General features: G+C 48.8%; 10 protein-coding genes and 1 non-coding gene across 11 annotated transcripts; 1 reads left to right on the plus strand and 10 right to left on the minus strand.

Moving 5' to 3' along the window:
• Window positions 1–7595: 7595 nt before the first annotated feature.
• On the minus strand, window positions 7596–12817 carry LOC117013481 (keratin, type I cuticular Ha3-I). The gene is made up of 7 exons (XM_033090669.1): window positions 11960–12817; window positions 10861–10943; window positions 10210–10366; window positions 8840–9001; window positions 8613–8738; window positions 8221–8441; window positions 7596–8020 (listed from the first exon to the last, which is right to left on the minus strand). Exons 1-7 carry the CDS (start codon window positions 12305–12307, stop codon window positions 7903–7905), a joined length of 1215 nt encoding a protein of 404 aa, XP_032946560.1. The 5' UTR covers window positions 12308–12817; the 3' UTR covers window positions 7596–7902.
• Window positions 12818–18121: 5304 nt separating this feature from the next.
• Window positions 18122–24138, minus strand: LOC117013491 (keratin, type I cuticular Ha3-I-like). Its single transcript, XM_033090697.1, has 7 exons — window positions 23738–24138; window positions 22154–22236; window positions 21043–21199; window positions 19983–20144; window positions 19764–19889; window positions 19372–19592; window positions 18122–18547 (listed from the first exon to the last, which is right to left on the minus strand). The coding sequence occupies exons 1-7, from the start codon at window positions 24083–24085 to the stop codon at window positions 18421–18423; spliced, it is 1224 nt and encodes a 407-aa protein (XP_032946588.1). The 5' UTR covers window positions 24086–24138; the 3' UTR covers window positions 18122–18420.
• A 12357-nt stretch (window positions 24139–36495) lies between these two features.
• Window positions 36496–40060, minus strand: LOC117013492 (keratin, type I cuticular Ha4-like). The gene is given in 8 exon segments (XM_033090698.1): window positions 36496–36603; window positions 37076–37296; window positions 37468–37593; window positions 37687–37848; window positions 38728–38884; window positions 39399–39481; window positions 39585–39983; window positions 39986–40060. Coding segments are annotated over 8 exon segments (1293 nt in total). The 3' UTR covers window positions 36496–36533.
• A 3605-nt stretch (window positions 40061–43665) lies between these two features.
• Window positions 43666–43739, plus strand: TRNAK-CUU (transfer RNA lysine (anticodon CUU)). Its single transcript has one exon. It is a non-coding gene; the product is annotated as a tRNA-Lys (tRNA).
• Window positions 43740–46474: 2735 nt separating this feature from the next.
• Window positions 46475–49999, minus strand: LOC117013490 (keratin, type I cuticular Ha1-like). The gene is made up of 7 exons (XM_033090696.1): window positions 49649–49999; window positions 49364–49446; window positions 48861–49017; window positions 47911–48072; window positions 47692–47817; window positions 47298–47518; window positions 46475–46634 (listed from the first exon to the last, which is right to left on the minus strand). The coding sequence occupies exons 1-7, from the start codon at window positions 49994–49996 to the stop codon at window positions 46475–46477; spliced, it is 1257 nt and encodes a 418-aa protein (XP_032946587.1). The 5' UTR covers window positions 49997–49999.
• Window positions 50000–65260: 15261 nt separating this feature from the next.
• On the minus strand, window positions 65261–71595 carry LOC117013463 (keratin, type I cuticular Ha2-like). The gene is made up of 7 exons (XM_033090644.1): window positions 71128–71595; window positions 70373–70455; window positions 70053–70209; window positions 68610–68771; window positions 68405–68530; window positions 67438–67658; window positions 65261–65538 (listed from the first exon to the last, which is right to left on the minus strand). Exons 1-7 carry the CDS (start codon window positions 71593–71595, stop codon window positions 65409–65411), a joined length of 1347 nt encoding a protein of 448 aa, XP_032946535.1. The 3' UTR covers window positions 65261–65408.
• Window positions 71596–77196: 5601 nt separating this feature from the next.
• Window positions 77197–80876, minus strand: KRT35 (keratin 35). Its single transcript, XM_033090654.1, has 7 exons — window positions 80415–80876; window positions 79513–79595; window positions 79158–79314; window positions 78766–78927; window positions 78351–78476; window positions 77632–77852; window positions 77197–77344 (listed from the first exon to the last, which is right to left on the minus strand). The coding sequence occupies exons 1-7, from the start codon at window positions 80874–80876 to the stop codon at window positions 77197–77199; spliced, it is 1359 nt and encodes a 452-aa protein (XP_032946545.1).
• Window positions 80877–86275: 5399 nt separating this feature from the next.
• KRT36 (keratin 36) lies at window positions 86276–89840 on the minus strand. The gene is made up of 7 exons (XM_033090597.1): window positions 89382–89840; window positions 88572–88654; window positions 88154–88310; window positions 87434–87595; window positions 87203–87328; window positions 86838–87058; window positions 86276–86453 (listed from the first exon to the last, which is right to left on the minus strand). Exons 1-7 carry the CDS (start codon window positions 89838–89840, stop codon window positions 86276–86278), a joined length of 1386 nt encoding a protein of 461 aa, XP_032946488.1.
• An 8326-nt stretch (window positions 89841–98166) lies between these two features.
• Window positions 98167–102346, minus strand: LOC117013473 (keratin, type I cytoskeletal 13-like). Its single transcript, XM_033090655.1, has 8 exons — window positions 101822–102346; window positions 100704–100786; window positions 100351–100507; window positions 100002–100163; window positions 99788–99913; window positions 99475–99695; window positions 98800–98825; window positions 98167–98478 (listed from the first exon to the last, which is right to left on the minus strand). The coding sequence occupies exons 1-8, from the start codon at window positions 102287–102289 to the stop codon at window positions 98402–98404; spliced, it is 1320 nt and encodes a 439-aa protein (XP_032946546.1). The 5' UTR covers window positions 102290–102346; the 3' UTR covers window positions 98167–98401.
• A 7078-nt stretch (window positions 102347–109424) lies between these two features.
• Window positions 109425–113818, minus strand: LOC117014108 (keratin, type I cytoskeletal 15). The gene is made up of 8 exons (XM_033091909.1): window positions 113276–113818; window positions 112319–112401; window positions 112039–112195; window positions 111406–111567; window positions 111197–111322; window positions 110783–111003; window positions 110325–110350; window positions 109425–109809 (listed from the first exon to the last, which is right to left on the minus strand). The coding sequence occupies exons 1-8, from the start codon at window positions 113753–113755 to the stop codon at window positions 109715–109717; spliced, it is 1350 nt and encodes a 449-aa protein (XP_032947800.1). The 5' UTR covers window positions 113756–113818; the 3' UTR covers window positions 109425–109714.
• Window positions 113819–118841: 5023 nt separating this feature from the next.
• KRT19 (keratin 19) lies at window positions 118842–122362 on the minus strand. The gene is made up of 6 exons (XM_033089970.1): window positions 121862–122362; window positions 120380–120462; window positions 120001–120157; window positions 119556–119717; window positions 119345–119470; window positions 118842–119222 (listed from the first exon to the last, which is right to left on the minus strand). The coding sequence occupies exons 1-6, from the start codon at window positions 122279–122281 to the stop codon at window positions 118968–118970; spliced, it is 1203 nt and encodes a 400-aa protein (XP_032945861.1). The 5' UTR covers window positions 122282–122362; the 3' UTR covers window positions 118842–118967.
• Window positions 122363–138349: the final 15987 nt, after the last annotated feature.

Below are 138349 nucleotides of genomic sequence, written 5' to 3' on the forward strand. Positions count from 1 at the left end.
AAGGTGAGTGGACACTGGTTCATGGTAGTCATCCAATGAAATGTACATGGTCCTCTCTTATTCCTGACCACGATTCTCTCCCTTATGGCTCCAGCTGAGATATCTGAGTTCTCTTTACTCTCCACAATTTCTGCATCCTTCCATCACCCCATCTAGGAGGCCCAAGGTCTTCTCTGCCACTTTCCTCCACCACAGAAGTCTATTTTGAATTGCATAAGCTAAGCATTGACTTGAGTCATTCTCTCTGCATTTCTACAGTAATAACCATACCCTAGGGGAAGTGAATATAGAAAGACCCCACTGATGTCTGATTCATGAGGAAAGAGCTGTGGTAAAAAAAAAAAAAAAAAAAAAAAAATTGCAGAAGTAAGAAAAGACCAGTGAATATTTCAAGGTTTCATCCTGACACATAGTTTGACAAAATCAAAATCATACTTTGTAGGGGGTAGCTGGTTAGCTCAGTTGGTTAGAGTGGGGCTGGTTCAATTCTCCACATGGGCCACTGTGAGCTGCACCCTCCACAACTAGATTGAAAGAACTACTTGACTTGGAGCAGATGGGTCCGGGAAAAACACACTTAAAATAAAATAAAAGTTTTTTAAAAATCATACTTGTAAATTGGTTTATACACTGAATATTGTGCTTAACCTGAGAATATGCTCGTGAATATGTTGACTATTAAATATGAAAATTTGAGAATTTGTGTTTTCAAATTGATGTAAACCTGCCGTTATTGGTATGAACTTCCTTAAATGTGAATCTTTATGCATCTTTCTTATTGCCCTAAAATAAATTCCTAGAAGTGTAATTACTGACTCTTCAGCATGTTAATAATTTTAAGGTTGTGAATAAATGTTGAAAAAAATCATCCTCCAGAAAAATTGTTCCCATTTGCACCCATTTCACAGTGCCTTCACCAATACCAGTTTTTTAAAATCTCTTTGTCAAGAGATTTGTCATAATTGATAGTCCAATAATGAAATCTCATTGTAGTATTTATTTGTATTTATTTCATTAGTAGTGCATTTTTTAATAGGTCACTTTATTCCTTCTTTGGGAATTATCTGCTTGTGCCAATTTTTTGGTTAAGCTACTCATCTTTCCTAATTTATTTATAAGAGCTTATTTTATGCTAAGTATATTAACTTTCCTTTCTGTCACTCACACATGTTGCAAAATGTGTCCAGTGTATCATTCCCTTTTAATTTGTCTATGGTAGTTTTAGGCATATAATTTTCTTTTTATATAGGAAAGCCTACCTATATTTTTCTTGCTGCTGCTTTTATGCTTTGAAACTTATTCACCATCCCCAAAAAGACAACTATTAACTTTAATTTAGTTTATATAGTTGCATTTTTTACACTTACTGCTACTGTCCATCAGGAATGTATTTTGAGGTATGGCAGATACTGCTTTACAAAAAGGTCCTGGTTTTCCTAACTGGGGGACTTGAGTGCATATTAAATGTATGCTCAATGTGCAAGAAAGAACAAGATGGGGAGGTAGAGCAGGAGTCATTAAAAAAATAAAAATCAAGGCATGGCATCTGTTCTGGCGGCCTCTAGTGTTCATCAGTTGACATTACACATGCAGCTTCTGGTGTTTCTTTGAGAGACAATCGCAAAATAAGCCCTGATTCTGGCTTCACCACAAGCAACTCAACAAAAACTTGGTTTGATGTGAGAAGCTTATTATATTACATGGTACTGATTTAAATCATGTGTCCAATTAACCATCTCTTGGCAAAGGGAGTACATTATCAGCCCCTCCAATTGTGCCAGCTACTGCACTAAGCACTTTACATGTTTTCTTGGTTAGTAGCCAAGATAACTATATGCAGTATTGTTTTTTAATTTTGTACATGAGGAAACTGAGGCTCTTGGAGGTCAATTACTTTAACTAGAATATGTGGGGATTGGATTTGAACCCGTATCTGTCGGCTTCTGAAGCCCATCCTCCATCCTCTACGTCAGGTTTTCTTGAGGAAACCACAGAAAATTGCCTCTTTGTCTTAACGTAAATCTTAGAGTAAGAATATCTTTAACTAGTTGTAAGTTTCACAACTATGACCATAGCTGTTTTATTCACCAATTTACATCCAGTGGCTATTGTATGGTAGGTAGGTAGTCAACAAATACTTGTTAAATAAATGAATAAATAAAATCATAAATGAATGACATGACCCCATATAGTGCAATACAGTCAAAAGTATCAACTAGAAGAGAATGGAGTTTCTGCTGCTGTTCCTCACTCATCCTTCATTGTTATCAGTAACTGCTTTACCCAATCAGGTCTGGAAGCAGTGTTGAAATGTAGCTAATGTGATAGAGAAACTGAAATTTTAATTTTGTTTATGTTAATACATTTATATTGAATTAGCCTCATGTGGCCAGTGGCTTCTGTATAGGACAGTACAGCTGCAGAGATTCTGTGTCAGATGGTATGGCAGGCCAGGTTATTTGGATTAACCTGCATCATAAAAACAACTAAGTATGCTGTTTTTCCTTTTTTTAAATTTGAAAAACAAAGTTGCTTTTAAGATCTTAAAAAGCAAAAGCATCGAAGAACTGACAAGTCATAAAAGCATCGAAGAGCTGACAAGTCATACAAATTGCCAAGAAATTATCAAAGAACTAAGTAATTGGCAGGTATTCAGAAAGGTGAACGGAGCACTGAAACTACTTTTCCTTCAAAGGGATCTGTTGAATTTGGCAAACTTAAATTGTAGTTTTCGTGACCTCTCGGGGAGATAGAAACAGAAAATAAAGTCCAGGACCCACCACCAGGATCCAGTCCTCTAGCAGATCCACCCCACCAAGGAGCTGGGACTCCTTGGTGCGACGGTGGCCCAGACATTATCTCAGCCCACCCACGCCTACCACCAGGACACTGGTTTTGCACATACCTGGGTGATTCCAAAACCTTCAGACTATGGATTTAAAGTGGCCTCAGACTGGTAGCGCCCCAGTGCACTGGCAGGAACAAATGGCAATCCTTTCTGCAGGAACACACCAACATCCTACCTCAACAAAGTCCCACATATAATATCCAAAGGAAAATGAGGGTGGTAATCATTAGTGCTATTCACCAAATATTTCTGTCTCTCTGCCTTTCCAAAATATGTCAGGAGTGCACTTCTCTGCCTCCTTTGAAGTTGGGTATGGCCTAATGACTTGCCTTGGCTAATAAACATATGAATGGAAGTGATGTGTGTCACACATCCCTTCTAGACTGAAGCTTTATGTCTCATTGCAGAATTTTGCCACTTTTTCTTCACCCTCCCAGCAGGTCTGTGGAAGGATATCTAGAGCTGATGCGACTGCCAGCCCTGGTTTTTTAATAGGTATGATGATTGGCGCCTCCTGGTGGCTTATGCTGGACTTAGAGCATAAGCAAGAAATACGCTCTTGTGATTAGATTTGGGAAAGGTGGGAGTTGATTGTTACTACAATAACTGTAACTTAGCCTCCTCTGGCTGATACAATGAACAATGCACACAGCACACAAGGAAGCAAGGCACCATGAGAGAGCACTTGTAGAAACAGCAAAGCGTAAGCAGACCACAAAGACTCCCGATACTGGAATGATCAAACACCCAGGATCGTGAGCTGTGTTGCTATCTTTAAAGGAATAAGAGACAATCTAGAAGTATCTTCAGGTGTGGTCTTTGGAAATATAGTTGACAAAAGAAAGTCAGCCCTCTTTAGACCCCCCTTAGAATTTTATGGGTGCTGGGAAGTCAAGATGTAATTGTCTGATACTTTCATTTGGTTCCCAAGGTAAAGACAAACCAGAGGCCCCAGAGAAAATCCTTGTTCTGGTCCCTACTGCTGCATAACAAATACCCCAAATGTGGTGCTGTAAATCAACAAACACTTTCTTATGCACATGGATTCTGTGTCAGGAATTCAGAAAAGGCACAGCAAGATAGCTGATTTCTGTGATGCCTGGAACATCATCGGGAAAGACTTGTAGGCTGGGGGCTACTTGAAGGCTACTGGGGCTTCCTCATAGCCCAGGGCCTGGGTTCCAAGCAGCCCGGGGAACCTAGGTGGAAGCTGCTATTCCTTTTGTGAACTATCTTCAGAAATCCCATAACGTCACTTCCACTGCAGTCACAAATTGAGGGGAGGGTCTATGTCAACGAGAGGGCTAGCTTTTGTAAGAAGAACATTGGGATAAGAGACGTTGTTGCACAGTCCTCTTTTCATACAGTCTCTCTCTTCTCCCAGGTAATCCTTTCCCTAACCTGTGGGATGCTGGTGGCCTATAGTCACTGTTCTCTGCCTCTTCCCTTTCCTTTCCCCCAACAACAAAAAGTGTCTGGTATCAACCATTTCCCGAGGTTTGCTAATAACCCTTTAACTGAACCATACATTACATTCTCACTCTATGTTTTGCTTTCTCTCTCTCTCTCCCTCTCTCTCTCTCTCTCTCTCTCTCTCTCTCAAACTCCCCCCCCCCGCCGCCCATAAACAAGAAACTAGGGGGATTAGTTGAAGGAAGCTGAATGAAGGAAAGAAGCCCTCTCACTTGACCCTGAAGGCAAATTTAATTTAATACCTCCAAGTTCATTGAAGTCAGGGAAGTGTGAGAACCAGAAAAGATGGTCCATATTGAATGCACACTCACCTCCATTCCCCAGTCTCCTATACGCATAGAAATCTTCCCAGGCCTGTATTTTATGTTCAGGACATAAATGCCACCACAAACTCCATTGCCTGCCATCTTGGCACTCTCTTTCCTTGTATTAGTCAGGGTTCTCCAGAGAAACAGAACTAATAGGACATATGTAGATATATACATTCATTATGGGAATTGGCTCGTGATTATGGAGGCTGAGAAGTTCCACGATCTGCCACCTACAAGCCAGACAACTGGACTCATTCTGAATCTAAAGACCAGAGAACCAGGAGCCTCGGTGTCCAAGGGCAGGAGAGGATGAATGTCCCGGCTCCAACAAAGGGAGCAAATTCACTGCTTTTTTTGTTCTATCCAGGCCCTCAGTGATTGGATGATGCCCCCCACCCACTGGTACAGGCTATTGATCTTCTTAGTCTACTGACTCAAATGCTAATCTCTTCCAGAAACATCCCCACAGATAAACCCAGAAATAATGTCTACCAGCTATCTGGACATCCCTTAGCTGGGTCGACAGAAAATTAATCACCTCCACAACCCCCGTTTTTCTGTCTACTTCTATTGTAAAATTTCTGACCAAGAAGGATGCCACAGAAAGATATTCTTAATAAAAGTCAAGGATTTGTATTTGAAAAAGGAAACTCCATCCGTGAGCAGGAAAGTTTCCTAAGACCATGAATCTACTAAACAGATGTCTTACAGAAACTTGCATACCCACAGGTAGTCACCCGTGATAACCATACACTTATTTTGTTGATTCTTCTCTGGTTGAGAGCATTTTCATATTTGTCTTTGGACCTGGTGCTTCCCAACCCGTCACAAAGAGGGAAATACTTATTTTGTGTAAATCTTACATGGTGCTTCCAAGAGAATCCCAGACTGCTTGTAATAAAGCAGTTAGATTTTTTTAGAAAGTGCCCTTTGATTCACTTGTCTTCCTTTCTCCTTATCATAATAAGTATGAAAATCACAAATCCCTTTTCATGACTACCTTATTGCAAGGATCTGGACAGATGTCATTTGCCGTCACTTTGTGGCTGTGGCTGTGGCTGTCCTGGTTGTCTGTCCTTCTGGTTACTCAGCCTATTCTAAGCACCATATTTCTGTCAGGTAAACAGTTATGCTGTTAAGATTCCAACATCTAATACCCAGGATTACCACAGCCATCGATGGCTGAAATAACCAGATTAGCTTGCTTTCCCACCCAATCCTTTTGTTTTGTTTTGATAGCGATGAACTACTTACTTGAAACAAAAAACAGCTAGGCATTAAAACAAAGCAACCAAAGAACAGAAAAAAAATATATTTTAAAACCTGTGCTACCATACTCAGGATTAGTGGCTGTCAATATTTTTTCATCTTTGCTCTAAGTGTGTTAAAAATCAAGTAAATGTTTTTTTTGTTTGTTTTTTTGTTTTTTAAAAAAAGCATTAAAGGTAACAGAGAGAACTTCTTTGACTTTCATACACGTTTACATTCCCATCCCTTCTTCCCAGGGACAAACACAATCATGAATTTAGTATGTATATCTTCCTAGCATTTTATGTATTTTTAAATGTATATACAAATCCACGATTTTTTCAAATGTAGGCATACACATTAACACATTTTTCAATCAACTTATTTCATTGGGTATGCAATTTGTGAGTTTGAAAGAACTCCTTTTTCACCAGGTCTTTATTATCAGTCACAGCTTAATGAGAGAGGAAAAAAAGAGATTTTTCAGACACACTCCGACTCTCAGTTAAAACCCCAAACTTTCTGGAGTATATACCTTACTTTGTCGCCTTTGATCAGCTTTATGTCTAGCGACAACGGCTGGGCCCCTGGGCAGCACTGGGACATGGCTATGATAGGCACCTTTCTATGCTTAAGAAAAACTGAAAAACTCTTGGCATCAATTCAATCTTTGTGTACTCAAGCCACGTTAGTTCTTCACTTACTTTCTGTTTTAAATTGGGCTTCATTCAAAAGTGGCACTTCAAATCCCGTGCTTGTCCCAAAATTCTTTCACAGTGAAGTGTTGTGTCCTCCTGTGAGTCTCACTGTTGATGTCCGAATTACTTATTGCCTTCAAAGAACACAATGCCAAGGTTAAGAGAAGGGGAATTACTCAGTTCTCATTAGAAAAAGGCAATCGTGTGCCCACATGTTTCCTGTTCTCAAAGTCACCCGAGTGCATCTCCTCTATTTAGCAAAAGTGTATTTGCTGTGTGGCATTATTCCAGCAACCTCTCTATGATTCATGTCTTCATCTGCGCTGCATAGGTTATTAATTTTAGGCAGGTAGCTTCAACAAATAGTTTATTAACTATTTGTTGACCACCTAATGGTCAACAAATGGCTGTGAAAAAGAAAATCCAATATGCAGAGATCAGGTTGGAGGAAGATAATTGTTGGCTAAGGATGTTTTTCCCAGTTCTTCCTAGGTTATAACATTTTCACATTGGCAAGAGGCACAGCCTTTCTCTCAAGAGTCACTTCCTCCTGATGTTGTCCTCCTTCTGTGATTCTCTCTCGTATTCCCTCTGAAGAGCGTGACAGAAAATGCTTGCAGATACCCTCATGTGAATTTGCCATTCCTTTCCCACCACCTTCTTCCCAAACACGACGTCCACATCCGTAGGTGGGTGCTGTGCAGTGGAGACTTTCCTTTCAGAGAACTCGCAGACCATAGATGGGGGCAAATGACGCTTCATCTGATGGAAGAACACTGGTCACTTTCTATTTATACAAGACACCCAATTTTGAAACTAATGAATGAAAAGGACAATTATCACTTTTGTGCCAGAATAAGAGTTTATTAGGAGGGATCTTTTATTGCATCTCCAAAGACCAAAGGGAGTGACAAGGAAGATTTCTTCCAATGACGTTCACTTCCATAGCGTGCACATCAGTCATATCACATTTAATGTAATTGTTTTTAAATCACATCTAGATAGGTACCTGTTAAAGCATAATACGTTATGCAAATGTGGCATTGTTTTTAACAGATACTGTTTGATATAGGTTGACACACGTTGTAGGTTTTCCTATATAACTCAGAAAACAGACTGAGCCAGTAAGGAGATATTGCCGTCTCTTGTGCTAAAGGATCAGTCAAGCTGGGGAATTCAGCAGAAGGCTAGAGGTGCTTTCTGGAAGCGGGTGCTGGTAGAAGTTTCTTCCTTTGTCCAGAGTGCTCACTGTTGGAGATGACTGGGTGAAGGAGAGTTGAGATGTAACTTTGGAGTCCTTCTCCCCCTCCTGGCACCAGGGCCTCTAGTGCACAAAGGTATTGCAAGGCCCACACCGAGCACGTGGAGCACAAGGATTGGAGACGCAGGGCCCGATGGGCTTGTCACATGCATTGGTTGTGGCACATGGATTGCAGGGGAGTCTGGAGACAGAAAACCATTGGCTCAAGTTAGGGTAAAATGAGCTGAAGAAATAGGAAGACACTAAACACACTTTATGTCTCTCTTCCTTTGCTGCCAACCAAATACTTGAATTATACATTTATTTTCATCAAGAAAACTTTTCATCCCCCACAGCAACCTCATGTGCCCCCAGAGAAAATACGACTAGCTTCATACTCACTTGCAGTCCTCGCTCTCCAGCAGGCCCCGGTACGTGTTGATCTCACACTCCAGCCGTGCCCGGACGTCCAGCAGCACCTGGTACTCCTGGTTCTGTCGCTCCAGGTCACCCCTGATCTCGGCCAGCTGGGACTCCACGTTGGTGATCATGCACTGCACCTGGGACAGCTGAGAGCTGTAGCGGGCCTCTGTCTCTGTCAGCGTGTTCTCCAGAGAGTCCCTCTGTGTGGGGAAGATACAGGATGTCAGAGCAGCTCCTTTACCGGGTTTCTCCATAGGGCTCCAGAGAAGTCAAAGCTTCAATAGTTAAGGAGAGCGTGGCGCAAAGAGCATCCCAGGGACTCGGATTCCCCGACCTCACATTTCTCACGTGGAGGTCTGAACCACACCCACCAGGTTGTGCTGGGCCTGCAGCTCGATCTCCAGGGCGTTGACCGTGCGTCTCAGCTCGATGATCTCTGCCTGGCAGGTCTGCAGCTGCTCTGAGCTGGACACCACCTGCTTGTTCAGCTCCTGAGTCTGAAACACCAAAGGGGAGAGACAGGATCAGACCCTGCCTTAGGGGCCCCGAGTGGCCTTGGGCCCTGAGTGACCGTGTGCTGAGGTGCTGAGGTGCCCACCTGGGTGTTGTACCATTCCTCCACGTCCCTGCGGTTGGTCTCCACCAGGGCCTCGTACTGACACCTGGTCTCATTGAGCACACGGTTTAGGTCCACTGTGGGGGCAGCGTCCACCTCCACGTTGAGGCGGTCCCCAATCTGGCAACGCAGGGTGTTGACTTCCTGATGGAAGATTTAAAATATTTCAACTGTGTTTATTAAATTTTAAAGATTTAAAAATTTAAAGTAATACAAAGGATCCTCATGCTCTCCTCTAAGAATGCAATTCAACTTGTTGTCATGCTGAAGCTTTCAACAACAGCTCCAGTCCCTCTGATCATCTCATTAACTGGGTTCTGTGTGCGTGACTAATCTGTGGATTCCACTTACAGAGCTTTCAAGTCCATGACCTCTTTCTGCCCTCGTATGCACTGTGCCACTCCTCACTTAGTGAGAGGAGATTAACTGACCACAATTTACACTGTGAGCCCCAAACACCAAGTTCAGTGTTTTTGCTGGTATATCACGTAACCTCTCATGTTTGGCTCTTAACCATGGGTCGTAAAAAAGGATGAAGTCTGGCTAAAGAGGAATTAAAGAATGCTTACTTCAAAATCCACCATCCTGGAATAGAAAAGACTTAACCATTGATTTGTTGGTTCCACCAGTGTAGATTTTGCTGAAGGAAATACTGTCTGCTCATTTCACTGCTAATTTCATAGCGCCAGCATAGTATGGTGCTCGGGCTTACGTGGACGTCAGACAGATTCGAATTGGGTCTCATCTCTACCACCTACAATATGGCTTCTAGAAGCCTCAATTTCTTCATTTATGACATCTATAACTACCTCTATTCTAAAGTATGGAGCACAACGTTTGACATACAATATGCACTTGATTAATATTAACTATTTGCATTGTTCTGGGGTTTAAGGTTTACACAAAATATCAGTCTTCTTTATTGTGTAATTGACAGTGAGCATTTTTTCAGTGTTTCCTTCAGGCAACTCTGAATAGCAAGAAGAGCTCTGGATGAGAAAAAGGAGAAAGGTTTTGTTTCCAATTCAGCCCTCATCCTGGCCTCTCCAGTTGCTGCATGGAGAATTGGGATAGAAGATCTCTGCGGCCCCCTCTGCTCTGACCAGAGCGGAGAAGAGGCTGCCTGGTTGCTGACCTTGCCTCATTACTCGGCTCGCCAACATCCTTCACTCTCATTTCTGCCTCTGGCAGAAATGTCCTAATCTCCTATCAGGGATTTTTAGATGACTCATTCTCAACAAATCCTTTTTTGTTTGGAGAACACATTCCCCAGCTAGAACACTCTCCCGCACCCTGTGGGGTTGGAAACAGGCCTTGGCAAGTTTGATCCTATTGCTCCTTGGGGACCTCACCTGTTCATGGTTCTGCTTGAGGCAGAGCAGCTCCTCCTTCAGGGACTCCACCTGGGCCTCCAGGTCGGACTTGCACAGGGTCAGCTCGTCCAGGATCCTGCGCAGGCCGTTGATGTCCGACTCCACCAGCTGCCGCAAGCCCAGCTCCGTCTCATACCTGGGATACAGACAGGAGCATCAGGGACAGGCCTGGCCCTGACTCTGGTTTGCATGTCAGACAACTGGGAGTTGGGGCTTCTGGTTTTTACAGCCATCGCCTTCATTTAGGTTTTCAACACCAAGCAGTTGCTCCTAGAGGAAAATCCACTGGTAACTATTTGTATTATAATAAATAAAGAGCCAGTGGACTTAAGGGGATAAAAGCCCATAAGCTGTGAGGTTTCCAAAATTAATACACTTCCCATATTCTCCTTATTGAATTCTGTTCATAGTAGAGCATCCGGGGACCAGACTTCGGCATTAGATTGGGGGATGTCGTTTTACCAAAAAATGAGTGGAAGAATCTGAATCTGGAAAAGGGATCTCTGGGCTCGGATGAGCAATGGCTCTGCAGATCTTGGGGAAACATCTGGAGATAAGCTCTGTTGATGTTTGTCAGGCCAAGAGGAAGGAGAGAACAGAGAGAAGGCCACACCCCACTTGCCCACTCACTTGGTCCTGAAGTCGTCCGCGGCCAGCTTGGCATTGTCGATCTGCACCACCAGCCTGGCGTTCTCAGACTTGCTGCACAGGATCTACAAGACTCAAAACATTCTAGAATGAGCTTAGTTATTTTTAGCCGACAGTAACCCCTGCTGATTCACTTATATGGAAAGAATAGAATGAAAAAAAATGCTGTGGATCTTATATAAGATTATCAAACACTGTCCATGTGCTCAAAAAATATTTGAGAAATTAAATTTGAAAAAAAAGAACACTAAAATATGGAAGCAAAATATCAGTAACTAAATAATCTTTCTTTTTCTTTCCTAATAAGCAATACTGAGAAGCTGATAGCTAACATTCATTTTTTAAAAACTGACTGTATACCTGGCATGGTTCTAAGAGCTGAGAATACAAAAAAGAGTGAGCAATGGATCCTGTCCTCAAGAAACTTCCAAACCAATGGGGAAAATCAAAACATAAACTAGTAGTTGTGAGGGGTGAGGGCTGGACCAGGGAAGTAGCCACCTCACCCCAGCCATCCAGGATGGTTTCACACTATGTCCCAGTAGGTAGTTTCCACTGTTTCTGGTTTCAACCAAACATTTTATGCCCTCGCTGGACAAGTGCACACCAGGGGAAGCCCAGAAGCATCTAGATCAGGACAATGAAGTCAGGATGATTAGGTACCCACAAGAGGACGGCAACAAGAGTTCAGAGCAGTCAAAAGTCCAGGTGAGGGAGAGAAAATGGTCCAGTCTTTACAAAAGGTTCCACTTCCTCAGCTCCCACCTGGGGCTCAGTCTTTTCTCTCACCGCAGGGTAATAATTCTGGAGCTTGGCAAATGCATGGAAACATTCGGAGGCAGATTTTAATTACAGCTTATTTGTGCAAAGTGCTGCTACCTCCACATAGACTAACGCTATGCAAATACTCACACCTAACAGTCCTGGGTCTAGAATAAGATGGTAACTCAAGAAAACGAAGAGCCAGACTTCAACCCCTGCATTTCAGTCACCCCAAGAGCTCATCTTGTTTCTAAATCGTATCTCAAGATTTCCTCCCTACAACTTCCTGCTGGATGCAGTGTGGTACCCATCCACTCACCTTCTGCTGGAGCTCCTCGATGGTCCGGAAGTAGGACTGGTAGCTGGGGCACATCAAGGGCTCCTGCTGCTGGCACCGCTCCTGGATGCGGCACTCCAGCTCCGCATTGTCCCGCTCCAGCTGGCGCACCTTCTCCAGGTAGCTGGCCAGGCGGTCGTTCAGGAACTGCATGGTCTCCTTCTCGCTGCCATTGAAGGAGCCCTCGCAGAACCAGCCACAGTTGCCCACATTGGCGGGGATGTTACAGGCCCCGGGCAGGGGGATGTTATGGCAGCTGGGAGCCACGCAGGGCCGGGAGGGGCAGCTGGAGCGGCAGCTCAGGTTGGACAGGTAGCAGTTGTAAGGCATGGTGCTGGGAGGGAACGTGGCGTCAGCTGAAGACAGAGACCCAGTTCTCCAAGGACCTTGTAGGTCTCCTTCTTCTGGGGAGCTTTTATATCCCTTCTGCAGAGGGTGTGGACATGGAAGGCAACCCTTTTGTTCTTTCTTATTTGGTGATTGTCAAAAGCCCTTCCCCTTCATTTGTTATGTTTCCTCAGAAGAGTCCCTCACCTCATAAAATACTTTACTCGGGCTTCTCCCTAACTTGGGACTCCTCTTCCAGGCTGTGTGTCAGTCAAGTAAGAGCTTCATAGTGTGGCTTCAAAGAGCTGGCCTCATGAACGCCCTGCGCTTTATTAGTGGGGTGTGGCAGGTCCAGGGATACTGTTGCTTCCTGGCTTAACAGCCTTGACTCCTTGGCAAACCTCTGGCTCTTCTCGCTGAGAAAGCAAAGCTTAGCTTTTGCCTGTGTGTCTTTCGCTAGGTCAAGTTTCCAAATTCCAAACTCATAGTTCTCAGAAAGACCAATAGATCCTTCTAGAACCATTAAAATAGCCTAGTTCCCAGTGGCCCTGTTTCCTGATATGGCAAGCACTATTGAGCTCCATGATAATGTCAATCAACCAAATAACAGATAGTCACCGGGGTTACAGTTTGTATAGGGCACTGAGGAATGGAAGGTGGACCAGGGCTTTGGTCAGATGGAGCTGGCATTTGTTGAGCACCTGCACAGGCCCAAGGTGGTGCTGTACACATTTCATGAACATGACCTCCTTCACTCCTCACCATGACCCTTCAAGGTAAATGGTGTTATTCCCATTTTACAGATTGGCAAACTGAGGCATAGAGGCTAGGAGTTGATATGTTGTGAAGCCAGGATTCCAACACAGATCTCTGTTCTTTCCATCATACCTCATTCCCTAACTTCTTCAGACCTCATTAAGTTGGGAAATTCTGTATTAGAGGAATTGGAAGAAGCTCAGTAAGGACGGTGTGAGCCAGAGAGTGACAGATAAGGGTGGAGGAGAAGCAGATTATTTCCATCATTTCATGCTACTTAGATATAAATGACCTACCTCTTTTCCTAACTTCTGACAGATCATCTCTTCCTCCTCTCTGAGCTCTCGTTTCACCTTGAACATGGCATTGTCATGACTTATGTGCCCATCTCTCTCTCATTGAGTTCCCTGAAGGCATGAAGGACCATGTACATCTCCTTGAGTTTAGGCTCTTAAGGGGAATGAGGAGCCATTGAAAGTTCTAAGAAAAGGGGTGACGTAGTTTCATTCTTGATAAGCTGTGTTTGAAGAAACAGGGACATGTTCAGCAGGTCCTTGTAGTTGACTAGAATTCATGACAGAAATAATCCCAGTGCAGAGGTGAGAGTTGGCGAGATGAGCCAAGGGAGAGTACACAAAGAGAAGAGCACTAAGGGGCCGAGGACCTAATTTTGGAAAATTCCCCAACCATAGAGCAGGAGAAAGAAAAAGGAGTCAGAGATAAATGGAGAAATGGCAAGAGAAAATGAAGAGAGCCAGTTCATGGTAGGACAGATCACGGGGGAGAGAGTTTCAAAGCGGATGTGAAGGTCAAAACTCCAGTGAGGCAAAGGGCCCCCGTAAGGTCAGAATCATGGAAAGGGTCTTGAATATATTGACCAGGAAGTTGCCAGGACCCTTCCAGGATCACAAAGGTGTGCCTGCTGTATACAGCACCTGTGCTCTTAAAGTAACACACTGAATTTTGGTCAACTGAGACTTGAAACATCCTGAGCTGAGATGTTCGTTATTTAGAGAACTCCTGCCACAATCCATTTGTATACCTGATTATAAAGCCTGGAAGCTTTGAGCTCACCAACACTTTCTTGCAGTAATTAGAGTGTGCTTTAAGCAGTTTAAAGATGTCAAGCTCGTTTCGATCTGGCAATTCATAATAGTCGATGCCTTAGGAACAGTTACCCAAGAAGCATAAGCCCTCGGCTGTCAATACATACAACTCTATTTCTGCTTTGTTGTAAGGCATAAGATGAGACTTATTTGATGTCCTAAAGAGAGGCAATGAGGAAAGAATTCAGTTGTGTGCCTGGATACATTGCCCCAGACAGGGAAGGGCTCCTTACTATCTTCCTAGCAGAGCACAGAGCAGAACTCAGAGAAGGACTCGCAGCGGACTCCAAGTCCCTCAGCGACAGCTGCAAATCAGAAACCAGGCTGCTTTGCATTGGGCTCTTCCTTTCCTCCCATCCCCCTCTTACGGTAGGTCTCAAATGCCAAAACAGTCAAAAGAGAGAGGGAAGATCTTGGAACAAGAGTGATGTAAGGAATCTTAGTGATCGTCTCATCCAGCTCTGCCATTTTACACATGGGGAAACTGAGGCTCAGAATGGAGAAATAGCTTGCTAAGGGTCTCATAGTTTGAACCCAAATCTGCTGATTCCCACTGCAGTCCCAGCCCCCATCACCATGCTGCAGAAATGTTGAATAATTTCAAAACCCATCTGATCTGCCACAAGCTAGGAGCAGAAACCAAAGGCAATGAGAAAAAAAAAAAAAAGAAACAAAATGTTATTATCTATAGATATGCTCTGTTGAAGAAGAATAAAGGGTGAATGTGGCAATAATGATAGATTTCAGCAATACAGAGGTACTTTTGACTCCCTGATTTCAATTGCTGTTTCTACATTGATGATACAGTTCTATCTTAACACTTTGAAGCAGCTTAGATGCAATTATATACTATCAAATATGGAATTATATCCCATGAGTTGGAGATCTTAGAACCACAACTGTTCAAATGATGGCACTCTACTCAAGAGCAATACACTTACCCAAAATAGAGTACACAAATACAGTCATAACAGAATTAAAAATAATATGATTTTAATAATGAGGACAATTGAGAGAGAAGAAACAACCACAGTACAACTGGATGCTTTTAAATGGTAGAATTATGAATGCTTTTTTTTTTTACTTCTGTATACTTTTTTGTCTTCTCCCAATTTTTTGAAAACATGTATATTACTTCTGCACAAGAAACAGAAATACAATTGACATTAAAAATTACAAAAGGAAATTCTTACAAGTCTTCTAAAGACTTAAAGAATTGTGCAAGGACTCAGGTTGGATTCCTATTGCAACATAATCATGACGTTGCACTTGAACTTGTTACTCTGCCTTTGTGATAATTGGCATTCACACCCTTTTGATAACTGCTGAGTTAGCCCATTCCAGAGGGGATCTATTAGTAAGTGATGAAGGAAAACCACGCTTCCTTTGGGATCAAACGACCTGTAGCTCATGAATTGACTGATGTGTGGGTCTGAGCCTCAGGTGAAGAGATTGGCAAGGAAAGCAAGCCTCAGAGAAATGTTCTGCCAGGTGATAGCCAGCCTACCATCCCAGAGACTGGCTGTTAGGGTCACCTCACTGAGCCACATCCGTAGGATGGATTCCCCACACACGTAGGCGGTGATTAAATTTCTTTCCTGGAAACAGTGTCTCAGTCAGATGAAGTCTAGATTCTTAGGATATTGGAGCGCCCAAGGACCTAGGCAGCCATCTCACCCAACTCTTTCCTTCTGCAAATGGAGAAAGGTTGACAGAGGGAAGTGACTTGCCCAAGCTCACATGGAGAGTTCGTGAAAGAGTCTAAATTGGAAAAGAGTAAATTAGACTAGAGAAATGAGGGACGTGGGGAAAGGCCTTTGCTCTGTATGAGAGAGTGGGAACTCGGACCCCTGAAAAAAAGCCACATCTCTCAAAACTCTGTATCCTTAATGAAAAGATGAACTGGAAAAAAAAAAAATGTATGCTCATTGTCACAGGAAGATTTTTTTAAAAAAGGAAAAAGAAAAAAATTGAACTGTGTTTTACTGGGCTCTAAATTTAAAACATTATACTATGTAAAAGAAGCCAGTCACAAAATACCATGTACTGTATGATTCCATTCATATGCAACGTCCAGAACAGGCAAATCTATAGAGACAACAGTGGTTGCCTAGGCCTCACAGGCGGGAGGCAGTGGGGGTGACTACAACTGGGTACAAGATTTCTTTTTGAGGATGATGAAATGTTCTAAAATTGCAGTAAAGGTTACATAACTCTATCAATAGACTTAAAATCATTGAACTATATGCTTCACATAGGTGAATTTTATGGTATATAAATTATATATTATGGTATGAATTAAATTATATATTATGGTATGAATTATACCTCGATAAAGCTATTTTTTTAAAAATCAGGAGAAAATAGGACAGAAGCAATATTCAAAAAATACAATGAGAGTTTTCTATAGGTGTTGAAAACCATGAATCAGTTCTAGAAGCACCTCAGTCCTAAACAGGAAAACGTAAACCAGACCCACCCCGTATGTATAATGCAGTGAAGCTACACAACACTAGAGACAAAGAGAGCATCTTAGAAACAAAGTGGGGGGGTGGGGGAGGATCCCCAACAGTAGAATGAACCACAGTTAGACTGGCAATAGGCTCTTTAGCATTGACAATAAAACCCAAAAGGCAGTGGTGTTTGGGAGGCACCTGTCCCTGATAAAGGCAGCCGCAGGTAACTATTAGTGGACAGGGGTCCCAACACACACGGAAAACTGCTGAGATGGATTGGATGAGGGTGTTTGTACAAGGCATGGAGGGAAGTGGTTCCTGGGGATGAACTTGCCCTCAAGGAAGGGAGGCTGGACTGCACCAACCGGGGCTAGGACATTCTGGGCACGGCGTGGAGTGTCACTTCCAGGGTCTCATGCCTGAGGTCTGGCTCAGGGAGCTCCAACAACATCAACAATAATGGAGTTAACATGCAAAGAGGACAACAATTTAAGACCAGCACTGGAGCAGGCATGGTCACAGCAGGGGTAGATAGTGTCACCTTCATCTCAAGGAAAGAAAACATAGCCAGCAGTTTGGCCAAAGACTTGGGCAATGACTCTGCCCAGACCACAGCAGGCCCAGCTGTGGGAGCCAGGAACCACGGCCGGACATCAGTTTGCACCAGTTGGAGCAGGGCATCAGCGTAGCTGTCACTCTGAGCATTGGCAAAGACTTATATTCTAGTTTGATTCTAAAGAGCTTTCTGGTGAGGGAGGGGTCCCAAAATCCAAATTTAGTCCCAGTGGTGAAAAAATTCAAATGGGGGGAGAAACGCTTTAAAAATCTGTTGGGTATTACTCAAATGCACGTGATGGTCCTTCCTACTCTTAGGAGTTCTTCAGTATTTTCCAGAGGAAAATTTCAGAGACGTTTGGGGTACTATTGGCATCATCTCTCCCCAGGTGACAATTTTGAAGGCTAGATAAGCTGTGGGTGCGTGTTCGAAGTCAGTTTTATTCTCTCAAAGTCACATCTCACATGGACTGACATTCGGGGAGTGCTGGATTCAGTCCCAGGGTTGCTACTGATGCGAGTAAGAAAAAAATTAGTCATGCAGTTCCTGGGCTTGGTTGCTGTTCAGGAAATGTTAGCTCCTGTCCCTCTTCTTGTAGGCACTTGGAAAAGAAAAAGTGGAACTTTCTAGAAGTAGTAACCATTGTATTTTACTAAGTTCCCATAATGAATGTGTTTGTCATTTTCAGAGGAGGCCTCTTGCCTTTCGTGGTCCCATCGGTTCCCTGCTGGTCTGAGTGGATGCTGGGGCTAATTGTCCTTAATGAATGTTAACTAATGGTGACAAGGACCTTTTAGAAGATTAAACTACACAGTCCACCTATGCTTTCAAGTGGCTTTTTAAGGAGCGTCTACACATAGAGCAAACACTTGGAAAAGAATGAATACAAATCATCTTTGTTTTGCAAAGGAAAGTTTATTAGGAGACGTGCAAAGGGATTTGGGGACCTGCAAGAAAAATTAAACAAAGCAACAGAGAGAAACACAAGACACCTCAGATGACACGCTCATGGCCCAAACCTGTCAGACCATCATGTCGCAGAATAAGCACAGGAGAGTGACTTTGAATGAAGAGGTTCAGGCAGGCCTGGGCTTAGAGCCCAGCCTGAGTGTTTGTTCTTCTTCCAAACCACGTTTTATGGTGATGCCTGGGGTGGGGTCCCATGGTGACGTCAGAGAAGCAGGGCTGGTCCATCAGTGGTCCTTCTGTCTTCATGCAGTCCTCTTGCTGGCCCCAGGAGGTCTAGCACGCAAAGGAGCTGCAGGGCCCACAACGGGTACGGGACCCACAAGGGGCACAGGGATTGATGACACAGGGCCCAATGGGCTTGTCACACGCGTTGGTTGTGGCACAGGGGTTGCAGGGCAGCCTAGGACACAGAATCATTAGCTTGTCAGCATGAGAGGAATAATAAAAAAATAAAGGAGGGGACTCAAACCAAGGAGATGTGGGAACAAGCAGAATCCATTCTCAGATGTGTCAGGAAGCCAAGCCTGTTCTGATTGCTCCTACAAAGTCAGACAGTGGAGGAAAAGAGCAATGACTCAAGGTGCAATCACAGCCCTCACTCTATAACCCTGGAGTCCTGGGGCAGTCACTTCATCCCTCTCAGCTTTGGCTTCGCCCCATAAGACAGGATCAGTAAGACCTACCGTACAGAACCGTGGAAAGTCCTCCAGACTGTTCATGAAAATACTGTGTTAGGTGACAAGCGCTGGACCCTATGAGTTATTGAGTCATCTTCCCTTTTGATGTTCAAATGCTCATCTATACGATGGTTATACTGACCCCCACTCTACCTGCCTCATATGGGTCCAACTAAGATCCATGAAACAGTGGATTTGAGTGTTTAGGTTAAATCCAAAAGCACTATTCAATATATATGATGGTCGTTACAGTCTTATTTTCCCTTTTGCTGTGACAGCCAACCCTGAAGGTACAAAGCTTTATTTACCCATCAGCATCCAAAGGCATACCAGCGGGGAAAATAGTCAAGTCTCTCAAGTATCTTTTGGATCAGAAAATACCTTTAGGCCAGGCAATGGTAGCAACAAATACCCTCCATTTCCCACTGCTGTAATATAAAACTTTGGTCTCTACAGACATATTGGCATCTGAAATTTGACCTGCAAGGTCCCTGTTTTATCCTTCAGTGTATGTGCTTTGCAGGAGTGCCGCCTGCTGGGTACTCACTTGCAGTCCTCGCTCTCCAGCAGGCCCCGGTACGTGTTGATCTCACACTCCAGCCGTGCCCGGACGTCCAGCAGCACCTGGTACTCCTGGTTCTGTCGCTCCAGGTCACCCCTGATCTCGGCCAGCTGGGACTCCACGTTGGTGATCATGCACTGCACCTGGGACAGCTGGGAGCTGTAGCGGGCCTCCGTCTCTGTCAGCGTGTTCTCCAGAGAGTCCCTCTGTGTGGGGAAGATACAGGATGTCAGAGCAGCTCCTTTACCGGGTTTCTCCATAGGGCTCCAGAGAAGTCAAAGCTTCAAGAGTTAAGAAGAGCATGGCGCAAAGAACATCCCAGGGACTCGGATTCCCCGACCTCACATTTCTCACCCGGAGGTCTGAACCACACCCACCAGGTTGTGCTGGGCCTGCAGCTCGATCTCCAGGGCGTTGACCGTGCGTCTCAGCTCGATGATCTCTGCCTGGCAGGTCTGCAGCTGCTCTGAGCTGGACACCACCTGCTTGTTCAGCTCCTGAGTCTGAAACACCAAAGGGGAGAGACAGGATCAGATCCTACCTTAGGGGCCCTGAGTGGCCTTGGGTCCTGAGTGGCCTCGTGCTGAGGTGCCCACCTGGGTGTTGTACCATTCCTCCACGTCCCTGCGGTTGGTCTCCACCAGGGCCTCGTACTGACACCTGGTCTCATTGAGCACACGGTTCAGGTCCACTGTGGGGGCAGCGTCCACCTCCACGTTGAGGCGGTCCCCAATCTGGCAACGCAGGGTGTTGACTTCCTGATGGAGGAAGGGGAAGAAATGAACCCACAGAAAGAGTCTATAAATAAGATCTCTTTGGATGAGTCCAGTGTGGTGAGAAGAAGATTGCACTGAAATTTAGGATTCATTAGTTGAAACCTAGTTAATGTACAACCCAGCTAAGTTAACTATTGTGATTCACACCGCCTGTCTGAGTCTCTCCTCGTCAGTATCATGAGGCTGCTTAATTAAACAATACTAATGCTTCTTTCACTCCAAGATTCTATCATTTCTTTCTCTTTGCTCAATGATAAGCCTGGCATGATAACTGATTTATAATTTTTGCTACTTAAATATAGAGAAAACAGGTTTAGCTCCTCTCATGTATTGCATGTCTTGGTCCATCATATACTATCCATTAAGGGTTGTTTCCTCTTCATCAAAATATCTAATGTTTGAGACATGCATCTAATTTCCTAGTATTACATTCGACCATGAGGTCTGAATCCACCATTATTTGAATTCCTTCATTTCTCCCATTTTCCCCATTCATTCATCCATCCATCCATCCATCCATCCAGCTGGGTGATACATAATACAAAGAAGTTTGCTGTCTCCTTCCAGTCTTAGTCATTCATTTGGCATCTATTGACAAAATAACAGATCTTATCAAATAGTAGAAAGTCCACTTTGTGTGGACTTTTAAGCCCAGGTCTGGCTCCAAATGGAAATAGGTCAGCTGACTACACTCTTATAGGTTAAAAAAAAAAAAAAATGGAGTTCTGTAACTCATGCCCCAACAATTCTCAAATGTGTTTTGAGCAACTAGCAAAATGTTGTGTTAGCTCTAGGGAGCTTAGCAAAGGCCTACCTTATCCTGATCAGGGGAGTTATGGAGCTCTCAATTTTGGGGTGTTGCGGGCTGGGACCCCCTCACCTGTTCGTGGTTCTGCTTGAGACAGAGCAGCTCCTCCTTCAGGGACTCCACCTGGGCCTCCAGGTCGGACTTGCACAGGGTCAGCTCATCCAGGATCCTGCGCAGGCTGTTGATGTCCGACTCCACCAGCTGCCGCAAGCCCAGCTCCGTCTCGTACCTGCGCACATAGCCAGAGGTCAAAGCGGAAGAATTTTTCCCAGGCTTTACTTAGCTGACCTAGTCAGATGCATTATATTTTGAATTTTTTCAAACTTTATGAAAGGGGAAAAAAAATATATCACCGGGCTAAGTGAAAAGAGCTATTTTCTTCCCTGAAGCCCTCAGAGAAGGTTTTGGTGGGGTATCTATGCCCAGTTCTAATGTAATAGTAATGCATTTGTTCTAAGAATTCCATGCACGGGTTACTATCATCTGAGTCCTGTCATCTTGCCTTCCTGAGTCAGTAAACTTCGTAAGCCTGCTGTCTGTATTATCTCACCCTTCTTTCCAGCTACCCTGAGAAGTGAGCCAGTGTGGTAAGAAAAGCATTTGAATTAGAACTCAGATTCAGCCTTGCCAATATGACCTTGGGTAAGTTCCTTAATCTCTCTGAGGCTTGATTTCCTCATTTATAAAATGCGAAGCACGCTAACGCTTCATCAGCTTGGACTGAAGATGAAATGGCATAGGTAAAACTACACTGTCAACTGTAAAGTCCCATCAAAATGCAAAGGATTCTTATGATTGTAATGGTCACACCTAGAAAAATTGATTGATTCTCTGAAATGGATTCGGCCTCCTATTTTTGAGGTTTAATAATTTTTTTCCGATGAGCTGATAGTGACTAATCTATACTAAGAAACTGGTGTGAAACTTACTTTTCAACTTGCTCCAGACGTTAAGTTGAAAAAGAGAAAGAAAGGGTGGTTTCTTGCACTCCTCCAAAATGGACACTCTTAACATTGAATGAGGAGACTTTAACTGACATGTAATTTAACTTACTCGAGCCAAGAATCCTGCCAATAACATCCAGGCAGCTTCTGCTTGCGAGCTCCCAGGACAGGGCCCATCACTTTCATATTCAGCCTGTCCCTTACTAGAGAGCTCTGATCATTAGAAAAGTCTTACTTACTTGGTTCTGAAGTCGTCCGCGGCCAGTTTGGCGTTGTCGATCCGTGCCACCAGCCTGGCGTTCTCCGCCTTGCTGCACAGGGTCTGGAGCCAGGATTAATTGTGAAATGAGATGGAGTGCCTTATGCCTTACCATGAAAAGCTATTTTCTTGCAGCCACATTTCTTCCCAATAGCTTTGAGTCTTCTCAGATTTTGGTTTGGGGATTAAAAAAAGGATTAATAGAACTAATCGTTTCAAAACTAAAACAGTCAAGGGAAATGTGCCCGCTGTCATAAATTCTTCTCTTCCTGGTCTGTCTCTGGCTTCACCCAGGAACTGTGTATACTGGGTGTCAAGCCTCAGTTAGGGGGACCAGTGCCCCACTTTGCTTGGGACTAGGGGGTTCCTAGGATACTAAACCCAGAAAAATCCCAGGCAATCCAGGCCAAGTTGGTTATCCTACACTAATACGCATTTATTCCAGCCCTGATGATCTCACTCCATTCTCCCGGCCTTTTGCCCTAGACAAGGCTTTTGCACAAAGCTTCTCCCTCTGCCTAGATTACCCTGGGATGCCCTCACCCACCTAGAAAGACCCCTTGCTTAGCCCAGCTCCTGCAGGGGGTCACTTCTTCAAAGCACTCTCATAGTACTTTGCCCTTAGACAGTTACTTCTCATCACCTTCACCGCGGTCATTCATTTCCAGATCTCTCTCCCCTATTACACTGTGACCTCCTGAAGCAAAGAGACTGTCTTATTCGGTATTTCATCCCTTGCTCCAACATTATGCCTAGTACTCACTGAGGGTGGGTAAATGAACTCATGCTCTTCAAATCACATGGCCCTTTTCGGGCATTCACTCTGCCAGAACTATGGAACAGTGAACACTCAGTTCCCTCTGGCAGTCAAGGGCTTGTGCAGTTGACATAAATTCCTGCTCATTCTTCAAATCCTGCATAGATGGTGCCTCTTCTGGGAAGCCCTCCCGGATTTATACCATGTATTAAGTCCCACCTTTATGCTGACTCTTTACTTATTCCCGCTTCTACTCCTATATTTCTGGCCCTGAATTCTAAGTTGTGTTCACGCTCTAGTGGACGGTACAGTATCTGTGCCTAAGAGTGAGGCTTCTGGAGTCAATGGTTCTTTTGCTTTTTGTTACACAGTCTCTTGCTACAACTTTGAAAGGCTTTAAATATTTGAGAATTCACTAAGGGAATTCCTTGCTCTGAGAAACAATTCAGGTGCATACATTTTTTTATTTTTTTTTTAATGCTGTAGGCTCTGAAAACAAGACCAGGATATCACAAGAGAACTAAAGAATCAGATATTCTGGTTTTAGGTAAGAAGTGATATAAGATTGCTCTGACAAATTTTGGCCTAATGGCTTGCCCTCTCACCAGTCTGTATCCTTTCCTTTTGGGGCTTCCCAAATAGATTTTCTAAGAGTACTGGATGATTTGTCCCGAAGCTGGTGAAGTCTATGTCTTTATCATTCTCAACACTGGCTTTGAACAGTCTTAGATCCATTCAGAAGTAGGTATGTTAAATTTCGGTGAATAGTTCACTAAATCGGCAGTGTGGTGCTCCCCCGCCACTCACCTTCTGCTGGAGCTCCTCAATGGTCCGGAAGTAGGACTGGTAGCTGGGGCACATCAAGGGCTCCTGCTGCTGGCACCGTTCCTGGATGAGGCACTCCAGCTCCGCGTTGTCCCGCTCCAGCTGGCGCACCTTCTCCAGGTAGCTGGCCAGGCGGTCGTTCAGGAACTGCATGGTCTCCTTCTCGCTGCCATTGAAGGAGCCCTCGCAGAACCAGCCACAGTTGCCCACATTGGCGGGGATGTTACAGGCCCCGGGCAGGGGGATGTTATGGCAGCTGGGGGCCACGCAGGGCCGGGAGGGGCAGCTGGAGCGGCAGCTCAGGTTGGACAGGCAGCAGTTGTAAGGCATGGTGCTGGGAGGGAGCGGAGCTCTGAAGGTCAGTTGCAAAGCTGATTCCTTTCCTGTGGTGTAAGCATTGGTCCTCTCCCAGGGCTTTATATTCTGTCAGCGGTGGGTGTGGCAACCACGGACTGCATTACCCCCTTTTACCCTGTTTACCAATGTTTCCATTTGTTTTGTAGCCACCTCACACAAGTTCTTTACCTCATAAATGTTTTACTCTGGCTTCTTGCTCAGTCGGGACTCCTCACCAATCATGCTGGTTGGTTAAGTAAGAGCTTCAAAGTGACCAACTCATTACCTTGCCAACAGCAGTGCTTATTCACAGGGTGTTGAGTTAGAGTGATAGCTGTACGCTGTCCTCCAAAGTTGGGGGCCCTTCTGTGCCTCTTTGTCCTAAACAAAGGTCTATACCTCATCCATCTCATACTCAGTAAGGACTCTGTGAGAAAAACCATCTAAAGTAGCCCACCTAGAAACTAAACTGTTGGGTAGGGAATCCTGGAAGCTGAGATTAAAAAGGACTAACGAGGCCATCCAGTTCAGTGTCCCTTAGCCATTCCATCCAAACCAGATTGAGGCAATTCCAGGCTCTTCCTAGTGGGGGCTTCAGGAAGTCCCTCAGGCTCCATCTCTGTTACTACTCAATGTTCACAGTAAGAAAACTAACATCTTAGGAGCACCTACTCAGCGTGAGGACTGTACCATGTGCTTACACACAGTATGACTGTTATTGGAATGGCTCCTGCTTGCTGAGCACCCACTGTGCTAAGCAGTTCACATGTGTTATCTCTTTCAGTCCTCACACAACCCTGCAGGGTTTGTAGATGAGCACACCAAGCCTCTGAGAGGTTGACCATTCTCAGAACTCCTACATGGTGGAACCAGCATCCAAACCCAGATTTCTGATGCCAACAACCATGCTTTCTCCATTACACTAACTGTCTCTCTCTTCCAATCTTCTCACTACTGAAAAGCAGTAATGCACAAATGAATTGAATTTAATGGGACTTGACCACTACTAGACAACATACCCTCCTAAATTAAAATGGGCCAAGAAGTGAAAGCTTGTTCTCTACCAAAGAAGCAAAGGTCATTTTTCATTCTAAGGAAAGGAGGTCTACTGAGTAAGAACGTGTAATAAACACTGAAAGCTAGAAAAAAAGAAACCATTGGTTGCTTTGACATAGACACCTGAGCCCAGTTCTCCAACGGATGTGACCCTGAAAAGCCACCACTTCGTTATGTGTTTAATGGCGTCTTGTGATCATCAGTACATTTTGGCCAGCAGATGTTCTTCCCTCATGCTGTTCCAGATGGAGAGATGAACTATGAAGATTTCATAGTTCATCTATCTATGCTTAAAATATGAAAGATACTTTTAAAGGAATTCCTTTTGGAAGCCCCATGCTGATTTCGCCCATATGGCCGTTTCTCAGATCAGCCCTTCTTCCAACTTGCCCTCATAGCCTGGGACATTTGTTTATCCTCACTGAAGGCAAATCTTCATCTTCTGAGGGTGTGTTTATTTTTGAAACGAGTGAGATATCATTTTAAACCAAGCCTAGTGAGGAGTTTGATAAACAACTAAACTGAGCAGTCTCTTTAATGAGTCAGAAACACATTGTGACTATAAAAACAACAATATATGTTTTCTTGGGTGATTCTAAAAGTCATTTCCAAGGTGGAGCTTTAAACACACTTTCATAAAAGACAGCAGTTTGGGAGAAAATGTGCATGATTTGAAGGTACTAACACCCTCACACATATTTACAACCTACAACTCTGTGCTCCTCTTGCCTGAATCTCTACCTTTAGAGAGAAGTGGGATGGGTGTGTGGGTTTAAAATTGGTACCAAACTCATTGAAGCTCTGTTGGATGAACTCAAATAACTTCAAATTAGCTGGATTCATAGGCTCTTCTGTCTTTCCCCTTCTTCGGTGACCCAAGCTTCAAGACAAAAATCTAGACAATGGCACTTTTTAAACAAGAGGAACTACAACTTGAGTAGAAGTAACCATGATTGTTTCATAACTATGTGGTCATTAGATAATGATGGTTGAGAAGACTTGGGTCTATTGAGAAAAGAGCCAAGTTTCAATTAGCTTTCCAGGAATTCTGGAAGGCAATTGCTTTTTATTTATTCCACTCCGTACTAGGAATTCTTGCCTTTACATAAGCAATGACATTGTCTCTCATCAGTGACCCTTCAATAAACATGATGAGCAAATCAAATCCTAACAAACAGAGAGGTTTTATACCTGCCCATGTAATTGTGGCAGACGCTGTCAAAAGGCTTCTGGTTTCCAGATGTAAGCAAATTACAGTTAAGATTTAAGAATACTATTTATTATAGAAGCCAAGACTATTTTTGTGGGAAAGATCACACATAAACTCATCAGTGGTAGTTAGCCATGAAGTGGAGTCAGGGCAGATCTTCTGCTGAGGCCATCCTCCCTCTGGCGAGACTTTAAAGGCATTAGAAGGCCACCCTTCTCCTCCCAAAACTATCTTCTCTGATGGCCAGGTACCTGGTACTTAAAATTCTCACAAGGAGAAATGTAAAATGTATTCTTTGGGAAATATAAAGTAATATGTTGGATCACTTGTCAATTACTTGTGTTTTAATGTATACACATGGCAAGGAGAGGGCCGCTGTAGAATCAATAGGCACACATAGAGCAAGAGGACTGACGTGCCAGACGGATGAAAAGTCACCCATTGGGGAATTAGAAAAGCAGAAACACTGTTCAGTACCAACACCTGCCCATTATGTTGAGCCAACCCCAGTTAGAGTTGCTTATAAGACCAGGGTATAGGGCTTCCATAGACTATTCCATAAAGGCGACTTTTGCCAATTTACCAGTTGCCCACCCTCACTACATTGAGGGGAGAGATTGTGATGGTAATCGAGGAACTAAAATATGAGATGATGCTCAAACAGGGTTTCCAATGAGGGACACGCAGGAGAGGACCTGAAGAATGAGCCAGGTCAGTAGTAAGATGGACCAAGCAAAGAGAGGAACAGACACCTCAAAATGGGAATCCAGGGGCCCATTCTACAAACCCTCTCCAGAGCCGCCATTGTTTCTTGTACACTCAGTCTTGGACTCCCAATGGGAGTGGAGTCCCAGTGGGGGTCTTATAAACCGAGTCCGAAAAATGCAAAGTTCATCAGTATGATTTTTAACTCTACCCAGTCTAGAATAAGGAAGCCAAGAACATGAAATGATCCGAAACAATGTACCTTAATTAATTGTCCTAGTCTTCCGGGAAAGCTGGATTCAGGAACCACTCAAAGAAGGAAAGAGAGCTGGTTTAGGTGACTGCTTTGCAGATCAAGGGGAACAGCAAATGCTAAAACATTTTTGTAGTACACAGAGGAAAAAATAAAGTAGGCTTCATGTTTAGTATGAATACGTTGTGTTGAACTTTTGCATTAAGTTCACTGTCAAGTTGGTGCTTTGAGACAGATTTGAAAGAGCCCCTGAAATACGGCTTCTTCCCCTAGTACCCCACAGACCCTGCTCTTTACAGTCCCCAGGGATCTCCCCATTGTTATTTCCAGTAGATTTGTCTGAATTCTCATCTTTTTGACCTGGATGCTTTTGACCATCTTCCCTTTGAAACTCTGAATTCTTTTAACTTCTGTTAAAATCACTGCAGCTATTCTCCACTTCCCTTTCCAACTGTTTTTAACCAGACGTCATCTGTATCTTCAGAGATCTGGCTAAACCATGGCAGAACTTCATGTCAGGGACTTTGGAGAGCCACAGGCCCACTCTGTCATTTTTATCAGTGGTCCCCAAGGTTCTTCCATACTCTCACATCTTCCCCTTCACAGTGTTAACAACTCCTACTGCTCTATGATCTTTTTAAAAAGATTTTTATTTAAAATATAGCTGACATACACTATTATATTAGTTTTAGGTGTAACCATAGTTATTCAATATTTATATACTTAGAGAAGTGATCACCATGGTAAGTCCAGCAGCCATCTGACACTATACCACGCTATCACAATATTATTGACTATATTCCCCATGCTGTACATCACATCCCCATGACTTATCTGTTTTATACCTGGGAATTTGAACCTCTTATTGCCCTTCCCCTTTTCCCACCACAGTGGGCAGCGTTGTGGTCACCAGGTTAATGTAGACTGTAGTTTCATGCCAGGGCTGAGCCTGGAGCTACTCAGCAAAAGTCTCAGAGCACACCAAGTCCAGTCATCACTTGCTTGGGGCCCATGGGCTCTCATAGTTTTCCAAGAAAGAGTGCAATGTGGAAGGGACTGGCTGCTGGGGAGAAAGTGCCTCCAGCTGTGCTGGCGTTGGGTGGAGCGGGGTCCCAGCTGAAGCAGCAGGCAGAGCTCAGAGCTCACCAGGCCAATCAGTTTCAGATTTGGCCTGTGGGGGCGGGCTCAACGTAGGAAAGATGGCGTCCACACGCCGGCTGCACGAAAGGAGGAACCCTCACCAGGAACATGCTGACCGTCCTCCAGTCTTCCTTCCACAGCCACACAGCTCAGTTAGCCCCCCATATGTCTCTGAGGCCCCCTGAGTCACCGTACCTCCGCTGGAGCCCAAGGTGAGTGCCTGCGAGCGAGTGAATCTATGCGCGGGCCGTTTAAGAGGATGTCTGGGTTTCCTGCAGCCTTCTGTCTCACCCAAATGGTCGGAATCTCCACTGTTGTTCACAGCCAGATGTTGTGGAGGCTCCTCTTCCCAGCATCAGTACTCCGGATGGGGGAGCCTGGTGTGGGGTGCTGGGGTTTCTCACTCTTATGGGGGAAACCACCACGGCTGAGATATTCCTTTTGAATCTCAACTGCCAAAGGGAGGTTTGGGGCCTGTTCCACATCTCTGCCCCTCCTACCAGTCTTGACATGTCTTCTTCTTTATATTTTTAGTTATAAGACTTCTGTTTAGCTAGACTTCAGATGGTTTTCCAGGTTGATTGTTCTATAATTCAGTAGTTTTAATGTGTTCATGGAAGGAACACAGGCATAGTGTTTACCTACTCAGCCATCTTGGATCTCTCCAGTTCTGTGATCTTTATTAGGTGACTCTCCAACATCTCTCCCAAATCTAGTCATTTATTTTCAACTCTTTCCATTGGAGACCCACTGTTGTTTTACTTTCTCAGGCCCAGAAACTTCACTCATGTTGACCCATAGTAGGTATTCAACCGGTACTAGTTTCCTTCCTTCTCTTTCCATTGTTCAACCTCCAATCAACTTCCATACCTCAGGCTGTTCCTCTGAAATCCACCCCACCCTTTCTCCATCCACTCCCCCACCTCCACCCATCTCAGCCCTTGTTTTCTCTGACCAGCCTCCTGATTGATCTTTCTTCTTTCCCACCCAATCCACCACTTGTGGGGCCAATTGGACCCATCTAGGACCTATCACAAACCAGCTTATACATAGCTGCCTGATATATCATATGCCATCCTTCCTTACAAGCAAATCTCACAGATAACCATTCAAAGCACTGCCAGATATGGTCCTGCCTAACTACTTGGCACTTTCATCTCCCACTACCACATTTATTCTCTGCTCCACACTAAAAACTGGTCTGTCAGGCTCTAAACATACCTCCTGCTTCCTCATCTCCTTACCAGATAAAGTTCATGCTTGCAAAATATTTCCCTCTTCTCAAATCTCACACATTCTTCTGTCTAAACATATCCCATCAAACTTTATTTCAGAATTATGCTAATATTATACATTAATAGTTGATTAAAGTTGGAGCTATGAGAAGTATATAAAGTTTCAATGTCCTTCTCACGAATCCTCATTGGTATTACTATTCCCTATTTATTCCACTTATAGTATTCTATGGTTTGCGCTAGGTTTTGATTAGGTAAAGATACTGTCTCTCTTGAAGGGCCTATAGTTAACAAGACAGGCAGACAAATTTTATATGAACAGAATATTTGGGTTTTCAAAGCCCTGATTGAGTGCTACCTCCTTCTTGGAGACTCTTTTTTTAAAGATTTTATTAAAATATAGCTAACATACAATATTAATTTCAGGTGTACACAATAGTTATTCAACATTTATAGACTTAAAGAAGCAATCACCTTAAGTCCAGCATCTGACACTGTACCATGCTATCACAATAGTATTGACTATGTTCCCTATGTTGTACATTACATTCCCATGACTTATGTGTTTTATACCTGGAAATTTGGACCTCTTATTCCCCTTCAACTCCCCCACCCCTTTTTTAATTTTTCAATTACAGTTGACATTCAGTATTATTTTATATTAATTTCGGCATACAGCATAGTGACTAGACATTTGTATAATTTAAGAAGTGATCCCCCGACTAGTCTAGTACCCACCTGGCACTCTACATAGTTACTAAGATCTTATTGACTGTATTCCCTATGCTTTACTTTACATCCCCAGGACTGTTTTGTAACTACCAATTTATACTTCTTTTTTTTTTTATTTTTTTTTTTTTATTTTTAAAAATTTATTGGGGTGACAATTGTTAGTAACATTACATAGATTTCAGGTGTACAATTCTATATTACATCATCTATGAATCCCACTGTGTGTTCACCACCCAGAGTCAGTTCTCCTTCCATCACCATATATTTGATCCCCCTTACCATCATCTCCCACCCCCCACCCCCCATACCCTCTGGTAACCAATAAACTATTGTCTCTGTCTATGAGTTCTTGTTTCTCATTTGTTTGTCTTGTTCTTTTGTTGTTTTTGGTTTATATACCACATATCAGTGAAATCATATGGTTCTCTGCTTTTTCTGTCTGACTCATTTCACTTAGTATTATTCTCTCAAGATCCATCCATGTTGTCACAAATGTTGCTATATCATCTTTTCTTACTGCCGTATATTTCATTGTGTATATGTACCACAACTTCTTTATCCATTCAATCATCGGGATAGGGATATTATTTTCTGAGCCTATGATTATCTTTGCCTTTTCTAGGACTTCTCTCCTTAGCTTATACCCTCTCTTGCCTGATAGTATTTTGCTTTCAACTAGGTTATTGACATGCTATAGTTTCTCCAACCTTAAAAGTCCTCCTTTGAGTCCTTATCCAGACACTTTTCCTCATTAAGGCATGTCCTAACCTGTCCTGTTCACAGATATGTCCCCAGAGCCTAGAACAACGCATAGCCTATATTAGTCATTCAGTAACTATTTGCAGAATGAATGAATGAATCTTTCTGTTCTCCTTCACGGACACACTTCTTAAAATGGTTGTCTATACACTTCTTTTTTTTTTTTTTTTTTTTTTTTTTTAATTTATTGGGGTGACAATTGTTAGTAGAATTACATAGATTTCAGTTGTGCAATTCTGAATCACATCATCCATAAATCACACTGTGTGTTCACCACCCAGAGCCAGCTCCCCCTCCATCACCGTACACTTGATCCCCCTCACCCTCATCCCCCACCCCCCAACCCCCTTACGCTCTGGTAACCACCAAATTACGTTCCCCAGATTAATTTTCAAACCCCGTGGCCATCCTGTGGTACCAATTTATACTTCTTAATGCCTTCACCTTTTTCACCCTGTCCCCCATCCTCCCTCCCATCTATCATCCCAATAAATTTAGTACCCGTCTGGCACCATACATAGTTATTACAATATTATTGACTATATTCCTTATGTTGTACTCTACATCCTCATGACTACTTTGTAACAACCAATTTGTACTTCTTTCTCCCTTCCTCTTTTTCACCCATTCCCAACCCTCTCCCGTCTGGCAACCATCAAAATGTTCTCTGTGTCTATGATTTTGTTTCTGTTTTGTTTGTTTGTTTGTTTTTTAGATTCCACATATAAGTGAAACCACATTGCATCTGTCTTTCTGTCTGACATACTCCACTCAGCACAATACCTTTCAGGTCCATCCATGCCACCGTAGATGGTGAGAACCCATTCCTTCCATGGTCAAGCAATATTCCATTATATATATGTACCACCTACTCTTTATCCATTCATCCATGGATGGACACCAGGCTGCCTCCACATCTTAGCCATTGTAAACAATGCTGTAATGAACATATGAATGCACATGTCCCCTCGAAGTAGCATTTTAGGTTTCTTAGCATAATTACCCAGAAGTGGGATTACTGCGTCCTTCTTTGTCACTTGCTCTAGCCTTTGTTTTAAAGTCTATTTTGTCTTGTATAAGTATTGCTACTACAGCTTTTTCATGAAATGTTTTCCCTTTCCCTTTACTTGCAGTCTGTCTGTGTCTTTTGATCTGAAGTGAGTCTCTTATAGGCAGCATATGTAAGGGTCTTGTTTTTCTATCCATTCAGCCACCCTATCTTTTGATTGGAGCAATTAATCCATTTACATTTAAAGTAATTATTGATAGATATGTAGTCATTGCCATTTTATTATTCATATTTTTTATTTTTTTTATTTTATTTTTTTTTTTGGTCATAAGGAATTTCCTCTAACATTCCTTATAATACTGGTTTAGCGGTGAGGAATTCCTTTAGCTTTTTCTTGTCTGAAAAGCTCTTTATCTGTCCTTAGATTCTAAATGATAGCTTTGCTGGGTAGAGTAATCTTGGTTGTAGGTCCTTGCTTTTCATCACTTTGAATATTTTGTGCCAATCCCTTCTGGCCTGTAAAGTTTCTGTTGAAAAATCAATTGACAGTCTTATGGGAGCTCCCTTGTAGGTAACTAACTGCTTTTCTCTTGCTGCTTTTAAGATTCTCTTTGTCTAACCTTTGGCATTTTAATTATGATGTGTCTTGGTGTGGACTTCTTTGGGTTCATCTTGTTGGGAATTCTCTGCTTCCTGGGCTTGTATATCTATTTCCTTTGCCACATTATGGAAGTTTTCAGTCATTATTTCTTCATATAGGTTTTCAATTCCTTCCCCTCTCTCTTCTCCTTCTGGTACCCCTATGACATGAATGTTGGTACACTTGATGTTGTCCCAGAAGCCCCATAAACTGTCCTCATTGGTGGGGGGGGATTCTTTTTTCTTTTTGCTATTCTGATTGGGTATTTCTGCTACCTTGTCTTCTAAATCACTGATTCAATCCTATGCTTCAGCTAATCTACTCTTGGTTTCCTCTAATATAGTCTTCATTTCAGTTATTGTAGTCTTCATTTTTGAATGGTTCTTTCTTATGTTTTCTATCATCATTTTTATGTTTCCTACTCTTTGTTGAAGTTCTCCCTGAGATTATTGAGCATCCTTATAACCAGTGTTTGGAATTCTGCATCTGGTAGATTGCTTGTCTCCGTTTTATTTAGTTATTTTTCTGGAGCTTTGTTCTGTTCTTTTATTTGGGAAATGTTTCTTTGTCTCCCCATTTTGGCTGCGTCCCTGTTTGTTTCTATGTAGGGTTGCTATGCCTCCCAGTCTTAGTAGAGTTGCCTTATGTATTAGGTGTCCCATGGGACCCAGTTGTGTAATCTACCTGGTCACCAGAGCTCAGTGCTCCAGATGTACCTTGGTGTGGGTTGTGTGTGCCTTCTTGTTATGGTTGAGACTTGGTTTGTGTTTGCACATCAATAGGAGGGATTGACCCTCAGGTTGATTGGTTGTGAGGACTGGCTGAGAATACAGTAGAGGAGCTGTTGTGCAAAGACTGACCCTACAGACTAGGGTTTGCTTTAGTGGAGCTCTGGTGCCTGCCCAGGGTGCCTTTTGGGTGTGACGTCATTGGAGGTGGCTGGTTGATGCTCCAGCCCTGTCTGAAGCTGGCCTTTGAACCTTCCAGACCAAGGGTCTCTTTAGGGGGACCCACTGCAGACCAAACTCAGTCACAGTCTGTGCCCTTCCTGGGGCCACCTGGCATGAGCCACAAAGCAATGCAGAGATGGCCACTGCCCTTGCTGTGCTTGAAGTTTCCTTGAGAGGCCAAGCCATGAACCAAGGCCAGCTATTGTTTGTGCTGGGCTTAGGGCTGCTGAGCCAAAGGTACAGGACACATCGAAGCAAGATGCTCCTTATTTAGGTTTTGTGAACCTTTGAGAGATTTTAGGAATGTCTGCAGCATGAGCCAAGGTAAGCCATTTATACAATAAAAGCTACTGGAAGCAGCTTGGGCGTATCCACAAGTTGGGTGGGGCATGGTCTCAGGGAATCGCTAGGGTGGGGCAGACAAAAGGTGACAGCCAGTTTGCCAGTCTGCCTGCATCTGCATACAGGGAGGGGGAGGGTCCAACAAAGAAACAATGGCTTCCGCCTGCTCCTCCATCCAGGAGATAGCTTCCCCTCTAGCCCTCACTTTGATGCTAGACAATTCAGTTCCTCCCCATATGTCCCTGGTGTCTTAAGAGCTGCTGTCCCAGTGCTGGAGCTCAGAGCAGGTGAGTCCATCAGCGAGTAAGTCTGTGTGGTTCCTTTAAAAGGAGCACCTGGAAGTGCAGCCACCCTCCATCTCACTCAGCCACAATCTCTGCTGGTTTTCACAGCCAGAAATTATAGGGACTTCTCTCCCCGGCACTGAAACCCTGGGCTAGGAAGGCTCTGGGAACCCTTGCTCCTCAGGGTGTACCTCCACAGCCAAGACATCCCTCCAAATTTTTAATGGTCACATGCGGGTGTGAGACAAGCTCATTTGCCCTCTGCCCCTCCTACTAGTCTCAAGGTGTCTTTTTCTTTATGTCCGTAGTTACAGGGCTTTGGTTCAGCTATACTTCAGGAGATTCTCAGTAATGGTTATTTTGTGGTTTAGTTGTGATTGATGTGGTCCTGAGAGGAGTTGAGCACAGCATTTACCTACTTCACCATCTTGTCCAGAAAATTAGAGTCTTTTCTTATCACTTTCTGACATCTTGGAAATTCACTATTGTTTACTGGTACCTTTCTTGAGCTACATTGATGTTTGTGTGTATGTGATTATTTCTTTGTATTATCCACTCTAGACTGTAAACATGCTGTGGGCCAGGACTGGGGCTGACTTATTTGTGTATTCTCAGCACTGCACACAGTACTGGCACACACAATAGATGATCGATTATGGTTGTGGCACTCAGATCACACCAAACTGAATGGAGAACTAAAGTAGTGGCTGTTGGACTTGAGAGCTTTAATAATTCAGAGATAAGACAAGTGGGAGGTAAGGTAAGATCAATGTTTATTGGATGAGATCATGAATATTGGCCTTTTTGGGAATTATAGGAAATAAAATGATAAAGAGGTTATAGAAGAACATTATAGATATGAACAAAGGCCTAGAGGAAAGAGTAAATTTGAAGAGAAGGAGGTAAAGAGATATGCTTGCCTACATTTTAAGAGTCTTTACATTACAAAGTATTGGGCATAGTAAGTGGGTACAAGATGAACCAGTTTGGCAAAGATAAGGTTTAGTCCAATTAATTGTGATGGCCTGATACCAAGTGAAACTGTCCTATGGGCAAACAAAGACCTGGAACTTGAACTGAGGTAAGAGTGAGATTTGGGTGTCATCAGCATAGAGGTGCTAGTTCTTCCTGAACAGGGATGTGGAAAGGAAAAAACAAAGAGCCAAGGACTTAGGCATTTCCTCCATTTGGGACAGAAAGGGGAAGACAGGCTAATCAGGAAACAGAGGATGGGTGGTCGGAGATAGAAAAAGAGGACCCAGAGTATGCAGGGTTATGGAAATCATTGAAGGTACATTTTGAGGGAAGGGTAGATATCTCTATTGGTGATGCAGATGCAGCCGAATTGTTGAGAGGAGAGGGTAGCTGCTCTTTGAGCGGTTTCTACAGAAGCTGGTCTGCACAGTGTAGGAGAAAAAGAAGCAAAGAATTTCACAGTGATGAGGGTGACAGTGGAAGATAGCAGTGAGGTTTGGAGAGGATTCTCAGAATTGCCAAGGACCCTGCAGCCAAGGCAAGATGGGCATGAGTGTTGAAGGCCAAGTCTTCTGCATGGTCTTCCCTTGGTGGGAGCCTCCCAGGAGGACAACCCTCCCTCACCATCAGCATTTACCAGCGGAAGAAGATGGCTGTGTTCATTCAACCCATTTCATCCTCCTAATGAAGGGGTATTTTTATGAAACAGCCATGAGAAGTACTTTACAATGCATGACTATGAATTAGAAACACATTTACAATGCCAGAGAAATAAAGTTTATTGGGAAGTAAATGAAGTAGCCTCCTTGCATTCCAGAGGATAGCAAAGAAGCCAGGAAAGCAGGAAACACAATACGTGTAGGAAACGCCCTGAATTAATACCTGGAGCTCAGACTACAAGGAGCTGGACTTCTTCAGACACAGAGAGACTTAATCTTCCATGGGAGGGAGTTTACCAGACATTGGAACTTGATGATGTGTGCCTTTGCTTGTTGGATCTGGAAAGCATTTCCATGTCTAGAAATATCATAGTTGTTATGACATGATTTCTAAAGGCAACTGAGCTCCAGCAAAGTCAGGACCTGGGGACCTTTTCTATGCTTGATCTAAATGGCTTCATTGTTGGCTTCGAAGAAGATGCGCGTATTTAAATTAACAGCTGCCACAGGGTGCGCAGGACTTCCCACAAGCATTGGTGGTGGCGCATGGGTTGCAGGGCAGCCTAGGAGAACACAGAGGTTTAGAATAGTTTGGGAAGAGTAATAGAGAAACCCCCAAGGTGCTTCATTAAGCAATTAACATTAACAATCTATGAATTCTCAGTGGGTAGAGTTAGTTGGAATCAAATGTGATTGTTACTAAATCTTTCTCCCTTCCCCAGAATGCCATGTGCAGAAGTGGAAAATTGTCCTTTTCAAAAAATTATCTCATGCTCTTGACACTCAGGAATTTAACACACTCTGCCATAGTTATTGTTGTGAGTAAAACTCTATCACCACCTCTCCATTGTTAGTTCCCTGAGGCAGGGATTGTATGACCTTCACCTTTGACCTTTCATAAACGTTTAACTATCACATAGTAGACACTTGACTAATGTGTGTTATTTGGTGAATTGAAAATATGGCCAACATGTGAATACCGTGTCATTGTCCCACCACACTCATTTTCCCAGAAATCCTTCGCCTTATACTCACTTGCAGTCCTCACTCTCCAGAAGGTTCCGGTATGTGTTGATCTCACACTCCAGCCGCGCCCGGACATCCAGCAGCACCTGGTACTCCTGGTTCTGTCGCTCCAGGTCACCCCTGATCTCGGCCAGCTGGGACTCCACGTTGGTGATCATGCACTGCACCTGGGACAGCTGGGAGCTGTAGCGGGCCTCCGTCTCTGTCAGCGTGTTCTCCAGAGAGTCCCTCTGTGTGGGGAAGATACAGGATGTCAGAGCAGCTCCTTTACCGGGTTTCTCCATAGGGCTCCAGAGAAGTCAAAGCTTCAAGAGTTAAGGAGAGCGTGGTGCAAAGAGCATCCCAGGGACTCGGATTCCCCGACCTCACATTTCTCACCCGGAGGTCTGAACCACACCCACCAGGTTGTGCTGGGCCTGCAGCTCGATCTCCAGGGCGTTGACTGTGCGTCTCAGCTCGATGATCTCTGCCTGGCAGGTCTGCAGCTGCTCTGAGCTGGACACCACCTGCTTGTTCAGCTCCTGAGTCTGAAACACCAAAAGGGAGAGACAGGATCAGACCCTGCCTTAGGGGCCCCGAGTGGCCTTGGGTCCTGAGTGGCCTTGTGCTGAGGTGCCCACCTGGTTGTTGTACCATTCCTCCACATCCCTGCGGTTGGTCTCCACCAGGGCCTCGTACTGACACCTGGTCTCATTGAGCACACGGTTCAGGTCCACTGTGGGGGCAGCATCCACCTCCACGTTGAGGCGGTCCCCAATCTGGCAACGCAGGGTGTTGACTTCCTGATGGAGGAAGGGGAAGAAATGAAGACACAGAAATAGACTTTCTATCTTCCTGCTGTAGGAAAGTGAACACAAGCCTACCTGAAAATTCACTGTAGAGAATATCCTGAATATTCCCAAAGACTGACACAGATGTTTTGTAGGAATGTACTTGATTAGGGGTCATTTTGATTCTTTTCCCAGAAAACTGAAACAAGCTCACTTTTCCTATAAGACTAAGTGCCAGCTCCATGGCATCTGCAAACCCTTCCTCATTTCCCATCACATTCCTGTAGGTACCACGTGCCCAGCCATACCCATCCATGGGCCATTGCAAATATACCTTGCTCACTCTGCCACTTCTATGTCTTTGCTCAGTCTCTTCCCACAGATGGCAGCACCCAGTATTAAAATCTTCCTCCTTCCCATGACATACCTCTTGAGAAGAGTTTCTTCCTTATCTCCTTTCAGGCAGACTGAGTTGTTTCCTGAGTGGGCTGTACATACGTCCCATATAGTACTTACTGTTTTCCTCTGCCCCTATTATGTCACCATGTTTTTACATGGCTGTCTCTCCAGACTAGAGACTAGACTGTGAGCTCTTTGAAGAAAGGGGCCATGTCTCATTTCTTTTTTTCCCTCTGTCTCTACCATTAAATTCAGGACCTAAATTCAGTGACCAGCAGAGAGAATAGATGTCCTTCCTCAGCATTTCCAGCACCTGGCCAGCCCTCCCAGCTCCCCTCACTCCATGTTATGGCTATAACATCATTATTCCCTGAGCTGACCTTGAGTTCTTCAGAGAAGGGTGCTGCCCAGAGATCCTGACGGCAACTGCCTCCTGATTCCTGATGCTAAAGGCTTAGTTCTGAAGCCTTTTTTTTTTCCTTTTCCTCTCACCTCCTCGTGGTTCTTCTTGAGGCAGAGCAGCTCCTCCCTCAGAGACTCCACCTGGGCCTCCAGGTCGGCCTTGCACAGGGTCAGCTCGTCCAGGATCCTGCGCAGACTGTTTATGTCTGACTCCACCAGCTGCCGTGAGGACCGTTCCATCTCATACCTGCACACAGATGGGAGTGGGAGGAAGAACCAGGAAGGAAGCCCATCTTCCTGCCCCGTGTCCTGTTTCGATGGGATCAGCCTATCTTTGAACTGACACAGTTTTCTGTCCCTTCTCTTTCATGTTTCCCTCAAGCTCTGCATGGATAGGCTAGAGAGGAACTGACTCATCCTAACACCAGAAGGCACCCCTGGGGACTCCTGAGATGGCGTCTCTCCTCTCAAAGTTGTTGGTTAATATACCACCAAAGCAGTCCATTCTCTGAGAATTTATTTCAATCTCTGAATGTGGGTGTTTAAGAAGGCATTCCAGAAAGTCCAATATGGACTGAAGAGCAGACAGCATAAGAGTTTTGAGTCTGGATCTCTGTTTGAAACTAATTTTAGATAATCAACCATAGAGGAGAAACAAAAAGGGAGAAATAGCTTCCTCTCCCCGGTAATGTTAGGCCCACAGGAACATGAAAGAGCCGTAAGGACCATGGAGGTCACCTGGCTGAAAATTCTCAACATACTTGGTCCTGAAGTCATCAGAGGCCAGCTTGGCATTGTCGATTTTCACCACCAGCCTGGCGTTCTCAGACTTGGCACAGAGAATCTGAAAACAAAATTCTACTATGAGGACCACTTTAACTTGAGAATGTCTTATTGTTCAGAGACAACCAGCTGCTGTTCTGCCCCCACAAGCCCCACCCGCTCACCTTCTGCTGGAGCTCCTCGATGGTCCGGAAGTAGGACTGGTAGCTGGGGCACATCAAGGGCTCCTGCTGCTGGCACCGCTCCTGGATACGGCACTCCAGCTCCGCATTGTCCCGCTCCAGCTGGCGCACCTTCTCCAGGTAGCTGGCCAGACGTTCATTCAGGAACTGCATGGTCTCCTTCTCGCTGCCATTGAAGGAGCCCTCGCAGAACCAGCCACAGTTGCCCACATTGGCAGGGATGTTGCAGGCCCCGGGCAGGGGGATGTTATGGCAGCTGGGGGCCACGCAGGGCCGGGAGGGGCAACCGGAGTGGCAGCTCAGGTTGGACAGGCAGCAGTTGTAAGGCATGGTGCTGGCAGGAGTGATGGAAGAGCAGACAAGCTGATGGTAGTGGATTTGGGTGAGGTTTGAAGTCTCTCTTTCCTCCATGACCCTTTTATACCCTTAATTGTGGGTGGGGGCTTGGCATACAACATAGTTTCCTTTCCTAATGCTTCAGGTAATTTTTTTTTCTCCAAAATATGCTAGTTAGATGCCTCCATAGAGTCTTCCCTCATCTATAAAATTATTCCATTCAGCTTGTGTCACACCAGGATCCTCCTGGGTGCTGGTGGTTGGTGAAATCAGAGTTTCATCAGATGACTTCAAAGGAGGTAGAATCATCACAGAGCCCCAAATGGCTCTCCCCATTACTCAGAAGGGAAGTCAGCCAGGGACATGGGGTGGGGTTGTTTGGGACTTCTCACCTGTGGGGTTCTGTTCCTGGACTCCCTAGAAAGAGAGTTTGCAGTGAACAGTCTTCTGGTGGACCTTTTCTCCCAAATGTACCCACATTTCAGCATTCAGTTCAATTTGTCTTTATAGCAGAAACTCATCCCGTATTCGCTGCAAGGATCCAGAGCCTTACTCAGTGAGAGTATTAGTTGGGGCTTAGGGAATTTGTCAGTAATGGAGAGATTGAAAATAACTGAGTGTTCATGGTTGGGAAATGAAACCAGCAAAATGGGCAAACTATGGCCCATAGGCCAAGATCGGCCTGCTGTTTTTTTTTAATAAATAAAGTTTTATTGGCTCACAGTCATGTTCATTCATTTAGGTATTGTCTATGGCTGCGTATGTTCTACAATGGCAGAGTTGAGTAGCTACAACAAAGACCAGATGGCCTGCAAAACCTGAAATATTTACTATCTTGCCCTTTACAAAAAAGTTTACCAACCTTCATTGAAGCAATAATCTCCTCAAAGATGAGAAAGAGAAGATATATACAGAAGGAAACTTATGCTGGAAATAGTCCACAGAGTGAGAATTCAAGTGGCAATTTTGACACATAAATGTGAAGCATAATACTTCAGACTCAACTAGAAAACAAAACCAGAATAAGGTGCTCAGACCTACCTTTGTGTCCATGGTGATCTTATCTCAAAGTCCCTAGAAATTTCTCTTGCCTTTTTCCTAGATTGATCCTTTTTCTGAGAGCACTGATCATCTCTAGAGTAAGACTCTGCAGCATGAGATGCTCCCAGAACAAGTCACAGCGCCCATGGGAATGCAGCTTGCCTCTGTCGTCCTGAGAAGTGGATGCTATCCATGATGAATATGCAGCTTTCCATCACCTCTGGCATCGGATACCCTCTGATACTTCCAAACACTTGAGAGTCTCCCTCTTGCCCAATAATGAATCTTAACAAAGTAGCCCTTCCCATCACACCTCCTATTCCCTGTCACTCTCTCTGTCCTTTGTTCTGTACAGAAACAAATCCATGGTTCAGAAGGAATTCCCAAAAGATTATTTGTAGAACACTATTAAGTCATTTGAGAAGGATGTGTCCAGATTTCAAAGGCAGTGGGGAAGGAGCAGAAAAGCACACATTTGAAGCTAAATGACCTGTGTTCACATCCTCTCTGATGATATGAGCTCAGAGAAGTGAGTTCCTTTTTTGGCTCTTGTTTTCTTCATCTCTTAAATTGAAGTAATAATAACAATGCTGACCACCTCGGAGCTTTGTTTGAAAGTAAGGTTAGGTATTGTGTGTGAGTATGGCTGGGCGTGGGGGTGGGAGGTGACGATGGTTATTTCTGTAAACTTCCCTCTTCCTATTGTTGGCCCAGATGGCGCAGATGAAGAATTTTCTGAAAATTCAATTTTGTGGAGCAGACACACTGCCCATGCCAGCTCACCCAGTGGTGAGCAAACCTCATCCATTTAACCTCACTTGCAAGCACTAGGGGCACAGAACTATATTTATGAATTAATAAACAAAATGCAAAAGTTTAACGTTAAGTTGGTAACTGGACTAGGGAGTTGGCAGATGGCCCATGGTCCCTACCTTCTCTGCTAAGTTTCTGATCTTGGGGGTTTGGTTGTCTTATTTGGGGTGGTTCTTGAGAAGGACAAATTCTCTAGATGGGGTTGTATTGCCACCAAAGCCTCCTCTCTTGTACTGGCATTGAAATGGGCTCCACTCATCCTCTGGGAATCCTCCAGCCTTACATTTATGAGCAAGCATTCACAATAATGATGGCGGTGATGATGATGATGATACCACTTCATGAATACTTATAATGTGCTAAACGAGATGCTAAGTGCTATAGCACATTTCTCAGCTGCTCTTTCTAATAACCTTGTAAGTTTGGCCTATAAAATAATTGTCATTTTATAGGTAAAGACACAGATTGAGAAAGGCTCAGCATCTTCCTAAAACACAGCCAATAAGTGGTAGACCTGGGATTTAAATAACTCAGGTGTCTAACTCCTGAGCCTGAATACCTAAACTCAGTGCAAAATACTTGGCACAGAAGCTTCTCTCATTTTGTTAGGGGAAGGATCTTAGATTAATTTCTGCCCATTGTCCCTCTTGTTATAGTTTTTCTTCTGGTTCCCACTGGGGCCCTGTTCCCCACCCCCTCCTTACCCCATCGTTCCTTCAGAGACCTCTCTGCCCAATCAGTCCTCTCACTAGCCACTCTCTCTGGTACCTTTCTAAACCAAGACCAAGTTATGCTCATTAGTTTTTCTTTACAGGGAAATAGCCATCCTTTTTCTTAATTGGTTGATATGTCCAGGTTGGAAATTAGATTGCAATTTTTTAGCATCTAAGCAAATGAAAACGCACAGTGGCATGACCTAGGGTGATTTAGAATCTGGGAGAAAGCCTACCTGCCTAGTCCTAAACTTTTAGCCCTGTAAAAGTTCACTTCAGAAGTAAGTTCTATTTCCAAGAATCAAAGAACTCTATAGTTAGAAGGACTTGAATTTATAGAAGAGAAAACTGAGGCCCAGGAAATGTAAAACAATAGATCATTTTCTAGTCAGATAGCCTACTAGGACCCTTCACGCATAGTGTTCCATTCTCATCCCAAACTGTTTGGATTCCATTATTGTCACCATATCAGAGATGAAGAATGTGAGACACTGGGAAGAAATTTAACTTGTCCAAATGACACAAGTAAGTAAACTCAAGTCTGCCAGACCCATCACACCTCATTGTGAATTGGAGAGATGAGACACCGCCTAGGTCAGGGTGTGTCGAAACACAAGAACTGGGAGAAAACACGGAAACAAGATCATGAATTTCAATGCCAGCTATAAGTACAGACAGAAAGACACCCCTAGGCTTCCTGAATATTGCTTTGCTCCTCAGTAAAATGGGGGTTACAGTGACAAATCCTATAAGCTTGTGACGAGGCGTGACTCCTGGGAATAATGAAATGGGCTTTTATAGAGGAAAATGTTGAGACTCTTGGACAGCCTTGCTCTTCCTGTAGGTGCTCATAGCAGCCTCAGGACTCAAAAAAACTTAAACAGTGCCTTTGACCCCAGATAAGGACTGAAAAAAAGTTCCTTAGCCCTATCTCACAGCAAATATAAAAAGTTCAGGAAAACAGAAACGAAAAGAAACAACAAAAATACTTAGGATGTAAGCCTGGGGGAAAAATCAAACATCTGAGAGGGATATGCCCAATGGGCTAAGAGTTCAGACCAGAACAGCCCAGGAGTCAATAAAACAGGTCACCAAAGAGCATTGGACATGCCAACTGAGAAGGGACCTGGGGCCCCATCAGAAGATGGGCTTGGGAGGGTGGCCGGTTAGCTCAGTTGGTTAGAGCATGTTGCTCTTAACAACAAGGTTGCCGGTTCGATCCCCACATGGGCCACTGTGAGCTGCGCCCTCCACAACTGTATTGAAACAACTACTTGACTTGGAGCTGATGGGTCCTGGAAAAACACACTTAAATAAATAAAAGTTTTAAAAAGAAGAAGGAGGAGGAAGAGGAGAAAGAGAAGAAGAAGGAAGAGAAGAAAAGGAAGAAGGAGAAGGAGAAGAAGATAAAGAAGAAGATGGGCCTGGGGCCAAGAGTATCAAATAATGCTGAATGGAACATATACTCCTGGTACGGAGCTGAGTTGGAGATTTAAAGAAGAGAGAAATGGTGACGTGAAAAACAGCAGGACAATATATAAATTCTACTATTGGGCATGAAACCAAAAAGAAATTTTAGAGATGACCATACTTCTTTATTCTTAAGAAGCTAGACTATGTGTGAAGTCAGCAATAATCAAAATGATTAATAATCCTGTCAGAATGGCTATCATCAATAAATCAACAAACAATAAGTGTTGGTGAGGATGTGGAGAAAAGCAAATTGGTGCAGCCACTATGAAAAACAGTATGGAGCTACCTCAAAAAATTGAAAATGGAACTACCTTATGACCCAGCAATTCCACTCCTGGGTATCTATGCAAAGAAATCCAAGAGACTAATTCAAAAAAATATATCCACTCCTATATTTATTGCAGTACTATTCACAATAGCCAAGATATGGAAACAACCAAAATGCCCATTGATAGACAACTGGATAAAGAAACTGTGGTACATTTATACAATGGAGTATTGCTCAGCCATAGAAAAGAATGAAATTATTTGCAACAACATGGATGGACCTAGAGAATATTATGTTAAGTGAAATAAGTCAGACTGAAAAAGACAAATACCATATGATCTCACTTATATGTGGAATCTAAAGAACAGAATAAACAAGCAAACAAAACAGAAGTAGACTCAGAGACACTGGGGGGAAAAAATCCTGATGGTTGCTAGATGGGAGGGAGTGGGGATGGGAGAGAAGGTGAGGGGATTAAAAAGTACAAATTCAGAGTCACAATATAGTCACGGGGATGTGAAATACAGTACGGGGAATATAATCAATAATGTTATAAAGATTATGTAGGGGGTCAAATGGGCACTGGACGTATCAGGGGATCACTTCATAGACTGTATAAATGCCTGACCACTGCTCCATACACATGAAGCTAAAGTAGAATAATACTGAATGTCACCTATGATTAAATATATATACAGAGGGTGCCCAAAAAATATATACAAGTGGACACTCTGGTCAACGTTGCTCAAGCAGTAGTTTGCCATAATCAGAAGTGTCTGGATGCTGATGGTAACCACTTTGAGCACCTCTTGTAATTGCAGAAGTCAAACGTGACTTATATCCATCTTTTGTTATCGGTATATATTGAGTATTACCATTTTTGAATGCAGTTTCCCTTTCTTAAAATGTGTATACATTTTTTGGCACCATATATATATATAACATATGTAAAAATAATTATATCCATGTATAATTTTAATTCATTTTATTATTTCAGTACACGAGCCTGTGTTTCACCAAAGTGAAATCCAACACCAGCCTCGGGAAGCCTGGTGTGATGGGTCGGTTAGTGGGGAAAAGTAGAGAACTGAGCGGCCACTGATCCCTTTCTATCAAAATGGTCCTCTGAGGTTTTAGCAAAAAAATGCTTATTACTTCCATGGCTCTTCATTACAGTTAAAGAAATATACCCATTCTGGTGAATGCTGCTGTCACTTTCAGTCCTCGGAGACTGGCTTGCCTCACCAGCCTGTTTGTAGTGCAGGGACTATGCCTTATATTAGCACGACTCGGGGACGAGTTTTATTCCTTTTAATAAATTGTAAATAACTTGCAGCCAGGACTGTGTCTGTCTTTATGTCTCTCTCGTCCCCACCATCCAGAGTCTGCACAGAGTAGGTATTCAACACGTACTTGTTGGACTGAATTGAGAAAGGCAGGAGTATCAGTGAAGAGTCAAGGGGGTCTCTAAGCCCCAGAGCTGGGAAGAAAGCAAGCCTCTGGAGCACAGGTTGGTAATGATCCACAGCAGGCAAGCCAGAGGGTCCCTTTGCTGGGTGCTCCTGAGGCTGCTGGGACCACCGGTAACCCAGATAATATACTGCTGGACCTAAAACTTCCTGCTGAGAAAAGATGAGCTTCCCAGAGCCTCTTTTCCAGACCGGAGCTCATGCCTCCTCACTGCAGATTTGGATATTATCAGCTCTAGCAGATGTCCAGGCCAAGAGGGGAGAGTGGAAAAAACCCAGGAATGGTCAAAGGGAGAGAGGGGCCACAGTCCTGCAGCTGCCCTGCTCTCCCTCCAGCCACTCTGCCTCACCCATGGGTCCAGGGTGCCAGGCCAACCCTCTGGCCACCAGGCATGCAATGGCTCCTGTATCCGAGTCAGGCATTATATGGCCTGACTTTCAAGTGGGTTTTTATAGAGTGCTCAAGTAATGGGCGTGGCAAAACAAATGAATACCAACGAGAAAGACATCTGCTTTGCCATGAAAATCAAGTTTATTAGGAGGGTTCCAAGGGAAGGTACTTGGGAGGGTTCTGTGGGTTAGCAAAGAAGGAACAGACCCCTACGAAGCAAAGGGTGGGTGCGTTTCTTGGCTGACCCACCAGGACGACTCCAGACATGCAAATTGTGTGTTCAGGCCCTTGTGTCAAATGAACCAGGGCCGGGGCAAAGCCCTAGTTCCCTGGGCCCTGCCTCCTGTTCCTCTGGCAGTCCCTGGACTCTAGCGCACGAAGGAGCAGGGCCCACAGCGGGGGCGGGGAGCACAAGGTGTGCAAGGGGCAGGGGGAGCACAGGGCGTGCAGGGGACACAGGGATTGGTGACACAGGGCCCAATGGGCTTGCCGCATGCGTTGGTGGTGGCGCAGGGGTTGCAGGGCAACCTGAAGAAAAAGAATGATGTGGAAAAGTGAATTGAGGGAGCCTTGTAATATATACCAGAGAGACCCCAAAAGTGGAACGCCTGTCGGGACTTGGCCTGACCTTTAACCCAGAAGGTCACAGGCTCACCTGCTACAAAGCTCACAGTGAAATTGCTCATGGTCTTCCTGTCATAAGGTGCCAAAAGTTCTAGACAGAAACTCTAAAACTCTGGCTTTGACTCCTAGCACTCCATTCCTAGCTGGTGACCTTGGGAAAGTCCCTTAACTTCTCTAAGCCCTAGTTACTTCACCTACAGAGTGGAGAGAATACTGATCCAGCCTGCCTGGTCTTAACTGTAAGGCCAGATGAGGTCATGTATGGAAATGCACCCTCTACAAAATACAGTATTATGAAACTTGAGAAATATCATTGATCGCATATCAATATTACCATAGTAGAAGGCAAACAATTGGCTGTACAATTTCAGTTTGTACATCAAATAATCCTTGTCATTGTATGTTTTTAATGATGGCCATGTGAGTTCTGAGTTCTGTTTGAGCATGTCTGCTGTGAAGGCATAATTTCCCTCTCCAAGGTATGCAATATATTTGCCTGGAGTCCAACTGAGAAATACACTTATGTGTGTGCATGGCTTCACCAAACCCCTCCAGCCAGACACTCACTTGCAGTCCTCGCTCTCCAGCAGGCCCCGGTACGTGTTGATCTCACACTCCAGCCGTGCCCGGACGTCCAGCAGCACCTGGTACTCCTGGTTCTGTCGCTCCAGGTCACCCCTGATCTCGGCCAGCTGGGACTCCACGTTGGTGATCATGCACTGCACCTGGGACAGCTGGGAGCTGTAGCGGGCCTCCGTCTCTGTCAGCGTGTTCTCCAGAGAGTCTCTCTGTGTGTGGAAGATGCAGGATGTCACACAACAGCTCCTTTACTGGGTTTCTCCATAGGGTTCCAGAGAAGTCAAAGCTTCAAGAGTTAAGGAGAGCATGGCCCAAAGAGCATCCCAGGGACTCGGATTCCCCGACCTCACATTTCTCACGCGGAGGTCTAAACCACACCCACCAGGTTGTGCTGGGCCTGCAGCTCGATCTCCAGGGCGTTGACTGTGCGTCTCAGCTCGATGATCTCTGCCTGGCAGGTCTGCAGCTGCTCTGAGCTGGACACCACCTGCTTGTTCAGCTCCTGAGTCTAAAACACCAAAGGGGAGAGACAGGATCAGACCCTGCTTTAGGGGCCCTGAGTGGCCTTGGGTCCTGAGTGGCCTCGTGCTGAGGTGCCCACCTGGTTGTTGTACCATTCCTCCACGTCCCTGCGGTTGGTCTCCACCAGGGCCTCGTACTGACACCTGGTCTCATTGAGCACACGGTTCAGGTCCACTGTGGGGGCAGCGTCCACCTCCACGTTGAGGCGGTCCCCAATCTGGCAACGCAGAGTGTTGACTTCCTGTGGATGCAGAAAATGCAAGAGTGACTATCCTCAATGAGGGATGGACTCTAAGAAATGACATAGCTTGTTGAAGCCCTGTTAGTCTATTTCCTTGGGAAAGAAACTACAGTGGAGCAGTCTGTGACAGTTCAAGGTAAATTGATCTGTGCTCCACATGGACCAGCTCCCTTCTCACCATGACTGTGCCACCACATTTGGGTTCAGAAAAAATTCCCAAGGATTTGCTTGGGTACCACTGCAGGATGGACTAATGCTCAACTTTCCCAGTTTGCAAACTGGCTACAGATGACTTTATAGTATAAAGAATTCGCTGTACAATTTTAGATTGTATATCAACTAATTCTTGCCATCAAGTAAGAAAATCATGCCATAGACCCTCCCAGGAGACAGAAGTCCCAAGTTATTTGTCACGAAGACTTTGAAAGAGTAGAGACACCGATTAACCAAGATTGCTTTTTTTGGCCTTTGAAGGCAAGAAATGACCTTGCACACCATGAATAGAACAATGCAGGGACTTATTCTACAAGTCAGAAATCAATCACAAGCTGATGGGTCGCTCTGGGAAACCCAAATGATGCACCAGTTTTGTTTGAAAGAGATACCTTATCTGGGAACATAAATCGGTTTCATCTCTCCATTTTTACTTTCATCATGAAGTGTTGGTGTTTTTAAAGGAAGTAGTCACCCTCAGCCTTGTAGTTCTGATTCAGCCACTCCAAATCACTCAAACCTACCCTCAGCCTGAGGCTGAATCGGGTTTCTTTAGTTCTCTTTTCCAGTCTCACCTGCTCGTGATTGCTCTTGAGGCAGAGCAGCTCCTCCTTCAGGGACTCCACCTGGGCCTCCAGGTCGGACTTGCACAGGGTCAGCTCGTCCAGGATCCTGCGCAGACCGTTCATGTCCGACTCCACCAGCTGCCGCAAGCCCAGCTCCGTCTCGTACCTGCGCAAGGATGGGGTCAAAGCTATACCTGGAGACCTTCAAGACTCACAGGGATGATCTTGAATAACCCATTCTCCTTTTCTTCCCACTTTCTGTGATGAGTAAAACCAGGAAGCAGACAGTTCTGGGGGCTCAGTCAAGACCCGTTATTGATTCCAAAGTAAACAGAGTGATTTGAGTCCTTATCTATTTTTGTGATCCCTTTGCTGAGTTCCCCTCAATCTCTGACAAGTCCTTCACGACCAGCGGATCAAACTGCTGTTCAGGAAAGCTCTGGAAATCCCTTTTCTTTAATTGGAGATTCAATAAAAGGAGTGGACATCAGTGTACATTCTGACCAACTCACTTGGTTCTGAAGTCGTCCGCGGCCAGCTTGGCGTTATCGATCTGCACCACCAGCCTGGCGTTCTCCGCCTTGGTGCACAGGGCCTGGGGATTAGAGGTTGCTTAGTGCAGATTGAAAATAAATATAAAACCATCGATTTCTTTCAAATGGTTTAAAAAGCCATTCTGAAGGTGAAAAGGGGAAGCAAGAGTCATGCTGGCATAGAAGCAAGAAATACACTTCTCTACCTCAGATTGAGAATCAGAGCAAACTCCCTTGCTTCGAGATGACATCAAGGCCTCTCACCTTCTGCTGGAGCTCCTCGATGGTCCGGAAGTAGGACTGGTAGCTGGGGCACATCAAGGGCTCCTGCTGTTGGCACCGCTCCTGGATGCGGCACTCCAATTCCGCATTTTCCCGCTCCAGCTGGCGCACCTTCTCCAGGTAGCTGGCCAGACGTTCATTCAGGAACTGCATGGTCTCCTTCTCACTGCCGTTGAAGGAGCCCTCACAGAACCAGCCACAGTTGCCCACATTGGCGGGGATGTTACAGGCCCCGGGCAGGGGGATGTTATGGCAGCTGGGGGCCACGCAGGGCCGGGAGGGGCAGCTGGAGCGGCAGCTCAGGTTGGACAGGTAGCAGTTGTAAGGCATGGTGCTGGGAGGGAACGTGGCGCCAGCTGAAGACAGAGACCCAGTTCCCTTGTAGGTCTCCTTCTTCTGGGAGCTTTTATATCCCCTCCGCAGAGGGTGTGGGCATAGTATATAATGTCTTTTTTCTTTTTACATCTTCACTGCTTTTCAAATGCCCTTCACATCAGTCTGTTATTTGCCTTCCTCAGAAGAGTCCCTTGACCCATAAAATTCTTTACTTGGGCTTCCTGCTAAGTCAGGACTCCTCTTGAGGCAATACACCCATGAAATCAGAGTTTTGTGGTAGACCTTCAAAGAGGCCACACAGTCTAGCCCGAGTAAATGCCCTTATTAATTGGGAGTTGGTCCATCCAATGACATTCTTTTATGTCACGTGATTCTGTAAACCCATAATCAGACTCGTCTCCTGGCTCACCTGGTATTTCTAGGGAGGGACTGGGATTGAGTCAAGGAAGATGTTGTATGAAATGGCAGCAGTGGACTCCCTTTCTATCTGCCTTAAGAGAAGAAACCTGCAATGCTGTAGCACCCCAAGCTTTGGGAGCCTTGAGGTGAATAAGGACTGGTTTGGGCCATGACTGGAAGGGTGGACAGCTCTTTGTGTAACACCTCCTCTGTATCACTTAAAAGAATTGTAGAGGGATTTTAAAGGTAGAGGCTTTGATAATTAGTTTGGGAACAATAAAGGTTCTGGAGGAAGAGATCACTTTAAGAGTTAAAAAAAAAAAAGGAAAGCTGAGAGATCCATATAAATGCATTTAAATTACCTAGAGAAAGTATCTGGAGGCAGGTGAGACAGAAGAAATAAGGAAGTGCTTGTGGGACTTTTCCACAAGGGTATCATAGCACTAGAATGGAGTCAGTAGGTAACTGAAAAAGTCAGAAGATAGCCCAAAGGGGCCTCCACAAGCATGAAAACCTTTGAAGGTGATCTTAAAGCTTCGTGTGAATTGACTGTATATTCCATAATATTTCATGTTGACTTTAACATAATAAAGGGTTCCAAAATTTCCGGTTGAACTGTCTAACATTTTACCCAATTCTGAAAGTGAAATTGATACACCAGAGACATGTACCAATCCTATTCTGGGCTTCCCATCCCCAACTTTACTGGGTTACACATAACCTGGTGTCAGAACCGGAAGTAAAAAGGTACAACAGGGGGGTTCTGGAGTCATGTAACTAGATCCAAGGCCCTGGGCACTGGGAAAGAAAATGCTGAGATACAGCATAAGCAGGAGACTTAGCAAAGCAAGCTTGGAGTATATGGGGTTGATCTGAGAGATGAAGGAAGGCACCGAAAGGTCTGAGGAAGCAGTGGCCACAGTTCTGAATGTTTATATAAGTTGTATAATTACAGCCATCACTGGGTACCACTTACATCTTTAGTAGCAGCACCCCAACCTCTACTGTGGCTTTGGCTGCCAGCCAGAGCAGCAGTTTCATTGACAACTTATTGGAGTCCCCATCAAGCTTTCTTAATATTCATGCGGCTCTCCCCTTGCATCAGGTAAAAGTCCTTCATCTACCCTCTCCAAGGTCATTCTCACCATTTATTACAATGCCATTAAGATGCCCCACTGCACTACAAAGAAACCCCAGAGTTATAAAATCAAAATTTCTTTGTTTCCTCCAAAGCAATTAAAAGGGGAGAAATAGGTGGGTCCTGAGGCAGGCATCACAGAGACTCTCCAGAGGAAGGATGCAAGGCTAGACGACGGCAGTCAAGAGGAAGCTTCTGTCTCACTTCATTTGGGCTTGGGACGAATGGAAAGTCCTGTGAGTCAGTTTGATGAGCGTTCGCTTTTAGGGAAGAGCAGGGGCCTCCAGCTTCCGACTTTTGTCGGCCTGCTCCAAAGCACTGGCTCTCCAGCAAGCAGCTGTTTCCTCAATCGTGCCTTCCTCGCCACTCAGGGAGGTCTTCCCCTGAACACAGACTAAATGCCAGCAGCATCCTTCAAGCTCTTTGGTCTTATCTACTGGCTGGCCAGTGTAGCCTCCTGGAGGTTTTAGTCGAAGGAGAATGTTCAGGTTCTAAGTATGAAAAGATTCAACGACTGGGTTGACCAGTAAGCCAAAATAGAAATTGTGTACAAGGCAGAGAGATCAGGGAAATGGAGAGAGGTGGAAACAGGGAAAGGTGTGTTTAGTAAGAGAGAGAAGAATGTGAAGAAGACATGAGGAGGAAACCTGGAAAGAATCCTCAGAACCACAGGGGGCCACGCGGATCAGACAAAGCTAGCTCATCTTCGCATGCGTGAACCTGGAGGATGCAAAGCTGCGAAGTAGCCAAGACAACCTAAACGGATGGATGGAAGAGTGGCCCACCCTGATGAGCGTCCTGTGAGCTGGGAGTGGAGATGACTCGGAAAACATCTATAGACGTGGGACCACAGCTTCTGAGGCCCCTGAAAGAAGTGGCATTGTTCCAAGGTGTCCAGACCGGAGTATCACCTCCATGATCCAGTCTGAGATTTGTTTGTGGTGGAAAAATACACTGTTGTCTACATCCAGGCAGCGTAAAGTCAAAAAAAGGGGGCAAGGCTGCCTGTTCCTGAACGAATAAGGAGTGAGGAGAGCACAAAGGAAGAAAGGAGCAAAGGGAGTCAGACCTGCACCCGTTTCAGGTCACGGCCAATCACAGCCACACAGAAGATGCAGGAAAAAAATCGGTTCTCTCTGTTATCTGGGGATTCCCTTGATCCCTGCAGACGGCAAAATGGCCACAAGAATTCAGGATGGAGACGGCAGATGGACAGGCTGGTGAGTAAAAATGATGCTGCCATCCCTTATAAATCTCGCCTCTTTCTTGCAGGGTTTTCAAAATATCAATAGGCTTGAGTGAATTTGTTTCTTGAATTAATAGGAAAGATGATACTTTGGCTTTATAAGGTCTCCATGACCTCTCACACGTTAGTAGAGTTCATGTACTCTCCTGCTTTCCTAATTGAAATAGCTGCAAATTTTATTCATTCAGAGAGAAATTGAGCAGGTAGTGGACTATCAAACCCACTTTCCTTTTCAGTTCAATTTTATTCAAAATCCATTTATTGAGCAGCTTCTCCACGCTGAGCACGGAACGAAAATGAAAACAGAAGAATCATAGTTCTGGTAGAGAATTACGTTTTTATGAGCAATTCAGGCTAATACGGGTCCCTAAAATATTTGAGAAATAACAAAAAGGTAAGGAGGTGAGATATTTAAAAGGCATGAGGTGGACATTGGGAAATGTTTGTGTTTAATGTAATTCGAAGACCGCATATATGACATTAAGGGCAGCCGTCATTTGTAGAACATCCATCAAAGGTGGGGACGGGGGAACGTAGGGACAGGGGACGGTGGGGAGATGCAACTCCCCTCCCTCCATGAGCTCCCAAGCCTGCTGAGCAGACAGACAGGCCCACAACTAACTCTAACATAAGGTCATATAATTGGGCCCTTCACCCCCCAAAGGTTTCTTCCCCCCCCCACCCCACTTCTTCCCATGCCTATTCCTGCCCCAAACCCCAGTTGGGGCATTTCAGCCTAGTTCTCAGCTAGGGGATGAGGGATGAGTTCGTTTCAGATGATTTACCTGTATCCTGAAGGAGATTTATTGGTGGCCCCACTTTCTCGGTGATCAGAGGTAGGATTTAAACAACCCATCTCACTAGAATCCTAGTTTTTTGAGAATCTTTGCTTCAACCAGGCCGGTAATTCGTTATTTTGATATTTGGCTCCTGTTGTTTGGGGGACCCGGTGGTGGTGGTAACCGCTCATCACCTACAGCCTGCAGATCCCCGTAGGATCCGTGAGCACGGAGAAGAGCTTCCAAGCAGGTGGAAGGGTCTCCCAGGGACATGGTGTGGGGCAGGAGAAGGAAAGAAGGCCATGCTCAGTCAAGCGAGAGAGGAAACATAAAAGGGAACGAGATCAGTAGAGGGAAATGGAGGTGACACCCGCTGGGGAACAGACACAATTCTGCCACCCTCAGGATCACCGCCCTACTGCAGGGTGGAGGGCCTGGGGAACGATGTGAATGCCTGAGGCCCGTGTAAGGATGCCTGACAACCAGGGAGGAAGAAGGCAAGAGGGAGGCAAGGGAGATTTGGGGACAAGAACCAACATAAAGGCAAAGCCTCAGCTGAGGGAGGCCAGGAGACCATCAAAGGCCAGAAGCTCAGTCGGAGTGTGGTTGGGTGGAGAGAACGTGTGGGAGAAAGCACCCGGAGCATGAGCCTTGGGGTAGGGAGCAGGACCTGTAATCCCTTTGCCGGGTAAATCCATCTCAGCCACTCTTCCCCAGTATTGAGAGTGGGTCTGAATGGGAAGTGTTATCCAGACATACCTCCAGCAAAACCCTTAGCGGTTCGGTGCAAGGAAAGCGTCGTGAACCGGGAATAAGACTAGGGCTTGAATGAGACCAGCTGTGAGACCTTGGCATGGAGGGGCGGGGTCATTCACTTCCCTAACCCTCCACCTCTCGCATTGCAAAATGGGGGTGGTGAAACTGTTCTGTATCTCTTGGTGGTTTGTGGGGTTTTTTGCAGGGGGGACATAGGGGGCTTCAATGAGATAGCACATATGAAAGTGTTTTGTAAATGGTGAAATGATGCATGTATGTAAGGAATTCTGACTATTTCTCTCTCCTCCTCTCCCTCGATAGCCAAAGTGGTTTCAATGGCAGGAAATGGGTACAACTTCTTTGGCGATTCCCAGACATTAAAACTGCTACGGTCCTCAAGCTATTTTGAGAACTTTTCATTCCTTGCACTACCTTGTGCCATAGTCTCAGAAATGGTTCCTTCAGCATAAACCTTTTCTTCTTTGCTTCAAGGAAACAGAATCAAAATATTGTGGTCATTAAGGTTCTGTCATCTTGCTGATACGATCTGAGACTTGGCCTCTGGAAAGCGCAGAGGTTAAGAGCACACTTGCTGGAGGCAGACTAACTGACTGGCTCTGAATCCTGGCTTCGCTACCTAAGAGCTGTGTGATCTTGGGTGTGTTTCTTCACCTCTCTGAGCCTTGGCCCTTCATCTGCCTGTTAGGGATAACAGAAGCATTGGCTTCATAGAATTGCTGCAAGGATTAAATGAGATTATGTATGTAAACTTATCTATAATTTAGACCTGTGCCTGGCTTATGTGAGCTCAGTGAATGTGAGCTTCAATTACAACGATGATAATGAAGGTATGTGGTGGTGGTGACGGTGATGATGATGACGGTGGTGGTGGTGATGCTAGTGGTGATGTAAACAGTGACTGTGGCAGTGGGAATGACAGCGATGATGGGCTGTTTGGTTTCCAGGGAAGCTCTTCATACCTCCCCAAGCATAATGATGCCCTCTACCCAGCATTTCTTCTCAGGAACCCAAACCACTTCACACACACACAGACACACAAACACACATACACAAACAATGTCTCATCAAAGCTAATCTTTTAATTATAAACGACAGGGCATTGGATGTGAACTTAAGAAATACAGGTCAATCACCCTGAGGCTCCACTGACTCATTTAATATCACCCGATGAATCCCTCCACCGCTGAATGACTCGCCTTCTCTCCCTCTCCTTAAATGAGAAGAACAATGCTTGCCTACTCTGTCACAGTGCAAGAATAAGTGGGCTTATTTTTTTAGACAACTTGGAGCTTGTTGAATGAAAGGATCTATTTAAGTACAACGGAGGAGGTGAAGTCATTTGGGTCAGGTGCTAAATTAAGACTAATCAACATTGCTCTTTCTTATTCGGACCTGCTTTTGGGTAAGTGCCTCAGGGGTGTGTTACCTGTGCCCGAACACCTCCACCACAAAGGCCCTGCTTGAATGTCTCCAGTGATGGGGAACTCACTCCTTCTAGTCTTGGGCGGGTTTCAATGCTGCTTTCTGGAGATGTGCTGTTTTCAGCCATGGCTGCCTAAACATGGAGCGTCTGGTCCACGTGTCTATGCCTGAAAGTTCCAAGTGGGGCAGCTGCCAGAAGGACAGGTCAGTGGAGCTTGTGGGAGCTTGGGTGGGTCAGTTTGATTAGCACTTTCTAAACTGATAGTCTGACAGGCTCAGCAATCACCATCATTTAACGTGTCCAAAGTTTTGTAACGTGCCGGGGGGAAAGGTGCTATTCTGATGATCTGAGAATGATTCCTCACCCATGGGACCAATCAGGAGGGCAAAACCAATCCCTTCTGTAGAGTGTCTGGCCAGTCAGGGACTCAGTCCCCAAATAAACCCCGTAACCCAGTGGTTCTCACACTTGAAAGTGCATAGAATCATCTGGAAGGCTCGATAAACCAGACTACTGATTCAGAAAGTCTGGGGTGGGGCTCAGGAATCTGACTTTTCAACAAATTCCCAGGTACTACCTGTGCTACTGGTTGGAGGGACACACTTTAAGAACCACCACCCTAAACCTTCTCATGTTTAATTTTTTCCCCCTTCAAAGCTTCCAAAGTATGGGCTTTAGATCTAGCTCAATGAGACTGAGGTCGAAGTCTTGACTCAGCCACCAGCTGAGAATAATAACAGCTGCTCCCTCTTTGCAGGGTTTCGGAGGGACCCTGGTCACAAAGTCTGCGAAGCCTAGCACAGGGCCTTGCTCATAATGCGCATGGATCACAAAAGCTGACTTTACGTAGGGTATTCTAGGAAGCAGTTCTATCCAGATAAAAGGGGGATTTATTTAGTGTCTATATTTTATAAGCTCTGTGATTCTGGCTCTAAATAGGCTCAGTCAGGTCAAGAGCCATATATCTCTCATCTGTGCCATTTGCTGCAGTCCCATTTTAACCCTGGTTGTCACTGGCTTTACCACCTCCCAGAACCACTCTGGTGAGTGAGCCACAACCCTGCTTCTACGGAACGGCTGGCTCAAGGAGCTCCCAGCTACGCTCTTAGCATAGGATGGAGAAACTGAGACCAGCAGGCATTGGGCAACTTACGCTGCAGAAGTGAAGTTTATTAGTAAAATAAAAACAAGGTTACCTGCCACATCTCAGAGAAACCAGGAGGCAATGGAAGAGAGAAAACAGAAGAGAGGAAAGGAAGCACCAAGCCAGGGGCCAGAGCTGAACTACTGGACCAGAAAGCCCATGGGCAGGAAGCACTGCCTGGCGTCAGTCTCCTGGAGCTGGCTGAGGAAGTAAGTCTCAGATGGCAGGCCTGGTGGAGCCAAAGGAGCAATGACATTTCCCATCTTCCAGCATCTCCGGCCAAGGGATATGTCAGCATCAAGGTGATGAGCAGGGCCCATAGGAGGCCCACAGAGGCCTGGGAAGGCCGGAAGAGCAGGAGGTAGAGGCTTCAGGGGCTGGAGGCTGGGGTTGTACACAGGTTGCAGGGAAGCCTGCAGAGAGAAAAAAAAAGGTGCTTGTAACATTGGCATCAAAAGTGCATGAAAGAGGGGCCAGCCCAGTGGCTCAGGTGGTTAGAGCTCCATGCTCCTTACTCCGAAGGCTGCCAGTTCCATTCCCACATGGGCCAGTGGGCTCTCAACCACAAGGTTGCCAGTTCAATTCCTCGAGTCCCACAAAGGATGGTGGGCAGCTCCCCCTGCAACTAAGATTGAACACGGCACCTTGAGCTGAGCTGCTGCTGAGCTCCTGGATGGCTCAGTAGGTTGGAGCGGGTCCTCTCAACCACAAGGTTGCCGGTTAGACTCCCGCAAGGGATGGTGGGCAGCGCCGCCTGCAACTAGAAACAGCAACTGGACCTGTAGCTGAGCTGCACCCTCCACAACTAAGATTGAAAGGACAACAACTTGACTTGGGAAAAAAAAAAAAGTCCTGGAAATACACACTGTTCCCCAATAAAGTCCTGTTCCCCTTCCCCAGCCCCCAAAAAGAAATCTTTAAAAAAAAAGAAAAAGATATTTTAAAAAATATCCCACAGAGTCACTCGGCCACATCCCACAGAGTCAGCCTGATTCTCAGACCCAGATCAACCCACTATCCTGATGTCAGCAGAGTCCAGGGTCTAATCCTAGAGCCACAAGTGGGGGTGCTCACTGTTCTGCCCAATGCCCTCCCCCGTGAGTCTGCAGCCACAGGACCACACCTGCTCGTGATTGCTCTTGAGGCTGAGCTGCTCCTCCCTCAGGGACTCGTGCTGGGCCTCCAGGTTGGCCTTGGCAGGCAGAGGTCATCCAGGAGCCTGTGTATCCCACACATGTCCACCCCACCAGCAGGCACAGGGAGTGCTCACTCTCGTGCCATCCATCACGAGATGCAAGGGCAACAAGGTGCCAAGGAGAGCCCCTCTCGGCTACACCTGGTTCCTAGCTCCTTCACCATTTTCGATCCTCATTTATTCATTGTGCTCAGCACTCGGGCCTCAGAGATGAACCAGACACAAACCCCTCCTCCCAAAGCGCTCCTGGTCGAATGAAGCAGTTACAACAGTTATATTTTTACCATCGTTCGTTGAAGCAACTGTGGTTCAGAGAGACTAACTGACTTGCCTAAGATCATGTATCTTAGGACCCGGTACAGGACTCACCACATCGCACGGGCTATCCCTGAGCTAGAATAAGCAACATCCAGGAGCCCGGTTCTTGATTTGCCCCCTTATTCCTTGTGTTGGACTATTGGTCCTTGACCCATCTGTAAGTGGCTCCTCCAACGTATATATGAAATTCAGTGGCTCTTGGTTAATGAACTCAGGCAGCCTTATCTTCCATTTTAGGGAAATAAATGAAGAAGGACTAATACGAGGCTATACCATACGTGCTCGACGTAATGGTGTTTTTCTCCTCTACCTTCTATTAGTTTGGGTTGCAATGTTTTTAATTGGGGTTATTTAGAAAGGAAGAAAGAATACTTATTCACTCATTCAACAAGTATTTGGACATTGGGACTCAAGGTGGAGGAAAGACTTCCCCTGGGTTCTCTTCTGGCCTCACTTACGTGATTCTAAAGTCATCGGCAGTCCAGCTCGGTGTTGTCAGTTCGGGTAATCAACCTGGTGTTCTCCGCCTTGCTACACAGGATCTGAGGAAAACCAGGAGGACAGTTCCCACAAGCATCACACTCTGGCCTCAGCCCCACATGTGGTGTCTACACTCCTGCTCAAGAAAACCCAAGAACCCAGTGTTCTTTTTCCACCTACCATGACATCCTCTAGACACTAGGAGGGCATCTATAAAAGACACAGTCAGTCCCTGCCTTAGAGCGGGGCAGAGATTTATGACAAAGGTCCACTACTGATGACTGTGATGAGAGGATGAGGATATGGGATCAGGATATGAGTTTTACTTCTGCATCATCCAGATCTGCTTTATTGAAGGACTGGCCTCCATTCATTCACTAGTGAGTGAGCATCGGCTAACTGTACTAACTAGATACTGGGGAGCAGACACTGCCTACAGAGTGACTGGCACCTTTGTGGCTTGGCATTCGAGACGGCCATGTTCCGTCCCGTGCTTCTTTTTGTAATTCACCTCTCTCTAACCTAATTCACACATCCTGTGCTTCTGACAAACTACTCTGCCACCCCAAAAAACATTTGCTCACAGGGGTAATGTTTTCTTTCTCATCTTTGCATGTCCAAAGTCTAGCTGGGCTTCAGAACCCAGGTGAGATGCCACCAGCTCCTGGAAGCCTTTCTAGAGGCTAACCCCATGAGGAGGAGTCTCATCCACCTTTGAACAACCCCCAACCCCACATTTAGACATCTCTTATGGCATTTTCATCTTTCTGTTCTTTGGAGTCCCTATTCTGTACAAGATGGTGAGAAGGGTGAAATACCTAGCTTCATTTGAGAAAAAAATTCATCATATTTATTTAGCATTTTCTATTCAGTGCTGATATTTAGCTGGGATGCACCAGTCTCTCTTGTGTGGTTGTTTCCACCATTCTCCTTTTCGATTGCTGCCAACAGTGGTTACGATATTTCTGAGGTCACCCTTGATTCTACTCCATGTCAAGGCTGGGCTGGGAATTTTCACGTCCTCATGCCCACTGCCATCAGAACAACCCATAGTCAGTTATTCAGTCTCCACTAGTAACTACTCACCTCATAAAAGAGAGAGGTAACTGTCCTTGGACTCCTCGTTACTACCTTCTCTTTCTAAAAGGGCTATTTCGTGTTATCTTGGTAAAGACAGCCCCTCTTCTCGAGGGCATCTTTCTGGAGTGGCTTGGTCTTTAAAATGCTGCAGTCCTCTCCAAGAGGTAGAATTCACTGAGCGTAGGGGCCTCAGGTCTCGGGGAAGGAGCCCCGCAGAGACTGGGCATAGAATGAAGGGGTGCGAAGGTGTTAGAAGTAAACTTAAAGAGCTAAGTCAGCCCCTTCCTGTTTCAGTTGGAGACGAGAGAGGGGCTGTGAGCCCCTCAGGGACACAGAGCAAGTCAGCCACGTGGCCAGGACTGGGCCCCCGCGCTCCTGACTCCAGCACGTCCTCTTCCCTCTACATCAAACGTTTTCTATTAAAAGGCCAAATGGTAGCTATCGTAGGCTCTGCAAACCACACAGTCTCTCTGCTCTACAGTGGCTCCACTCTGCCCTTGTGGCACAGGAAGGGAATATGGACGGGAACGGATGTGGCCGTGTTCCAATAAAATGTATTTACCAAAACAGGCAGCAGCTGGATTTGACCTGGGAGCAGTAGATTGCTGACCGCCACTCTACACAGCGTGATGAATGAGGCCGAAAAATTGGATCCCCCAGAGCACGAGAAGAGAGATTTAGTCAGCTGTGGAGCCAGAGGGCTGGGGCAGAGGAAGGGAAGCACCCAGGTAGACTCCAGAGCCAGACTTTGGGCCTCAGACACTGGATGCTCCACTTTACTGAGGCGTTTAGACCGGAAGTCTGACCAGATGTTCTATAACCTTGGAGCAAAGCAAAGCTGCTCGTGCGATATTGTGTTGTTATTGTTGTTGTTGTTGCTGCTCCTGCTGCTGTTGTCTCTGAAACTTGAGCTTCAAATGGCTCAGAAAAATGAATCAGCTGCCATAGTCATTGGGGAAAATCAGAAGATGTGAGTGAGGATTTGTTGCCAAAACAGATTTTCCTTAACCAACATTAATTGAGCACGTACAACATGCTGGCATCACGATAGCCATTTTAGATGTGTTCTATCCCAAAGACTCCAGGAAAGAGGTAGAATTATCCCCATTTCCAAAGGGGAGAAGGAGACTGAGATGCACAGAGGTTAGGGCATCTGCCAAAACCACACAGCATGTTTGTAGTAGAATTGGGATTCTAGCACAGGTTTTTTAAAGCCAACGCCACTGATGGTTTCCATTATGGCAAGATGCTCGTTGGTACGTTTGGTTACTTATTTATAGTGAAGGGAGAGGACTATTTAGCAATAAACTTATCTTGACCAATTGTGCAAACAGATAAAACATCAAATGATCTTAGGAAATTTTATTTAGCAAAATTGAGATCATTGCACTCGTGGGCTAAAATTTATGAAACCCAAAAAGCGAATTGTTTTATTGTTAATGATTTCCCCAGTTATCACCTGCCATAATCCTTTTTTGATCATATTGTAAAAGTGGTCCCAATATAGTTGGGAGGGAAAGATTCGTTCAGTGTAATTCAGTCCACAATCCACCTGTCTCCAGTCACTGTATCAGACTCCTGGGCGTTTCTCTGCAGGAGCCTTCGCCTTCTGACCAGGCTTCATGGAGGCCCCAGCGGGTCCTCACTCCCTGGCCAGAAGGGGGCCTCATCCTCCAGCCGTGAGGGGTGAACTCGAGTCCCAGGCTCTTTAATGGCCTCAGGGAAAGTTGCATCTTTGAAACATAAGTCTTTTCTCTCCCTTTCCCACTCAAGAAGGATCCTGCTACCTGTGGGAGTTTCTTTCAAGCATCAAATATTCCAGAGGTTTTATTACTTTACCACATAGCTCTGCCTAAATTTTCCTATAAACCAGAGTTAATTAAAGACACATGCTTTGATATGAGGACATAGTTCCTCGGAGAAAACTCATTTGTGTAGCACTGGGTCCAGTTTCCAGGAGGGCCTGGTGCCGGTGGGCATAAATATTTCCCAACGTCTATGGCCACAGCTTCCTCATCCATCACGTAAGAGAGATGGGCTGGGCAGGACAGCTTGCAAGGTCTCTAGCTTGGAAGTACCACCCAAAAACCAGAAGATGGTGGCCATCTGTGTCCAGTAGGGGACGACACTCCTGGCCCTGGGCTGTGGGGCTTGGTTTCACATAAAAAGCTTTAATGGGCATTTGAGTGATCAGACAGGTCTTGGCAAGTTGGAGTGACACATCAGTGTGGGAACACAGGGTGGACTGGACAATATGTACTTGGGGAAAAGGAGCCTGCACAAGCCTCCCTAGGATGCAGGGGCCTGGAGTCCTGGCCAGCAATTCCTGTGTAATTTCTTCCACTGTAGCTCTGGCCACAGCCTGAGGTCTGTGCTTTTACTGAGCTAAATGCTCAAAGGATGAGAAGATTCTGAGTTGGGGGCTAGTTGTTATTTAAAGGGGAACTATATTCCCAGGGAAGAGTTTCAGCATCTCAGAAAAAAATATCTCCAAGGGACATGAGAGAAAGGGAAAGAGGAAACATTTATTAACTTGAAAGAATAATAAACCTTGGTGCTAAGAGAAAGCATAACAAGCTCAGAGAAACCCGCTAGGCTTGGCGTCAGAACACTTGGCTTCAGTTCCCACCTGTTGGTTGTGTGTTTGTGAGCACACCTTTCCATCAACCTCGTCTGTAAATGGACAAGGCTGGGCCAGATCATCTGTAAGAATCACCTTGTGATTCTGACAATTTAGGACCATGCCATCCAATAGAACTTTCTACAACAATGGAAATATTCCCTGTGTGCGCTGTCCATATCGTACCACCCGCTCCGTGTAAGTAGTGAGCACTTGAGACGTGGCGAGTGCAACTAAGGAACTGAATTTTTTATTTTATCTCATTGTATTTAATTGCAAATTAAACAGCCCCCTGTAGTTAGTGGCGGCCATATTGGACAGAACAGGCCTAGGACTCCACAAGCAAAGATTTTGTTCTGTTCAGTCTATTGTGTTTATCAAGCTAAGCACATTCTAGACAAATCTTGCACAGGGATTGAAATTACGAAGGACTGCTAGTTTGCACTCAGTTATTAGAACATCTAGTTAGCCGGAGGTTCCCCCCAACCCCGCATCTTTGCATTCCAGCTCATTGAAATTTTATACCCCCTCCCCCGCCCGCAACCAGGAACCACAGCTAGCTAAGCAGTGTATTTATATCTCCTGTCAGGCTCCTGACCCTGTCTGCCAGGCTTGCATGTGGGATCATGTCCAGAGAACAGCTTCAGGATCCAGTCCATTTCTCATCATTTCTTGGCAAGTCCAGAGGGCAGATCCGTACTAGAAACATCACCTCAGCTCATTAAGGAAGAACTATATGTTTGGAGGGTGAGGTTCAGAAAGATGTTCAATACGTGTATTCCTGTTCCTAGCTCGCTCTTCTTTAGTTGCCATGGCTAAGCAGTGCTAAGTTAGGCCCTTCACTGAGTCCTCAGATTGATCCCTTATTTTTCCATTCTTACTGTCATTACCTTAGTTGAGACCCCTTCACTTCTTCCACACACTATTCGTCAGCTTTCTCCCTGCCTCTCAGCCATCCTGTTTACACTCCTTTGTGAAACTTTCTAAAATACCACCCCAGTCATGTCATCCTTGGGCTCAAATCCTGCAACAGCCCTCCCACTGTCTTCAGGATGAAGTCCAGGCTCTCCGTGGGGTAAACAAGGCCCCCCATGGTCTGACACCTTCCTACCATCTCAGCTTTATTCCCACCAGTCTTTCACAGGAACCTGCTGCTCCAGCCAGCAGGGCCACTCGCGGTCCCCTAGACCTGACTTCTGTTTTCTTGCAGACCCCACACACCTATACCTCTCATTTGCTCTGTAGACATCCTATGCCACCTTTCAGGTCCACCTCAAACGCCAGGGGCTACCTGAAACCTTTTCTGCTGTCCCCATGCTAGTACTTTCTCTCAATCTGTGTCGGTGTGTACTCTTTCTAGGTAGGAATTTGGCAGTGTAGCACAGTGGTTAGAAGAATTCTGTCGTGGAAGCAGCTAGACTTGGGTCCAAATCTTTGTCCTTGCATGTAACTGGGCAACTGACTAAACCATTCTCTGCACCTCAGTTTTCCACCTGTAAGATGGGCATGATTCTTACCTTACAACGTGGTCAGGAAAACTGCATAACTTAATTTGTGTCATGTGCTCAACACAGTACCAGATGTATCACAAGTGCTCAGTAAGTGGTAGTCATGGTGGTTATTATTATTATTATTATTATTATTATTATTATTATTTTATTAGGCCCTTACTGAGGAAGGAGTGAGGCCTCACACACACACACACACTGGTCTTAGCTCCCTCTCTAATTAGAAGTGTCTGAATGCCAGGAATCACTTGCATTTTTGGTATTCCCCTGCACCCAGCTGTAGTTTGCAAATAGTGAATACTCAGAATATGAATTGATTGATTTCTGGAACCCAAAAGCTTATATTTGAGTCCTGGATCCACCACTTACTAACTATGTGATCCTGAGGAGTCTCTTAACCTCTCTGGGCCTCAGTTTCCTCATTTGTAAAGGAGAGGTACCTTTATCATGTGACGGTACCTTACATGGTATGTATGTACCAGTACCTACAGGATATAAAGGTATGTAACGGTACCTTTATCATAATCGTTGCAAGGATTGAATGGGGCAGTAACAGGGTGTCTGGGGGACTATCACGTGGATTAACCAGCCCATGATGTAGAACCTACACCTCTCAGGCAATCAGTGAAGACTTTATGAATGAATGATCCCATTGTACCAGCTGTAATGAGGTTTAGGGGTGGGGTTATCACAGTATTATTCTCATTTACAGTTATTTGGCCTAGGTTTCCAGCAATTTAATTATCTCCCTCCTCTCTTTATGCTTTTATTACTTGGCTCTGAACCGATTGCCTGGTTTCAACTGGTTTCTGGCATGTGGGCCTTTTTGGCAAATGCCTCTCGAGCCTCTGTGGAAGCCGAAGGGGCATTAAAACAAATACAGAATTTAGCCACATTCCTCTGGACACCAACTGAGTAGTAGGATTGGCTGGTGGGTACAACATCATAAGTGACAAATAGAGAAAGACATGTTTGCAGGGCCACTGAATGAGGCTTTATTTGCCAGTGGACTAAGAACACAGGCTCTGGAGGCAGCAGAGAATAAGGATCAGCAAAGAGAGCCATTGGCCCAGGGACATGAGAGAGGCCATTTCTCAGAGATGAGGGCTAGGGCGTCCCTGGCAATATCGGAGCACCTTGTGGACAGATGGCTCACCTCCTGGCACTGCTCACAGTCTTCCTTGCTAGCCACCGCTGCTCCCACTGTCTTGGTGGCCACTGGACTGTGGTCACCCTCGGCTTGAGGAGGAACCAGCTGCCCAGCTCTGGTCCCTCAGGATCCAACAGAGCTGAGGGACTTCAGTAGCGGCTTGGGGGGCAGGGCATGCACGGCACGCAGACAGTGTGGGGCACACAGACGGTGTGGGACACATTGGGGGAGGGCGCACAGGGGGGACACGAGGGAGTGGAACACGGGTTACAGGGCAACCTGCAGAGGAAAGGCACGAGGGGGGATTAGAAAGATGCCTGAGCGGGCGACAAGTTCAGCCGGTTCTACGCCCGATACCTCCCAAATTCACCGACTGTGCAACTTCTCCACTCACTCCCCTGCTCCCAACCTCCACCGTCTTCACCTGTGTGACCCCAGTGGCCTCCTAACTGGTCTCTCAAACCCACTTTTGCCCCTCCTAACCATCAACTTGGTGGCCAGAGTGATCTTCTACAAACACAAACAGAATCATGCCTTCAGTGGCTCCCATTTGTTCTCAGGATAAAGAGTAACTCAGCTGTCACATCCTCCTTGAAGCCCCCCTGGATCTCTCTGTGTCAAGTACCTCCCATCATGTACCTCCTTGCAGAGTGATTTGTGATTATTCTATTTTGAGCTCTCTCCCTACTGGGCAGTGAGGTCAGCAGCCATGGATATATGCCCACCTGCAGACCTGGCCTAGAGCAGGCACTGAATAAGAATGTGTTGAAAAAGGTGAACTAATCAGTTAACATAAAAGGAACACATGCAAAGGAAAAAGGATGACCACAGAGACTGACAGGGCGCAAGGCCGTTAACAATACACTGGAGACGGAATAGACACCAAGTAGCCCAGATGCTAGACAGCCTGAGGACCATGGCTGCCCTGAAATGGGTTTCCTTTGGCGGGCACTGTATGTTTTTTAATTTGTTGAAAATATTTAAAATTCAAGGGAATTTAACATTTGAAAGAAATCCAGACTCCTAGCTTCCCTGGAACAATCAGGGGAATACTGCCACTCTCATGTGGCAGAAATGGCCCTGAGGGGATGGCACCCCCTCACTGAACAAGGCCTAGCTCCCCGGTTCTCATAGTCCCACAGGACCCATGTCACTCATATATGTTTTCAGCCTGGTCCTTGAAACACATGTGACTTTGCAACTCTTGCCTTGGAGGACAAGATTCTAAAGGTCACAGAAGCAAGGCTGAACGTAGAATAAGAACCGACATACAATCATAATGAGCCCACCAGGTGCTCCCGGTCCAGAGGGGTCCCACGCACAGACAGCCACCAAGTCCTGCTGATTCTACCCCACAGGGCTGATGCCTCCACGGCCCTGTTTCAGACCCTCCCTCCCTGTTGCTTATTACCTAGACCCTGGCCAAGGCCCCTGAAGAGAATCCCTGCCCAGTCCCTCCCCCCTCTACGCGGTCCTCCCTGTTGCCATCTGTGCCATCTTCCTGAGGAGCAGCTTTGAGCTCTCACTGACTCGGTCAAGAAGTGTTTACTGAGCATCTACTATGTGCCAGGTGCAGGGGATAAAAATTCTTTCTGTCTCTGAGCTCCAGGTACTTACCCTCTAGTGGGGGAAGTAGGCAGTTAAGCAAATTCTGTTATTTCCTACTCAAACAAAAGTAAGGCCTCCCAATTGCCTATAAAATAAAGCCCTGCCTCCCCAGTATGGTCTTCGTGGTTCTCCGTGAATGGGCCCCAAGGGACCTTTCCTGTCCTCCTTCCCACCCAGCTCCTCCCAGGAAGTGACCTATCATCCTCCCAAGTGCTGAAAATGTTCCCACCACCACCACCACCAGTATCATCTCCAGTGTCCTGTCTGCCTCCCTAAACGGAGGGGAACAACTTGAGAGCAGATGCTTTGTCGTCATCCACCTCGATCTTCACTCTGGCACCTGGCACATGCTGGGCACTTGGAAGAAGTTTGTTGACTTGGAATAGAACAGAATGATCCCCACTCGGCCAGGTTGGGGGGTGGCAGCATGAATACCTGCCTGACTTTCTTTGGATCACACGAGTTTCTTAATCACGGCAGGGTTCTACCTTAGGAATAGATCCAGGTGCTTCCTATGTCCCCCCACCTGCCCACACATCTCCCTGTACAGCCTCAGTTGGGCCCACGTACTTGCAGTCCTCGCTCTCCAGCAGGCCCCGGTACGTGTTGATCTCACACTCCAGCCGCGCCCGGACGTCCAGCAGCACCTGGTACTCCTGGTTATGCCGCTCCAGGTCCCGGCGGATCTCAACCAGCTGGGCCTCCACGTTGCTGATCAGGCACTGCATCTGGGCCAGCTGGGAGCTGTAGCGGGCCTCCGTCTCCGTCAGGGTGTTCTCCAGAGAGTTTCTCTAAGACAAAAGGAAAGACAAAATTACTATGAGGAACAGATCTATTTTCCATGGCCTTGTTCAGAAAGACCCAGAAAGAGCCATGTCTGTCTTTGGGGTTAGGAATGACCCCTCCCTACCTAAGTCACTGCAGAAACTAAAGCCCCGAAAAGTCGAGTGACTTGTTCAAGGTTAAGCAGCTGGTAAGTGACAGACCAGGGTTTGGACACAGACCCACGTGATCCTAAATCCATTACTCCTTCTTCAACCTTAGTCTGGCTTCAGGCTTTGGATCTGAGGTTCACCAGGATCCTTCCCTACAGCATCATGTAGAACAGTGGTCTTCAACCCAGGCTGCACGTTAAACTCACAAGGGAACCTTTAAAAACACACTCAGGCCCAAGCCCCCCCTCCAGAGACTCTGATTTCACTCTTTTGGGGAGGAACCTGGGCATAGGGTTTTTTAAATCTCCACAGGTGGGGGGGAGAAGCATGGGATTGGAAGGGAAGGCTAAGCAGAGAGCCAGCATTCTTGGGGAGTCACTTTCATAGTGGCACCTAACGCACGGCAGATTTCAGACATGCCCATTTCATCTCTGAGCTGGGTCGTGGGAGAAACCTCCCTCCAGGAGAAGTCAACTGGAAGAGCATCTGTGGTGGCTGAATCCAGGCCACCTCCTCCGCCTCTGTCCTGGATGCCTAAACCTACGCTCGGTGCCACGTGGGAGCCAGAACTGGGGGAGAGGTGCCCACTCAGTGGCACTCACCAGGCTGTGCTGGGCCTGCAGCTCAATCTCCAGCGTGTTGACCGTTCGTCTCAGATCAATGATATCCGACTGGTAGGTCTGAAGCTGCTCAGAGCTCGTGGCCACCTGCTGGTTGAGCTCCTCCATCTGCAGTGGAAGAGACAGGAGAGGCTGGGAGCGCCGTCTCAGGGACGCTGGGAGGCCGGCCCACCTGCGAGAGGCCCACCTGCATGTTGAACCATTCCTCCAAGTCCCTGTGGTTGGTCTCCACCACCATCTCGTACTGACACCTCATCTCTTCCAGCATCCTGTGCAGGTCCACGGGGGGCATGGCGTCCACCTCAATGTTAAGGCGGTCCCCAAGCTGGCACCGGAGGGCACTGACTTCCTGAAAAGGCACAAGAGTCCCAGGCAAGTGTGACGTCGCACAATCTGGGCTCACCTCCCAGGGAGACGTGAAAAGATGGAACAAAAGACGCTAAAGATGTCTACGTTAGAGGGGCCGTTTGACTGCACACCACTCTGTGGAATCCCAGCTGTCTTCCAGTTCCAGCTAGACACCCCCATGATGGGAGATGCACTCCAGGTAAACACTTCCTGTCACGTTGGCGAAGCCAAGAACAGAGTCATGGTTCGTTTGATCCGTTTGGGCTAAGATGGGAGACCCCTGCCCCCCTCCCCACCTGTGTTCATCTGGAAAGGAGGGCAGTATGAGCCTGGCTTCACTCGGTTCAAGGCCCAAGTTAGAGCAGGCTCCTCCACAGGCTTGGCTGCCAAAGAGAGAAAGTTGTCACGGAGGCTGCCCGAGTGTGCAATAACACCTCATTAGTGGCTTCTTGGTGAAGTTCCCAGTTCTCTGATTTAAGTGGGGTGAGTCAGGTGCCTTAGGGTGTTTGGCGAATATGTGGCGACTGATTGTTACTTTACACTTAAGCCTAAGGGAACCCAGCCAGGATTCAGGGGCACTTGTTCTTTCAAATCCCAAGTCAAGAGGCTGAGGGTCCACCCAGAGAAGGAGGGAAAAACACCAGAGCACTGGTGGGCGTAGCAACACACAGATACCTATAGAGTGGAGGGATTTCCCTCCAAGGACCTGCAGGAGAGAAGGAAAAGTCAAAAAGTAAAGGGTTGACTTGTGGCTTTTGGATTAAGCGTATTATATGCAAACAGAAGAGATGAAGGGAAACGAGGATGAGACAGAAAAAAAGAAAACCACTGTAGTTGCACTCTCCCCTAGAAGACATGGAGGTCACCCCAGCGGTCTAGCCCAGCAGAGATGGACAGACAGTCCCATGCGAGTTCCGGAACAAGCTCCCTGTGGCTCTAGCACATCACTCTAGCCCTGGAATTTGGCTCTCCTGAGAGAAACAAATGCAGTGGCAGAGTCCAGGAAATGAAGAAGGGAAGGTTGTTAGCATTTCTGAGCACCGACCAAGGGCCATGTGTTTCATACCCCCGAGCTCACTTAATTCTCACAGCTACCCAGTCTGATAATGTTGTCCCCATCTTACAAATGAGGAGGCTCGGAAAGCTTCAATAAATTGGGCAAAGTCACAGAAACAATACATGGCAGGCCTGGGAATCTCAACCCACGTCTATCCAACACAAACCCCCCCCGTTCTCTGCACTCTGCTTCCCAGGGTCACCTCAGCTTGACTTCGGGGCTCACCTCCTCGTGGTTCTTCTTGAGGCAGAGCAGCTCCTCCTTCAGGGACTCCACCTGGGCCTCCAGGTCAGCCTTGCACAGGGTCAGCTCATCCAGGATCCTGCGCACGCTGTTGGTGTCGGCCTCCACCAGCTGCCGCAGAGCCAGCTCCGTCTCGTACCTGCACGTGAGGGCAGGGACAGCAATGAGGGGTGAAACTGAATACAGAACTCAGGGGGGGAGACTCTGAACTGCTGTCACTTTTCCAACTCTCTCTAAAACTAATGCAAAGCTGTCCGAGTCTGTGCAGGAAGAGGGGCGCCCCATTGCCTGGCCAAACTTACTTGGTCCGGAAGTCATCGGCAGCCAGCTTGGCGTTATCAATGTGCACAACCATCCTGGCGTTCTCTGCCTTGGTGCACAGAACCTGGGGGCCAAGACACACAGAGCGGGGTCAGTCCAGGACAAGAAGGATAAAGACCCCACGTGGGGTGGCTGTTGGGGCTCAGCAGCCTCGCAGCCATCCCTGCAGATGCCCCTCTTCCCTGGAGCGTTGGGGGATGCTTAGTGAACTGCTAGTCCTTAGAGACGTGAGACTTACTTTTTAAGCACCTGGGTCTTGATAAATCCAAATGCCCCATTTTGGATGCAGTGAGCAGTATGAAGGGAAAGAATCTCGTTAAGTCTGAAGTCATTCATGTGACCGTTCAAAGGGTCCTAAAGAAGCACTAACATTTACTAAAAACACACCATGTCCCAGGGGCAGTACTTTACCTACATCAACTCATGGAATCCTCTTGACTGCCCCATTAGGAAAGCACCATTATTATCCCCATTCTACAGATGAGTAAACTGAGGCCTAGGGAAGGGAAAGGATCTCCCAAAGGCAGGCAATGAATCAATGGTAGAGCTGAGACTCTATCCCAGGCCTCTTTGCACATTAAGGGCTCTAGCTGAGTGCTCAAATTATGAGATAATTCTATGCCCTAGGGAAGTCTCTTTTCCCTGAACATGGCTTAATAAATTAATGAGAGTCAAATCTGGACTGCCAGCCATTCCAGTCACCTTCCCAGTGCGACTGTTCACCTCCTGCCCTCACCTTCTGCTGGAGTTCCTCGATGGTCCTGAAATAACACTGGTAGTCAGGACACATGGTGGGCTCTTGAGACTGGCAGGCCTCTTGGATCTTGCTCTCCAGGTTGGCATTCTCCCGCTCCAGCTGGCGCACCTTCTCCAGGTAGTTGGCCAGCCGGTCGTTCAGGAACTGCATGGTCTCCTTCTCACTGCCATTGAAGGTTCCTTCACAGTACCAGCCGCTGGTACCCGTGGAACTGGAGATGCCACTGGCAGGCCGGCAGCTGCTGGGCCGGCAGGAGCTGGGTAGGTAGGTCTTGGGGAGGCAGCTGGCCGGCCGACAGGTGGTGGGCATGCAGATGGAAGGCACGCACGTCACGGGCTGGCAGACGTACCCCAGGCACAGCTCAGGCCGGCAGCTCATGCTGCTGGAGCAGACAGAGGAGGGCCGGGGGCAGCTCTTGATGGAGGTCGGTGAGCAGCTGGATGTCATGTTGGGGAAGCCCCTTCTCCTCCGCTGAAGCTCCCTGGATCACCAACATCTACAGACCCCAGCCTGCGCAGGCCCTTTTATATCCTTGGAGTGAGGGGGCTCACACTTGAAAGTCATCGTGGGGCGGTAATGATGTTTACCCTCAGCCTCAGAGGAAGCTGCTGATTAATTTGTAATTTAGTATCCAATAAGGAGTTCCTTTCCTCATAAAAGAGGCCAAGCTTGTCATTTGGCTAAAGCAGGACTCTGGGCTCCTGTCATTGATCACCAGGGGAGAGCTTCCGGACACATCTTCAAAGGATCAACTCCATGCCTGGGCCCTCATTACCAGGGCAGAGCTGCCAGGAGACCACATCGGCCTCCTGGCCCGAAGCCACCAATGGCCTTGCCCACTGCACCCCCACCTGCCCCAGCCCTGAGAAAGGCTGCAGTTCTGTGGTTATTGGCCGCTCCTTTCAATGAGACAACTCCATGTGGGAAGAGGCCTGGCCCCTAAAGCAGAAAATGTGTGGGTGACAGAAGCTACACTGATACTGGCTGTGGTATAAATCCAGGAGATAGGAAAAAGAACCTCTGAGGCTTCTAAGCATGAATCATCTTCCTACTCAGGAGAAGAAATAATATCGGGGAAGAGAGAACAAACTCAAGACACAGACAGAAAGCGTAAAGCTCAGGGACATCTTTGCAGCTGGACACTATTGAGAAAGAGAAATGTAAGGACCCCAGTCTTGGAAAAGAAGATCAATGTCATGAACATCTCCATGAGGCAGACGCTGTATCGGGACCCTTTCTGGATCCTCCCCTTCAGTTCTCACTGTTGCACGTACAGAGTTGTCAAGTTCGATTATTGTTTGTTGAATAGACTGAGGTTGGACAAGCTGGAATAGGCTCTACTTTCCCTTTCTGCAATTGTGAACAGGGAGGGTTCATTTCAGGACCTCCGAGATGGGAAGCGGTTTGAATCAGCTTCCTTGAGAAGTGACACTTCGCAACCCTGGGACGAGCTATAAGCCAGGAGATTAGGAACAGCTCTCTCCAATTATAGAAGCCTTGGGCATCCCTTAAGAAAGCAACAGGCAAGACCAGTGGTTTTCAGTTCTTGCCTGCAGTACTCGCCAGCTCACGTGCTTCGTGTTTAATATGTGTGTGTTATATAGCCACCTCTCATTCACTCATCTTCTCAACGTAATATTGGCGTATAAGCACTTGTCTTGTTTTTGATTACATTTCTGGAAGTGTTGGTGAAGGGGCAGGAAAGAGAAAACCCCACCCAGCCCTACTCCCTGAACTTCATTGTTTAAACAAAGATAGAGGTGCTACCTTCTAACTTGTTGTGTGACCTTGGGAAAGTCACTTGACCTCTCTGGGCCTCCGTTTCCTCATGCAAATTGAAAAGGTTAGATTAAATCATCTCTCAGTTTGATTTCCTACAACAACCATAAATTCCAGTTCCTTTGTCTGGATTAACTATTTAGAGAAGACAGTGGCATCAGATGGAAGGAAGTGTGGCGGCAATCCCAGCTACATGGAATAAGACTCTTTGGACCACGCTTCAAAATCATAACCAGCACTCATTGAAAGCACACAAGTGCCAGGCACTACGCTGAGTCCGTGGCATTCATTTGCACATCTCATCCTCCCTTTAGAAAGCTATGAGGTAATTAGTATTGTAACAAGGTGTGGCGGTGGTTCTCATAGTATGGCCCCCGGAGCAGCACCATCAGCATCACTCAGGAACGTGTTGGAAATGCAATTTCTCAGGTGTACCCCTGAACAACTGAATCGGAGCTCTGAGGGCGGGGTCCAGGCCTCTGTATGTAACTGGTCCTCCGGGCAGGTTTGAGAACCCCTGAGGTTATAAGAGCACCTGCCACCACAATTCCTCTTGCAGAAACATAACTGTCTTTACTTGAAAAAATACAGTAAGAAGTTCTTAGGGTAAAAGGTGGGATCCCAAGTGCCTTGATGTTCACTGGCAAGGCAACAGAGGGAGAAAGAGGAGAAGAATTTGACGTTCCCCGGACACTCATGTCAGGAAGGGGTGAGAGGAGAGGGAGGCAGGAGCCAGAGGGAGAGGCGCCAGGAGGGTGGTGAGAGGCTGTGCACTGGATGCTGTCCCACCCCGTGGTCCCCAAGAGATCCTCAGCAAAGGCCACTGTATTCAATAGATGTAATAAAGGAGAGCGGAGTATTCAAAGCCACAGCAGACCAGGTTTCCAGCCACGGTGCCAGAGCTGGTGTACGCTTCACAGGTGAAGAAGCGGGGACAGGGAAAGGTAGCTCCAGCGCGAGAGGATATGCAGTCGGTTTTCAAACCCAGGTCTCTCTGAATCCAAAGCCTTTCCTTGTACCCTGGCTGTCTAAGGCCAAAGCAAACTGTTGGACAAATATTAAACGGGGAGGGAGAGCAGGGAAAGTGATGCACGGAAAGCCAAGAAAGTGAGAGAAAACAAGGAAGAAATACTGGTGAGAGTTTGGGACTAAATAGGTCGAGGATGGAGATCTATTTCAATAAATAAAGGGCACATAGGATCCATGTTGGGGCCTGGCCCAAGACTGTCTCCTTCCCTCCACTCTTTGAAAAAACATGACGACTCCAGAGAAACTGATACAAGACCTACAAAAACTGAATTTAGGTAGTTCTATCATCCAAAAAGCCAGTGTACCAACCTACCCGTACACATAGCAACTTCCATCAGTTCTTTAGTGTCTTATCATTAAATATAAGCAGAAGGATCACCAGACATTTGAGAAAATTTTCCAACATTAAAAACAAAGACAACACAAGCAAACAAACAAAACAGTGAGAGGAAGTTGGGGGGAAACAAAAACAACGCAGACTCTAAAACCATCTATTAAGATTAGATATATATATATATATATATATATATATATATATATATATATATATATATATATATATATATACCTGTGTGTATTTTTTGTAACCTCAGAGATAATTTCTCCTTGAAATAAGAGCTGGATGTTATAAAAGAGGAACAAAGAATAAAAAATTGCTCTTTGGAATTAAATACATGATAACTGAAATTAAAAATTTAGTTCAGATGTTTGAAATTTAAGGAGAGAAAAAAGCCAGAACTAAGGAAAAGTCAAAAGGGTAACATGGGGATCAGATAGCACCAAGGTCTACATCAGCGCTGCCCGAGCCCCCTGAACTCCCAGCTGCCTTGCCAAAAGCACTTCCACCTAACGCATGAGCTCTCCACCCTGGCTGCATGTGGGGATTCCTTGGAGGGCTTTTAAAAACCCCAACACCAGGCCATATCCCAGACCAATGATGTCAGGATTTCCGGGGCTCAGACCAGGCATACATATTTTTTAAAGCTCTCCAGGTCATCCCAATGTGTAGCCAAGGCTGAGAAACTGGCCAAATGGAAACAGCGTTATAACTAAAAAGCACAAGTGAATGAAGTAAACAGTGATTCCAGGCAGGGCTACACAGGGTCGGGTTAGCTCCATCTTGGAGGGAGCTAGGGTGGGTTTGGCAGCGGCTTGTACACGAGCCCATGTGTTCAAGAGAACGTGCACCTACTGCTTGCTGACTGTGGCTTCCCCCACGGACTTCGCTCTGAGTCAGAATCAGCTAGTAAGTCATCTAACTTCATATACATTTTGGCTGGCCTGGTTTACCCTGGGTATCGCTGCTTGGAAGAAAACCTCAGAAATGAAAGCCCAGGCAGGGAAAAGGTGGACGACCACTGTCAGAACAATCCAGGCCTCCAGGTAGAATAGAGTCCACGATATTGACCAGTTTTCAGATGCTCGGCAGATGCTCGGCAAAGCGTTAAAGACCTTACAGCACAGTAAGTGTCATGTGTCCTTTTACTGATGACGAAACTGAAACTCAGGAAGGGACTACCATCTGCTAAAAGCTCTCACAAGCAGTAAGTGGTGGGGCTGAGATTTGAACTCAGGTCGGTGCAACTCACGTTTGGAGCCCATGTTCATCACACTGATCCGTGGCCCCTTTTCGCTGGCCTCCTCCCACCACTGAGGTAGGTAGGAAAAGAGGCAGTGAGTGGGTTCCTTCCTGTCCTATCCCAAGGCCTCTCTCCAGTGCAGGGCAGTCCTGCCACTGGCACCCAGCACTCTACCTCGCCCCGGGAAGCGCTCAGTAAGGGTTTGTTGACCATCCTCCTCAGCAAAACCAGTCAAGGTGTTCTGAGAAAACCAAAGCTGAGGTGGTACAGGATGCCTTGAGCGATGGGCTGGCATGAATCGAGCTCCATACCCTCCTTTACGGAGGCTGGAAAAGGGAGGATTCTTAACCCGAATCAGGGTGAACTATCCTGGGTACCTTTAAGAGGCGGAGGGGCTCAGGCCCACCTTAGTCGGCATCTTTCCCCCACCTGTTCTCCACGTTGGGTGTTATTACAACGCTCTTCCTATCACTGAAGTTCCTCAGCACGTGCTCTTGGCATCTTATAAAGAGCACATGGCCATCGGGGGACAACCCGCCTTCCTTTCTACCTCAAAATCTTGCTTTCATCCTTCTCCGTTTCCCAGTGGGATTGATGGAACTTGGTATTTGCCTTGTCTGTTGGGGGAGGACCTTCTGGACACAAGTGAGAGCCTTTGGGTCAAGATGCTAGGAGCTCCCACTGCCATACGGACATGCGTTTGTACCCAAAGTCACTTGTGCCTCCTCAGATGCCAAGGGCACACAAGAACATGATGAGTCTCTTAAAGACAAAAATCTCTGAATTTACGGATAGAAGTCACAATGGCCTGTTCACTCTCTCATCTCCTGCTTTTGGCGGAGGATGGGTTTTTAGAGGGGTTGCTGAACTGGCAGGGCTGTATGACAGGGCCGCAATGAAAGAGTGGGTTTGATGTAAACACTGCTAAAAGTACCTTGGAATGGGACTTCGTATTGCTGTTCTTATGAGGACCACGGACATGAAGCTCATAATGTGGCCTAAGATGCTTCCCAATGAACGGGTCCCAGCTCTGTCCATCCTTCTCTGGGATCCCAGAGTGACGGTGTGTACTAAGAGGGTAGTAGGAGCGGTCTGGTAACACCTGTCACCACACTACTCTTGGAGAAACGTCTTCATCAGAAAAGCTGAGCAAAAAGCCCCACTAGAGACCTCTACCCACTCCAAACAGAGGCACAGGGACGCCGTCATCCCCAGCATCGTACATGGTCAAACATCCCCCATGCATCTACCCAAAAGTCACCCTTCTTCACGAGCAGAGACACAAACCAACAATCCAGAATGGTGCTCCTTAGGCATCAAGAGCCAGAGCAAATGAGCTTTATTTTTCCACCAACAGAAGCCCTCGATTGCATTTCAGAACCCACTGAAACAGCACCCAGAAGAAAATCCTGACCCAGGAGGCAGCCTTAGAAGAGAGGCCCTGGCAGCCGTTGAAATGATAAGGAATTGAGTCTTTCAGTAGCAGCCAGCCTTAGTGACAGGCTAGGAGAAACTTTACAGTGCGTATGTGCAGTGAGACCTCTCAGAGTCAGGCTGAGGTTCTGCATGAAGAGAAGGAACTCGGCTGTAGGGTAAAGATTGAGTAGAGGCCACGTCCAAGCGCTGCAGACAATGGCCTGGTTTCCTGGGCTAGTCACTCTCAGAACCGGCCCCCCGGACAGGGGACACAAATGGGGCGGGGGCTGCAGGTTGTGCGTGCTGTGCCAGGACCACAGGAGGCAGCAGGAAGACTGGGGAGGAATGATTTGGAGGGCGAGGGGTCAGGGGTACACGGGTTACAGGGGAGCCTAGGAAAAAGAAAAAGTTCAGGTTACTATGATTTTCCGGTTACTGTTTTCAATGACTCAGAGCACCTTAAAAATCACCTAATCCTGCCCCCTCGTTTTACCAAAAGGGAAACAGGCCTGGGGAGAAAAGGGACTTGCCAGGGTCACATGATAAATTTGTAATAAGACCAAAACTAAAACCCAGGGCTCCTGACTCCAAATGCTGGGCTCTTCCCAGACACCATGCTGCCTCCCCAGAACTTTCCAGACTGCATTCAGAAGATGTGAGAGCAGGCAGTGACACTCACTTGCAGTCCTCGCTCTCCAGCAGGCCCCGGTACGTGTTGATCTCACACTCCAGCCGTGCCCGGACATCCAGCAGCACCTGATACTCCTGGTTCTGTCGCTCCAGGTCGCAGCGGATCTCGGCCAGCTGGGTTTCCACGTTGCTGATCAGGCACTGCATCTGGGCCAGCTGGGAGCTGTAGCGGGCCTCCGTCTCTGCCAGGGTGGATTCCAAAGCATCTCTCTGTAGGAGCAAGGATTGTATAGGGAGGAAGAAGATTAGAGGTCAGAGAAGGAGCAAGGAAGTAGTACTTAATCAATCTGGGTCTCAGTGAGGCCTCAGAACCCAAGAATGGAAACTCAGAGAATCACTTTGAGCCAGGATGAACCACAATCAGCCATCTCACTTGAGATGAGCCAATTAGTCCCTGTAGCCTCCTTGGCTACAGAGACCTTAACCCTATAAATGATATCTCTGAGTAACTGATAATTACTCAGAAAGAATCTGCTTACACAAATACAGGAGCTGCTGCCTGAACATGTCAGGTGCTACAGGCCTCCTGTCGTTAACCTCTGGGGCATTTGTGAATGGGGACTGGGCCCTTACTCCCTTTTCTCTGCACAGAAAATTTCTGATGCTCAAGCACTTGAAGCCCTGGAGGCTGCCTGTGTGGTCAGAGCAGGAGACTCAGGGGGCGCTCGTGTGCAGCTAGGCTTGGCCCCCAGCAGCCTTAGGACTCACCGTGCTGTGCTGGGCCTGCAGCTCGATCTCTAGGGCGTTGACCGTGCGTCTCAGCTCGATGATCTCTGCCTGGCAGGTCTGCAGCTGCTCCGAGCTGGACACCACCTGCTGGTTCAGCTCCTGAGTCTGAAACATGCACACGCAGAACCTGGTCAGGATCACTGGGGACTCAGCTACAGAGGTCCTCAGAGGCCACTTCGAATCATGAGCCAAGAACGACCTTCCAGATTACCCAACCCATTTATTTCACACTTGAGGACATTGTTGCTTAGAGGACAGCAACCTGCCCAAGATGCATAATGAAGTCAAAACAGTGTAGGAACTCAAACTTGGGTTTCTAGATTCAGAGCCCCAAGGTCACCTCTGTGCCTCCCACCATGTGTCTCTGTTGCATGGGCGGTTTCCCAGTACCTACCTGAGTGTTGAACCAGTCTTCAGCATCCCGGCGGTTATTTTCCACCAGGGTCTCATACTGGCACCTCATTTCATCCAGAACACGGTTCAAGTCAACAGGTGGGGCAGCATCCACCTCAATGTTGAGCCGGTCACCAAGCTGGCAGCGCAGTGAGTTCACTTCCTGTGGCACAGACCAGGATCAGCACTAACCTTCCCAGCTGGCAGCCTCACTTACCCTTCTCCCTCCGTGCTCGTTTGCTCCACCATGCCCACCTGCTCCACCATGCCCACCTGCTCCCCATGCCCACCTGCTCCTCATGCCCACCAGCTCCCCATGCCCCCCTGCTCCCCATGCTCACCAGTTCCCCATGCCCACCTGCTCCCCATGCTCTCCTGCTCCCCCAGGCTCACCTCCTCATGGTTCTTCCTGAGGCAGAGCAGCTCCTCCTTCAGGGACTCCACCTGGGCCTCCAGGTCCGACTTGCACAGGGTCAGGTCATCCAGGATCCTGCGCAGACCGTTCATGTCCGACTCCACCAGCTGCCGCATGGACACCTCCATCTCATACCTGGCAGGCACATAACAGGGCACCTGAAGCTGCACTTCCTTTTTATATCTAAGTCAGATCCCACCCCAGACTGGCCTGATGCTGTGTGTCCACCTTAATGCCACCTTAGTGACTAACTGTGGCCAAAACCCTGAGTCCAGGTGTCACCTATGTCCAGTTCTACCAGCCCACAAATCAGGGGCAAGCAGGACAACTCACTTGGTTCTGAAGTCGTCCGCGGCCAGCTTGGCATTGTCGATCTGCACCACCAGCCTGGCGTTCTCCGCCTTGGTGCACAGGGTCTGGGGAAATAAATAAGTGACTTCAGTAAAAGAAAGGACATTCTGCTAGCTGGAGGGCCCCACAGCTGGCTCAAGCTGCCTTTGAAGGGAGGGTGGCACCCATCCCCGGACTGTTGGTGGCTGAGGCTCCATAAAAGCTTACTGTAGAGATTAGAGTTGGAAACGTCTAAGGTCCCTTCCAATGCAGTGTGTCTGTGACCTGGGATAGAGAGAGGGAGGCATGGAAATGCTTCAGGAAAGACCTGGCATGGTGGCTACCTCTTGTCTTTCTATGTCCCAGGCTACTTAGGGGCTCTGGGCAGGTCATTACCAACAGCTTACTCTGATTCCTTGGTCATAAATTGTCCTTAGGAAATAGCTGTGACTTACAGGGGATGTGGGCAAGAAGGAAACTTCTGACAGGCTTTTCCTTCCCCGAGTTAGTTATAGGAAACCTGATCTGCACCAAACACATCAAATCCAACCCCCTTATGAAGGAGAAAGAGAAGGAGAAGGAGAAATCAAAACTCAGAGAACAGAGCTGTGGTACCAAAGTCACACAACCTGTGTTCAAGCTCTGGTTCCATCAACTGCCAACTGGACCACTTTGAATAAGTCACCTAACCACCGTGAACCTCAGTGTTCTCATCTGTTAAATGGGCTGATGATCCCTCCCATAAGATTACGGGGAGGAGCAAATGAGACCACCGTGTGAACATGCTCTGTAACCTCTGAAGTGCCCCCATGGAAGCAGGGCTACCACCACAGGTGTTCTGGCTCCCAATCCACTGCTGGTGGCACCAGGCTCATGAGCAACCAAAGCCACTCTGAACCTCTTACCTTCTTCTGGAGCTCCTCAATGGTCTGGAAGTAGGACTGGTAGTTGGGACACAGGTAGGGCACCTGTTGTTCACACCACTCGCGGATGCGGCTCTCCAGGCTGGCATTCTCCTGCTCCAGCTGGCGCACCTTCTCCAGGTAGCTGGCCAGGCGGTCATTCAGGAATTGCATGGTCTCCTTCTCACTGCCAGTGAGGATGCCCTCCCCAAACCAGCCTCCACCCATGTTGTAGCTGGTGGCAAAGCCTCCAGACGGGAGGCAGAGAACAGGGAGGCAGCTGGCGGCTCTGCAGCTGTTCCTGCCCAGCCCAACTGAGCATGAAGAGAAACTTCTGGAAAGGCTTGGGAGCTTGCAAGAGCTGCTGGAGTACATTGTGGACACGCGAGGAGAGCCCCCATGGGCACCTCCCAGGCCCTTGAGAGACCCTGAAGAGAAGCTGGCCTTGAGGCATTTGGAAGCCATAGCCTCAGCAGCCCGGGCACAAGTGACAGATCTTCCAGGCCGGACACCCCCTATGCAGAGACACAGCTCCTCACCCAGGTTTATATCTCTGCCCCAGTGGGCGTTGGCCTTTACAAAGTATTCTGTCCTCGTTAAAGTTAATACCACTTTCTATCAGAACCCCTCATTAACCTGTTATTTAGCTTCCCGTGAACATTTCCCTGCCTTGTAAAAAAGGAGCCCCGTTGGACTAGTGGCTACGTCGAGACTCATCTCCACCACCCCATGTCGCTGGGAGACCAAGTCTTGTCAGTTCTTCAAAGGGGCCCGTCATCAGAGCCCAGACCTCAGCCTCCTCGTTAAGAAGTGTGGGAGTCTAGCCAGTCTTGACTTTCTCCAGCATTGTCTCCTTTTATGGGCCCATGGGACCAGAGGAGGCCTCAGTTTGGCTCCCCAGCATTGGAAGAACAAGCCTGATTGCTGTAAGAAGACAGGAGCCTCAAGCTCAAGGAGATAAAGAAGTCTCTAGAACGACCTAGGAACTATGGCTATGGTAACCAACTATCACATTTTCCCCAGGATTGTTCCAGTTTTAGTGCTGAAAGCCTTATATCTCTGGGAACCCCTCAGTCCCAGGAAAAATAGTTCAGTTGGTCACTCCAGACACAGCAGAGCCTCAGTGGACACATCCCCACTCCCTCCCTTGCCAGGAAGTCTGTTCTGGTTGTGCAGCCTCAGCTCCAGCCAAAACAATTAGAGGTCAGCTAACTGGGCCCCTGCCCGTGATGACACCTCCTGGGGACAGAGAGAGTGGCCTTGACTCACAGGCCTCCTGACAAAGCACAAAGAGCCTGACCTCAGAGTTTTATCTCTGCTACAGGAATTGTCTGGACCATTTGACAAGGGTGGATCATTTCCCCCAACAAATCCAATCTGCCAAGCAGGTGGGCCTGCAAGAGGGGCTGGGAGCTGAGCAAAGGTGCAGGTGAAGCTGGGAGCTGAGCGAGAGGGCAGGTGCGACTTGCCTTCTGGTCTGCCCTGCGGTCTGGGGTCTTGTTTACTCTTGTAGGAGGCATGTATTATCGTCCCATCAGGAGAACAGCTGTGAGCTGAGCAGCCTTTCAGGCAGGGAGCTCAAGGCTGTCCAGAGCGTGGTCTCACTTAATCCTCATGTTGCCCTCTGAGCCCGAGCTCATTATCTCCATCTAGAAGCTGAGGAAACCAAGACTCAGGGATGATAAGAGCTTGCCAGTAGAACCAAGATGCCAACCCGAATCTGGCCTGGCCCTCTCCACTACGCCACCCGCCTCCACTGCGGCTCCGGAATCCTGCCCCGGGCTGCCGGATGTGCTCGGGCTTTGTGGAGAATGGCAAGGACAGAATAGGGTAGGCTCCACAAGGGGATGGCCAACAGCCTCTGATGTCTCAAGAGAAACAATACAATATTGAGGTTACATAAGAACTTGTAGGTTCAAATCCCAGCCTCGCCACACACCGATTACGTGACTTAACTTCTCTCCATCCCTCAGTTTCCTCCTCTGCAAACTGGGAAGATGATAATAGTACCTGCTTCCTAGGGCCGCTCTGAGGATTATGTGCGTGTGAAGCCTCTAGCACAGCACCTGCTCGTGCTGAGTGCTCGGTAAGGGCAACTGCTATGATTGCCAGTCCCCACGTGGGTGGATCTTCTTGTACTCACACTGGTGATGCGAAGCAGCTGTCACTAGGCAGTGTGGACGGGCTCTGAGCACACAGGCCACCATCCCACGGGCCAGGTGCGTGTGTTTGGGGCCCTCAGATGCAGAGCTCCTGTGAGTCACTGTGCCCTTCCCACACCCTGTGGGCCTGGTGTGACTGGCACCCACCCAGTGCAATCAGCTGCCTCGGCTTCTCCTCCTGGAAATCCATGCCCTGGTGCAAGGACACAGCTGAACCGAGAGCCTGGCTGTAGCTCCTTAGGTGTTTCTTCTTCCCACTCAGGTGAGTACAGGGCTCAACCGAAACCCTGCTAAGCCGCAGCCTCCTGGAATGTGCTCTGCACGCAACCAGGGCCACCCTGCAGCTCACAGAAGCCACAGCAATGGAGGCCAGCAAGCCCCATGCTGTTTATACAGCCCCAGGGGTCACATGTGTTCCCAGGCAGTGATCCACACCTGTGCTACCTGAAGGGGGTTTCTCTCCCCTACACAGCCCTATTAACCACGAGACTATTGATAAGAGCCGTCATTCACTGAGCACTGAGCACCTGCCAGGTCCTGTGCTGAGCTCTCTCCAGGCATTCTCTCATTTACTCCTCACAACAACCTCATGAGATTGGCGTCGCTAATATCCCCATTTAGTAGATGAGTAAACTGAGGCATGGAATGTTTCAGGAGCCAGTCCCCTGCTCCAGCCCTCCTGTACCCTCCCAGCTCTGAACGCCTGTGGCAGTGACTTATGGTTGACCCATTGGCCCTCCGTTCACTGATGTCCTCAAATTGTCTCGTGTTTCAGCCCTATCTTCCCAAGGAGACTGTAAGTTCTTGGGGACAAGGACTAACCTCGTACTTCTTTTGAAATTTAATAGTGTCAAGCACAAAGCTGGGCTTCTAGATATCTCAGAATGAGTGAATGAGTGAATGAATGAATGAATGAATGAAAGAATGTTTTGCCCATGGTGAATTGTGCTAGGAAAGAAAGGACTTTGAGAGAAAAGGAGCGCAGAAAGGGAGGGAGTGAGGAAGGAAGGAGAGAAATTGTATGTAGGGAGCTGGGAGGGAAATATCCTTCCAAAGTCAGTCTTCCTATCCCTCCTCTTGCGGATGAGGAAACTGAGGCTCAGCAATGGAAAGACTTAGGCACCTCTGTATAGGTGAGCAGCACCTGCCCAGACTAACCGGCTTCTTTGGCAGAGAACAAAGTGTTCTCAAGGCCAAAAGTCATTCTGCCCAAAGAGGAACAGGCCCATAAACCAACTCAGTCTGAAAGGTGTGGCTAAACATTCATAAGATTTTTTTTCAGATAATTTTATAAAACATATAAGTAGTTTCAAAGCTATGAAGTAGCGTATAAATTGTTCTGGTCTATTTCCATTCTAAGAAGCATTCTTTTGAATAGAATAAATAATTACCTAGAAACGCTTGTCAGCAAGAACTGATGTTGTTCAGCAAGTAGCCTAATAACTTTCCCTACAGGACCTTTGCAGTCTTCTCAGACGGGGTCTGAGCTGTTCCCAGCACAAGATCCAGTCACACCTGGCCACATGCTTAAGTACCCTTTGCCCTCCTTCCTGCTGTTTCTACCCATCAGTTCTAAATCTCCCCTAAGCCTTCCCTGGTCACCCCAGGAAGAACCTGACAGCCTCTCCACACCCACACCTGCCTGGTGCTGTGTGAGTACACGAGATGAGGCTATGAATGCACGCGGTAAACTGTAGAGTGTGCATAAAAAAGGAATGTACTGCGTGGTTCGAGGAGATCACAGGGTGATTATTTGTCAGGTCACAATCCTGTGTGGTCTGTCTGCCCGCTCCGACACAGTAGCCAGGCAGCTCAAGCTGTAGCCAGAACGGAAGGCTCAGTCCATTCCCCGATCCCTGATTGTTTCCATGTACCGGCAAACCGGGCTGTTGCACTCTGCACTCCGGGCTGCCCACCTCTCATCTCCTGAGCCTCAGACATGAGTCAGGAATTGCAGACTGCAAGCCCCAGAGCAGGAGAGCAGAGCACAGAAAGCAGCAGGGCAGGGTGAGGGTGAGACCTTGTGAAAGTGCCCTCCTGCCTGACCTCTTGCCCAAAAGCCAAGCAGGTCCTCCGAGGCCAAGGCCCTCGGGCTCACTGTCCTGCTCCAAGGGTGTTGCAGGCCAAAAGCATGGGCCCCGCCAGTGTCCATGTAAAGAAGCAAAGAGCTTGGGCCCACCCGGGAAGGTTCCCATTCCCCACTCTCAGCCCAGGGACTCTTCATGTAACACCGACACTTGTACCTGCCACATCCTGAGTACTGTACACACGTTGTCCCATTGAGCCTCCTGCAGCCCCATTTCACAGATGAACCAGCCGAGACCAGAGAGGTCACATGACGTGACTAGATGCCCACCGCCAAGTGCAGAGCCCTGCTTAGCTCGGGATGCTCCAAGTCTGCCCATGCACGTCTTCCCTTAAGGTCTGAGATGTGTTTGCTACACCTCTGGTTAAGCACCAAATTCCTGGTGACATAAACAGGGCCAGGTCTTTCCCATGGAGGTCTTGGGCTCAAGTAAGAGCCCAGAGGCAGAAAAGAAGAGACACACACAGACACAGACACACAGAGAGAGAGGTGAGAACCTGTGCGCTGGGAGAAGCACCAGAATCAGAGTTCAAATTGCTGAGCAACAGCCTTATCTCTAACACTCACCACTGTGTGGCCAGGGGCAAGTCACTGCCCTCTCTGGGCCTGTGTTCTCCACTGAAGAACGAGGCAAGGGACAAAAGTGTGAGGCCCTCAGAATTCTCACAGGCCATGCTCCTCTGGTCAGAGTGGTGCAGGGCCTGGTACGGTCAGGTTCAATGCCTAGGTAGGCACAGCTCAGCCGGTAGCGTCCGGGGCGCTCTGAAGTCTGCCACATCTCAAGGTCCTCTCCCCGCTGCTCTGTGTGTGATCTCTCCACACACTTCACGGTCCCTGCCCTTCACTTCAGCTCTGGATCCAGTGTCAGGGACACGGATTCACCTCCCACCTTCATCTCCCCGCTCACCCCAATTCCTCTCCCTGGGGTAGTTAGCCCAGGCAGGTGGCCTGGAGTTTGCCTCTCGCTGGGTGGTCCTGGAACCCATTCTGAACTGTCTCCAGTGTCAGGCCTGGGGGTAGGTGAGCAGGTTAATGGAAGCTTGACAAGAGAGAAGCTGAAGGGAAGAGAGAGAACAACCAGATCTAGGCAGGGCTATGAGGAGGACTGGCCTGGGAGCCTTTGCCTCTTCTGGGGTCAACCCAGGTGGGTACCCATGGGCAGGGCCAAGAACTCTGTGTGTTATGACCAGCACCCATCCCAACTGGGTCAGTGTCTGTTCTCGTGGACTAGAGCCTGAGGTATCGTTATTAAATATTTTTCATCACCCTGTCACTTCCTACCACTCAGAGCCAGAGAAGACAGACCTGAAGCCAACACCCAGCACTTCATTGCAACCCCTGATCCAACACCCCCCACTAACTAACCACATGAGAATAGACAGAGTCGAGTTTGCTATGCCAAGAGAACACACTTTATTGGGTAAATTTCCAGGGAAACCTAGTTTTGCATACATGAAAGCAGTGAAGTCCAGGAACATGATATAAGAAGTATTTTGGTAGAAAAACCTGCTGAGCGGGGAGCCCTTCTAGGGAAGGGGGGTCATGTAGAGCTGGGAGCCACAGGGGTGTCCTCCTTCCTGTGGGCCAGAGCTGGCCCCAGTGGGCGGGGTGGCCGGTTACAATGGGCAAGGCTGCATGTGCTCCCTGGAGGAAATGACTTTCCTATCTCTGATCTCCTCGGTGATGGTGCGGACCTGGGTGCTGACCTGGGGAGCCAGCGTGCAGGGCATGCTCGCGACGTAAGGAACTCTCATGGCGGGCTTGCATTCCGTGGCACAAGGGTGAGCAGGCAGCCTGAGGAAATGAAATCACATCAGGGAGTGTGTGGCATCAGGGCATCGCACTGACATCCAGGTTAAACAGATGTAGGGAATCAAGTAAGATAGGTGGGTGACAACGACAGCCTCAGACAATGCCTCTGAAATCCCCAAGGGCTGCAGGGAGCAAGACTAGAAACTGCCAGCCAAAAATAATGGTTGGAGAAGTGCTTCGTGTAGGGCCAGCTTGTTCCCCTTTGAATGACCAAAGCCTGGGGCTGGAAGAAATGTCTTTCAAGAGGCTTTTGAAGTCCCCCTTCATCTGCGCAATGACCACTTCTGGGACCGATGCAGTCACCGAGGGTGGGTCTAGGTGAGCCCTTTCCCCAACCCTGGCTCCGCTGGGCCCACAGACATTCACCTGCAGTCTTCTCCCTCCAGCAGCCGGCGGTAGGTAGCGATCTCCGACTCCAGCCGGGCCTTGACGTCCAGGAGGGCCTGGTACTCGTGATTCTGCCGTTCCAGGTCACAGCGGATCTCGGCCAGCTGGGCCTCCACGTTGCTGATCAGGCACTGCATCTGGGCCAGCTGGGAGCTGTAGCGGGCCTCCGTCTCTGCCAGGGTGGACTCCAGGGAGTTCCGCTGCAGCAGGAAAGAGGGAGAACTGTCAACAGAAGGGAATCCCACCCAGACACCCACAGCCCTGGGATTCTGCATGTCCCTGTGATCACACCCCATGATAACTCACATGCTGAGGGTGGAGGACCTCAGACAGGGGTCACTCACCATGCTGTGCTGGGCCTGCAACTCGATCTCCAGGGCATTGACTGTGCGTCTCAGCTCGATGATCTCCGTCTGGCAGCACTGCAGCTGCTCAGAGCTGGACACCACCTGCTGGTTCAGCTCCTCAGTCTGAGAAACATGAGCGAGCCCAGAGTATGGTTAGACCAAGTGAAGTTACTGTCAAGGGTAACCCCACCCCAGGAACTGGTGGTCCTGGGCTGCCCCCAGCCCCACCTGGGTGTTGAACCAGGTCTCCACATCTCTACGGTTATTCTCCACCAGGGCCTCATACTGGCATCTCATATCGTCCAGGATCTTGTTGAGATCCACTGGTGGGGCAGCATCCACTTCCACATTCAGTCGGTCCCCGATCTGGCAACGGAGTGCATTGACTTCCTGCAGAGGAGGCAAAACGGCATAAGGTGGTGAAAAGGATGCTGGATGAGGGGGTTCAACTGACCTGGGTTCAAACCTCCTCTCTCAATCGCCAGCTATGTGACATTAAACAGGATACTTAACCTCTCTGAGCCTCTGTCTCCTCATGGACTTATACTTACCTCCTCAGGGGATTTGGGAGAGTAAAGTGAAATGATGCAAGCACCAAGCAAAAAGAATTATGCACTACAGTCCAAAGGGAGATTTGGTGTCACGGGCAGGAATGCAGGATCTGTGTGACCTCAGGCAAGAGACTTAACCACTCTGTGCCTCAGTTTTCTCATCTGTAAAATGGAGCTTGTAATAGTATATCCCTCCTGGAATTATTGTGAGGATGAAATGAAATGAAAAGGAAATGCAAACTGTTCCCTATAGTTCTTGGTACATAGCAAGTGTGCCATCAACAAATGTCAGCTGGTGTTGCCGCAGAAGTGGTTGTCACAGTTGCTACACCCAAGGGTTGATAGTGGCTCCCCGCTGGATGGGAAATATTAGGAGGTCGTGTAGCACCAGCCTCACCTCCTCATGGTTCTTCTTGAGACAGAGCAGCTCCTCCTTCAGGGACTCCACCTGCATCTCCAGGTCAGCCTTGCACAGGGTCAGCTCATCCAGCATCCTGCGCAAGCTGCTGGTGTCGGCCTCCACCAGCTGCCTCAAGCCCAGCTCCGTCTCGTACCTGCACATAAGGAACCCTGCCAAGTCTGTGGCAAAGGAGCCACACACATGGAGGGCCCCTGCTCTGCTGTCCCACTGCAGTGGCTGATTTGGGGTCAGCAGCACGGTGGTGCTTTCCCTTGACCCGGAAAGGATCCCAGGGCCAATGCTGCATTTCCACTTACAGCTCCATCTGGCCTCTCTCCCACCTAACCAGCTCCCAAAGGCAAGGGACAGAGGAAAGGGAGCAGCACAGAAACCTCCCCTGATCAGGCCCACTTACTTGGTCCGGAAGTCATCGGCAGCCAACTTGGCGTTGTCAATTTGCAGAACCAGCCTGGTATTCTCAGCCTTCGTCAGCAGGATCTGGGGAACAAGGGGCGTCCCATGAGCTGGGGAAGGCTCAGTAGGGTAGGGGCAGGTGGGAGAGGGTAAGCCAGCTCACAGAGACCATGCTTTTAAGTGCCACCAGCACCTGCAGTATTTCTAGCCCTGAGCCCTGGGCCCAGGTATGAACGGAGCGTCAGTCCTAGGAGGGACATCATAAGAATGTCAGTGGCCGTCAGTCCTGGCGTCTGTAGCCCCCAGTGGCACAGTAGGATGCACTACAGTGAGTGGAGAGAACCAGGCCGACCTGGAGTCAGGCTTTGCATCCAACACTAACAGGCTGTGTGATCTTGGGCAAGTTTCAGAACCTCCCTAAAATTCAACTTCCACATCTGTTGAATGGGTCCAATAATACCCATCTCTCCAAGATGAGGAATAAGTAAGCCATGGAGAGGAACATGTCAGGCACGGTGCCTGTGTCCAGTAGTGACTTGGCGCATGTTACTGCCCTTCCTATAGCAGCCACAGCGAGGAAGGGCAGGAATGGCCGGCAACAGGTTACAAGCGGCAGAGGTGTCTGGGTCCACCAAGAAACCAAGACCCTAGAAAGGAAAGTTTGCCTGGACAGGAGAATCCCTCAGAGCTACAGTCCCATCTGTAGTTCCTTGGTATGAGATAAACACACACACCCCCCTCCACGGGCTGGGCTGCCCAGCTGGAGAGAGGCCAGCTCTGCCCAGCAGGACAGGGGCCACGTCCCCGTTACCTTCTGCTGAAGATCCTCGATGGTCTTGAAGTAGGACTGGTAATCTGGGCAGATGTACGGGCTCTGAGACTCATACCACTCCCGGATGCGGCACTCCAGCTCCGCGTTCTCCCGCTCCAGCTGGCGCACCTTCTCCAGGTAGTTGGCCAGGCGGTCATTCAGGAACTGCATGGTCTCCTTCTCGCTGCCGTTGAAGGAGCTCTCGCAGAACCACCCCCCGCTCCCAACAAAGCCAGAGGGGTGGCAGCCAGCGGACAGGCAGGAGGCAGGCAAGCAGCTCCCAAGGCTAGAGAAGCCCAGCCTGGTGGAGGAGGCAGACCCCATAGCACCAGAAAAAGTAGGGATCCTGCAGGAGCCCACAGAGCGGATGGAGGACATCCGAGAGATGCCACCTGCTGTGCCACAGAGGCCCTTGACAGACCCAGAAGAGAAGGCTGGGGAGCAGAACTGGGTGGTCATGATGCTAGCAGAGGAAGGTCACAGATCAGCAAGGAGCTGGGGTTCTGGGCTCTCAAGGCCTCTCTGGGGCTTTTATACACCCTCTTCATGGGGTGTTGGCATGGTACTCTTGGGAAAGCCTACTCTTATTCCAGAAAGCTAATCTCATTAGACTGTGATATTTGCACCCATCCAGAATTCCTTGTCTTGTAAAAAAAAAGTTGAATTTGGTTTGCTAAGCAGGACTCTCAGCTGTTGTGACTTCCTAGCAGAATATGAATTTTATTGCCTCTTCAAAGTCTTTGTACCAAATCCCATAAATCGGGAGTGGCCTCACAAATGACATTTGGTTCCTGCCCAGTCTGAGTGCCATCCCCTGAGAAGCCAAGTCTGTCCAGTTGTCACTACCTCCATCCACTACCTCCACCCCTCATAGCTGCTCCCCTGTACCTGGGCCACTGGGATGGCGAAAAGGGAGCAAAGAGAACTAAAACTCATGGGGTAACTATTATTTTCCAGTCTATAGTTATTTCATTTACACCTCACAATAGTCCTGGGAGGTAGCCAATAGTATCTCCATTTTACCAGTGTGGAAACTGAGGCTCAAAACGATTTTTTAAAAGCTTGCTCAAGGTGAACAGGCAGTGAGTAAAGAGCTTAAATTTGAAACCAGGACTCTCGGCCCCCAAATTCCATGCCCTTGTTCCACTGCTTCCCCGACACAACCAAGGTCAAGTGCAGAATTTAGGGACGGGAGACCTAAATGTAAATCCTTGCTCTGCCAGCTAATGAAAATCTGGCACAATTAAGGCTCCAAATTATAGCAATTATGTGAATATAATTATCATTTAAAGTCTTTTTTGGAAATGTAGCTTTTTAATCATAATCCATAAAATAATAGGTTCCGTGAGTAAATGAAAGCTATACAAGGTAGGGTACTTTTAGACATTCATCATTTCTGACCCAAATATCCACTATTTCTAACCTATATCAGTTCTTGTTGTATCTACTATAACTTTACTGCTTTGCACAGTAATAGCTATTTATATCTATCATAGCATTATCTTTCTAAAAATCATGTTATGCTTGCCTTTAAAAATTTTTTTTCTTTCATAATCCTATGCTTTCCCAGGAATTTCATCAATCAATTCAACACAAAAATAAATACACGTCTGGCTACTCGTTCTTTAAAACAAAAAGGAAACCTGGCTCTGCCCCTGATCTGCCCTGTGATGCTAAGCTCGTCACCCCCTCTCTGGCGTCCTCAGTGTCCTCGTCAGGACAGCAGAGATCACCAGCCTGCCCTGCCTGCTTCACACAGATATGAGGGGGATCAAAAGTCAGAAGTAAAAGTGTCTTGAAAACCGTCGGTGCTGTAGAGATTTTGGTTAGGCTAAGAGGATAGATAGTCTTTGATGGTGGTTTATGGCTGCGGCCAGCAAAGGATCATGGGGTGAGCCCACAAATGGGGCTGCTTTGGAGAGCAGTGCGCTTTGTGGCCCCCAGTTCTCCGAATTTAAGGGGGTAGACTCAGGACCCCGGGACAGCCCGCTCTGACCCCCACCCCACCCCGGTACCTGAACCGGGTACAGAGATGGTCAATGCAGACGCTTTACAGGGAAGGAATCAAAAGAACAAATGAAGAGCACAGCCAGCTAGTTCAGCAAGCCAGGAGGAAACCCTGAAAATTAAGGAATAAAGGTAAACGAGGTCTTCTGCCTCACTACGTGGGCTTTCCCAAGGCGTGGGCAACCTGCTCGCTTCTGCCACACAGGCTTGGTTTGCAAAGCCGGCATTTATGGAAGCATTTATGTGCTTCTGGAGTTGTAATTTACCAACCTCTTAAAACACTTTATAAGCTTCTGTCTGAAATTACTCAGGAGGGTTGGCTGTGGTGCACAACACCTCGTCCAGTACAGTGGGCACCTCGACAGGATGCCTGAGAGCAGCCCGGGGGGCTCCCTGGGGCGCATGGCCGTGCAGCCCGGCCTGGGAGGGAGAATGTGGGCAGCAGGCCGCCAGAGCCCAGGCTGCCTCAGCAGTGGTTCCTTACAGCGGCCCATCTTCCCTGCTTTCCCGGCAAAGCTTAGGATGGGGCCGTCGCAGCCTTAGCACTGCTGACATAGCAGACTACAGAATTCTTGATTGTCGGAGTTTCCTGGGCATTGTAAAATGTTAGCTGCAACCAACCCTGGATTCTACCACCAGATGCCAATAACTATCCCCTCCCCAAGCTGTAACAACCAAAAATGTCGTCAAACCTTGCCAAATGTCCCCTGGGGAACAAAACCGTCCCCAGGTGAGACCCACTGGACGATCAGGACAGGGGCTGCGGCTCTGACCAGATCTCCTATAAGCACCCCCTTTGTTTTCTAAGACAACTAGTGCAGAGTCTGACTGGCAGTCACTGGGGGCCCCACTCAGGCAAGTCCATAATATACACATACCTCAATTTACCTCATTTGTGACACAGGGACCTCGTCCTGTGGGCAGCCATTACTGAGCCCCTGGCACAGCTCTTCTCTGGAGACTCTAGTTGCAGTTCATGTTCTCATTTTCTTTTTTTTTTTTCTTTTTTCTCCCTCCACTATGCAATCCAAACCCGAAGCCAATTCTAAGCTGTCTCAGGGCACCTGAGTAAGCAGGTGTCTGCTGCTCTGGCTATTTCTAGTCTCAGCCTGTGCCTCAGGAGGGTCACCATGGGCCAGAGTCCAGGCAGGTGGCTTCAGGGCTGAGGAGTCACCTCAGCCTCTCCTGGAACAGGTCACAAGCTGGCCAAAGGAGAAGGCCTGTTAGCCACCCTCAGTCCCCTGCCTTTCTCCATGTTGTAGACTTCAAGGCCACCTCTTAGGGGCAAGTGTGGAGGGGGCCTCATGGGAGGAATTCCTCTGTTCTCTTCTACCCAGAAGCCTGGACCGTCATGGGATGGTGTGCGCCCAAAGGGAAGAGATGCTGTGCCTGTATAGAGAAGAGAAGAGACCCACAGAGATGCTCGTCTTCTGGGGCAGCTCCAGACAACCACCCCTCTTCCCACCCATGGTGACCCAGCCATAGAGAAAATCCACCTGTTCAGTGTTAAGTAAATCAGGGCTGCCCATTCATCAGGTTTTATTTCAAAATATCATCCTATTTTTTCTAGCATTAATCAAAAATACACTGGGCTAAGGATCAAGCCAAGCTCTGCCCCAAATTCCCTGTGTGAGCCCCGTCCACTCTGGGCCCCAGAGCCCCATTATGAACAGAAAGAGCCTAGACAAGATGAGCTTGAGCTCCTTCCATGTCAGACATTATAGGATTTGAGGCCCAAGCTCTTCCCATGGAGATGGCCAGAAGACCTGGACGTGTCTGTGACTCAGTCACCAGCCCCCACAGCCGCTGTCCCTTCTCTGCACTGACTCCCAGAATAAAGAGGAATTATGCATGTTTCAGCCCATGACATGAGGGGTTTTCTTTTCTTTGCAAACCCCCATGGACCTCAGGTCTCCCTTGGCCTCCAGGCCTACACACCAGGAGAAAGCGATGGCCTGGACTTCTTCCTACAAAGGAAACATGAACCCACCTACCAAGGCTGTTCCCCAGAAGGCCCCATCGGAGGTGCAGTGTTACCAGGACATTGAACAGGCATCCCAGCATGTCCAAGTTGAAATAACATCTCTGGCCAACTAAGCCAACAACTTGGCTTTGCAGAAGGAGCTCAGACAGCAGGGGCCCTGGGCCTGGACTCAGCCAGACCTCAGTTCAAGCTACTCCATCCCTGTGAGCCTCAGTTTTCCCAAGAGGTGAAAGGAGATCATAAAACCACATTCACAGGATTGTAGGAACTGCATTGAACCATATTTGATAAACAGGAACTTCATTTCACAGATTTATGAAATCAAAACTGTTCTTAAAGCCCATGTAGTTTAAGCCCCATTCTATTTCAAGCATACAAACCACTCAACCTATTTTCATGAGATACTAACTCAGAGGCCTGACCGAGCTATTCAAGGAAATACAGCTGCTCCAAGAGGTGGTGGCTGGGACTGTGTCTAGAGCTGTAGGGACCCCATCAGCCAGAACTCTCTGTCTGGCCTCTGCCTTTATTCTAGAATCTTCCAAAAGCTACCTCCTCCCAATTTTGGCACAGGTGCTGGTTTTAGGGCTACACAGCTGACAGGATGCTCTCTGCCTACCATGGCCCCAGCTTCAAGGGCAGAGGGAGGAGGGGAGATGCTGCTGCAGGAACAGAAAACACTTTTCCCAAGCCCATCGTGGAAGTGCACCAAGTTCAAAGTCAACCATTGAGTTTGTGGCTCCTTCTTTGCTAAAAAGAAGTCTCCAGCCTCCAATGAGCTTCCATCTGAAAGCCAAGGTTCTCCGTGGGCAAAGATCCAAGAAATCAAGCCTGAGTCTCCTTCTGCCCAGCTCTGAGCAGTCCCTTCAGTGCAGAAGGCACCAGCCAATGAGGAAATGGATTCTCCAAGCAGGGTCCCTCTTTCCCTGCTCCTCTGGGCTGTGGTCGGAGTGTGCCAGCCACCACCACACCACAGTGTTCCAAAGGCATCGGAGGAAGCAGCCAGTGGACCATGAGGCAGCCAGGTCACCTACAACTGGGCACTAAGAGAATAAGACCATTCAAGAAGCCCATGGCTGCCTCTCTTAGAGTCCTGCTGTCTTGCTCTTCATCTTGCTAGTTGTCTCCTGCTGCCTGTTCCACCTTAAACGTCCATACACACAGGTCCTGCAGAATTTCCCACCATAACAGGTAGCTAAGACAAGCTGATCCCCTGACTTAACTGTTTAAATCCAACCCAGCACCCACCCAGAAACAGTGAGACCCACACTGATGTCATTTCCCCCCACACAACTGCTTTTTCCTCATAACAAAAATTTGTTCAAGCGACGAAGCACCTGGAATTCCTGGCTCCTCCTGGCGAAGCAACCACAAATAAACACATCAAAAGCTTGTACCAAAACTGCTGCCAGTTTGATGTTAGGTTCTAGTACAGACATGCAGCAACACGTACACCAAGTTGAAGGCAGCATTATGGAAGGAAAAAGAATTTTCAATTAAGACATTTCTAGTCACCAGTTTAATTTGTCCAGTGAAGTGGAGGAAGGTCTCACTTATTCAGTTGTGATGGTGGAAGACTAAGGGCTGTTCACAGACTAAGAAGCTAGGGTTGCCAGATTTAGCCAATCAAAATACAGGCAATGTCTGGGACATACTTATACAGAAAACTTATTCCTTGCCTATCTTCAATTCCGATTTAACTGGGTGTCCTGCATTTTATCAGGCAATCCTCAGCAAGAAAGTATCACTGGCTGAGAGCCTTGGCCAAACGAGACACAACTGTTCCTTGCCTCCTCCCTCTGTGGCCTGTCCCCATGACTGGCTGGTCTCAGGGACAGGGATATCCAGCTTCCCTTGGAAAATCATGTCTTTCTGTCCTTTCTGCCATGTTGTCAGTGGCTGCCATTTTTGCCCTCACAGGCCCAGTGAGCAGGACTCAGAAGTACAGTGCTGAGTTGTCCTCTCTATCACCCTGGCCACCACAGTGACATTCCACCCTAATGGCAGCTGCCTTGAGCAGGGTGACTCAGACCTTCCTAGGCAAGATTTGGCAAGTCCCTCTCTGCTCCATTTCTTACTCCCCCAGCCTGTGCCCCAAACCTCCACCTAACCCCTGCTGGCACCAGGCCTCCCCAGGCTCAGGACAGTCTGGACACAAACTAAGTGACCAAAGAGGCGTTTCCCCATTCCCTGCCTGCCTCTCTACAGGGCCCTGAGCAGAGGCTCTAAGTGTCTGCAAAGCTCCCTGGCACCCAGCTTCCCACCATGCAGCCCCATGTATGGTCCTGACGCCCCACTGGGCCTTGACCTTGCCCTGATGAGGCCTCAAAACTCTCCCTTTACCAGGCCCAGAATTGCTCTGGAGCTCTCATCTCCCCCAAAATACAAAAGTATTTCCTCTCCCTCAGGGTATAGTTTTGGATACTGCTCCAAACTGCTTCAGGAGTCTGCTCCAAACTGCTCTTACCATGCAGGAGGCCCAGAGAGCCACCCAGATCCCAATCTGAAGCCATACCTCTGTGACTGAATGACACCAAGCTCTGCCATCTCACCTATGGGACAACTCTGCCTTCACAGTTGTGCTGGCTGACAGCTCCCATCTGGAAGAGTCCAGGGCCTCCTGCTCATATCCATTCAGTCCCTAATTCTCCCGCCCAGCTTTTATAGAGAATTCCAGAGCTGTCACTGCTCTCCCTAATATGCTTAGAGAACCTGTGGTTTATGGGAGACATACAGCCAGACCCACCTGGAGAAAGAAGCTGGTACCTCAGTCTCCTGCATCCCCTTGATTCAAGTACCACTTAACTGAACCACAAAGCGAATTTCCCCATTTGATTGGGTTCCATTATCTGCATTTACAGGGGCTGGTGTGCAGTGGATCTCACAATCTTCCTACTAATGACAACATGTCTGCAAACCAGACTATGGGCTCCAAGTTGTAATTAACCATGCTTTATTCTGTGGATTCTACTTTCAACCTGGTCTGAGTTCCTTGGATGAAAGAAGCCACAGTTATTATGGCTGTCTATAAAAATGGGCCAGAAGAGTGAATACCAGCTCTTGGCCAACTCCCCCAAATCTCCACACCCAACAGCAGCACCCACCCACCCACCTGATTCCTCCCAAACTCTGCAGCTCCCAGAGGAGCTGCTGAAAGGGAAGCAACCCACATACACTTCTCCACTCCAGCCACCAAAAGCCCCAGGAACACCATCCAACAGGGAGCAAGTCCCCAGCAGAGCCTGAGATGCACTGACTCGGGAAGGGAGGGCTGAAGAGCCCAGCAGCTGACATGGGAAAGCTGGAGCAGTGAGGCAACACACTCCACTGACTACAGTCCTCCTGTGCCTTCTCTTCCTTCTCTTCCCCAGGCTTCCCTTGGGGAGGAGCAGCGAGAGTCCCCTTGCCAGGCCTGAACACCCGTATCTCATACTCTGGGTCTTCTGGGGACCCCCAAGGCTGCCATCCCGAACAGGGGGCCAACAGGCATCCAAGGGGTCCCTGGGCTGCAGCTCTGTCCTCAGCCATGCCCTGCGGGCCCCGGTGCCCAGCTGCCCAGCACAGACTGGGGACTGGACAAGGCCTCATGTTGGGGTCAGACCAGGGTAAGACCAGGTCTAGAGCCTTGTCCCTTCAATTTGTGTATCAACAGGTGGCCTTACGAACACTGACTGCTTTCTGGAGTGAGCCTGCCCCCTGCAGGACCCAGGCAGGACCCACAACCCCGTGGGGAGGGCAGAAGTACACTGGCCCCTCCATCCAGGCGGAGCCTTAGGGAGAGAGAGACGCCTTTTGCTGACGGTGAGAAGGAGGGTGACTGAAGCAGCCAGGAGTCACACAGGCAGCACAGCAATTAGCCACCTTTGTGCAGCACCTGTCTGAGGCCCTGGGACGGCGCGAGTACGTCCTGTGGTTGATATCTTCGTCCCGTAAGCGTTGGTGACGTAGGACAGAGCCTCATTTCTCCCCGAGATTCCCGGAGCTGAACACTCAACTCTGACAAAGGGCCAGCCACCGTCTTGGAAAACACCTTGGGACATAGACCCCAGCTCTCACAGTGGGCAAGTCATTTACCCCGTCTGAGCTTCAGCCTTCAGTTGCGTACAATGGGTACAATGGTGCCAACTCATGGGATTGTTGTAAAGACGAAATGAAGAACGAAAGGAGCTCCGTACAGAGTGAGCGCTAGGCTTATTTCTTTTCCCTTCGTTATCGTCCCCTCTAGTTTGTATCCCTTGCATTAACATACAGTGTTAATGTGCCCATTCACAAACAATCATTGACATCCAGGTTAGTCAGACACCAACAGGGTGGGCTGCTTCCTCATCGCTGCCGCCCCAGGAAGCAGGGGGATGGGCCTGCAGTGGCCATGGGCACCCGGCTCCCCCCGGGAGGGGCAGTACCCACCCAGCAGGACGGATAAAGCCGCCCTCCCTCCGTACCTCTCCCCAACATGTCCCCGTCACCTGAGTAGACTAGACTAGAATCCATTCTGCCTTCTTACTGGACACCCTAGAGAGTGTTGAATGGGTTCACATGCCCCCACATGTCTCCAGCTTACAACAGGTGTCCGTGTTTGCTGGGCGTCATCACCCGTGGCCCCTGTGTCTGTCACTGTTGCACCTGTGGACTGCTGGCTGGCCCAGGTGCCTGTGTCCATCCTCACTGTGAGTGCCCGGACCCGGGCTTGTCGGGGTGACCCACTCCCTCATAGCCCCAAATCGGAGTCTTGGCAGGTGCCATTCTCAGAAACCAGGCCAGAATCAAATATACATTTGCAAAAAGGCAGGAAACTTTATTGAATTTTCTTTTTAGTAGAGGAGCTGAGAAATCAGATTAGCCATGTCAGGAAGAAAAGGAAGCCGACCCAGAGAAAAGGGCACAGAGCATCCACCCTCGGAGAGTGGGGGCCAGGAGCCTGGGAGCGGAGTGACTGAGTGTCCCCCAGTCTCTCCCTCTCTCCTACAGGAACCTTCATCTCACTCTTCCTCTGGGTGCTGAAGGCAGAGGGCGGGGATGCCAGGCAGATTTAAGGCCTACGGGTTTCCGAAACGCGGCGGCCAGAATTGGAGCCAGCAGTAGCAGTGCTGCTAATGTTGATGGTTCCTAAGACACAAGGAGGCAAGAGACACTCAGGCTGGAGAAGGCGCACCTCAGGCCAAATCAGGGCCCCCAAGAGGGCCCTAAACGCCCTCATTGGTCAGGAGTTAGTTGATGGGAACTGTATTATTGTCCCCAAAGCTGGCTCCCTCCAAGAAAACCCAGTAGCTCTATGGGACAGAGCTATCTGTATTAAAAGGAAAACAAATGAGCAAACGACCGCTTCCACCACAGCTCCCTCCCTCCCTCCACGGGGAAGCCCAGCACTGCCTCCTTCCCCACACCCCAGGGCATGAAAGGGGCCTCTCCCATCCAGTATTTCCTTACCTCCTGTGGAAGCGAAGCCAGACATCCTGGGAGAGAGAAGAGAGGAATCCATGAACAGAAGTTAACTGAAGACAGATGCTTCCTGCCTTCAGGTGGGACAACTCAGACCATCACTGGGATATGCTACCCTGCTTTGCCCCCAGCACAAGGGGCAGCAGTCACAGGGGCCTGCAAGGCCTGTCTGTCTGAGGCCTCAGGAGGAGATATTACTGGCCCCAAGACGCAGAGCATTTGCTGGAAGCTTTGTCCTGAGGGTTCACTCAGCCCTCAAGCCCCACTCCTTCTCTGTGCCCACAAGGATGGCTCCGTCCCTGCAAGTGGTCTGAAGGCAGTGACATCGCCATTTTAATAGTTTTGGGGCTGACCTGAATCCAAGCTAATATTTTTCCAATAGGAGATATTCTCTCCATGGTCCCTATTCCTGCTGGTCTAATTCAGAGGCCCAAATTAGAGCGTTTAAAGGTATTGCCCCTGAAGCCTGCTGAGGGAATGCCCCCACGGTCCAATTCAAGAGGATAGGGGAGCTCTGTTCTTATATCTTTGTCCTGGATGTTTAAACTCAGACAGGTCCCTTCCCACCTAAGACATGAAGGCCTGATCCCTAAGACCCTGCCTCCTCTGACATCCAACGGTCCTGCAGTCACCTTCCCAAGAGACAGGCTAACGAGGACCTACTTGGCATCCTGGCCCTCGAGCAGGCTGCGGTAGGTGGCGATCTCCTGCTCCAGCCGCGACTTGATGTCCATGAGCTGCCGGTACTCCAGGTTCTGCCGCTCAGTGTCAGACCTCAAGTCACTCAGCTGGGCCTCCATACTGCTGATGAGAGCCTGGATCTGTGCCAGCTGCGTGGCAAAGCGGCACTCCGTCTCCGCCACTGTGCTCTCCAGCCCAGCTTTCTGGAGGGGCAACCAAGAAGAAGTTATGAGGGGAGCCAGGCCCAAGGGAGGCCTAGAGGTGAGGGCCACTGGGCAGGGGACAGCAGGTGTACCATGCTGAGCTGGGACTGCAGCTCGATCTCCAGGCCCTGGAGCGTACGCCTGAGCTCCGTGATCTCCGTCTTGCTGGTCTGAATCATTTCGGAGCTGGTCGACACCTCCTTGTTCAGCTCTGCACTCTGAAATGCAAGTAGGAAGAAGGTGATGGAGGAGCCCCGCTGGAAGGCTCTGGCTCCCCCTGGCTCCATGGGGTAAGAGGGCCGGCACCTTGCTATGGAACCATTCTTCAGCGTCGCGGCGGTTCTTCTCCGCCATGGCCTCGTACTGCTCCCTCATCTCCGCCAGCACACGGGTCAGGTCAATGCCCGGGGTAGCATCCATCTCCACGTTGACCTGGCCTACCACCTGGTTGCTGAACTCCTTCATCTCCTGTGGGAATGGGAAAGGAAGAGGTATGAAGCTCCGCATCTTCCCGCTCCTTGGCTCTGGATGCTACTGGAGTATTCTGGAAAGTCCTTCCAGGTCCCACAGGAGAGGGCTCAGTCTGGCTGCAGCAGAGGGCCCCCCTTTCTCAGTGGAGGTGACGCAGCTATGGCAGACCCGTGACCCCTCTCACCTCCTCGTGGTTCTTCTTCATGTAGGCCAGCTCTTCCTTCAGGCTCTCGATCTGCATCTCCAGGTCGGTCTTGGCCAGGGTCAGCTCGTCCAGCACCCTGCGCAGGCCGTTGATGTCGGCCTCCACGCTCTGGCGCAGGGCCAGCTCGTTCTCATACCTAAGGGGTGTTTTTTTTTAATTGAAAAAGCAATACGTACGTGACCTCAGACACTCCCCCTGCCCCTGCACTGGGCTCTGCTATTAATACTTTTGCAAGACCTTCACTCCTGGGAAGTTCCAATTTCATTGTTCAGATGAGCATTTATCTAAAACAAGAGACTGCTGGGAATGGTGAATGAGAGAAATAAACTCACTTGAGCCTGAAGTCGTCCGCAGCCAGCCTGGCATTGTCAATCTCCAGGATGACCCGGTTGTTGTCGATGGTGGCTGCCAGGATCTGCAAAATACAGAAGGTGACCACTGGAGGTTCCACGAGCTTGGGGAGGAGGACTAAGAAAACACGGGCAAGACTGGTTGTCATCAGACTTTTTCAGGTGAACTGGGCCTCAGTTCCTTTGCTGTAAAGCGAGGGGCAGGCCGGGACCCTTCAATTTGTTCTGACACTCTAGCATTCTGTCTGGTCGTGATGGGGAAGACCAGAATGTTCATTTTGCAGAAACGACCCAGCCAAGAACATCGTTGGTTGGTCACGTGTCCACAGCCTCAGACTAGTAACCTGTCTAAGCCACTGTGTTGAGAGGCCCCCTCCTTAAGTTCAGGACGGAGTCGACCTGGCTGCACACAGTTCATAATAACTGCAACGGAGCTGGCCTCCCAGCTGAGCAGAGGAAAAACCCAACGAACATACCCACCCTTTGAATTCTTTGTCTAAACTTTTGTATTCCAAAGCACTCAAAATCCACCTCTCAAAGCTGGGGCTCAGCCCAGGCAGGTGGGTTTCTGTTCCAACGAGCTGGCATCACGACATGAGGACAAGCCTTGGAGTGAATCTTGGCTTAGCACTGCCTAAGCCTCTGCCTCCATCTCCCCCACCTGGTCGCAGCCAATTGAGAAGAGTTTCAATGGGCCCCTAATAAAATCAACTAGTATTCCCAGACCTGTGAATGAACTTGTACCCCGTTCTCTGTTGATTTTAGTCATTCTTCATGGCTTTTAAAACTGTCATGGTTTCCAAGTAACTCAGTGAGTTAGGACTATAGGAACTGAGTCACTAACAACATAACTGTTTGGAAAACAGTCAAAATGTTGACATGAGTAATAACTACAATAAAAATGATGAATGAGAGAAAATGCATTTGGAGAGTTGTGGCATGAGAAAGCCCATCAGGAGCAGACACTTGATAGTAAAAGACTGGCATTTCCCCCGCCCCCCCATGTACACTGCATCTTCTGGTACCCTGGGGTAGTGCGTTTCCTGTCCTTCTAGTCTCTGCCCTCACAGAGGCGTCCTCCAGAACATCCAGGGGTTCACCTTGTCCCGGAGCTCCTCGATGGTCTTGTAGTAGTGGCTGTAGTCGCGCTCCGGGCTGGCCGGGCTCTGCTTCAGGTGCCAGTCACGGATCTTCACCTCCAGGTCAGTGTTGGCCTCCTCCAGGGCGCGCACCTTCTCCAGGTAGGAGGCCAGGCGGTCGTTGAGGTTCTGCATGGTGATCTTCTCATTGCCAGAGAGGAGGCCGCCCTCGCCACTGCAGTCACCAAAGCCACCGCCGAAACCCCCACCAAAGCCACCTCCAAAGCCACCACCGAAGCCACCCCCAAAACCACTACCAGCCCCTCCACCAAAGCCGCAGCTCATGCCGCCCCCATAGCCCCCAGCTGATCCACCAGAGACAACCCGGCTTGAACAGGTAGAGAAATTGCGGCCTCCTCCCAGCTGACAAGAGCCACCTCCAAAGCCACCTCCATAGCTGGCAGAGGAACTCTGCAAACGAGTACTCATGGTGAGAGCAAGATGGAGAGCAGGTGTGAACAGGAGCTTGGTTTGGCCTGGACCGAGGACTGTAGCTCTTCCCTCAGTGGATGCCTTTTATACACCCTCCACAGGGGTTGGACAATCGCCCCGTCTTCTCTCCTCCCTTCCCCACCCTCTGACTGGTGCCAGCTGCATGTCTGTTTCCCACAAACCCAGTTACCTCTGCTCTCCAGGGTGGGTTGTGCCACTGGAGGGGTAGCTTTTGTTTTTAATCCTTAACAAAAGGGATGATTCAGAGGGAACACTGTTCTTCTTGAGACTACCTTTTGACAACTGAATTCTGTTTCACCTCTCCACTTAAGGAACTCACTCCCAAAGGCTCTCAGCCCCACCCAATATTAGAATGGGGACTGAGCTGCAAACGCTTCTCGGGGAGCCTCTGTGAAGGGAGCGGTGGCTGCAAAGTGGCCCGGTATTTTGCAAGGTCACTGCAAAATGGGACCTTGGCCTCCCTTCTTTCTATTTCTAAAACTTCTAACTGGAATGTTCTGCATCCTCCTTAGTGTTTCATCTACTCCTGTGCTCCCAGCAATTCTGATAGCAAACTTTGCTTGGTCCTGTAAAATCAACTACCTTGAAAGTGTTTAAGCTGAGAAAAAAAAAAAAATGGCTCTAAGACCAGCAGGTAAAGTCACAGTGACAAGGGACCTTGGGGACCATCCAACATGGCTGGGAAAAATGAAGCACAGAAAGAGCTAATAATACTATTATAATAGCTCATTATCATTGCTAATTATACACATTATAATAGCTAATACTCTCAGATCCTTCACCACGTGCAGGCACGGGGCTAAGAACTTTATATTCACTGTCTCATTTAATCTTTGCAGCAGCCCGGTGAGGTGCATCCACTCTTAGCCCAATTTTATACATGAGAAAACTGAGCCTTAAGGGCAGAGCCAGGAGTCTGGTTCTGTCTGACACTAAGGCTCATTTTTTTAGAAATATTTTGCGTATAATAAAATGTACAGATCACGTGTCCGGCTTAAGGCACTTTTACCTATGTATGAAGTTTTCAGCATGTGTTCGCCCGTGTAACCACCACCCAGCACATTTTCAGCAGGGGTGCTCCTTGTGTCTTCCCCCATCAATTACCCGCACCCCACACCCATAAGACAACCACATTCCAACGTCTGTCACCATAGATCAAGCCAGAGGTTCTCAGCCCAGGGCCGTTTTGCTCCCTGGGTGACATTTGACAATGTTTGGAAATATTTTGGTTGTCACAACGGGGGCTACTCATGGAATCTGGAGGATGCTGCTAGCCATCCTACCACGCACAGGAAAGCCCCACAATAAAGAAGCCTCTGGCTTGAAAGGTCAATATTGTCAAGGTAGAGAAAGCCTGGATACGCCAGGTCTATGAGTTTGATCACTCCATTATACCAGCTGTCTTAGAGACACAGCCAAGCCAGGAAAGAAGGTCTTACCATACCTTTCTAGCCCCCCCAACCACATGACACCTGTCTCAGCTTGTGAGTGTTTGACCAAGAGGCCTCTTAGGAGGATGTGACCCAGGGCCTGGAGCCAGGGTCTTTGCCCAGAAACCTGGGACGTGGTTGACATTGAGCCACTGTTTAGTAACCCTGCCAGAGGGGGCCTTGCCACTCTGCAAGAAAGTGGCCTTGAGGTGGCCTCTCAGAGTCCAGGGTAGAAGGAGAAGTTTCCAGGACTGAGATTGAAGGACCTTCATCTCAGACTCCCAGCCCAATTCATCAGGGGGCCAGGGCGCCTGTGAATGGCCTCTCAGGAGCGGGCTTCTGGCCCACCGCAGCCAGAAGGTCTAGTGGGACAAGGCCAGGGGCTGGGGTGAAGTGGCACAGGCTTGAGGTTATCCTGGAAACCCCTTGGCTGACTCAGCAAGACAAGGAAAGAGGGCTCTGAGTCAGGGCTTTCTTGCCCTTTGTTTTCTGCAGGTAGAGAAGAGGGCCTGTGTTTTACCCAGCAGGTATCAGCACCAGGGAGAGACTCAGGGTGTGTGGGGTGCTCAAGGACCTACATGAGCCCAGGGATTCGGGCTGACCCCTGACCTGGCCCGGCCCTTATGCCGCAAATTGATGGCTCAGCTCTCTCTCTGAAAAGGTGTGATTCAGCCCAAAGCAGGAGCTCTCTCTCTTTCAGAAGAGGATCAAAACTGACAAAAAGGTGATTAATGGAACCTGCCAGGCCTAGAGTGACAATCCTCCCAGGGCTGCTGAGCAGGTTCTAGCCTACGCCTCTCAAAGGAACAATACCACAGATCCTGCAAAACCCCAGCAGTACAAACATGGGGTGGCCATGGCACGCTTCCCCTCGCAGGGTCAGGGCTCGGTCCCTCCCCTCCCCTCCCTTCCCCTCCTGTCCCCTCCCCAGCAGGGACTTGTGCTGCCTAGATGGACACAGGAATGCCTTCCTCTGACCCATGATGAACCCCAGGGCCCACGGGGCTGGGGAACACATGACGGGCCCCCCTGGAGGAGGTTGAGCAGACGCCCATCCTTGGGACCCAGTTTCCCCTCTCCCAGTTCCAGTTCTCGTGGGGCAGGACAGAGTGCTGGGCTAAAGCAATGTTCCCTTGTCTGAAGCTTTCTTCTTTCCTTTCTGACAAAATCAAACCAAATTCAGTGCCCTCCCCTGTAACGTTTCCAGGAAAAGAGAAGGAAAGTTGCATTCTTGAGCACCCCCTGCAACCATGCTTTGCTTAACACATGGTCATTGAGTCCACAAAGCAATGGGAGAGGGTTTTTATTGACCCACTTTATAGATGAGGCAGCTGAGGTCCAGGGAGAACTAGTCATTTGGCCAAGGGCACCGTGAAGTCCAGATTTAAACCTGGCCTCTGGCTCTCTCTACCCCATTTGATGTTGTCTTGGAGCCTTGCTGTGAACTCCAGTGTATGATGTATGGGTGTTCCATTCTACATGTGTTAAAAGAGAACAAAATAGCACTAGCTATCATTTCTTGAACACTATGTTAAACACTCTACGTGCATAATCTCATTTGGTCCTCAAAACAACTCTACTATTTTCATCGTACCCTTTTTCAGATGAAGGAAACGGGCCCAGAGAGGTTAAATACATTGCCTAAACTCAACTGTGTCAGAGCCAAGATTTAAACCTCTGGCTTCAGGGTCTGAGCCCCTAACCACTGCCTAGTAAATCCCTTTCTGGCCAGTATTAGTGTCATCCTAGCCAAGCCCTCTCCGTTCTCAGACCCCCCCTGTCACTCTAGACCTGGCTGATGAATGGTCCTGCTTCCCACAGTGGCTGGGCCTGTGCAGCTGATGGCTGGATGGGTCAGCCTGTCTGCTCTCTGTTCCTGGGATGAGCGCCAAAGCTCGGGACTTGTGAGGGTACTCACGCAACACAGAATTTCAGAGCCAGAATTGTCTAGGGAACTTTCCCATCCAACCCATTCATTTCACATGTGGGAAAGCTGAGGCCCAGAATGCCAAGGCCAAGGCCGTGGGAAATAAAGAGAAAGGCTGGGATTTCCAGCTCTACCACCAACTCATTCCGTTGAAATGACTTCGAAGTTGGCTTCAGCAATTTCGTTTCTGAGTGTCTGGTTCTCAAAAGTTTGTCCATAGTCACCAGACAGTTCATCTGCAGAGTGGAGGCTTCTATATCCTGTCCCCAACCTCCTAATCCAGGGTTCCTCGCTTAACTTTAGATCAGGTTTCTCCCTCCTTTAGTCTCTCACTGGACAACAAGGGGCCTAGAGCCCAGGACAGCTAACCCACCTGCCAAAGCATCTCAAGCCTCCACCCCAGGGACAGGGGGAGGCCTCTCCTAAAAGACAGACTCAGGCCCTCTGGGCAGCTCTCTGCCCTCAGAAATGCCTGCTTAGCACAGCAGTACCCAGGAGCCTTCTCCAGACTAGCCTCAATGCCTCAGACCCCGATGTTTCAACAGTCCCTAGCTCTCTAATATCCTTTTTACATCCCCAGGGCTTCCCAGAAACCCAGCAAGGTCGACAATGGCTTCGAATTAGGTGGGCTTGAGTTTCAACCCTCCATCTGCCATCGACTAGCTACGTGACCTTGGAAAAGTTACTCAACCTTTCAGTGCCTCGGTGGCATTGAAAATGCCTAAAAAACAGGCATTAACTGAGTTAGTATTTGAGAAACACCTGACATAGGAAGCTCATCAGGCAGAAGGCTGCTATTACCTCCTTTTTTATAAATGAGGAAACGCCAGCTCATAGTTGTTGGATGACCGTTCTGAGAATTCTTTGGGGCCTCCATCCTGTGTCAACACATTGCTTTTCCTCCTTCTCTGGTCCCTGCAACCAGCACGGCACCCACAGCAACCAGACAAGTGACAGTTGGTGGCATCCCTACCCTATTTCCCCACTCAGTCTTACATCCCCTGAGGACAAGGTCTTTGTCTAATAAACCTCCACATACTGCTCTTGGAAAAAGGAAGCTCTCCATAAATGCCTGAGAAGCTGTTTCAGGCTTTGGATGAGACGGAATGGCAAACAGGAGTGGCATCCAGTGGAGTTGCTCCAGCTCCAAATCTCATGGGAAAAGCTGCCAGCTTCTCATCTCTCCCTGTGCCACTAACTGCCTATGAAGGGACAGGTGACCACGAGATGGGCACAGGCCCAAGACACAGTGAACTTCCAGAGCCACGTCTAAGGTAGGAAAAAGCAAAGGAAAAGCAAGTGCATGAATTAGTTCAACAAGTATTTATTTGACACCCCCTCTGAGGGCACAACAGTGAATAGAGTGCACATGGCCCTGCTATCACAGATCTCATGGTACAGATTCCCCTCTGAGGTCCCAGGATACAGATCAACTCACAGAGACCTTCGAGATCATCGTGTCCAGCCAGACCCCTCAATTTTAAGATGGGGAAGCTGAGACGTGGGGAGGGACAGGGACCAGCCAAAGTCCTCAGGGAGGCAGTGGTGGCCATGCTCCATGCCTGCTCTTAGCAGCCCAGCCGGAACAGAGGACCCGCCCAAGCCCCTAATCCCTAGTCTCAAAGCCTCCCTCTCTCTGTGAGGGAAAAGGGAAGTTGGCTGCCTATTTCCCAGATTGGCTGGAATCCAAGCCCGACCTCAGCCCTGGGGCAGGCAGAAGGCGGGGCCATCTCTGCCACAAACTATTTAAGGGCTCGGCTGGCCATGAACTACCTCTGGGAGCGGACCTCTTACTCCGGGGTCAGGCAGGGGACAGGACTTGGCAAGTTCAAGGACTTCAATGACAGCCCTCCTGGAATTCCAGGAGAGCAGGAACAGGCGCTCCAGGGAGAAATAGCTTCCCTCTCCCCCGACTCAGGGTCTGGCCCTGAGAGAAGACCAGCTGGATAAGGGCCGAGTCCCACCTTGCCTGTTTGCACCTTTGCAGAGGTGGTTATTCTTGCAAACAGAAGGCTGAGAAAACCCTTGCCAGCTGTTTAGAGGGCCTGAGCTTTCTCACGACAGAGGCCCAGAGGTCTGTGAGGCAGGGGCCGCAGCCAGGCCCTTGGGTCTGAGAGTCTAAGGAGCAGCCTGGCTGTTCCCAGTGTGCTAGGGACATATGCATGAGCTTAAACCATAGCATGAGAGACCAAGGTTCGATGAGGGGACAATCTTTCTGACCATAATGGCTAGATGACACTTGAATAGGCTGCCCACAGAGATTAAGAAGTGAGTATCAGGCTAGTGCACCCTCGTAAGAAAGGTGTGACCATCTCTGCCATCTTCATGACGTCAAGGAAAAAGCAAGGGTCTAGAATCAGAAAGATCAGTCCCAATAGTTTTATTATGTCCCAATTTGTGAATTTATTCAAGTTACTTAACTTCCCTGTGCCTCAGTTTCCTCTGAAAACTGACGCTAAAGGCTGACCCCACCTTCACAAAAATGTCGTGCGAGTGAATGAGATGCCATCTATTGACCTCAAAGCGTGTACTCAAGAGACACGTTCTAGATTAAATCTCCCCCAGAAAGCACAGGTGCCACCTTCTCTCCAACCAGGGTTGCTGGACAAGGAGTTCTCCCCAGAGGCCCAGAGGGCTTGGCTGTCCTCCCAAATGATCTGATTCTCAGGGTAACAGAGGTACCCCCAACCTGCTCTTCCCAGCGAGACTAAGAAACCAGTTCTTCCTCTCCGATCAATCTAAGCCCAGCCCAGCCACAACACCCGCAGTTCCCCACTTCCTTATATTCCTGCCCTCTCTCCAGTGCTAAAAATCCCAGAGCAATCAGCCCCAGACCAGAGGCAACAAATCGGGGTGTGTGGATACAACGGCTTCTCTGATGGGCTCAAGGGTGAAGACGCTGGGAACAGGGAAACAAGAGTGACATTTGGACTGGGGAGGGCAGTAGGGATTGGTGTCGCTTTGGATTTAGGCTTCCTGGAGGTGGTGTCTTTCTATCTGGGCACTTTAAGTGTCTTGTTCAGAGGAGACGGCAGCTTCACGGGGATAAGGGCCAACTTTGCAGGGGGGCAGAGATGGGAACTGGCTTGGCCCCCCTGGAGATCCAGTGTGCCTGGCTTGAAAGGATGGGAGATTCAAATAACACATGTGGTTAGAGCCAGAAGCAAGGAGTAGCATCCTGGCAATGAGCTGTGAAAGGCTAGAGCCTGGGCTCCCAGAACAAGCCCTAGTCTTGGAGTCATACAAATGCAGGGCCCACTCAGCCCTGGGGCTTACCAGGCCCATCTCCCCAACTTCCTCATCTCTAAGTTTCCAATCTCATCTCATGTCTAAGTTTCCTCATCTCTAAGATAAGAGTAATCAATCCTGACCATCCACAGTTACAAGTATTAAATGAGACCCGTGGGTGAGTGTACTTAGCACAGTGACGACCATATGGTGGTGAACCAATGCAATCCATGCAGTCAGTTATCCGGTAAATTATTAGCTGATGTGTCAAGTTCTGTGCTAAGTGCACAAAACTGCCCTGAGGAACCACCCCACCCCCATCTCCTGCTTCCGTGATCACCGAATGGCATAAGCCATAACAGCAAGCCACCTGAGCAGCCTGGGTGTAACCCAGGCACCCTGGGAACCCCAAAGAATGAATTATGACCATGCAGGGAAAAAGCCAAAGTCAGGGGAGATGTCAGCATGTGGGCCCTGGGACTCCTCAGAGTCCCCAGCAAGAAAAACTGGACACACTACCGAGAGATATTTGCAAAAGGAAAAGCGATTCTTTATTGCATGGGCAGACACAGTACAAATGAACTTGTGATACAATACAGCTGCTTCTCGCACCTTCTTGCTCTAAAGGAGGCAGGGAGAACTAGAGGGCAGTGCGAAGGAGAACATGTAAAGCTCCAAACTAAGAGACAAGGGACCCTCTTGAGCTGGACCTTCTGAAGGCAGAAATGAATTTGCTTTTCCGGCCCCTCTAGCTAGTCCTCTGCTCAGCCTGGGGAGGGTGGGGGTGGCGAGGGGCCTCTCTCCTGCACTGAGCACTTAGATTTCTCTCTTGTGGGAAGACACCACCTTTCCATCCACTGACTCCTCGACGTTGATACGGACTTTGCCACTGCTGCCACTTCCCAGGGAGGCTGCAGGAAGAAGGAGCAAGCTTTAGAGTCGGGGACCTTCCCCCATTCCCAAAGGGGCCAGGACCTTGGCTGAGCTCCGGGAGCACTGGACAGCACCCTTGAGAATGTCTGTTGGCCAATCCTTCCAGAGCTGCCAGAAGGGCTGGTGTTGAATTACTCATCACAGAGGTGGGTGGTGGCAGCGGCAGGTATGTCCCACAGTGAGCAAGAATGTCAGGGTTTTTAACTGCACGTGAACAGGGCGTCCTCATGGGCGTAAGTCCATGAAGGTGGGGCCTGGGGGTGCTATGCCCTGGACAGAGCCTGTTCAACCTGGAAGCCTCTCAATAAATCTTCAACCCCAACTCCCCTGGGGCTGACAGAAGGTCCCACTGGACAGAAGGACACACCAAACGGAAGGGGCGCGTCCTCGCCCTACTAGGGTGACTGGCGTCTTTCTCCTTGCCCCCCATTCCAAGGGGAACGATGGCTTCAACAGCTCCCCTCCCCAGTCAAGAAGCGCTAAGCCTTCTTACCTTCTCTGGTGCCAACGCCAGCCATCCTGAAAGAGGGAGGAGCAGACGTAAGCAAAGGCAGAAGCTCAGGTCTTCCTACGGGAGGCCCAGGTGGCCGGCTCAGCGGTCCCCGCCAGCCTCCATACCATCCCCATCCCCACATCTGACTTCGCTAGAAGCTGAGACCCTGTCCAGACCTGCCACCCCCAAGCAGATAGATTCTGATCTACAATAACACCCAATCTGTTTCAGGCATGGAATGGAACCAGCGTTAGCCCAACTGCGGTCCTTTACAGGAGACACACAGGTCCAGAGAGGTGCCCAAGGTAACAACCTAAGGGCTGAGTGCAGCAGCCAGAGCCCTTCCTCCTCACCCAGTTCTCTTTCAGTGCACCAGTACTGGGCCCTAAGATTCTCTCCACCCCAACCACAAAGGAATGGGCCCCTCCCTCATTCCTCCCTCTGCACCCTGCACCTGCCTGGCGTCTTGGCCCTCCAGCAGGCTGCGGTAAGTAGCGATCTCCTGCTCCAGCCGCGTCTTGATGTCCAGCAGGATTTTGTACTCCTGGTTCTGAGACTCCATCTCGCAGCGAAGCTCACTCAGCTGGGCCTCGAGGCCACTGATGAGCCCCTGGATCTGTGCCAGCTGCGTGGCATAGCGGCACTCCGTCTCCGCCAGGGAGCTCTCCAGCCCAGCTTTCTGGTGTGGCAACAGATAAATAGACACCACGTCAGGCTAGAAGGAAGCCACCGGGGGCAGGGGGAGAGGCGTTGAATGGACGCAGGGAACTCCCTCTTTGGGGGCTTGGGAACACCAAGGTTTAACCAGCCACAAAGGGTGGGAGAGACTGGGGTGGGGTGGGGTGGGGTGCGGTGGGGTGGGGTGGCCATACCATGCTGAGCTGGGACTGCAGCTCGATCTCCAGCCCCTGCAAGGTGCGTCTCAGGTCTGTGATCTCCGTCTTGCTGGTCTGGATCATCTCTGTGTTGGAGGCCACCTCCTTGTTCAGCTCCTCTGTCTACAGGTCACACACAAAGAAGTGAGCCCATGGGCCTCCTGGGAGACCTGGGGAGCTGGGGCAGGCTGGGACGTCAGGCTCACCTTGCTGAAGAACCAGGCCTCGGCGTCGCGGCGGTTCTTCTCCGCCATGGCCTCGTACTGTTCCCTCATCTCCGCCAGCACACGGGTCAGGTCCACACCTGGGGCTGCGTCCATCTCCACATTGACCTGACCGGCCACCTGGCTACCAAACTCCCTCATCTCCTGCAGGATGCGTGGGGCCCATTTAGAGATGGAGGGCAGAAGAGAGGGTGGAGAATCTGGGTCCCCCCACGCCAATCCTGGCTGCGTCCCTAACTCACTAGGTGACCTTGGCTCTCCCCATACCCACCCAGCCTCCATTTCCCACTGTTCAGGAAGAGGTTTGATTGCATGGGCCCCTCAGCTCTGAGGGTCTCTCTTCCTCTCTAGGTGCTTCCAAGGGAGGACGTCAAAACAGTAAAGGCCCTGCATGAGCTCATGAAGCAAATCAGGACAGCAGTTCCCACTGGTCACCTGGCCTGGCTAAGGACCAGAGAAGGAAAGGAGTCTGGGTCACCAGAGAACAGTGCCCCCTCCTCTCCAGGGAGACCCCTGTTTTGGTATGTGTGTGGGGGGTGCATTTCTGAACCTCTAAGCCCTTCAGCCAACTATGAGGAGGCACTAGAGGCCCCACTCTGCTCCCACCACCCCCACCTCCTCGTGGTTCTTCTTCAGGTAGGCCAGCTCCTCATTCAGGCTCTCGATCTGCATCTCCAGGTCAGCCTTGGCCAGGGTCAGCTCGTCCAGCACCCTGCGCAGGCCGTTGATGTCGGCCTCCACGCTCTGGCGCAGAGCCAGCTCATTCTCATACCTGGGAAGAGAAAGGGAACCCAAAGTAAGGAAGGGTGAGGGGTCTGGGCTGCTTGAGTTGGGGGAGGGAGAGAGGTCAAAAAAAGGGGGCAACACAGAAAGGCAGAGGGAGCCAGGAGCGCACTTGAGTCTGAAGTCGTCCGCAGCCAGCCTGGCGTTGTCAATCTCCAGGATGACCCGGGAGTTATCAATGGTGGCCGCCAGGATCTGCAGGAGACAGGGAGTTGGTGCCAAGAAAACCCCTCCCTCTTCCCTGCTGCTGTCCCCACCCTGCACCCCAGGCTGGCTCCCCACCAACAACCTCTCCTCTGCTACCACCACCAAGAGCCTGTAGGGTTCCCGGGCAGAGTCCAGCTTTATCTCAGGTGTCCACTACTTCGTCTGCCCCTGTCTCCAGGGCATGAAAGACCAAGGAGCCAGAATTGCCTGGCACCCCCTGTAGGAATTAAATGTCTAGGAGTGGGGTGGGGGCTCTGACAACAGCCCCCTGGGGGATACTCCACCAGCTTCGCCTTGGACAGCTCGGGGTTGCTGGCCTCCTGTGCACCTTGACACAGCCAGAGACCTACAGAACATTCCAGCCAGTGAGAACCTGGAGTACAGCTAATGAAGGCATCTTACAGCTGAGGAAACTGGTCCAGGGGAGTGACAGAGTGAGTGGGTGGCAGAGCCCATAATGATTTTCAGGCCTCCTAAGTCCCAGTAGTGCTTTTGGCACCAAAGACATCCTCAGAGGGTGAGGCAGGAGGCCCTGGCACTCAGGGTTCCTGAAGCTACACTCATCATTCTCGCAAAAGAAGCAAAGGGACACTTATGCAGAGCCCAGTTGCTGTCTGATTGCTCCCATCTGGGCCCCCGCTGGTCCTGACCAGATTCCCAGGATCTGCCCTGCACTGCCAGGTTGAGCAGATGTCTGCCAACATCCACACCTGGAATGTATTCCCCACATTCCAAGTTTGCCAAGGTTACACACAGCAATCATTGCCTGGGCAGGAAAGGCTTTCCTCGAGGCAGCAGGAACACTGATCTTAGAGATGAGAGCAGGGCCCCTGCCCCCTCTCTTTGATCCCCGAGGACTCACCTTGTCCCGGAGCTCCTCGATGGTCTTGTAGTAGTGGCTGTAGTCGCGCTCCGGGCTGGCCGGGCTCTGCCTCTGGTACCAGTCACGGATCTTCACCTCCAGGTCGGTGTTGGCCTCCTCCAGGGCGCGCACCTTGTCCAGATAGGAGGCCAGGCGGTCGTTGAGGTTCTGCATGGTGATCTTCTCGTTGCCAGAGAGGAGGCCACCCTCGCCACCACCGAAGTCACCAAAGCCACCTCCAAAGCCTCCACTGAAACCACTACCAGCCCCTCCGCCAAAGCCACAGCTTATGCCACCCCCATAGCCCCCTCCCGACCCAGAGGAAACAAACCTGGCAGAAGAAGCTGACATACTCCGGCTTCCACCTCCCCCAAAGAAATTCCCCCCACCAAAGCCACCTCCCCCAGCCCAGAGGGAACCCCCCCGGGTAGAGCTACCCCCAAAGGGGGAGGAAGAAGTCTGCAGAAATGCAGTGCTCATGGCCAGGCAGCAGTCGGTGAGTTCTCGGCAAGGACAAGCGACGCTGGCAAGAGGTGCAGGCTACCCTGAAACCAGAGCACTGCGCCTGTCACCCCCCAGACTGGGGCTTCTTATATACCCCTTGGAGGGTGTTGTAGGTTCGCGTCTCCTCCCCCAAACGGAGGCCAACTCCTGCATTCCTGACAAACACAGTTGCCTGCACACCTCTGTGTGGCTGGTGTGGAGTTTTTCTTTTCTTCCTTTTTTTTTTTTTTTTTAATGCAACAAAAGAGATGATTCACAATGAATGGTGGTTTGCCCCGGGCCATGGTTTTAACGCTTGCATTTCAGGTTCATCTCTGCACCTCAGGAGAACAGGCACGGAGCAAAGTCCCATCACACCACAGCACTGTTAGAGCAGCTCAGGCCAGCTCTGCCCTCAGGTGGACTTCTCTGCTGCTGACAGCCGGGACCCTCACCCCTAGGCAGCCAGCTACCTGCTCCCAGTTCCCATCCTGCTCTGTGTTGGCCCCCTCACAGATCCTGTGTGTGCCTACAAGGCTGGGGAACGGGGGAGAAAATGGCCTCTGGGGATCAGTGGGTAGAGGCACCTGGAAGGATGCTGGGCCCAGGGGGACAGGCTGAGGACAGGGACCCGGGTCTCGAGTCAAGTTCCAGCGAAAGTGACCAGAGGGCCAGCATCTATCACTTCCCTAACGGTACAAAGGGACTTTCCTCCTCTACCCCTCTCCTCCCCCAATCCACCCTCACCCCAGCCCCCACTGCACTGGCACTCTCACAAAAGCCAGCAGGCTTGGGGCTGACAAGGGGCTGATTGATAATCCCACCACCTGCCAACATGTCACTGAAACTTTGCTTGCTCCTAGGACACGTTGGGGCAAACCTCTGCAGATAAAACTGGGGCAAGTTTCAGGAATCCCCTGCCTTCTCCGGGGAGAGACATGTCCCTGCACACCAGGGCCAGGTTAACCCTGTTTGTCCTGTGAAGCTGCAAGGCTGGGGAAGGACCCTACACGGAGGGCTCTGTGTGCCGGAGCTGGGGGAGGGAGGAGATAGGGAGGCCTGACAAGCAGACGGGGGAGACCTTCGTGGCAGAAGCACCACTTCACAGAGCAGGATGCTGAGGCCAGAGAGAGGAGCCCTTTGCTCTGACACCAGCTCAGGGCTCAGCTTTCCAGGGATACCTGACACCTGTGGGGAGTGCCACTTGGAGGCATGACCTTAGCTCCTGGGCTTAGGGAGAACAGGGGTTGGGGAAGTGAGCTAGACTGAGCTGGAGAGTCAGGAGGATCCCTGGCCCAGGGCTGCAGCACAGTGCGGTGGACAGGGCTCTGAGGTCCCTCAGACAAAAGTCCATACCCTGCCTCTATCCATTACCGCCTGTGAAATCTTAGACAGGTTATCTTTAAGTCTCAGTTTCCCTGTGACAAGTGGTACTTTCAGTCCCACTTATAGAGAAGCCCTGACGCCCGAGAGCCTCCCTCCTGCCTGCTCCTGGCTCCGCATCTTCTGAATGGTTAGATAGTGGGGTACAGGCCCATCATCTGGGACTCACGAATACCCTCACCAGGAGGGACTTTTGTCCTTAGACATCAGATCATGTCCTATGCGCAGCTTCGCTCTTCCGTGCTCTTCCATAGCCAGTGCCTGTGGGGCAATGCAGGCCACTGTCATTATTGCTGTTGTCACAGTAATCCCGCACGTGTACTGCACACATCACAGTTTACCACATGCTTTGTATCCAACGCCTCCTCTAATCCTCGGTTCACAGATGATCCCTGATCCTGTTTCAGAAGGAATGAAATTGGGGCTCAGAGAGGGGAAGCGATGTGTGCAAGGTGGCGCAGCTAGCAAGGGGCATCACCAGGACTCAAATGGGTCCTCTGAACCCTCCCACCACCATTCAACCAGGAGACAGGAAAAGAGGGTCCCTCCCACAGATTCCTGCATCTGAGTTGGGGTGGTGGGAGGGGGACCGCAGGCCTGAGTGGGTGGGCGTGGGCTCCTCCTCACCCAGCTTTGCAGTGAGCTGGGCCTCCAAGCGCTGGTCCCAGACAGTGCGGTATTGTCTCATAGGTGGGAGGATATTGTCTTCCTCCAAAAGAAAAATAATCAAAGTCAGATCAGCCATAGCTCATTAAAGCTTTTGCAGACATTATGGCCCCAGCAATTAACAGGGGAAAAATTACGTACCATCACCCCGGGGCGAGGGAGGGCTGGACCCGAGCCAGCCCCTGTTGTGCACCCTGACTCCCCTCCAGCAGCCCCTCAGGGTGGCTTTCCCTCCACTTCCAGGCCCAAAGGGCGGCAGCTGCTTCAGTTGCAAATGCCTGGTTCAGTCCCAACAGCTCCTGTGAGCTCAAGGTCTAGGTGGGGCTCTGGGGCCTGCATATCAGCACCAGGTGGGGATGACTGGCCAGCGCTGAGATTAGCCTCTGTTTGGCCCCGGCCCCAGCTGCATCTCTGGGCCCTGCCCCAAGCAGCCTGCCCAGGAGGCTGGGCCAGTTTCAGAACTTTGTCCACTACAGACAGACAGGCTGTCCCTAGAGCCAGCCTTTCCTCCTTGGGATCAGGTGATGCAGCCCGGTGGAAAGAGCCTGGGCTGGACTCCACCTCTGGGTGTGACTCAGCCTCTCTGAGCCGGGTTCCTGACTTAAATTTGGGCCATTTTTCCACTTATGTGAGGTACTCAGAGTAGTCAAAATCATGAAGACAGAAAGTGTAATGGCGGTTGCCAGGGGCTGGGGGGGAGGGGAGAATGGGAAGTTATTGTTTAACAGGTATAGCACTTCAGTTTTACAGGACCAGGAGGAAAGGTTTATGAGGATGGATGGTGGTGACGATTGCACAATGTCAATGCATTTAATACCACTGACCTGGACGCTTAGAAGTGGTTAAGATGGTAAAATGTACGTTATGTGTATTTTACCACAATAAAAAAAAAAAAGAAAGAGTTGGGCTTTTACACGTTCCCCAGCTACAAGGCCACAGTGAGCATTTGATGGCACATCGGAGAGGGAGCTCCATAAATGTTAGAATCCACACTCACCACCACTGCCCCAGGGAGATGCTAGAGACAGAGCGCATGACCTGGGGCCTAGAGACCTACCTTCAAATTCCCCCTTTCTCATTTATTGGATATGTGGCTTTGGGTAATTGCTCTCTCTGAGCCTCAGTCTACCAATCCAGAAAATGGAAATAATCCCTGCCCAGTCTTACTCAGGGTTGGAGCAATATGGCTAACAGGAAATGCTTTTTGCAAACTTAAGTGGTCATCTGACCAGCAGGGGTGGAAAGACCTCGCCCCTCTCAAATCCATCCCCCCCCTCCTTTTCCTCTGTCAAAGTTGCATCAGTCAAGAGTAGCCCTAGTTTCAGCTCCCAGACTGTCCCCGCCCTTGCCCTCCTCATCCACCCGGCACACACACAAAGGACAACTTCATTCCTGACACCCAGACCTGTGACCCAGTCACCTGCTGCACCGGTGTGGGCCCAGACCCCACCCCCCCAGCCACATTCCAAGGGCCTCTGGGGCATGGGGGAGGGTTTCAGCTGTGACAACAGAGGCTTTCATGAACACAGGACAAATATCTCTGGGCAGTCCCAGTCTGGGGGTGCAGCCAGGTTTCAGGCCTGTAGTTCCAAGGCCTCACGAAAATTGGGAGGGAGACTAGGGGTGCTGGAGAACAGTACAGGAGAACAGCTGGGGTGGTGGCAGAAGAGGCTCTTGGCCCAGGGCTACAGCAGGTGAGAAGGGGAAGACTGGGGCTCTGGGGTCACCAGTCATGATTTGGAGCAAGATAATGAACCTCTCCAGGGCTGAGCAGGGGGAAAATGGAGGAAAGAGCACCTCCTCAGGAATACTAAGAGGAATGACAGTGTCACAGGCCTCCTTAGCTCGGTCCTGAGAGCAGCGACAAACATTCCATTCCCCTCTAGACCTTCTGGAGGCGGATGGGGCCGTGTTCCTCTCTTGCCTGACCCTCTCCCTCACAGTCTGCCTGATGTCACAGATCCCTGGGGCCTGAACAGATCCACTCAGCCTGAACCGCTCAGCCAGGATGAAGTAGGACTTATTTACCTTTAATTGGCCTCAGTTCTTGGCAGCTAAGTCATAAACCACAGGGGCAGGACCATACCCACCCAAGGGCAGAGTTGTACCAGGAAGCTAGGACTTGCTTCCTTAGCTGGCAGGAGACCGGCCCCAGGCAAGCCAGGTTGAGGGGTGTGCGGGAGGTCTGGGTCACACCTGGGTCCTATTCCAGGCTCTGGGCCCAAGTATGGGCTGGTGGGCATAAGGGATTTATGTGGAATGGATGAATGTGTTAGTACCTGCATGTTAGTGCCTGCACACTCTCCAGCCTTGCTTTGAGCAGGATGCCTGCCTCCTTTACTCAGGCTCTGACCCCAGAGCCCCCGTTTCTCCTTCTGTCAAGTGGAGAAATGTGTCAGGGGATCCCAGTCCTAGGCCTTCACATGGAGCAAGACTAAAAGGTACTGAGCACAGTGGTGTCAATCCTAGGAGATGGGGTGCAGGATTGGCACTGTGGGTTAAAAATCAGGAAAGCTAGATTCTGGTCCTGACTCTGCCATGTAGTTGCTGTGTGGCCTTGGACAATTACTTAACCTCTCTGAGCCTATTTCCTACTCTTGTACTTAACTATCTGTTAGGTTGTTTTGATTAAATGGCACATAATAGATACTCTGTAAACGTTAATTTCATACAAACAAACGCCAACCTTTGCAGGAATACAGTGGAAAGAAAACTAATCTGAAAGCAAAAACCAGTTTCAAATCCCACCTCTACCATATTAGAACAGTTATATATACAACAAACCACTTCACCTCTCCGAGCTTTAGTTTACTCCATGTAAATGGGAGCAATGCTTATTTCATAAACTTGTTTTAAGGAACAGTTTAGATAAATGAAGGCTTCTGCAAGGAGGAATTACCGTAACAATCAGTTTGTGGGTACCATCCCTTCACTTTCCTAGGACAGGGTGGACTCTTGTCCAAATAAAACCTAAACAGGGCCAAGGCCTGGCCCATTTCCATGGGCTGAAATAACAAACTCGATATCCTTCGTGCCTTGGGCCATTACGTTTTATTGGCAGGTTAGGGGAAGAGCCAGAAGTAAGGGTCCCTCCCCTCTCATGCCCCAACCCACGGACAACCCTCTGCTGAACGGCAGGAAGCCCAGGAGGCTGCTGGATTCAGGCGGTCTTGGTGGTAGGCAGGTTGTTGTAATAGGCCTCCTGGCCCTCGAGCAGGCTGCGGTAGGTGGCAATCTCCTGCTCCAGCCGCAACTTGATGTCCATGAGCTGCCGGTACTCCAGGTTCTGCCGCTCAGTGTCGGCCCGCACGTCACTCAGCTGGGCTTCGATACTGCTGATCAGAGCCTGGATCTGTGTCAGCTGGGCTCCATAGTGAGCCTCCGTTTCCGCCAACCTGCCTTCCAGAGCAGCTTTCTGAGGGCAGGGAGAGTGAAGGCAATTCAGCAGAGCCTGGTTCCCAGGAAGGGCATGTACAGAGCCACCGCCCAAGGCTACAAGGACAGGACTGTGTATCCCACAGGGAGGAGGGCACATACCGTGCTGAGCTGAGTCTGCAGCTCGATCTCCAGACCTTGGAGAGTACGCCTCAGGTCGATGGCCTCTGTCTTGCTAATGTCCAGCTGCTCAGTGTTGCCAGCGACCTCCCGATTCAGCTCCTCAGTCTGCAATAAGAGGTGGAAGAAATAAGCCCTGAGGCAGACCTTCGCCGGGGAGCATCCCAAAGGGCACCTACTTCCCCCTTCATACCTGGCTGATGAACCAGGCTTCAGCATCTTTCCGGTTCTTCTCAGCCATGACTTCATATTGGCTTCTCATGTCGCTCAGGATCTTGGCTAGGTCAATGCCCGGAGCAGAATCCACCTCCACACTGACCTGGCCACCCACCTGGCCCTTTAGAACACTGATTTCCTGGAAAGATACAGCAGAGATGGGCATGTCAGGGCCCAGAGCCTGCTGAGCCTGGGCCAGGTCACTCCCCCATCCCTCAGGCCCAATGGGGCTGGTTTTCAGGTGTAGATCTAGGATCTGGCACTGGGGGACACACTGGGTCACCACCATGCCATGCCCAGGAGCCATGCTCCACACCCAGGGCCATGCAGAGGGTACAGCAAGTGTGGCCATGGTCAGACGCAACAGGATGCAAAAGTATCCTCAGCCCTGGGAAACTGGGGTGGCCCAGCTGGAAACCCACCTCCTCGTGGTTCTTCTTCAGGTAGGCCAGCTCCTCCTTCAGGCTCTCGATCTGCATCTCCAGGTCGGCTCTGGCCAGGGTCAGCTCGTCCAGCACCCTGCGCAGGCCGTTGATGTCGGCCTCCACGCTCATGCGCAGGGCCTGCTCCGTCTCGAACCTTTCAGAGGAAATAGTTACAGATCAGGGCAGCGTTTCCTCTGTACCTCTGAAGAGTTCCCCGCCTCCACGGGGTTCTGGAGATCATGGGGGTGCTTCAGACCAGCTGTGGTGGAGGAGGGGAGAGTCTAGCCCGCTGACTGCACTGAGTTCCGAAAGGGCCTGGGATTGCCTCCCCGCCCCCGCTCTGGCTTATGCGGCCTACCAGAGCAGATATGCTCACTTGGTTCGGAAGTCATCCGCCGCCAGACGGGCATTGTCGATCTGCAAGACAATCCTGGAGTTCTCAATGGTAGCACCAAGTATCTGGAAAGCAGAACGTTGGCACCAGTTTAGCACACTGACACTGCCCTCCCACTTTCTTTCCAGAGAGAGGGGAGCAAATGAGAATCCCCCTGCTCCCTAGAGACAAGCCCCAGCCACCCCTCAGCTGCCCACAGGCCTGCTCTGTGGGAGGCCTTGTAATCAGTCCCTGCCCAGGCACTGAAGCAGTGGTTTCTCACCACTACCCAGGAGGCCGAACCAGGGGGTACCAGATAAGTGGGGGAGGGCAGGCAGGTAAGCCTGGGAAGAAAGTCTGAGACCTGTGCCCAGGGAAATTGTAAATGGTCTCAAGGGATCGCCAAATCAGCTGCAGGGAAGTGTAGGGGTTAACACTTGTCTGTACCCCCCCACACACACACTCAACTTATTCTGCCTTCAGGGAAGGGAAGTCTGTTTGTTGAGGCACCTTGTACCTCATTTTTCATGCCAGGTCAGTGGGTATACCTATTTCACAGAGGAGCGAAATGAAGTTCAGGATTCCTCGTCCAAGTTCACCTCCAATCTAAGGTCCCTCCATGTTCACACCATTGATTAAGCTACTTGGATTCAGCAGTTTTCAAAGAGAGGGTTTTGATGCATTAGTCATTGCACAGGGGGAGTGATTTGCATAGCTTTTATGTGAAACAGACGTATGGAGGGTTTCAAGAAACTTTGACCTTCATTATGTGTGTGTATATGAGACAGAGGATGCAAAGGGACACCTCTGACAGAGGTCTCCACAAGCAAAGGACCCTCGGGACTTCCGCATCTAGGGGCCACAGCATATGTACCTCCTTAACCCGCCAGGACCACAGCTGGCCTCTCCCATTTTCCCTAGAACTTCTCTCAAGTCCCAGGTGGCCGTGAGGAAGAGGGGCTTAAGCGTGAGCGTGATGGAAACCAGACCTGCCCCGCCAGAGAAAAGGAATGCAGAGGGCCCCACACCGGGGGCAGCAGCGGCAGGACTGGCCCAGGGTGGACCAGATTCCTCCCAAGCCAAACGCTTCATGTCCCTGCCGCGACTGCGACGCCTCCCGTGGCCCCTAGCGGAGACCTCATGGCCACCCTCAGCCGGCTCCCACCTCCTCCCACTCCGCCCGACCCTTTTCCAGGCCACCTCACCTTCCAACCCCGCCCCCGCTATATGCCACACCCACTTACCCCGCCCCTGGTCCCCCGACCCCGGCCCCCACCCCCGCCTCCACTTCCTTCCCCTTTGTCCTGCTGCTGCGCACCTGCCCGCGTCCCTGCCCTACCTGACGGCCCTCCCACGTCCTAACGGGCTCGCTCCCGCCCCGCGGGGAGGGGGCCCGGGCGCCTGCCGCGCCCATCTCCCGTCTAGCCGGGCCCGCCGGGCTAGGTTTCGCGGCCCGTGCACTTTCCGCTCCAGGCCACGGCCCACCTTGTCCCGCAGCTCCTCAATGGTCTTGTAGTAGTGGCTGTAGTCTCGCGAGGGGCCAGGCCCCTGCTTCTGGTACCAGTCACGGATCTTCACCTCCAGGTCACCGTTAGCCGCCTCCAGGGCGCGCACCTTATCCAGGTAGGAGGCCAGGCGGTCGTTGAGGTTCTGCATGGTCACCTTCTCGTTGCCCACCAGCAGCCCGTCGGACCCGGCCAGGGCGCCCATATAGCCGCCACCGTAGCCCCCGGAGGAGGACGAGGACACGAAGCGGGCGGAGGACACCGACACGCCGCGTCCACCCGAGCCCCCGTGGATGCTGGGCGCACGGAAGGCGCCTCCCGCCCCGAAGCGCACGGTGCCACCGCCCAGACCCCCGAAGGACGAGGAGGCAGACGACTGGCGATAGCTGTAGGAAGTCATGGCGAAGGAGGACGCTGCAATACTGGCCGGTGGAGTTGCAGTCGGCTGGAGGAATGACGAGGCCCTCACCTGGAGCCTTTTATGCCCGGGGTGGGCGGGGGAGTAGCGGGGGGAGACGGGTTGGTGTAGGGGCGGATATCTGAGCCCCGAGGAATTTGCAGGCTCCGGAGTGCAAATACAGGTACTCTCCCCATTGGTCAGTTCCTGGCGGCTCTGCCTCCAACTTTCCCCTCCCAGAGGCCAGAGGCTACAGCCCTTCGAAGAGCTGCCCCACCCAGCCCCCTCCGGAGCTCTGACCATTTCCTACCGCACTGGTTCCCATCTTCACCCCGTCACACATATATCTAGATAACCCCTTCCCAGTTCACATTCTGGCCCTCCCTCATTAAGTTTGACACCCCCCAACAATTAGGGTCCTCCTGAGAGTATACTCTGCTCTGTCCTTCCACAGCAATCACTTACTCAGAATCTCCCTTTAGAATCATGTTCTGAGCTCCTTCCTTTTGGTCATTTGTAATCATAATTAACCCTCCAAAGTACCATTCACCAGATTTCTACACCCCATGGAGAATTGCAGCATCCTAAAGCCCAGCCCTTGGGGATCACCCCCACCCTGACTCCCCCTCAATCCCCCAGATGAAGGTGCTCTGATCTGCACTCTCACTGGGCTGAGACAAAGCTGCCCCACCCTGCTGTGTCCGGGACAAAGCTACATGGTGACAATAGGCTCCTAGGAACAGCTGCTGGGAGTGGTTCTGCAGCTGGACTGTAAAGGGCACCTTCACAACCTGACAACCTGGGGGCTGAACACCCCCCCACCCCCGCTGTGGACTCTCACCGCCCACCCACCCCCAGGACAACCCCCAACCCTTCAGCCCCAACAACATGCATTCATTCACAGTTTTCATCATGAGGAATCTGAGCCGGAGGAAGACAACTAACTTGTCCAGGAGATATTTAGCGTTTGCCATCCAGAGACAAAAACGGGATGGAATCCCTCCCTGGTTGTGAGCATCTGAAGAAGGATGTCAGAGGCTGAATCCTTGGGCCTAACAGTCCCGTCCAAGCACATGGATGAATGAATGAATGAGATCTGCAAAGGTGCCCATAAACACTGTGAAGAGTTGATAATAGAGAAAGGAGCCCCTCCTCTCCACACACAGCCCCAGACCTATTCTTCGTGCAGCTCAGCAATTCCACTCACCTTTTTGATTGCTCTGGAGAGCCAGATCCCCTGCCAGACGCTGCAGGGCACTGACAACACTTCAGCCCAGTTACTGTCCCCAGGGACCACCCTTCCTCAGAATTGTTCCCATAGTTCCTTCCGTCCTTAAGTCAGAGCAATGACAGAGGCCCTACGACCTTCTGAGAGGGTGTTAGAGAGATTGGCCAGTCACCGCCCCATCTCTGGGCCGCAGTCTCCCCCAGGAAATCTCAGCCCTCCTCTTTGCATATTATCATCCGGGTCACCTGTGGCTAAATAAAGACTTGTCCCTAGCCTCTGAAACAGTCCCCGGTAAACTGTCTTCCATCTACCAATTTATCCAGGAGCAGGGACAGGAAACCCCACACACACCTCTAACATCCCAGGAGCACCCCTGAGACACTAGGAAGGCCAGCCTGAGGTTGTTTAAGCTAGTGAACCAGACCTGCAAGTGGGCTGGGCCCCAATGGGGAAGAAGGAATAAGGCAGCCATGAAAGCAGGGTGTGACTGGGCCTTCTTTAAAGGTTGTAGCCTGTAGCCACCAGGTCTGGTCAGATATGAGTCACTCTTTATTTGACCCTGTGGAGGAGGTGTTCCTCATGGGGGAAGGGCAGATGGGCCAGATAGTTGCTATGTACATTAAGCCCCAGCTCTTGCCTGATAGAAGGGTCTGAAAAGGGACTTTGTATTAGGAAACAAAGAACAGGACCAACAGTTCTCCCCCAAAGATTAAAAGATTATGAGTTCCCTAAACTTCAGAGGAACTTGGAGTCCCAGCCCCCTACCACAAAAGGCCATAATCGTAAGAACAATTGACAGTAATATAGTACCTTTAACAAAGGCTTTTCAGATCTCATTGGATCTGCACAGCGGCCCAATGGAAATGGTATTCTTATCCCCATTTTACAGATGAGGAAACAGGTTCCGAGGGGGGCAGTGACAGGAAATGTCAGATTCTGTCTTCCAGCCTCGTGACCTTCAGCCCTATGGCCTGGGTTCCTGAGAGTGACGGAGGCTTTGCACTCCCTTCCAAGGAAGTACCAGCTCCAAAACAACTCTTTTGCGTACCTTCCCCCCAAATCTTATGCCAACTCCAAGGGCAGTCAGCCAGAAATTGAACTGCAGGCCAGGGTCAGGGAGAATCCCCTTTCCCTCTTTCTGGCCGGAACAGTGCCTAGCACCCTCCACCATGAGCTGTGCGGCTTTTGACCACTTCTCTGGTACACCAAGCACTCAGGAGAACACTCTGTACAGGCTGCCCTCCCCACAAATGGAATTGAGGGGTTAAGCTGTTGCTCCCATTCAGTAAACAGACTGCCCACAACCAGGCATCTCCGATCTGCCCCTGGCTGCATGAGGACAGAACCTGACCAGTGGAGCTCCCTTCTCCAGCCTTGGTCTCTGGGCTGGGGGTCCTCAGTCTGCAGGGGAGGAGTACACAAGGTCAGGAATGCCAAAAAGGGAATGTCAGAGCTCAAAGGGATACAGAGAGGATCCGGCCCACCCTTCCCCCAGGTCTTTCTGCAGAGCCCCTGTATCATGAGATCCCCGTGGGAAAAGGGGTCCACTGTCAGAAAAGATCAGAAACACTGCTTGTTCTGACTCCCTTTTGGCGATTCACAGTGCACACAGTACCAAAGGCTCTGAAAACCTCAGTCCTTCATTGGTAAAACCGATAATAATAAAATAATAACGTATTTTGTGGAGTTGTTTCAAGGGTTAAATGAAATGGTGCTTGTAAGGGTTTATCACGGTGCCTGGCCCATGGTAAGCACTCAAACAATGTTATTTATTATATAATGTTATTGTTTAAATAGCATGTTATTATAACTATCACTGATCATTATTACTTAACTTTGTTTAAGCAACATTTCCCAAATATACTTTGGATTCTTTTGGACCATGGATTCTTTTCTCAGGTAATATCTATTAATAATCCATACCCTAAATTTGCCCATTCCTTTTGTCGGATGTTTAGGTTATTACCAGTTTTGTTATTATATGCTGTGCTATGATGACCATCTTTATAGCTTAATTTTTCTTCACACTTTAGTATTTATTTTCATATAAAATAAATCTAAAAAAATTTTTGGAATATAGATGGGGAATCACTGGGGAAAAAAATAATCCACATATTACAGAAAAGCTGATCCAGCTCAGAGAGGTGGAGTACCTTGCCTGAGGCCAGCGGTAAGTGAGACTGAGCTGGGGTTAGTCGCCAACTCCTGAGGCCAAGGGCTGTCTGTGTCTCCCCTGGGACCTACACGAGAAGTTTCTTACACTTAGCAAATGCAGATTGCAGTTCCCAGAGGGAAGATATTAAACACAGGGCAGTTTTAACCACTGGAAGGAAGCTGGGAGTGAAAGTCCCAATACCTGGGTAAAATCAAATGGTGTGCTGATGCTGGTGACAAAAGTGACAATAATGATGACAAAGATGATAATGATGTAGCCAACATCTACTGTACCAGCCACTATGTCAAACATGTCATGTACAATATCTCAACCAATCCGATAAGCTAAGTATCATCATCCCCATTTTACAGACAAGAAAACGGAGGCTCAAAAGGGTTAATACCGTGACCAAAGTCACACAAGGAAGTAGGGGCCCCGGGATTCAAGCCCAAATCTTTAACTCCCTAAAGCCACAGTCCCAAACACTAATGCTGTCTCTCCTCTCACAGGATGGGAGTCAAGGTGCCTTCCTCCACTGGCCTGGAGAAAGCGTTGTCCGGTTGGGAAAGGTATAGTGCCACCTGCCAAGATCCTAACTTATCCTCCCAGCTTGGATACACAATTGTTTATTTGGTCAGTCAGTCAAGCAAGGCTCAAAGTTCAATGTAGCAGAGGAGACAGACTCAAGCATGTGAACAGAGCACAATCCATAAGCTGGAGAAGAGAAAGGTAAAAGTATGCAAGACTTCATGAACTTGCCTGCTGTGTAAAGTGGTAACCCTTACCTGATACCATCCCCTTCCACAGGGACCATCAGCACCAGATGCTCAAGGCAATTTTGCACTCGCTCCTCCATTCAAAGAACATGTCCCAAACCCTGCCCCAGTTTGCCAGGCATGGTGCTAGGCGCTGGGATACAAAAGTAAATACAAGCTCTTCCTGCCTCTAAGAGGCTGACGTTCTGGCAGGAGGCTGTAGAGATATATTAGTTCTGATGAAATGTAATAGACTGAATACCCACATTAATTTTTGCTCCTTCCAAAAAACCCTGTTAAGCTGCACGTTAAGGAATATTCAAAGAGAATAAAAGAAAGGACAACAGAAGATGAGAAATGTCCACAAACATTTTTAAAGCTCAAAACTGTAGCTAACAGTAGAGAGGAAGCTGAGCCTTACGGAGGGGCAGAAAAGGGGAGGGCAGGAGGCCCACAAAAAGCAAACAGATTCTCAACATAAACCCCAGAAGCTCAGGAATTGGGGCACCAGGGACCCTTCTAGGAAAAGTGGAAGATGGGGTTGTGAACATGGCTAGCTGGAAGTTTCTATAAACAGTACCAAGTTCCCTCCCAGACCCAGCCAAGGCAGCCAGAGAAGACTGGAGATTCACTCTTACCCATTAGATTGCCAAAATTACAAAGTCTGACAATGTCAAGTGTTGAGGAAGCTGTGGTCAAAAACGAACACTCTCCAACATGTTGATGGAAAGAGGTGGAAGCGGCACCGTGGCAAAGCAATTCGGCAGTGTCTTCCATTAAAAAATGCACACACGCTACAAGCTCCAGTTCCACTCTTTCATATTTATCCCAAAGAACCCCTTCCCCATATATTCAGGGAGGCATATACAAGGATATTTTGTGAAGCATTGTTTGTAATAGTGGAAAGACAGAAACAACCACTGGCAGAGGGAGAGTCGAGTAAACTATGTAACACCCACATTATGCAAGAAGAAATTAAACAGAATGAGTGATATCAATATATAGTGCCATGAAAACCCTAAAGAACAAGTTGTCAGGTCAAATAAAGCAGCGGGAGAGCAGTACATATAATAAAATACATGAATGCCACTTAAAAGGTACACATGAATACACATGTAAGCACATAAAGAAGGAAGGAAACCTCAGAAAGACAATAGGGATTTTCTTGTAGACAAGCTGGTTGAAGGATAGTAGGCAAGGGGAACCCCAGCTCATCTAACTTTTACAACAAGAATGTATTTATGCGTTACCTGTTAATTAAAAATTAGTAATTTATTAAGAAACACAAAATAGTCACAGGGATAGTACAGCATAAGGAATATAGGCAATAATATTGTAGTAACAATGTACAGTGTCAGATGAGTACTAAACTTTTGGGGGGAGAGATCCCTTTGTAAGTTATATAAATGTCTCACCACTATGTTGTACACCCGAAACAAATACAACCTTGTATGTCAACCGTAATTGGAAAACAAATTATTTTAATTAAAAAAAAAATGTCCAAATGATGGACATTTAGAACTGGCTGTATTTAATACAGTAAATACCTCTTCCCCACCCTGCACACACCGTCAACATCTCTGGCCCCACTCATACACGCGGACACTCTAGTCTTGAGCTAGGAAGGGAGAGAGGAAATTTTAGAGAGAGGAGTGGCAAATGTAGGAAGAAAAGAGCCGCCCCGAAAAAAGGTTTCTAGGCTCCTGCCCCATCCCTGGGTCCTTTGCACCAATTTTCCCTCTTTATGTAGCAAGAGGGTGAGAAGGGAAGAAAAGGTGGCAGAGCTTTTCCGGAGGGATTTTGAAAGAGTCTGGGTGTATGAGGCTCCTTCAGCCCAGTGAATTGGACCTAGGGAAAGGGCCTCTCCTGTGGTTCCCCCAAGGATCAGAAGCTTTAGGAGCATCTGGGTGGGCCCACTGGCACAGACACGGGTGTTCTCAGGCTCCCCTCCCCCCGTAGTGCGCATGGGTGGGGCTGGAGCAGGCGGGAGTGCGGAGTGTAGCCCATGGGAGTCTGCAGCCAGCAGCTATCTGTCAGCACATAGGGGGTATTCCAGTGGGGACTTCCTGAAATAACGGGGGGACTTTTAGGGGTGCTGGAGTGAGTAGCCACTGTATGGGCCACCATTCTAGAACTGTTGAGCCAGTAGGCATTCAGGCCTCAAACAAACCTGCATAATCAAGAATGTCAGTGCCGGGGAGTGTGTCTGCACAGGAGCAAGTGGGGGCCAAAGAAGGGGGCACTCATTTCTGCCCAGGAGCGTTGCGAGATGTTTTAGAAAGGGCATAACCCTTAAGCAAGAGGCTGAAAGACCAGTAGGTATTTATGGGAGGAGGGCAAAGAGAACAGGGGTCTGGAAGAGTGGAATCGCTGGTGCCAGCTTGGGGAGTATCTGGTAATTCAGTTTGGTTGGGGGCATGTGGGGGAGGGGAGGGACGGGGGGTGGCTATAAGGAGTTAGAATTTATCCTGAAGACAATGGAAAGTCATGTCAGTCAGGGAATTGATGTGGTCAAATTTACATTTAGAAATTGCCGTGATTCCATGTGGTAAGTAGGTTGGTGGGACCAAGGACGTGGGCATGGTCAGGGGAAGGGAGACCAGTTGTTAGGGTCTGCTGTCCATGTTAGAGACAGAAGGCCTGAACTTCTAGTAGTGTGGATGGAGAGTAAAGGGCAGAGACAAATACTGGCCATGCTATGGGCAGCTCAAGGCCTCGCTCAGGCCGGTGGTGGTATCATGGGGACCCAAGGCCAGCAGCCCAGGTCTGGCCTCCTCTGTGGCAGCTCATCTCTGTCACCGCCCCCAAGTGGAAACCCAGGAAAGGTGGGGTAGGGTGGACTGGGTCAGGGTGGCCCCTGGTGTTCTTCGTCTAGTCCCCAAAGAAGGAAAAACCAGCCTGACCAGAACCAGGGCCAATCATGGGGGAGGGGAGGGAGCTCTCAGCCTTAGCAAACGGCCCCTTGTCCAAGCAGATGGGAGAAGGGAAAGGGTTAGCTTCCAGCCGGGTGCCACATTCCACACCCTGGGAAGACCAGGAATGGCCACACACACACACACACACACACACCCCGCCCCACCCCAACCCCTCCCAGGGGCTGAGTGTGTACGTGATCAGACTCAGGCTCCTCTCTGCACAGGGAGGGGCCTTGGGCGGCCACTTAGCCAGGAGGGGCTCTCCCTGCCTCTGCCCCCACCCTGGCTATTTGGGCCCCATTTAGAGCCCTGCACCAAGCCTCAGCTCGTGCCACCTGGGTGTGGGTCTGGCCAGACATAGGAGAAAGAGAAAGACAAATGTCCCAGTGCCTGCCCTGATTTCTAGAACCCACCATGGTCCCCTGGATGGTCCTCTACTCCCTTTCCAGACAGCTAAATTCCCTCCCACCGGGGTCATGGAAACAGCAGCTGCCGCCCTCAGGGACAAAGACTCTTAAGACTCAAGAATCTTTCCATTTCAAAACTCATCTGATCCTGTGAATCCCCAGTGAACTCTACAAAGTCCTTACTGACCTCACCCCACCAAGAATCCTGTCCAGGACCTAAAATTGTCTTCCTCGAAATCCAGTGTGGTTCCTGGCCCCCCACTATCTCAACAGTTTTCCTGAACACTACTATGCACCAGAGGCTGACACATGGCCCTGAGGGTGACATCCCTGCCCTCCAGGAGGGACCAGGCCCTTCCTCAAGCCTAGAGCATCCTCCTTCCTCCCCTGCCTCCTCCCTTTACCTGGATACCAGCAACTCCGGTTCCTCTCAGTCTCAATTTGGGCATCACCTCCTCTGGGACATCCACCCTGATTCATGCAGGCTGGGTCCGTGTTCGTTCTACGCGCACCACATAGGCCCCCTGGACTCACCCCATCACACCCCACAGCTCTGTCTCTCCAGCTAGACTTCTCTCTTCACCTTTGCATCTAGCCCCAGGGCCCATCCAGAGCCAGTAAATGCTTAATGATTATTTGCTGGAAAACAGGCAGAAAAGGGAAAAGGGAAAGGCCCTTTTTATCATTCAACCAGTAATTATGGGCCACCCTCTATGTGCCAGGCATCTTCTATTACTGAACAGAAGGAATTCGTCCACCCAGCACGAGCAGAGCCAAACACTAAACACCGACAATTACAGTGGAGAAATATTGGCTATTTTGTTGATGAATGGCAGCACCCAGGAAAAATGGGAAGCTAATGCTCAAAAATTCAAACTCCCCAATAGTGTGTAGGTGACAGGTTATGTAAGGCAAAATCACAAGACACCGTGGGTTAGCGGGGCCAGGGTTGTGATGGGAGCTGATTGGTTAGAGGTGAGGTGAGGGTTATAAATCGTTTTTTTTTCAGGTCTTAAGGACAGTTCTGAGGTCTGTTCCAGTGTCCCTGTGTCTGGTTTCATGGGAAAGTAGCCAGGGGTCATTCCACCTTAGGGCTCAGGAGCTGAAACATAACTTAGGTCAAGACGTTATCTTTAGGCTGACAGAGGTCGGGATTTTGTGACCATTAGTCAGGTTACAGTCTTCTGCTGCCTCAGGGGGTTGCTGATTATCTGGTGGAAAAGCTAGATCTCTGAGGGGTATATATATAGAGAGAGAAAAGTTCTAGAGCTAGGATTTAAAACCAAATTTAAGCAGTCACTTTTAGACTCTGGGCTTCTAGAACAAAATGGTCAAAGACTTCCTGCCCTCCTGAGCTTTCATGCGAGGTGGGAGAGACATGATGCGATGCGAGGGTTGTGGGGTGCATGGGGAGAAGCAAAGCAAAGAAGGGGTGAAGAGCGATCAGAGAGCCCATTGAAGGAGGAGGGCCTGAGGGCGCAGGGACAGAGACCTGAATGAGGCAAAGGAGGCTTCAGATCCTGAGGGACCCAAGCAGGTGGCACAACAGTGGCAAGCTCCCTGAGGAACAACCAGCTTGGTGTTCCAGGGACACCAGGGGAGGAGGCCCAGAAGAGGAGGCTGGGCCAGCGTGGGGGTCTGCAGTCTTATTAGGGAGCTAGGCTTTATTCTGAATATAATGGAGCTTTGAGCCAAGGAGCACTGGGAACCCTCTGGAGAAAACCATGGGGGCCAAGGGTAGAAGCTGGAAGTCAGCTAAGAAGCTCATATAAAGTCCAGGTGAGAGATGTGAGAGGACTCCAGGAAAAGTGGCCTGATGTGGGCCAACACGTGGAGCTAGTGGGGTCACCTGGAGCCTGAAGGAAGGAGAGGACTCTTGCCTGGCATTTGCAACAAGGTCAGGGGACTGGTCTGGGGCCCATCTTTATCTGACCCCGTCCAAAAGGACGGTGGTCACCCCCAGAGTCATTCTGGATCTGCTTTGGAAGAAGTCCCGGCAGAATTAGGTCCTGATTGGGTTCTACTTTCCAAGACTTCACTGTGCTCATGTCTGCCAGGGTGGTGTCACAACACCACCTAAGGGAGGGGGAAGGACAAAGGCTGTGTGCCCCCTGGCCCTGCCCGCATAGAGCCTACTGTCGGGGTATATAGTAGGGAGGTGACTTCTGACTGGGACCTGTGTTTTCCCAATTTCCAACAAATCAACAATGAACATGTATGATTCACCCCCTCTATGATTAGGGGCAGGGGGTGCTTATATAGTCTCAGTTCCGACTTGCCCCGGGCTCCACTGGCTTCCAGCTGGCCGGTGTGGTCCAGCAGATTTGGGGGAGGGGTAGGCAGGTTAGCCAAGTTTCTGGAAAGCTTCCCAGGACAGAAAGGCAGGGGAGGGGCGGAGGGGACATTCTTGAGAGCTGCTGGAATTCAGAGCTGCTCTAATGACAAAATGCTGAGCCCTGGCTGCCCCTGGCCCCTCCTGGCTCCTCCTGGCTCCAGCCACCTGCAAGATAAACATTCATTAGGCAGAAGCCACAAAGAATCCTATAACCAGGTGGGCTGCCAGAAGCTGGGAACACCAGGAATGCTCAGGTCTGGCTTCTGATGGGGAAGATGCCCTTTGCCCAGAGAAGGAATGGCTGAGGCCGCAACCTGTGACGGGCCTGGCGTGGAAGGGGCGTTTGATTCTATGGACAGTGGATTAGGAGGGAATACACACCCTGCCCCAGGCACGCGCATAACACACACACACACACACACACACACACACAGAGCATTAACCGAGGATGAAACCTCATTGGGCACCTCACTGCCGGTCCAGGCAGGACCTATCAGAAGCCGGCCCCAGCCTGAGACCTCCCAGCCACCTTCCCTGAGACCTGGCCCCCCTCCAGGAGAACTTACGGGGGTTGAGGAGGAGTACTTCCTCTGCAGGCCTTGTCTGGGATTAGCTCTGGTGCCTGTGGAGACTAGAACATCCATCAAAGAAACACACAGCTGGGGCCTCACACACAGAAACCAAACCAGACAGAGATCTGTATCGGGGTTTCAGAACAAAGAGGGGGAGGGGAGGCTCCAGGAAGCCGACACTTCCCACTCCTGCCAGGCCCATTTTATCTTGTCCTTACCCTCATCTTGACCACTAAGTAATGGATTACATATCCACGATAAGTCTGACAAGATGAATCAGACAAAACTCCAACACTCCTTCACCTTCTAGCCCAGAGGGTTTCAAGCCTGGCCTGCAGAGCCCTCAGCAGAGAAGTACAGGCTAGCAGACCTGCTACTGACACCCACACTCACGCCCACTCACACAGCCACACTCACTCACTCACCCACACTCACACACTCACTCACACACACTCACACCCACTCACACACCCACACTCACACTCACACACACTCACACTCACTCACCCACACTCACACACACTCACTCACACACACCCACACCCACTCACACACCCACACTCACTCACCCACACTCACATTCACACACACACACTCACACACTCCTTCACCCAAAGCAGCTCTGCTGTTACTGATTTTACATTCCCATCTTTCTCTAAGATTTTGCTTAAGCAGAGGATTCTCCCTCTTTCAAAGCTCCCTAACTGGTGCTTTAGCCCAACTCTGCCACTTTGTAGATCAGAAAACTGAGACAGGAGTGGGAACTCAGCTTGCCTGTGGTGACACAGCTAGTTTCCTACTGAACTGAGACCAGCGGGCAGCTGCCATGGATCCAGGTTGTCTGCCCCCAGGGGAAGAGCTGAGCTCACGGAAGAGAAAGAGGTAAACACTATAGGCGCCTGACCAGTATAGACGGCAGGCCAGGGTCAGAGGAAGTTCAGGAACTGAGGGCTGCTGGAGCTCTGGAAAGGAGAGCAGGCTGAGCAAAGCCTGGAGTGAGCAAGAAGGGCCTTGAGCAGAGTCCAGGATGAGCTGTAATAAGGGAGTAAGGACAAGAAGGCAGCAGATGGCTGAAAAGTTCCAGTAACAAAGGATCCTGTAAAAACAGTCCTCGTACACTGAGTCCTTACTACGTGCCTGACTCTGTTCAAGTGTACAGCATATAGAAACTGGTGTAAATCACCAAAGCTCCCGTATGCTGTAGATACTGGTGTAGATAGCAACACCCCAGTTTACTGACTAGGAAATAGGAAACTAAGGGGAACTCGCTTAAGCCTCAAGTTTGATAAGTGGCCGAGCTGGGATTTGAACCCAGAAGTTCTGGCTCTGTGCCTCATGGTCTAACCCCTGTACTAAAGGAGAAGTAGAGGCTGCAGAGGTGACTAGACTCAGACACGGAAGGGCTTTTTCAGGTCCGGCTACTGGATTTGAATTTTTCTTTTCCTGCAGAACCCAATGATGGATTTCGAGTCTGGAGGTGACACATGCAAAGCGTCAGTTAAGTCAGAATGCCAGAAGCCCTGAAGCTGGGAACACAGGGCTGTTGTCCCAGCTGGGTGTCCCAGCACCCCCTTCATTCCTTCCCTCTGCCACCCCCATAATCCTAGTCTTATCACTTCAAGACCAAACAACGGTGGCACCTCCCTCAGAGCTGGTCTCCAATGCCTCTCCCAGCTTTGATCAAGTCACCATGCTCACGAGCCTTTAATGGCAGCCTGTTTTCCACAGCAGCGACTCACAGAGTATGATTCTTAGACCTCCTGGGATAGTACCACCTGGGGAGCTTGTTCAAAATGCTGATTCCTTGGTTCTACCCCAGGATCACTGAATCAAATCTCTGTGGGTGAGCCTACGTTTTTATAAGTCTGCACTGTCATTGAGCTCCCCAGGTGATTCTGGGGCTCGCCAAAGTTTGAGAACCACCAGCCCCAAAATGAGATCCACTGAACTCCTATGTGAAACCATGACGAAGGTATGGGAGAGATACAAAGATAAATCAGCCATGAGAAGCCTAGCCACAGGCAGCACATACTGGCTTGCAGGGGAAGGCTATGAGATCCAGTTCCAAGCCCAGTGTTGCTGCTTTCTGTCTGGGTGACCTTAGGCTCAGGTGATCAAAGCCTCACTTTGCCCAGCTGCCAAATTGTCAAGAACTATGAGGGTCTAGGATTTATTCTTTTTGCAAGCTAACAAGTTATCCTGCCACAGTTTCATGGACTCTGGCAGAAGACCTGAGACTCAGACAAAGGACCTCATTACTCAGCACATCAAGCAGCTGGAGCTTCATGTTTGCATTGATTCCTCTTGCCCTGTCCCCCTAGTACCATGGGGAACAACGCAAAGCTTGACCCAGCTGGGTCCTACCTTATGCAATGGGTTTTGCATCACAGCTGAGAGACCCCAAGCTTTGGAAAACCAAATCTTTAATAATTTGTTTGCAAGCAAACCTGTCTGATCTGTGTTCCAGGGAGAAACATCATCCTTATTAGATAGAACACATAAAAAAAAGACCTGCCTCTGCTCAAGAAAGTGATGCTATTTCTATCTTCCAAGGCAATTCACTACTAAAAACATCCTTGAAAAGATAGACCAGAACAAAAGCTGTCAGTGCCTCTGCTTGCAAGATGGACAGAAATGTGAGAGACCCATGTGTACCTCCCAACACAAATGGGAATATCAACATTTATCTTAAAAGATTTAAATCAGATGGAGTTTAAAAAGCTTTAAATCAGGTCACATGAGTGCAAGTTATTGGGAATATGAGGGATAATTACAAAGGAGGTAAGATAATTACAGAGGAGACAAGTATCTAGAGTGAAAAGTGATAAGCAGGAAGCCTTTCATAACAGAACTTACGGGAACAAAGGGGGAAAATATTTGTAACCTCTATCATGGGCCAAAGGCCAATCTCCTTAAGACATATAGAGTTCTTACAAATAACTAAGAGACCAACAATCCAGGAGGAAAAAAAGAGCGAAGAATATGAGCAAACAGTTCCCCAAAAAGCATATACAAATTGCATTTAGACATATGAAAATGTTCAACCTCACTCACAATAAGAGAAATGCAAATTCAGACTATGATGAAATCTTGTTTTGTACATGTCAGATTAGTAAAGATGAAAAGGGTTGATAATTTATGTTTGTTATAGCAATATGGGGAACTGGACGACCCACACATTCTTGGCAGCAGTAAAATCAGTATAAATTCTATGAACAGTGATTTCCAACATCTATCACAATTTTAAATATACTTTTTGACCCATCAACTTCTCTTACAGGTATTTATCTTTTAGGTGTACTTTTGTGCATGTGCAAAATGACCTGATGCACTAGGATGTTCATTGCAGCATTATTTATAACAGCAAAAGACTGGAAACACCTAAATATCCACTATTTAACACTTCCATATAATAGAATACTGTGCCACCATCTAAAAGAATGAGGAAGCACTATGCAGAGCTGATAGAAAACATTTTCAAAATATTTTATCAAATGAAACAGTAAGATTGCAGAGAAATGTATATAGTCTGCTACCCTTTGTATGTGTGCTCCAGGGAAAACATAGACATGTATGTGTTGTAAATACATAGGACCTCTTCAGAAAGATACACTAGAAGGTAATAGCGAGGGATGCTTCCTGGGAGAGGAGCTGGGAGATTGGATTCCAAAGACAAACATTTTGTTATATATCCTTTGTACTTTTTGTTATATATCCTTTGTACTTTACAACTTTTGTACCGTATTATGCAGATATAATCTTTCAGAAACTATATATAAAGTCTTCCAAAATTATATAAAATATATAGTCTTCCGAAAACTATATATAACATACATTTGTAATAATAATAATAATAATAATAACTTGGGCATTCAGCAGCTCTGTGAAGAAACTTGGATAGGTTGAGACCCCAAGCCTGGGCCCAGCAGGGCCTCACGCCGGCAGCCCCTCTGGATCTCGGTGGCTGCAGGTGGCCTTCCTGAGCATTTCCCAGCTCTGTTTGCCCAGAGCCACACCCAGGAAGCATCATTCATTCCCTCATGCACTCATCCGCCAGGCATATGCTCTGAGCCAGGTGCAGAATACAGAGATGAAAGAGACGCAGGCCCAGTCCCGGGCCAGCTCCCTGTATAATGGGCAAGGTGGAAAAGGGGTTGGGGAAGATCCATACAAATAACTACAAAACAGAGGCTGAGCAGGGCAGTGTAATAACATCGCAGTTAAGATTTATGAATGAGTGCGTGTGAGGCAGTGACGAGCTTGGCCTTTGAAACGAGCCACGCCTCGGTTTGAGAGCCGCTCCTCAGCCGGGCCCAGTTATTTAACCTCCCCAAGCTTCAGTTTTCTCCCCTATAAAATGTGGCCTGGGATTAACTCACAGATCCACTATTTATTTTAAAGCCGTGTCATCCAAGGCCAGTTACTGAACCTCTCAGAGCCTGTTTCCTCATCTCTGAAATGTGGCTAGTAACACTACCTCAGAAGGTTTGTGGGGAATAAATAAAAATTGTATGGAAAGAACAGGGTCTGGCATGAGGGTCATAGCGGGGGCAGGGCGAAATGAAAGACACCACTGATGGGACAATTACAACGGTCAGACTGGCCATGACCCGTGCCTGAATAAAGCAGTGGAATGAACACTAACCAGTACCCAGCAGGGCCCGCCCCAGCCCCACCATTTCTCAGGAAGCAGTGTCTGCCGTCTCGACTCAGAGACCAGCTGCATGTATTTGGGAATGGAGCTGGCACTGGCCTTTCAGCTTTACTAGGTCTGTTCCCCAAAACCACAGCTTCCTGCCACCACACACCAGGTGCTGAAAGGCACTGCTCATGGCCTCACACCCCTGTCTCTGCTCAGGCTGTCTCCTCCACTGCTGTGTCCTTTCTCTCAGCTTTCACATGTCCACACCCTGCCCCATCTCCAGCGCCTCCCACAGGGGGCAGATAATGGCACTCCAAAGATGTGCATGTCCTGATCCCCAGAGCCTGTGACTGTGCCCCTTACAAGGCAGGAAGGGACTCTGCAGATGTGATTAAGTTAAGGATCTTGAGATGGACACATTATCCTACATTATCCGAGTGTGTTCATTGTAATCACAAGGGGCCTTATAAGAGGGAGGCAAAATGGTCAAAGTCAGAGAGAGGAGATGTGACTATGGAAACGGAGGTTGGAGAGATGCTCGTTGAAGGAGAAAGGGGCCACAAACCAAGGAGTGAAGGCGGCCTCTAAAAGCTGGAAAAGGCAAGGAAACAGATTCTCCCCTAGAACCTCGAGAAGGGGCACAGTTCTGTTGACACCTTGATTTTAGTCCATAAGACCCATTTCAGACTTCTGACCTCTAGGACAACTATAAGATACTAAGTTTGTGTTGTGTTAAGTCACTAAGGTTGTGATAACTTGTTACAGCAGCTGGAATACACCTGGAATACAGGTGTAATACACCTTCCTTAAAGTGCTGTGATCCCTGGCACCCCCCAGCCCCAGCCCCACCCCCACTCCTTCCCTCCTCTGAGCCCATCTTGGTGCTTTCTCTCAATCTCTCCTGGGCTGTTCTCTCCCCACCTGGTGAGAGTTGGCTTTTATCTCATTTACTACATGGTGACCTCCTTGAGGGTCTGCTGTTCATTCGTGTGTCCCTCGTGATTCTGAGAATTCTCCAGGGTCCTTCTGGATCCCTCTCCCATCCTTCTCTGCCCTCCTCGG

The sequence above is a fragment of the Rhinolophus ferrumequinum genome, chromosome 21, assembly GCF_004115265.2.
Source record: "Rhinolophus ferrumequinum isolate MPI-CBG mRhiFer1 chromosome 21, mRhiFer1_v1.p, whole genome shotgun sequence".
NCBI lineage: Eukaryota > Metazoa > Chordata > Mammalia > Chiroptera > Rhinolophidae > Rhinolophus > Rhinolophus ferrumequinum.

What these genes read in the sequence shown, in the direction of transcription:
- KRT36 (XM_033090597.1), bottom strand. Translation starts at nt 89,840, where the DNA reads ATGACCACCCAGTTCTGCTCCCCAGCCTTCTCTTCTGGGTCTGTCAAG. An exon ending in GCCGATGACTTCCGGACCAA is followed by an intron (nt 88,311 to 88,571) that starts GTAAGTGGGCCT and finishes CCTTATGTGCAG; the next exon opens with GTACGAGACGGAGCTGGGCT. An exon ending in CTGGAGGGAGAAGACTGCAG is followed by an intron (nt 86,454 to 86,837) that starts GTGAATGTCTGT and finishes TCATTTCCTCAG; the next exon opens with GCTGCCTGCTCACCCTTGTG.
- LOC117013473 (XM_033090655.1), bottom strand. Translation starts at nt 102,289, where the DNA reads ATGAGTACTCGTTTGCAGAGTTCCTCTGCCAGCTATGGAGGTGGCTTT. An exon ending in TCGAGGAGCTCCGGGACAAG is followed by an intron (nt 100,787 to 101,821) that starts GTGAACCCCTGG and finishes TGTATTTTGCAG; the next exon opens with ATCCTGGCAGCCACCATCGA. An exon ending in TGCAGTCCCAGCTCAGCATG is followed by an intron (nt 99,696 to 99,787) that starts GTACACCTGCTG and finishes TTGCCCCTCCAG; the next exon opens with AAAGCTGGGCTGGAGAGCAC.
- KRT35 (XM_033090654.1), bottom strand. Translation starts at nt 80,876, where the DNA reads ATGGCTTCCAAATGCCTCAAGGCCAGCTTCTCTTCAGGGTCTCTCAAG. An exon ending in TTGAGGAGCTCCAGAAGAAG is followed by an intron (nt 79,596 to 80,414) that starts GTAAGAGGTTCA and finishes TTATTTCCCCAG; the next exon opens with ACCCTGTGCACCAAGGCGGA. An exon ending in TCAGGAAGAACCATGAGGAG is followed by an intron (nt 78,928 to 79,157) that starts GTGAGCCTGGGG and finishes TCTGTGCCACAG; the next exon opens with GAAGTGAACTCACTGCGCTG.
- LOC117013463 (XM_033090644.1), bottom strand. Translation starts at nt 71,595, where the DNA reads ATGACATCCAGCTGCTCACCGACCTCCATCAAGAGCTGCCCCCGGCCC. An exon ending in AGGAATGGTTCAACATGCAG is followed by an intron (nt 68,531 to 68,609) that starts GTGGGCCTCTCG and finishes CTTCCACTGCAG; the next exon opens with ATGGAGGAGCTCAACCAGCA. An exon ending in TGCAGGCCCAGCACAGCCTG is followed by an intron (nt 67,659 to 68,404) that starts GTGAGTGCCACT and finishes CTTTTGTCTTAG; the next exon opens with AGAAACTCTCTGGAGAACAC.
- LOC117013490 (XM_033090696.1), bottom strand. Translation starts at nt 49,996, where the DNA reads ATGCCTTACAACTGCTACCTGTCCAACCTGAGCTGCCGCTCCAGCTGC. An exon ending in TCAAGAGCAATCACGAGCAG is followed by an intron (nt 48,073 to 48,860) that starts GTGAGACTGGAA and finishes CTGCATCCACAG; the next exon opens with GAAGTCAACACTCTGCGTTG. An exon ending in AGGAATGGTACAACAACCAG is followed by an intron (nt 47,818 to 47,910) that starts GTGGGCACCTCA and finishes TTGGTGTTTTAG; the next exon opens with ACTCAGGAGCTGAACAAGCA.
- LOC117013481 (XM_033090669.1), bottom strand. Translation starts at nt 12,307, where the DNA reads ATGCCTTACAACTGCTACCTGTCCAACCTGAGCTGCCGCTCCAGCTGC. An exon ending in TCGAGGAGCTCCAGCAGAAG is followed by an intron (nt 10,944 to 11,959) that starts GTGAGTGGATGG and finishes TGAGTCTTGTAG; the next exon opens with ATCCTGTGCAGCAAGTCTGA. An exon ending in AGGAATGGTACAACACCCAG is followed by an intron (nt 8,739 to 8,839) that starts GTGGGCACCTCA and finishes TTGGTGTTTCAG; the next exon opens with ACTCAGGAGCTGAACAAGCA.
- LOC117014108 (XM_033091909.1), bottom strand. Translation starts at nt 113,755, where the DNA reads ATGAGCACTGCATTTCTGCAGACTTCTTCCTCCCCCTTTGGGGGTAGC. An exon ending in TGAAGAAGAACCACGAGGAG is followed by an intron (nt 111,568 to 112,038) that starts GTGGGGGTGGTG and finishes CGCATCCTGCAG; the next exon opens with GAGATGAGGGAGTTTGGTAG. An exon ending in TGCAGTCCCAGCTCAGCATG is followed by an intron (nt 111,004 to 111,196) that starts GTATGGCCACCC and finishes TTGCCACACCAG; the next exon opens with AAAGCTGGGCTGGAGAGCTC.
- LOC117013491 (XM_033090697.1), bottom strand. Translation starts at nt 24,085, where the DNA reads ATGCCTTACAACTGCTGCCTGTCCAACCTGAGCTGCCGCTCCAGCTGC. An exon ending in GCGGACGACTTCAGAACCAA is followed by an intron (nt 21,200 to 22,153) that starts GTAAGTAAGACT and finishes CTATGTGCGCAG; the next exon opens with GTACGAGACGGAGCTGGGCT. An exon ending in CTGGAGAGCGAGGACTGCAA is followed by an intron (nt 18,548 to 19,371) that starts GTGAGTACCCAG and finishes TCTGTGTCCTAG; the next exon opens with GCTGCCCTGCAACCCCTGTG.
- KRT19 (XM_033089970.1), bottom strand. Translation starts at nt 122,281, where the DNA reads ATGACTTCCTACAGCTATCGCCAGTCGTCTGCCTCCTCGTCCTTCGGG. An exon ending in TTGAGGAGCTGCGGGACAAG is followed by an intron (nt 120,463 to 121,861) that starts GTGGGCCGTGGC and finishes TCTGCTTTCCAG; the next exon opens with ATACTTGGTGCTACCATTGA. An exon ending in TGAAGAAGAACCACGAGGAG is followed by an intron (nt 119,718 to 120,000) that starts GTGGGTTTCCAG and finishes GTATCTTTCCAG; the next exon opens with GAAATCAGTGTTCTAAAGGG.